General features: G+C 32.8%; 1 protein-coding gene across 1 annotated transcript; it reads right to left on the reverse strand.

Moving 5' to 3' along the window:
* Positions 1-49,375: 49,375 nt before the first annotated feature.
* Positions 49,376-118,745, reverse strand: LOC145309228 (uncharacterized). Its single transcript, XM_080150326.1, has 21 exons — positions 118,569-118,745; positions 113,074-113,150; positions 110,537-110,590; positions 109,323-109,436; positions 106,829-106,886; positions 103,115-103,163; positions 99,773-99,918; positions 98,649-98,692; positions 95,824-95,947; positions 93,072-93,139; positions 91,207-91,299; positions 90,081-90,262; positions 80,049-80,138; positions 77,812-77,855; positions 62,064-62,182; positions 60,716-60,890; positions 60,104-60,404; positions 59,609-59,726; positions 59,091-59,179; positions 58,512-58,633; positions 49,376-52,432 (listed from the first exon to the last, which is right to left on the reverse strand). The coding sequence occupies exons 1-21, from the start codon at positions 118,702-118,704 to the stop codon at positions 52,218-52,220; spliced, it is 2,418 nt and encodes an 805-aa protein (XP_080006452.1). The 5' UTR covers positions 118,705-118,745; the 3' UTR covers positions 49,376-52,217.
* Between the last annotated feature and the right edge of the window lie 10,598 nt (positions 118,746-129,343).

Raw genomic sequence — 129,343 nt, forward strand, 5'->3', positions numbered from 1 at the left:
ATTTCGCCTCAATTTTTTATCACCTCTTGGGGCAAAGCCCCTAGAGGCTAGGGGCGAAGCCGCTAGTAATATTACAAAGCAACATTTATACTATTTTTTATTGCATATCCTTTTTATTTTGCGAGTAGCTGCGCCCCTAGAGGCTCCGTATTTTAAAATAGCCTAAAACCATTCCCAGATTTGAATCTTATAAAATAGCTTACAACCGCCGCAAGACTTAAATGAATCATCCTTTAAGTTGTTAAAGTAAATTGCATACTAGATGCGCATAACAATGGAAAAAAATATTTTGATACTGTCATTGCAAAAAATTTGAAAATCGAACCAAAATACAAAAGTTATGGAGAGATATAAAAGATATATAAAAATGGCCAAAAATCTGCTAAAAGGCAGTCTGACTGCCACTGATTCTTTTCTTAAAGCGCCAGGAAATTTAATTTTAATATCTGTAACTGCAAAAATTTGAAAATCAGACCATAAAAACCAAAGATATGGGAGATACTGTGAAAAGTATAAAAAAAAGCAAAAAACCTACAAAAAGGCAGTCTAACTGTCATTGCTGTTTTCTTCAAACAACTGGAAATTTAATTTTGATATATTTTACTGAAAAAATTTGAAAATCAGACCATAAAAACCAAAGACATGGGAGAAACTGTGAAAAAATATAAAAATAGCCAAAAACCTGCAAAAAGGCAGTCTGACTATCATTGCTGTTTTCTTCAAACGACTGGAAATTTAATTTGATATCTTTAACTGAAAAAATTTTGAAAATCGGACCATAATCACTAAAGTTATAGGGAAAATGTGTAAAATAAAAAAATAACCAAAACCTGCTAAAAAGCGGTCCGACCGTCTTGATTGTTTTATAATTAATACTGCTCCTTAATGATGGGAATGTTGTCAAAAAAATTTCAGCTTTCTATCTTTTATAGGCGCTGAAAATCCCATTTCCCTCATAGCGTTACGGACTGACGGACATATAAAGTTAATTATAGAGTAGCTTCGCTACAAAAAAAAACTTTTTAGTTTCAGTAGATCTTAAGCTACAGACAAAAAATACCACAGTATGATATACGATTTTAAATAGTCAGTTACCATGTTTTTTAAATATATATTTTAGTACGTTTAAGCTTAGAGTTAATGATTTTTTAGCGTTTAAATAGTCGTCATTCTTTATTTACAGAAAGTGTGTCTAAATTTTGCATGTATGTAGCAAAGAATCTCGCAAACTGCTAACCCGATATGGTTCTCCTTTTAAGTAAAGATTTTATAGGTCCGGTAAATTTTGTAATTGTGATGAGTTTAAATTTGTAACTTTTTAAAATCATTTTTAAATTTATCAAAGTAAAAGATACAAAATTATTTTCTTTATTTTATTCTTTCATCATTTACAAAAATATTTGAGTCTCCAAGTAGTATACATAAGTCTTTAATGTGAAATAAATCTCTTTTCTTTCTTGTGATAGTAAAGAACAAAGTTATTAACCCGCAATTTGCAAATAATAAAGAGAATAAAATGGTCTGGAGAAAAGATATTCTAGATTAGATGGCAATATCATTACATGTTTTGGACCCCAGACAAAATATGGTTGATTTATGCAAAAAAATGTCCCATGCAAAATATTTTTTCTGTAAATCAAAAATTGCGACCACACAAGGACTGCAAAGTTTTTAAAATCTGCAAAAAGACCTATTTTTAAATCTTTTGTGTGATCTCAATTTCAAAGATTTTAAAAAAATTTCAATTCTAGTGTGTCGATATAAACCTGAAATTTACCAAAAAAAATGGAGGCCGTCTCAATTATAACATACGAAGGTGTAGCAAGTAATCTTCCAAAGTCAAAATTGTCAAAATTGCATACATTTATAAAGTGGTTGGGCCGAATACTTTTTTGTACTGATTTATAAACCGGACATCTGGGATAGCCGGCCGAATAACCGGATATTTGCCGTATCTCCGACCGGATACCGTGTATCTGGCATTATAAATCAGCCAGATATCTGGTATCCGACCAAAAAAGTATCCGGCACAAAAAAAAAATTTGTTGGGGGGGGGGCTTCTAGGGGTGATGTCTCTTGGGAATAGTTATAAACTTTCCAGACACCTAGAAGAAGCTACCCTGTTAAGGAGAACACGATCGGTTCAGCGGTTAGCGAGATCCTTCGGTACAGACAAACATACAATTAAACACACATCCTTTTACTTTGTTATAAGGATTACTTAGGTTCATGAAAAAAATTCGTCTCCTAAAAAATAATTCTTCATGAACCAATTCATTTAGTGTACAACACACAAGTTGCAAACGGGGAAAATAACAAACTTGAATTTGAATTACCCCAAGGGTGTAAATTGTGACAATCTAAGTTAACTTTCTTGTTTGTGAGAGAATGAGAAACAATGGGAATGACGTATTCACATGAAATATTACTAAAACTTTTTCAATGAAAACATGTCACAAAACTTAATACAAAGTTTTCAGGCACGAGAAGACAAGAAATATCAAAGTTCATTCAGCAAGTTTTTGGTATTCGCAGAATCATTTAGGCTTTTCTGTCCTCTGGCGAGAATTCTTGGACAAATTTTTATCTTCCAGACTTACTCAAAACAAGTTAGTTAAATAAAAATATTTTAGACCAAAGGCGTGTTAGGAAATAATATTCCAGTTTGGCTTCGAAATCGATTGATATCCGTTTGATTAGAACCGGTTCTTAGCTATACTGAAAATTTATGTTTAGCATCGTATTAGAGATTATTGAAAGCATATTCGGCCCTCGGGGTCAACAAAACTGGTTTATATCTTATAATGTTTCATGTTACTATCCGCGGAAAGCTGTCTATAGTACTGAGCGATAAATTAATATCTATATGGTAAAGGCTCTTGTAAATTACACTGACGTCAGGTCCAACAACAAAGAATAAACAATGTCTCTTTTTCTGTCCAAACACCCTTGTTAGACATTGTGTTTAGTAATCAGCTGCACCTGTTAATGAGCCAACACATTCTTAGACTTTTACTACTTATGTCAGTCGTCTTACATAGTAGCAGAAGGTGCTATTTTTAACGATTGCGACACGTTTCCATTTACGCAAATTCCATGGGTTTATAATTTGGCTGGTAACTAACAGTAACTGGTAACTGTGATTTAAAATGTTACTTATAACATTATGAAGTTTTGTTTTGTTTTTGGGTTTATGAAATTATTATGAACTCTAAATTTGAGTAAGACTATATTCTCTCTCTCTCTCTCTCTCTCTCTCTCTCTCTCTCTCTCTCTCTCTCTCTCTCTCTCTCTCTCTCTCTCTCTCTCTCTCTCTCTCTCTCTCTCTCTCTCTCTCTCTCTCTCTCTCTCTCTCTCTCTCTCTCTCTCTCTCTCTCTCTCTCTCTCTCTCTCTCTCTCTCTCTCTCTCTCTCTCTCTCTCTCTCTCTCTCTCTCTCTCTCTCTCTCTCTCTCTCTCTCTATCTCTCTCTCTCTCACTCACTCTCTCTCACTCTCCCTTTCTCTCTTTTCTTTCTCTATCTCTCTCTTACATCATTAAAATTATTGTAAAACTAAAAACACTTTAAAGTAAGTAGAGTATGAAGGTAAAACCCTAGAAAAAGATGTCTGGCTATTTATTGTCTTTGTATAATGTAAAGTTTCTTATCATCAAAATATTTCTCAATTCCATCTTAATATTATAAAGATACAAACACATATAGTCAACAGTTATTTTAGATCTAGGTAGCCACAGTACCTCTAAGTCTCTCGGCTTATAGAAGCATAACAAATCCGCTGCTCGGCTTTTAAATCCACCTATTAAGCCACAACTATCGAATTGTAAATTCAGCCACCCGTCAGTTGCGTCGCTTACTAAACCACCGAATGAGCTTATGAGGCTTATTAATCCACCCAACCGCAATCACCCTAATTTAGAAGCTTGGGCCGCAACCACACTCAAATATATAGCTTAGACAATGCTGCAGTCAAAGCCTCAACATAACCTGCCGATTCCAGAAAGCCAGGCGGTGTGGAGGAATAATGAGCCACGGTAAACCGCAACCACCCTCAACCAAAGCTACTCTTTTCAACTCTTAGGCGTGGCCGCCATCCTCTCCTGTTACATCCCCTCACTTGTTTCTATCTGTAAGCTATTGTTCTATTAAAATTACCATTATTTTCTTTTTAATTTTTTTATCGTTAGAATTAATGCAAAACAACACAAAACAGTTTTGAAGTAACTAGAGTATAAAGCTAAAGTTAAACAAAAAGACGACTGGCTATTGTCTTTATATAATGTAAAGTTTCTTATAATCAAAATATTACAGCATTTCTTTTTTCTACCTCTTACAAGATATATTACATGACTTTTTAGTAATTTTTCCCCATATAATTTTAAAACCAAATTCTAAAACTTTTAGTATGTCCTTAAACAATATCCTGTATTTAAGCAATTTTGCAACAAATTCGCATACAATTTCATCGAGACTCAAAAATTTGTATTCTGCTTATTGAATACTGACACCCTACAAGTATTAATGTTCGTTTATTTTACTTACATATTTAAGAGCTTCGTTTTTATGGATGTTGGCATCCTTGTTTAAAATACTCTTTAGCAGTTCGAAAATTAAATTTTTTGGTAATTTAATGCAAAATTAAATATATTTAATAATTTTGATGCCAAAAGCTGAAAATCAGCATGTTTATAAAAAAGATTTTTTAGTATTAACTAGGACTAAGGACTTCTTAGAATCATTTATTGAGTTGTAACGCTGTTACGATTAAAATTCACTTGATATATTTGAAATCGTTAGGATAAATCTAACAACTAATATACACAAATTAACAAATAGAGCTATCCGTTACAGAAATACGGACCTAACTAAATGCAGAAAAGCTTCGTTTCAAAAATAGAGGTTAAGTAGAAGAGCTTACTTGGGTTGATTGATTGATCATCTTCTGTACATATTCTATCAATTACAAATATGTACATCTCACTCTATAGGTTAAGAGATATACTCATAATATAATTATTATTGGGTTAAATACCAATGACAACAACAACACTATTTCCATAAGTAGCGAATCATACATTTTTTGTAAAGTTATAATAATGACGTAAGTACGCTTTCTATTGACTAGAAAGACATTTATATCAGCATAAAAAAAATATAAATAGAATTACTATTTCTGTACCTAAAATCTAAAGGTAAAAAAGCTTGAAAACTGTTGATTTATAAAATTCCAATTAGAATTTAATAAAAGGCCTCAAAGTTAATATCCACTAAATGACCAATTTTATTAGATAAATAGAATTGGGGACAACACAAGACCATGTACTAAAAAAATTATACAAAAGAATCTAATAGAGTTATATTTCTTAAAATAGAAGATATCACTCCTAAGTACTCTTTTCGCCAGTTCCGTCACGAATCTTTATTTACATTATCCTACATCAGTATCATTATTCTTATGTATTACGTACTTTGTTTTTTATTTCCTCTTTATAAATCTATAGACCAAGAAAAATCATATCCATAGTTAGCATAGCAAACATATGGGGGCACTGTAGCTAAGTGGTAACGCACTGGGACCCATCACAACATTTATGCAACCTTCCCCTAATTGCGGTAGAAGGGAGATTGTTAAGTAGATGTCACTGCTTTTTGCCTACCTATTCTATGAATAGGGAGGCTAAAAGCGGCGACATCTATGCACATTTTCCTAGGGCACTAAACACAGCCACAGTTGAAAGTTTAAAACACTGAAATATCAGTAAACTGAAATATTGATGCATAATAGTCATATAATAGCTACCCAAATGAAAACTGTTTCTTGCAGAATATATATTTGATTCTGCTACTGAAACGCAAACATTTCCTCACAAACCAATAAATATTTTCAACTTTGCCAGGGATCAGAGACTCTGGAATTTTATAATGCAGATTTGAAAAGATAAACTTAAATCATTCATAGAACACAAAAGTTCTATTTCTAAAGGTAGCTGGTCTCGTATATTTAACAAAATTAGATCTTAAAAAATGGCCTAAAACCTAAAGTTTCTAGGATTCCATCATCCATTAAAGCGAAGATCTAAAATCAGATTGGAGGACATACCAACATTAAAACTTAAAACTTTATAAGCAGAATATTAATTTAAAAATTAAATAAAATGCAAAAGTGCGTACGTACAGGATACGGACAGACTTACATTTTAGAACCTGATTATACATATTCTACACTTATAACATTGTACATTGTTGTCATAGAAATCGTTTAAAAAATGAATACGAAAATTATAGCAAGAACATTTTTTTGTTAAAAAAGTTTTATAGTTGAACATGCCCTGCGAACTTTCTTGAAATGATTATATAGTTGCTATGCTGCTTTATTGAAAGCACCTAACTGTTACAGGAATCATCTTTGGCTCTAGAGTGTTTATAAGAGTCCCCCTATTCCTGACAATGCACACAGATATTTAAATGAGTGTTTACCTAGATGACAGAACGTGTATAACATTTGAGTCCCAGTAATATCCCCATAATAGCTTAGTGGACCATACACTAACACCCACCACATTGTTTAAAAATTATTATTGTCCCTATCAGGATTTATAACTTCTTGTTAGGATATCACTTAAACATATTACTTAACCTAAAATAATAATAAGCATAACTTTTTTCTACAAAAATCAAAAGAATAGATATATTACCTAGATACATACTCTCTATATCAGCCAAAAGGAAAATAGTGGAGGAACAATGGGGCCATATTATTGGTTAAACAGTTTACAGATTATACGAAAGGCAGTTATTTTTCTTATTTTTTTTCGCTAATGAGTCAGCTATAAGCAGTAGCATTGCATTTCTTAATACAATGCTTTTCTTGCGTTAATTATATTGTGTAAAAATATTTTCCCTTGTATAATGTTAGACATACAACAAAACATATAAAATAAGTCAGCTACGAATAGTTGAATTTATGATAAAGTTAGCTTTCATGAAATCATTTTCTCGAAAAATATCGTCGCTTGTTATTAGTATGAATCGTTTATAACCTAAAGTAAAGAAAGTTGTTTGTCTGATAGAATTTGCTTTTTAAGTTTGACGGGTTATGGGGCCAGTTTGACTATCTAGATCTGCTCTATCTATTATCAAAAGTCAGGAAAGTATGGTTGTTATAGATGCTCCAGATTTTCCAATTGTGTGGGTTTGTGCAGGGAGAGAGGGAACATTTGGCTGTTTATTATTCTAGTCCCTTAAGTTTTATAATAACGTTTTCTTATTCATTTGCTTAACAACCTCGGGGACTTTTATTGAATTTTTAGAAATTTTTTTTCATTTACCTGAGTGTTCAAGCGTTTTAACCACCAATTGAAATCTGCAGAAGGGGTAATTTTGATTGTCATCATTGGTGATATACATAAATTTACAGCCATTGTCTAATCCCTTTAGATTCCTGGGATTTGTAAGTTTGAATGTAAGTGTTATAGTATTTGCTACTGTACTGCAAAATATCATTAGAAATAAAATCAGAAACCATGAACTAGAGAATTGCACAATATTAAAGCGTTGGAATCAAACTAATCAATCATTCCACAATTCAAATATAATCGCTAAATATTTACTTGATTAGCTAAATTTATTTAATCATATAAAATGTGTTCCTAAATAAGTTGAGCTGCGCCTCTATTGATTTTCATATCCTTAAATTTAAAACAAAATTTGAGCTTAATAAAATATTGATATTATCGCAAACTTTTTGTTTAGTTTAATCGATATATTATTACTTGGATGTTCTACCAGGTTTCATGTAGAACCCGGTATTAGTGTCGGACTGATTATGACGTAACAAAAAAAATTAGCCAATGAGAGGACATTATTGACCAATGGTAAAATTCATAGTGGCCTCTTATTGGCTAATTTTTTTTGTTACGTCATAATCAGTCTGACACTAATACCGGGTTCTTCATGTACTCTAATAAAGAGATGCTTGTAGCTGGCTAAAATATCAATACCTCCTTTACCCCATACACTCCCTCCTACTGGATGAGCAAACTGACCAATAAATGAGTTCCCCTGTCAATATATCCAGGTATATCCAATATCCATTTTAGTTCCATAAAATCTTCTTTATCTAAGATATTGATAAAATTCTGTAAAATCAGTGCATTATCTGAAGAATTGATTAAAAATATTTTGATCCTGCTAATTAAATTTATTAAAAGAAGTTCTCAGATTTTCAAATAAATAGATACAAGATCAATAAATAGCGAAGGACAGACACACATAAATATGATGTCACCTATAGGGACCTACAGACAGACAGACATAATGACTTTTAAAACTATCTTACAGAACAATGAATGTACATGTATAAGTATAATCCTAATATATAAAGTAATAAGCTTTTTTGTCTGTACCGAAGGATCTTGCTAACCGCTAAACTGATCGGGTTCTCCTTAACAGGGTAGCTTCTCATGGGTCCCGGGAAGGTTTATAACTATTTTGGGGGAGGCTACAACCACCCTCCCAAGAATAATTGCTCTAGAAAAAATCAACCCCCCCCTCCAAAAAAAAATTAAATAAAATTTTTGTAAAATTTTTTTTTGTAAACTACTTTTATAAAAATAGGTTTTGGGATTCAACTCAACCCCCCTTAAGTGCCCCTAGAGGCCTCTAGGGGCGTAGCCGCTAGTAATGTATAATCCGACAACTACCTGCCCCAAGTGCCAAATACCCTTTTTGTCTGCTGTGTTTATTATTTCAAACAATTATTAGCTGATTTAAAAGTCCTATACAAAATGGGGACAGGGTCCCTATATACCAATTGGAGGGAGTTACATGTAGCACATGCCCCCTCTATTCTTCCACTTTAATGAAAGAACTACATTCATTTCGTACGGACAGATAAACTGGGTTAAGGAGTAGCTTCGTTACTAATTAAGAATTACTTGTCTCTAAACAAAAGCTAATTTTCATAAGCAAAATACCTCACAAAGTATAATTATCTTTTTTCTTTCAGTCCTCGTGAATTTAAAAATGATGCTTGTAAAATTTCTGTTACATGTTTCTATTTAATAATCAATGTGAAGTTTAAGTAGTAATAGTCATTTAAAAAGTTTTTTGACTACAAAAGTAAAAAAAAGCCAGCGAGGCGTTGGGCTAATAAATAGTCGAACAATTTGATATATTTATCACTTTGTTTTAAAATTTTAAATAAATCTTTGCTTAAAATGTACAACAACTTGTTTGTTTGTATTTTGCAATTTTTATATTACCAAAATTCTAATTAAATATCTTGAGACTGTATATTTTGTACTTATATAATAGTATATTTTTAAACGAAGCTTTTCTATAATTAGGGTCGGTCCGTCCGTCCGTCCGTACGTCCGTCACAGAGAGTTAGCTTTTTTCGTTAATTTAAACAGGTTAGAATTGTCCTATCGATTCCAAACTTTGCATGATGATTCCTGTAGTAGTTAGGTACAATTTAGAAAGCGTAGCAACTCTATAATCAATACCAGATGTCCGTACGTCCATTTGAAACATGTCGATTTTTAACTTTTTTGACAATAAATTTTTGTATGTTAAAATTATCCGATTCTTCTGATTTTTTGAAAACTGATTCCTATTACAACAAGGTACAATGTTATAAGCAAAGTATCTCTATAAACAAGTCCCAAAAATGCAAGTAAGTCCTTAAACAGTATCATCTATTTATGCAGTTTTGCAACAAATTTACTTACAATATTGTTTGTACTGATGCATTAATATTCTGCTAATTTAGTTCTGACAATCTATAAGTGTTAATGTTCGTTTGTTCTTCCATTTCAGAGCTTCGCTTTTATGGATGTTGTCATCCTTGTTATTAGAAAAAATACGGAAAAAAATTCTCTCCAATAGCCATAAAAAAGTTTAAGGCATGTTACATGATGAGCCATAAAACATTCCATTTTATTGGCGTATGCGAGGGGTTGTCAAAGGGAAAATATCTAGAATAGTCAAAATAGTTTTTCTTCATTTAGTTTATATTCTATCCATTACAGTAATCGATATTTTATTACTTGGATATTGCACCAGATTTTTAAGTACTCGCAGCTGGCTAGAATAAAGATGATCCTCCATTCACCATCTTTACCCCATCCCCTCTCCTACTACTGGATGAACGAACTGACCAATAAACGAGGGTCATATTAGCAACCTAAATTGACGACAAGGTTTCCACTGTCAATATATCCACGTATTCTATATTTATTTTTACAGTATTGTTTTAACCGCATTTTTTGGCATGAAGGAATCACAATGAAAATTTTAGACCATAGAAGCAAATTCTTATACTAAAAATGGCCATTTTTTTCTTGTATAAATATGCTTTTCTGCGACGTGCTGAGCTTTACTTTTATAGTTATTTTCATTCTTGTTGTTGTAATGTTACACCCTTGTTAATTAACCCCCCCCCCCCCCAACCCATATCCATATCTTAACCTTGTAGTAATGTTGTGTATTACCACAGGGTTCTAACTGGATAAGACAATGGCCGATAAGTTGAAGGTTATTCCCAATGATGATACACACAACTACCCTATTGTAAATTTAATTAGTGGCTGAAACATGTGGATACTTAACTAAATGAATTAACAAATTAACCTTTATTTAAATAAAGCTTTGTGGACTAGTGTAAAAAAAAAGCCAAATGTCCCCTTCCTCCCTAGTATTATCCACTAAAATAAACCCAGAAAAGTAGTTATGAAGGATTTATGGTTAACTGTAAAACTATAAACCATACTTGTAGGAATATGGTTGTCTCATGGTAACATGTAATAATATTTTAGAGCTAGGCAGTCGGCAAAGAAACCCTGAAAAATTGAGGGAGGGGGGAGGGACAATAGTTGAGCAATAGATTAAATGCTTATTGGTCGGTCATTCGAAAATATCCCTAAAAAATTTCTGAAGAATATTTTTAGTTTGATTTCTATTACTTAGAAAGGTTCTCATCTATACTAAAAATCATGTTTAACATCGTATTACAGACAATTTTCCACGAATATCATAATAAAAACAAATATTTAATTTAAAATTTAATTTAATATCCGCAGATAGCTGTCTATAATACTATATGAAAACAAATGTATCTCGTCTTTGATATAAAATACAAATAAATAAATAAGGAAATTCAAATCAGATTTTAAAAATTTTGGTATCTCATAAAATGCTTTTTTGAATTATTATAGTTACTCATTAAATGAAACTTATATTTGAATAATATTAGATTTGATTTGGTTAATTTTGAGTTTTGATGATTTTTTAGAAAAATCTTTTGTATCAAAATCTTTTCAAATATTGACGAAAATTTAATTTTCTCTAGTTATATAAAAAATATGAATAAATCTTTCAAAATTTAATATATTATTATTTATAACTTTTAAAGATTTTTAGAAAAAAAACAGTTAACATAAACAGCACTTTGACATCAGCAAAGTATTTAACTTATACATTTATGTTTTGCTTATTGAGTTCTGACACTCTTCAAGTGTTAATGACTGTTTAAGAGTTTTTAAATTCTTATTCGTAATACTACAATGATAAACCTAACTTTAAAATTATATTTTCTAGGCCGTGTGTTTGTTTAACTTTGACACAAAGTAGCAAGGACTACAGGGATTTAACGGTGAAATATAGGGCCTATAAGTTGATATACAATTATGATACACAAAACTATCCCTTCTGTAGATTATAATTAGTGGATGAAATGTTTGGACACTGAACTTAATGAACCAACTAATCAAACTAAAATATAAGTCCGCGAAGTTGTTGAGCCAACTAATAAAAAAACGTTGTTACAAAACTTTGGGGACAAGGGTAATAAACAGCCAAACGTGTCCGTCCTCCCTGCCAGTACTAGGACAGTTACATTATAGAAGCATCTATTTCCTAAGCTATTTCCTAACAATTCTGTCTTTTAAACAGAAGTCAATTCAGCTAAACAGTCTAAGAAAAATAGCAAATCAGATTTGAGTGCTTGAATTACTAATTAAAAACAGCTGACAATTTGCTGCAGTTTTCTTCTAGAAATTTCTTTCTATATAGGGATAATAATGCTATAAATTGCAACTAAACAAATTCTAAGTTTAAAAAGAATAAATTTCCGAAGCCGATTAATATCCGCTGGATAAGAACCGGTTTTTAACGATACTGGAAAATCATCTATTGCATGGTATTACACACAATTTTCCACAAAAATTAATATAAAAATCATAAAAAGCCCGGGGCTAACAATCTTGTTTTAATGTTATAATTTTTCATTTTAAGATCCGTAGAAAGCCGTCTATAATACAATGCGATAATTGACAATTACTTAGTAAATTGATATTCATTTCTCATAATTTATTAACAAATAAAAACTTAACGTCGATTTACAGAACTGGCTTGAAAAATGACAAAAATAATTATATATTAATGTGCTAATAATGTTACTTAAGTTGGTAAAATTTTACTAGTTTGTATGAATCCTCCTTCTTTCAATTTCTTAACCTTCCTCGGGGATGTAGGGATAAGAAAATATTTGTTTCAAATATTGCTGCTTTCCCTCAAAATGTCTATCGACCACTAAAACCTCTCTTCTTTATTTTTAAAATAAATTGAAAATAATGGAACGTGATTTAACCTATACCTAAAAAACTAACCCCCTCTCCTTATTTTCTAACTATTTCAAAATAAGGGTGTGGGTGTTGTTCTGTTGTTTTAAGAAAAACTGCCTAAATATTGCTTTAATAGCTTGTAAATAGTATGAAAAAGAAGTACATGAATGTACAAAAATTTCTCAGCTACTGTTCCCTACCTTCCTGGTTTTCCCACTCTTTCCAATTTTCTTGCCTACACTCCCCAAATTCAAACCTCTGGATGCAACCTTTCTTAAACAAACAATTTTATACTTTTCCTTAACTTTGAAAATTGGATAAAAAAGTTAGGCAATTCAAGCCTACTTCATTTTGTAACAGTGAATTTTGGAGTTTAAATTAGATTTATATAAAATTGTACAAAATTTAATTTAATTTGATCTTCTAATGCAAAAATTACGTTAAATAAATTTTAAATTCATAAGATATATTTTTGAAGTAACTTATTTTTATTCATTTTTGTTTTTGAGAATCGTAATTTAAAAAAAAATGAATATTTACATTCACATAATTTGTTCACAATTAAAAATAACTTCAGTTGTTTTCCAGATATCATAATAGTTATTTATCGCATTGATATCCGCTGGATTAGAACTGAAAAATCATGTATAGCATCGTATTACAGACAATTTTCTGAGAATATCAAAATAAAAAATTACAAAACTGGTATTGATTCTATGACGTCCAAAGGGGGGGTAATGGGGCGATTACCCCCCCCCCCCCCAAACGAATTTGTGGGTGCCGTAGGCACCCCCAAAATTTTTTTCATTTTACCCCCTCCCATTTAGAATTTACCCCTACCCTGGGGGTGCCGTAGGCACCCCCAACCATTTAGGAGGGGGTATTTACCCCCCCCAAACAATTTTGGGGGGGTAAATACCCCCCCCCAAAATAGAAAATCTCTAACAAAAAAAAATTTTATTACCCCCCCCTTAAAAAAATTTTAAAATAAAAAGCTTGGACGCCACTGATTTTTATTTTAGCATTCGTGGAAAATTGTCTGTAATACGATGTTATACATGATTGTTCTGTTCTAATCAATCGGTTTCGAAGCCAGACTGGAAAAGAAATTATATGGTAAAAAATGCATCAACCAATTAGTTTTAGTTGTCGCAATCGCACTTGAAAAATTTACAATTTAAACAAAATCTGCAGCCGCAATATTGCCGTCCTGAAAATGAATGTTTCACAAGTCTCATCTTTGTTGTTGTCTTAGAGTTTACCGAATCAACATATTAACGACTAGCTAAAATAGCAACAGAAAAGTTCGATGTAATATGGCTGATTTTATTATTTATAGCAAAGTATTGAACAATAAATCTCTCTGCCATGTTTTTATGCTTGAAAACATAACATATACAATATACATACCTGCATAATCATATGTATGTATATTTACCAACGGGATGATTAAAGAATAAAGTTTAGCTCGTAATATACTCATTTCATTAATTAAACATAAAAATACATAAAATATATAATAATATAGTTATAATACATCATTAAAAGTAAAAAAATAAAGAGGGGGGGGGGTTCTAGGGGCGGTTCCTTCCCCAACATAGTTATTAATCTTTCTAGGACATATGAGAAGCTACACTGTAAAGGATAACCCTATCGGTTCAGCGGTTAAAGAGATCCTTTGGTTCAGTGAGACAAACACAGATCCTGTTACTTTTAAATAAGAATTAGACAAGTAAGAGGAATGATCGCTTTCACTTAAACCAGCTATTTATTAACAACCTAGCCCCTTTATTTAAAAATAACCAAACCAAATTTGAAATAAGTACATTAAAAAACGATTTCCATTAAAAATTTGTTTGTGGTCCATTAATTTCCCCCAGGGGCAACTTTGAGTCATTCTTGATCCTTATATTAATTAGTCATAATTGTATTTTTAGCCATCACCCCTATGATTTACAACTTTGTCAGCAAGGCTTAACTTTGCTTAACAATAAGAAGGTAGATTTAGGAGATCTATTCACACATTTTTGGGACACTCTTTATGCCATGCTGCAAAGACGAGAAAGAAATCTCCTTGGATTTAGTTTGAAATATTGTTTTTATAGCGAGTTTACTCTTCAACTTAATTTACTAAATTTAGGGTGAATTTTATTTTTAAGTAGTTATTTTAAAATCTCTTCCTATTTGTAAATGAATTAAAAAGTAAAGTTTCAATTCAAAACTACTTTATTTTAGACATAACCTCTAACAAAGTTTAAAATATTATGCAAAGTGTTATTTTATTTGTTTACTATAAGATTACTAAACTGAATGAGTTTAGGGAAGCTTCTCATATGGCCATAGATGGTTTTGTTTAGTAACAATGATTACAACTTCCATAAAAACAAAGCTCTTAAACGGTAGGCTAAACGAACAATAACATTTATAGAGTATCAGAAAATAAATTTGTAAGTCTAAACAAAGTTGTTCATATAAGTGTTGAAAAATTAAATTCATGTTACCTTAGAAGTACATACATACTTTTATTTTAAGGATTGATAAAAAGAATTGAATAATTATATCACATGAAAAACTATGGTTAAAAAAGTTTACAAAACAACATGTTTTAAATGAACGTGCGGACATTCTGTTACCGATTATAAAGTTGCTACGCTTTCTAAATCGTACCTATCTACTACAGGAATCACCATGCAAAGTTAGTAATTGATAGGAGAATTTTAACATTCCTAAATCATTGATAAGAGCTATCAGTTTTGGACTGACGTACAAACTGGCGTTAATTAAAGAAAAGCTTTGCTTTTAAACATAAAATCTATTTTGATAATTGGTGACAACCTACCATTAGGGTTTTGGATGATATCCAAAAGGTAAAAGAAAAGAGGGATTAAGAAATCTTAGAATATCACTTAGTAATGGATTTTTAATGATTCTTTTTTACATATATTTTTTTTATCAAATGCATTTATACCGTTTGCCCTCAATCTTTTTATTTTTGGTGTTAATGGATCTTACATAAAGATTAAAAATAATTTTAAATATTAAAATATTTTGGAGGAGTTTTAATAACAACTTTCAGCATGATGTCATCTTCATCTTTGAATAGTTATGCCTTTGACAATAAAGTGGAATGTTATAATCAAGCTAACAAAATTGATTTCATCTTTTAATTTTTCATTTTAATATCCGCGGAAAGCTGTCTATAATACGGTTCCATCGGGATTCCTCCCACACGGGATTCCTCCCACTGAATTCCTCCCACGGGATTCCTCCCAAACGGGATACCTCCCACACGGGATTCCTCCCACAAGGGATTCCTCCCACACGGGATCCCTCCCACGGGATTCCTCCCAAACGGGATACCTCCCACGGTATTCCTCCCACACAGGATCCCTCCCACGGGATTCCTCCCAAACGGGATACCTCCCACGGTATTCCTCCCACACGGAATCCCTCCCACGGGATTCCTCCCAAACGGGATACCTCCCACGGTATTCCTCCCACACGGGATCCCTCCCACGGGATTCCTCCCAAACGGGATACCTTCCATGGTATTCTCCCACATGGGATCCCTCCCACGGGATTCCTCCCAAACGGGATACCTCCCACGGTATTCCTCCCAAACGGGATACCTCCCACGGTATTCCTCCCACACGGGATCCCTCCCACGGGATTCCTCCCAAACGGGATACCTCCCACGGTATTCCTCCCACACGGGATCCCTCCCACAGTATTCCTCCCACACGGGATCTCTCCCACGGTATTCCTCCCACATTGGATCCCTCCCACGGAATTCCTCCCACACGGGATACCTCCCACGGTATTCCTCCCACACAGGATACCTCCCATTGTATTCCTCCCACATGGGATCCCTCCCACGGTATTCCTCCCACATGGGATCCCTCCCACGGTATTCCTCCCACACGGGACTCCTCCTAAAAATGTTTCAATTTTTTCCCATTTTCAATTTTTCAGGGTGGGGTGACCTTCCACACCCCTGTAAAAAAAATTTTAAAAAAAAAATTTTTTTTTTCATTTTAAAATTTTCGAGAGGGGGGTCACCTTCCACACCCCCCTAAAAAAATTTTTTTTTAATTTTTTTTTTCTTTTCATTTTCAATTTTGTTGAGAGTGTGGTGACTTCCCACACCCCAAAAAAAATTTTTATTCAAATTTTTTTTTTGTCATTTAAAAATTTTTTTTTTCTTTCATTTTCAAATTTTTGGGGTTGGGGTGACCTCCCACACTTCCATAACAATTTTTTTCAAATTTTTTTTATTTTATTTTCGGGGGTGGGATGACCTTCCACACCCCCCTAAAAAAATTTTTTTTTCAAAATTTTGTTTTCCTTCATTTTCAAATTTTAAACTTTTAGGAGGATGGGGTAATCTCCCACATTCCCCTAAAAAATTTTTCAAATTTATATTTTTTGCCATTTAAAATTTTTTTATTATTTGAAAAAAAAAATTTTATGGGGGTGTTGGAGGTCACCCCAACCCAAAAAATTTTAAATCCAGAAAAGAAAAAAAATTTGAAAAAAATATTTTAGGGAGGTGTGGAAGGTTACCTTACCACCGAAAAATTGAAAATGGAAAAAGAATAAAATTTGAAGAAAAAAAATTTTTAGGGGGGTGTGGAAGGTCATCCCACCCCCGAAAATGAAAAAAAAATTTTTATGGAAGTGTTGGAGGTCACCCAAACCCCAAAAATTTGAAAATGAAAGAAAAAAAATTTTTAGGGGTTTGTGGAAAAAAATTTGAATAAAATTTTTTTTGGGGGTGTGGGAGGTCACCCCACCCTCAACAAATTTGAATATGGAAAAAAAAAAATTTGAACAAAAAATTTTTTTAGGGGGGTGTGAGAGGTCATCCCACCCCCGAAAATCTTAAAATGAAAAAATAAAAAATTTGAAAAAAAAATTTTATGGAGGTGTGGGAGGTTACCCCACCCCAAAAAATTTAAAATGAAATTACGGGGATGTGGAAGGTCACCCCACCCTGAAAAATTGTAAAAATTTGAAAATTAAAGAAAAAATTTGAAAAATTTTTTTTTACGGGGGTGTGGAAGGTCACCCCACCCTGAAAAATTGTAAATGGGAAAAAATTGAAACATTTTTAGGAGGAGTCCCATGTGGGAGGAATACCGTGGGAGGGATCCCGTGTGGGAGGAATACCGTGGGAGGTATCCTGTTTGGGAGGAATACCGTGGGAGGTATCCTGTTTGGGAGGAATCCCGTGGGAGGAATACCGTGGGAGGTATCCCGTTTGGGAGGAATCCTGTGGGAGGGATCCCGTGTGGGAGGAATACCGTGGGAGGTAACCTGTGTGGGAGGAATTCCGTGGGAGGGATCCCGTGTGGGAGGAATACCATGGGAGGTATCCCGTTTGGGAGGAATCCCGTGGGAGGGATCCCGTGTGGGAGGAATACCGTGGGAGGTATCCCGTGTGGGAGGAATTCCGTGGGAGGGATCCCGTGTGGGAGGAATACCGTGGGAGGTATCCCGTTTGGGAGGAATCCCGTGGGAGGGATCCCGTGTGGGAGGAATACCGTGGGAGGTATCCCGTTTGGGAGGAATCCCGTGGGAGGGATCCCGGTTGGGAGGAATCCCGTGTGGGAGGAGTCCCGTGTGGGAGGAATACCGTGGGAGGGATCCCGTTGGGAGGAATCCAGTGGGAGGAATTCCGTGGGGAGGAATCCCGTGACTACCCTATAATACTAATAACTATTATTGTTTTATTGCTGAAAAAAATTGACTAACCTTTGTTTACAAGATACTGTATACATGTTTTATATAATTATACATAAATAAAGAGCATTTACTTTGTATATTTTACATATTATGTTATGTCTATAAATAAACATTTTTGGGTGATCCATAAAAAGTTTTATGTGTAAGTCTAAAAAGATGCTTGATATGAAATGAATATTTATAAATTACTTTGTCTGTTCGTCCGTTCGTCAATTAATCCTTAGAGCTATGAGAGAAGTGCAATTAATTTGGCTGTTCATTATTTGTGTCAATATTATTCTTACCAAATTTTTTGTGAAGATTCACAAACCATAATTATTAAGCATATACTCTAAATTTACTTGTTCCGTTGGTCAGGTTATGCTCTGGGGGACAGAAGATTTTTTTGAGGGAAATGTATGTGTATGCCTAATGTTGTTTAAAATAGATTATCAAAACTTTCAATGAGTTATTTAAGCAAACAAAATTTAGCATAAATGGATATTTAAATCCCAAGGTATTAAATGATCGAGCGTTAGCTCATCATTTAATACCGAGGGATTTAAATATCCATTTATGCTAAATTTTGTTTGCTTAAATAACATTCTATTGCAACAAAAAGGTGATGTTAGCAAATAATTTCTTGAATAAAATCATAAAACGTTTTTTCATTTAATTTTCATTTTTTTCACTGTTGTGTTTTTATTTGACATTAAAAATAAAAATCATAAAAAATCTTCCAAATCAAAGAGAAAAAATCTTTGAATTATTGGTCAATTTAAGTTCAAAGATTTTTTTATTGTAAAAAGTTAATTTTTTAAAAATATTTTAGAAAAAAAATCTTCTAACAAAAAAAAATTATCATAATCCAAGATGGCGTCAATACATGTAAAATAATATTTTCAAAACAAAAAATTTAAACTTGAATATCTTTTTTCACAGATTGAATTTCAAAAATCGGTCTGACAGTTTTTCCAAAGTCAGTATGATCTATAGAATGAAAAAGGTTTGAAACTGATAGAACATTTCTTTATACTAAAACATATTTTTTCTCCCATTTTTTGCCACACTTCCAAAAAATGAAATTCAATGAAAATTAAATGGTTCTCACGTTAAAAAAATTTTCTCACGGTCCCAAAAAATGAATTTAAATGAAAATCATATGTACCATTTAAATCAAATTAAATGGTTCCCACACTCAAAAAATTTTCCCACGCTTGACATTCTTGAAAAATGCCAAATAAATGGATATTTAAACAAACCCAATATCGCGTTTTTTGCAATGGAATGAAGATTGTGCTTTGCTTCTATGTATGTTTTCATCCTTAACACTTAATGCCTATTATCATAAAACGAAAAAAAATGATGTTAAAGATATGCATATTAAAAAAAGTTTTTTTTTTCTTAGGCTATTATTGTCTTTTATTTGCGCTGAAAATTAATTTGAGAATGTTTATTAAAGAATAATGTAGTTATTTATTTTTAAATCTTGGATTTTAATTATTCTAATATAAAAGTAACAGGATCTGTAAGTCTACCCGTTTGTCTGTCTGTATCAGGGGATCTCGCTAACCGCTGAACCGATACGGGTTTTCTTTACAATGTATAGCTTCCCACAGGTCCTTGGAAACTCTATAACTATTTTTGGGGAATGTACAACCACCCTCCTCAGAGAAATATCCCCTGGAATATAAATATTTAAAAAGTGGTACTATGCGGTGCCACTGTATGACTTCCTGTACTTGATCCCTTCATACAAGGTACCAGAAACTTTTTCTTGTGAAAACTACAATTGAAAGTGATGGGTTGACTCCCCCCCCCCCCCCTCTCCAAATCAATTGTCACTAGTACATAAATATTTTTATAATGTTTCATACAAATCAGAATTAGGCAATATTGAAATATATCCTCCATAAATATGCATTATTTTTTTTGTGTATTACACTGTATACAGTACAAGTTTGAGAATGTGTAAAGAAGAGTTCATTTATTTGTGTACACATTTGTCTATGCAATGGATATACAATATACTTGGATATTATCACAGGGTAAAAGTTGTAGTTAAGTTAGGTTGTTAACATGGACATTATTTATTGGTAAGCTCGTTCATACAGTAGGAGTGTATAGGGGGTGGATGGGAGTGATCATTATTTTAGCCAGATTTAGGTTTCACTTGATTAGAGTACATGATGTGCTAATATAGGATCCAGTTAATAGTAAATCCATTTTGCATGCAGTCTGAGGTTTACACCAGGGATGTAAACATAGTTTTTCTATATTAACTGCAATTTTTAAAAGTAAAGCTTTTCACATTTTGGGTCGGTCCGTTTGTATGTAAGTAAATTTAACAGATAGCTCTCTAATGGTTCTTTAAATATATAAGCTCGAAATAAAAAGAATAGTTTGCAGGTATGATACTATAGATACTTATCTTTCAGTTATCCAGGAAACATTGGCAGCTTTTAAGACCGTATTTTTTTTTACTTAAGGCTGAAACTTATTTTAGTAAATTTTGTGGAAATAACCTGACTGAAAAATTACCCGAGACTTCTATAAATGTATTAGCTATGAAGCTATATAACTTACTTTATCTGTCGTTCGTTCGTCTGCTTGCAGTATATAACTCACACAGCTTGTCTGCTTGCAGTATATAACTCACACAGCTTGTCTGCTTGCAGTATATAACTCACACAGCTTGTCTGCTTGCAGTATACAACTCACACAGCTTGTCTGCTTGCAGTATATAACTCACACAGCTTGTCTGCTTGCAGTATATAACTCACACAGCTTGTCTGCTTGCAGTATATAACTCACACAGCTTGTCTGCTTGCAGTATATAACTCACACAGCTTGTCTGCTTGCAGTATACAACTCACACAGCTTGTCTGCTTGCAGTATATAACTCACACAGCTTGTCTGCTTGCAGTATATAACTCACACAGCTTGTCTGCTTGCAGTATATAACTCACACAGCTTGTCGGTCTTACGATCATGCTCTATTTATTATTGAGACATAAATCTGGCAACCATTAATGTTTCTAGTGAATGTTCATTGATTACATGTACAGGCTATTACCTTGTATAAAGAAACCACTAAATGTGCACCACTTACAAAGGGAACCACAGATATTACCATTTAGGAGTTCAGAAACCATAAAATGTTGAGCATCGTACTACAGACAATTTTCCATGAATTTTAACATAAAAATTGTAATTTTACAAAGTGTCTCAAAATCAGCCATGTGACGTCATTAAGAATGAAGGAGATGAGAGGAGAAGAGGGGAAAAAACGTAAAAAAGAGATACATAATTCCTCATTTTTATGACGTCATACTGGAAATGACTTAAATAATCCTGCTACAATTTTTTGTCTGACTGTTATTATTTCAAAATACTGCCAATCTCAAAACACCAAGAAAGACAACTCGGCTGAAATAAATACATCATATTGACATTGACTTATATACTGATTATTCTTTTCTATTAATACATTTAGTGGCTATTCAAAAAAAAGAAACAGACAAAACATAATACTGGTTGATGTATTCGAACATACCAAGTTCTGAGGAATTGCTAGCATAATGGCAACACACATTAAACAGATTCAACAAATAAATTACCTGGTTACTTACTTAATTATTATTACTACTATTTCTTTTTAAAGTATCATTAAGATTTTTGTGCATTTTTCCTTATGGTTACATAATTTACTTGAATGATAATATCTTTAGAACAGATTTTTAAAATAAAATATAATCTACTTTTATAAACCGATAAAAAGTAAAAAAAAGACGAAGTAAATATGAAACAATAGATAAAACGCAAATTATCACTTGTGTTAAAACTTGATAAATTCATTTACAAATGTTAACAAAATTGTATTAAAGTTTGTTGCTTAAGAAACAAGTACTGTTTAAGGAACATTTACTTTTTTAGGACATGTTAATATAAATGGCTTCGCTTATAAAAGTGTACTTTGTTATCTTAAGAATCATTAATACAAAAATTATAAGTATAGGACAACCATACAATAATTGTTCTCAAACAGTTCGGAAGTACGGACTTTATGGTAACGATTGCAAAAATGCTACGATTTCTAACCCGTACCTGCTACAGCAATCATCATAGAAAGTTTGTGATCAATAGGACATTTCTATGATAATTTTAGAAAAGCTCCGCTTTAAAGAAAAGGATAGAAGACCATAAAAAGTACGAAATCAAATAAAATATTTGAAAAATCTTTGCTTTCAAAAGACAAAGTTTTATTTTGAAAGAATAATGTATCAAATGTAATGGTTGGAGCCAACAGATTTTATATTTTCTCCATGAAATATTTCAATATTTTTGATTTAAATGTTTGTATAAATCTCCACTGGTTGGTTCCAGGGATATACAGGTAGAATAAAATGGCCGATAAAATAATGTACATTCACAATGATGATACACAAAATACACCTTTTGTATATTACAATTTGTGGTTGAACCGCTTGGACATCTAACTTAATGAACCAACCAATCAAAATTCAATAAAAGTCCCCAAAGTTGTAAAGCCAACGAATAAACGTTATTATAAATCTTTGGGGACTGATGTAATAAACATTGTGCATGCCCCCATCCCTCCCTGGGTTGGTTCAATGCAAACATTTATGTTGGGAAAGCAACAAAACGCCTAAAAAAATCTGCCAAGCAATAATATTACGCCTTTTTAAAAACATTAATGTGAAAATTTGTTTTACTGACAAACATTATACAGTTGAAAATAATTGTAAGAAAAAACATGCTGAAATGGGCAGGCGACTTCTGTTGCTAAAGTAACGTTTTCAGGCGCTGCGCCTACATAAAGCTTCATATTTGGGTTAACATTTAGGTTACGAAATTATGGATATGGATTATTCTAACTTTCATAGAATAGCTATTTTTGTCGTAACCTAAGGAAAAATTGCTTATTTCCACATTATTCTGATTACACTATTAGTATATTGGTTCCGTACAAACAAAAAAATTTCTAGCTTTGTAACTATAAAATAACTTTGTGTTACACTGTATAAACATTAATTTAATCACATAGAACATTTTTATTTGCCTAGTAAAGTCTTTATCCTGTTCCCAGTTTTACTCTTTTACTACCTTATTTCCAACATTTCTACCCATAGTTTCATACCACACCACATCCAACATGCATGCAAGATATTTTGACAAGACGTTGAAAATGGTTTCTACTGCTTCTATGTGAGATGTAGGCTATTAATATGCAGAGTAGGTGGGATACCTTAGTCCAAAACAGGCGCAACTCATTACCATACACAGTAAGGGCTTCCGGAAAAAGTTCGTGCAATCAAAAACTTTGTTGTCTGTTGGATGTAACCTTTGGCGGTTAAGCGCGTTACACTGCATTTCATACGCAGAGTATGTGAAATTAGCGTGGAGAGGACTTGTACCGGAAGCTTCACCTTTTATGAATCTTGAAAAATTTAATTAAATATTAGTAAATTTTATTGTTGGTTAAGAGATATTGACTTATGAATCAGAAACCCACAAGCAAAGTCATATAAGCATATATTTCCAGATATAAAATATATATATTTGTTGCTTTCCCTGAAAAAATATAGCGAGCATTGAAACCCCTTCTTCTTATTTTTGAAACGTATAAGTGGTCCCTTTCAAATTAGGGTACACTTTCAAAATTTTAACAAATAAATACATATCTCAAAATGCAATAAACATTAAAAGTTTAGAATATTTAGAATTGTATTAAGAGATGGCGCAAGGAAGCTTCCATGCATAATGCTGTGACACTACATGCAGGGATATTAAGGGATAAGAATGGATATAAATCTCCAAAGGATAAACAAGAACATCATATCTGAAGATTAAAACTATTGGTTAAAACTTTGGGGACTACTAGTTTTGAACTAACAAATTAAAATTTAGTAATAGTATCCAAAGTTTTAATTTTACGAAAATGATAACATGGTTCTGAACTTTTGGTACAGGTGTAATGAACAGTCCCTTTCCCTCCCTGCGTTAAACATGCAAATTTATTCGCTGCACTAAAATATTATTTAAATTATTTAAATATATTTTTTTAATTGTATACATTTCTGTTAATTCTTATTTGTTCAATGCTTTATTTTTAATGAATTAAATGACCTTATAGGAAATACATATCAATATACTTCTTCTACTTTTTTATAAGTTATACAATAAATTTTATCAAAATAATAAGGAAATTTCTCAGTTTAAAGAGTTTACAGAAATGTTGAATGTTTGTTAGCAAACAAAACAAAATATATCCTTCTAAAAAGGGCTGGGCAGTCGCAGTTTTAAACAGGTTGCAACTGCCAGCCAAATTGTGGACATTGAACCATCTGCAGTCGCAACTAAGCTGCACTATATTTAGGCTTGTCGCGGATGATAATCACTCCTAACAATTCAATGTTCCGCAGTCACGGCAAAACAACATTTCACATATGTCCCATCTGCACTTTTTAAAAATTTCCGCCTTACAACTAGGCAGCCACGAAGCTGTTTCTGACAATCAATAACATGCTCTCTCTCTCTCTCTCTCTCTCTCTCTCTCTCTCTCTCTCTCTCTCTCTCTCTCTCTCTCTCATTCTCCTATCCCTTTTCTCTCTCTTTATTTACATAAGACGACGAAAATTGTTGAAAATAAAATTTGAAATAAATACTTGAGAGATTATTTCATTGTTGTGTAATACCTAGTTTATGGATTTAATTTTCCTGGAATGGAGATTACGTAAATCAAATGTTTTTTTTCATAGCAATCATGGAAATAGAATATGTGGATATATTTACAGGTAAAAATTTGTCGTCAATTTATATGGAACTCAATTATTGTTCAGTTCATTCATCAAGTAGGTGGGGTAAGGAGTGGATGATAGGTATCGTTATTTTAGCCAGCTTTGAGCATCACTCTAGTGTGTATTTGAAAATTTGGTGCATGTCCAAGTAATGATATATCGATTACAGCAAAATATTCAGATAAATACCAGTCTTTTTGTGTGTCCTTTTGTTATTATCAATGAAACAGAAAAAAGAAAGAGAGATTTAAAAACAAAAACGAAAACGTTCATAGATTTAAAAAAGTTTTAGATCTAATTATCATTTGTTTGAATGGCGTTTTAAACATAAACAAGAACGTTTATTTTAAAGTTGTGACAAATTAATAATTATTGTAGATTTGTAGCTTTTGTAATTGAGTATAATCCTTATACTAAAGTAACAGGATGTCTGTGTGTCTGTGTGTCTGTCTGTGTGTACCGAAGGATCTCGCTAACCGCTGAACCGATCGGGTTCTCCTTAACAGGGTAGATTCTCATATGTCCCAGGAAGGTTTATAACTATTTTGGGGGAGGGTACCACCACCCTCCATAGAGAAAATAAATTTTTTAAAAAATTCCCAATTTTAAAAAGAGAGTTCAACGAAAAACAAACATCAAACGTAAAATATTTTTTAACTTATTCTTTTAAATTCGACTCTCTTCCCCTCAAGTGCCCCTAGAGGCCTCTAGGGGCGTAGCCGCTAGTACATATATATAATATCTATATAAAGTTATATACTTAAGCCTTATTATCCCTTCTTTATCAGGATATTGCAGTTATATGTACTTACAATTGAATTATTGCAGAATATCAACACTTTTCTTATTTTTGTACTATACTGAATTGCTTTTTCATAACATTGTAAATCCGTACGTTCGCCTGAGTGCACGTTATAGAATGTTGATAATGTTTTTTTTTTCATGTAAATTTAGATACTAAGCATTTAATGCGAAAATGGTTAGCTAGAATTTAAATTATTTATAAAAAAAAATAATGTTAATAATGTTCTTTATTTTTAGTCGATGATTTTTTTTATTTGTCTTTTTACAATTCAGCAGATTAAATAATCACAACAGACCAAGGGCGTAATGGAGTTTAGGCTCAAATATCATAAGTCACCATGCTATGATGATCTATGTATGTGTGATTACTCTAGGTTATCCCAATTACAATTTACCATGCTATGATGAACTTTGTATTTATGTATGTTTACTCTTGTCTATCTCAATTATAACTTACCCTGCAGTGATGGCCTATGTATGTGTGATTACTCTAGGTTATCCCAATTACAATTTACCATGCTATGATGAACTTTGTATATATGTTTACTCTAGGCTATCTCAATTATAACTTACCCTGCAGTGATGAACTATGTATGTATGATTACTCTAGGTTATCCCAATTACAATTTACCATGCTATGATGAACTTTGTATATGTGTTTACTCTAGGCTATCTCAATTATAACTTACCCTGCAGTGATGAACTATGTATGTATGATTACTCTAGGTTATCCCAATTATAATTTACCAAGCTATGATTACTAATATAGGTATGATGACTCTAGGTTATCTCAATTATAATTTACCAAGCTATGATATACTATGTATGTATGATGACTCTAGGTTATCTCAATTATAATTTACCAAGCTATGATGAACTATGTATGTATGATTACTCTAGGTTATCTCAATTATGATTTACCAAGCTATGATGAACTATGTATGTATGATTACTCTAGGTTATCTCAATTATAATTTACCATGCTATGATGAACTATGTATGTATGATTACTCTAGACTACCTCAATTATAATTTACCATAGCCAGATAAGCTCTGCGTCAATTAAAATTTACCAAGCTATGATTACTAATATAGGTATGATGACTCTAGGTTATCTCAATTATAATTTACCAAGCTATGATTACTAATATAGGTATGATGACTCTAGGTTATCTCAATTATAATTTATCATGCTATGATGAACTATGTATGTATGATTATTCTAAACTACCTCAATTATAATTTACCATAGCCGGATAAGCTCTGCGTCAAAATTAAAAGTCAACAAATCCTTCTTAAGAAGAAATATTGGGAATGGTTCTACTAAAGATTGCTTAATATATATTCGTTTAGATTTTAAGAAAGACATTTCTAAAATATTTTTTTTATCGCAACGTATTATAGACAGCTTTCCGCGGATATTAAATTAAAAAGCCTAATATTATCCCAGGACCTATGTGTAGATTCACTTAGATAGAGAGCTTAATCGGTTCAGTAGTTAAAAATATTTAGGCTTTAGCTATAGACAAAGAACCTTACTACTTTGTATAATGGGATAATTGTATTCAAGTAAATTAGAATTTAAATCAATCCTAAAAAAATCATTGGTATTTATGTAGTTGCCCCTAGAAGAATTTGCCAATAGGTAGAGAGATAGCATTTTATTGGAACATACTAAATCCTTACATACAAAATTCTTTACATTATTATCAATTCAAATAAAGTGTTTAAATAAAAAATAAATAACTTGCTATGAAAAAATAACATTATTATATGAGAGAAGGTTTTTAAAAAAAGACTAATACAATTATATAAAGTAGTACGTTTTTTTTGTCAGTAGCAAAGGACATTGCTAACCGCTGAACCGATATGGTTCTCCCTTACATCCTAGGAAGGTTTTTAACTATTTAGAGGGAGTGCACAACCACCCCCAAAAGATAAATCTCCCCAGAAAACATTATTCCCCCCCAAAAAAGAAAATGTTCCTTAAAAAACTAAAATTCAAGCACATATTAAAATCAATGAAAAATAATATGTCTTTATAGTTTCTTTTATATAAGTTTCAGATGCAAGCTGTTCAATGAAATACATTCTCATATAATAATCACATAGAAATGGCGGCACCGGTTATTTTAGCCCGTTGCAAGTTTAACTTTAATAGAAAACTTGAAAATCTGGTATAAGAGCCAAGTAATAATAAATCCATTTTCATAATCATATAGACGACACTCATTAAATTTGTAATAAATAAATCTACTTTTCATTGTAAATTTAATGTTGCCATTCTTTAGAGATTACAAATTGTCGTTATAGGAATCTGCATTTCAGTTATAAATGTATTTTAACTGATTGAAATAAGAGAAAGGAATAATAAATAAATAAATATTCATCTTCTTAGTTTTCACAATGCAATTGTGAATTTCCCATGCAACAGAGAGGAAAATTATTGAATGAATATATTCTAGAAATATTTTACACAAAATTGCATCTGAAACGGACACCAATGTCAAATTTTATTGGATTTTCTAAGGGATAGCTGTTTCAAAGTTTGAGGGGTGGGGTCAATGGCGGATTATTTTTGGAGATTTGTCTAGCATTAATTTAGTTGCTGCTTTCCTGGCTTGGAAAAACTTTTTTGAAGCAGCTTATAGTGTCTCCAAAGAAAAGAGGACAAATGTTAGAGTAAAACACTAGAGGGAGAAAGGGTTAAATAACTGTATCTCCCCATCGCAGTGTCTGACTCTCGATTGGGTGATTGAAAATCAACCAATGGTGTCGTTTATATTAACACACCTAAGTAGCAGAAGACAATTTGATAGCAGACGAAAAAGGTCATTGAAAAAGAGAGGGAGGTAGATATCTGTGTATACATCTGAACTATAGATGTGTTGCCCGAACTATCAATGAATCATAGTTCTGCCAAAAGTAGGAACATTCGTCTACATTATTTGGAGACATTATATGCTGCTTCAACCTTTTCATAATTAATGTTAAATTACGAGACAAACTGGCAGTGATTCATACAAATTTATACAAATTTAGAAATATATCTAAATATGCTTAGGCAAAATAAAACCCCCTATTAGTTGTAATGCCTGTATTATATCAACAAATATCATCAGAAATATGTCATTATTTAAAATTATGATAATAATAAATCTCCAGAATTAAGAGCAGACGTCTGTTTAGCAGCAGAGAAACAATGAAATAATGCCGCAGAAATTAGAAGCTTGCGTCTGATGAACCCTACACTGATATTGAGCTGTGAGACAAAGTTGTATAAATGTTAAAATTTGCCCAATATTCCACAATACCAAAATTGTCAACTTGAAGTAATATTTTAACATGATTTGAGAAACCATAGCTTTACTGAGTTAGGATTATTTATATCAAGCAACTGAAATCATGCTGCCTCTCGTCCATGCTCCTCATTCATATGAGAGGGCTCCTTCCAAAACTATAGGCCAAGGTGATCGAGTAACTTTAACGATAATTGCAGGTCACCTATTAATGTTACATTGAATACACTAAGCTGTGCGCGAAGCTTACCAATCTCCGATTGACCATAGGAATCTCACTTCCAGTCTCCATGTGCATCTGACTCCTATCTTTAGATAATATGGTCTACAGACAACAACAACATAGCTTTACTGAAGGAAAAACTGTTGTTTTTAAATTGACACATACCTTGGCAATATGAGTTGATTAATTTAGTTAATGGCCCCCCCCCCCCAGGTTGCTTCCCTATGTCACTAATCAAATATAAATATCTTTAAAATTTTCTAAAACATGTTGTCAAAATCTTTAATCTTTACTTGCTGGCGTAAATTTTCTATAATTTATTGTAGTTCTCTGATATTTTATCCTGTATGCAGTGTACAATATTAAAAATAGTAGAAATACATTATACATACAATTTACAGTTGGGTTGATGGTACCATATTCCCTGCATTTAAAAAATACCCAAAAATATTTAAAAGTTGCCGCTAGTCATTGCCAGTGCCGTAGAAACATAAATAAGAAACAGATGATTTTAACATGGACAAATTATTTATTAACTTAGATATTTTAGAAAATACATTTAGATTGCCAATAGTCTATAGGGACGTAACTGCAAGTCTTTGATAAAGAAGAAGAAATAAAATGGTAATTTTTAAATAACTTAATTAATGGGGGAAAATATTTCTAATTTCCCAACTTAAATACATAACATCAATTATGTTAAATTAGCCTAAAATACATTCTTTTTCCTCCATACTGAACTAATACCTAAATATAGCTACAGAGAATTACATCAATTAAGCGAGGCAACATTATATTTAAATCTTTTTCGACGATAGTCTTATTTACATCTGTTCAAACGTGTACAATTAAAAGAAAATTATGTAAAAAATTGTTGTAAAAAAAGTTATAAAGAAGCATATTTTCAACGTACGGACTTTCTGGTAACGATTATAGAGTTGTTCCAAATCGAACCTTAGTGTTACAGGAATTATCATGCAAAGTTTGAAATCGATGGAACAATTCTAAATTTTATAAATGTCTAAGTTATTTGTAATAGTTATCCGTTAGGACTGGACGTAAGAACCCTAAATATAGAAAAGCTTCGCTTAAAAAAAAAGAATTTTCTTGAAGATAGAGATGTACATGTTTAAAGCTTTTATCTTGTGATTGATATCCAACCTTTAATTGTATTCTACCCAATAATATTGATATTATATTGACAGAGGTCTCACTTACATTATAACAAGAAATCTGCAACGATAAAGATTTTGCAGTATGGCTTTGTAACTGATTTATATCTGCTTGATAAGAACCGGTTCTTAGCAATACTGAAAAAACATGTGTAGTATCTTTTTAAAAACACTTATGATAATGAAAATAATAAAATAAATACCAGTTTTTGTTAGCCTGTGCCATCGGCCCCTTAGTATAAACAAAACTGGTTAAAATCTTATTTTTTTATTTTAATATCCGCAGAAAGCAATCTATAATACTTATTATATATTCTTATCTTATTTTAATCTAAAAATATTTGTAAGGAAAAGTGAAGCTTTATTTCTTTGGGCTTTGATATGTTTTGTCCCATAAACAAGAATAAAGATACTTATTCTGATTGAGATTAAGACACGAACAATAGGATAAGGAAAGTAAATAAATGATTTTAGTTTGAATCTCACCAAATTCTAATGTTTTCTCAAGATAACTAGCGGCTGCACTCTTAGCATCTAGGAGCTCTGTATTCAAAGGAGTAAGACAAGTAGAAAATAGCCTAAAACCAAATTTAGATATAAAAATTAAATAGTCTAAACCTTCCAGTGAACTATAAGAAGCTTCCGAAAAAAGGATAACTCAATTGGTTCAGTAGTTATTGAAATCTTAAGCTACAGACAAAAAAAATCTACAGCTGTGAAAGCCTTATACAATTCTTATAAACTATCCAACCTTTCTAAATAGTTTTGAATTTGATTATGAATTTGTAAACCTTATGTTGTAAAATTATTATTTTTCCCCTTTTTTGTTAGATTAAGGGTTTCTTTTATAAGCTCTTAACCGACTAAACGATACAAAATTTTCTTTTAGTTTTGCCCTAAAAATCAATTTCCTTTTCCCTTTTCTCTGTATGTCTTATTTTTTGTCTGATTGGTTTTATTTCCTTACATATTTACCACAATACAGTATTCACAACTTTTCTGTCTTTTGTATTTTTTTCATATATGCTAATATTGGATTAAAATAAAAGATATATGAAACAGAACCCAACATAAACAAGTATGATTATATTTAATAGTAAAGAAACTCTAACAGTATTGGGCAAAAAAGGATAAGATATACAGTAAAGTAAATCTAATCAATTGATATTAATTAACAATAAATTCTAAGCCATATATGCTTTTAAAATTTAATGTTCAAGAGCCGTCAATATTCAGGTTTTCAAATTAACGCGGTATACGTACGTTTGTAACTTATTTAAAAAATAACTAGATCATTTAGAATTAATTGAAATGTTTACCATTAAAATAATAAATTATTTTTTAAGTAATAATGTATAATTAACGTATGCTTGACTTAAAAACCGCCTTTGATGGTTAGAATACTACAAAATGGATAATGATCAATGAAATGATCTAGATACTTGTATTGATGCAGTGTTTATTATACCTTTTAAAAATCTTTTTATGTAAAGTAGTTAGGTTTTTTGTTGTTGGCTATGTTTCTTTACAATACCCATACCTTTGATTTCAGATACCAGTGACTGCTAGTACGTCATAAAGGGGAAGGATCGATGAATAATCTAGGTAAAGGTATGGATGCAGTAAATCTTATGATCTGTTTTGGTTTTGGGTTGGACGCTTATTGACATGGCAAAGGTGACATTTAAGTCAACTTTTAAAGGATATTATTAGATAAGAACTAAAATAAATATACTTTAGCAAAAAAATTCCAATAGCAACAACAAAAATAGGATTTGAATTCACTTTAAAACATTACCAATTAAATCGTAAAAAGTCTACTTTTCAAAACAAAATGATTTATGTTGTCACGTTTTTCCTCCACGCTAATTGCTTGGAAGCAGAGAAACTAAAAATATTTCTTACTTTTATTCTTTACCATTTCTCTTAAGCATTTATCAGAGATACAGGGATAATGAATCAGAAAAAAAATAAAAAGCAGTTTTGATAGTTCCGATTGGCCGAAAAAATAGGTGTTAATTTTTAGGACTTTTATTCTAATGTTCGTGGAAAATTCTCTGATAGCATAGCGATTCTATACATTTTTGTCCGTCCGAATGAAGTTTAAGATCTCGCCCCCGAAAAAATGTTCCCCTCCAAAAAAAAACGAAATTTTACTTGTCTAAAATGATAATACTTGTTTGCATATTATTAATTCTTCACTTATAATTGTCATTGTTATTATGTTATTATTAAGCACTATGATATAAATATTTCAAATATGGCTTCGAAACCGCTGGATAAGATCATTTTCTTCGCCCTACTGAAAAATCACGTATAGCATCGTATAACAGACAATCTCCACGAATAACAAAATAAAAATCATAAAATTAATTCCAGTTTTTTAAAGCATGGACCTTCGGCTCCTCAGGGTTTTTATCTTATTTTTTTTTTCTTTCTAATATCCGCGTTAATCTGTCTATAATACGATACGATAAACTATTAACACAGTGTAATAATATATACTCTATTATTATTAAATGTTAATACCTCATATCTTTATTCCCCACCCCCCCTCACTCATAGACGATACAAAATAATAGTTTACTTACAAAACAACAAATCAAATTTGATTAGAAAAAAAGATTTGTTTAATATAATATTGTTATAATATTTTTAATAAATCCTAAAAATACATCATACTGCCGTCACAAGATAGTTTATTTGATTATGTTTTTTTGTAATTTCAATATTTTAAAAATCCTCAAAATTTTATTGAAAAAATCTATGTATGCTAATATTCATTTTATTCATTCTATGTGGACTGTATAATATTTTTACTATTCACTATTTAATTATTTTAACTTTTTTATGTAAACATTAGTATACGAGAGGAACCCAATTAGGTTTTACTGGATTACTCTTATAAGAGGATAAAGTGATCGGTATTAGCATTATCATCTGAGGACCTGCTATATATTATATACATGTACATATATACATTTCACACACAGTTATATTTAGTAGGAAGTTATGACTATAAAATTGATTGTTAATCTAAAAACCATTTGTAATATATGTTAATAAATAAAAAAGCTAATTGTTAAGAAAAAAATAAGAATGCCTACGGCTCTGACATTCAAGTATAACACCAAATACATTTAGACATAAATTTCTTTAAATCAAAGAAATTCATGAGAATTGAATATGGTACCAAAAATCTTTCAAAAAAATTATTTCATCTTTCAATAAGTAGAAATTTATTAAAACTGAACAAATGAATACAAATTATGTTATTTCTACTTATAATTTAATTCAACTGTGAATATACGCATTATATATAAGCTCATATAGATCAATTACAATATATTTTATTTTAGTTTACAATAACCTTATTTCTAAAAATATTTCCTTCGGCTTCTCGGGGCTAACACAACTGGTTTTAATCTTATAATTTTTCATTTTAATATCAGCGGAAAGCTGTCTATAATCATTTATCGCATAATAACTATTCTTGTATTTTTAAACAGAACTGTGACTAAAATTGAAAGCTAATTTGATTAGCTAGTAAAAAAATATTTTAGAACATTTTTCTTTGTTTATATTCTTCTTAGAACCAAAGACGTCCAGAGTTATGAATATATTAAAAGTACAACCAATGCAATGTTTTTTAGGGATATTCCCCCCCCCCCCTTTCCTAAAACTTTTAAAATATATACCAGATTATATGAATTTATTTTTACCAGCGGATGTACTGCTTTTTAATAGCGAAGCTACTCTATAATTCACAATGTCTGTTCGTCTGTCCGTCCGTCTGTCCGTAATTAATGAATTAGGGGAAACGTGATTTTCTCGGCTCCTATTCAAGATAGACAGCTGAAATTTTTAGTGAAGATTCCCACTATATATGCCCATCTATATATACATTGTTTTGTCCGTCTGTTTGTTATTTAGGGTGCTAGATCGATTCCTAGATTTTTACGTTTTCGTGATTTTCTTAACCCCTTTTCAAGATAAAGGGGTGAAATTTACAGGGATTAATTAATTTCATACTCTACATATTGTCACCAAGTTTTATTAATATTTTTTTATTAATTGGGGTACTAGATCGATTCCTAGATTTTTTAGGTTTTCATGGTTTTCTCAATTTCTATTCAGGATTGACAGTTGAAATTATCAGGGATTGAGATTGCTCATGTTCTACATATTTCCATCAAGTTTCATTAAGATTAGTCTATTAATTGCGGTGCTAGATCGATTCCTAGATTTTTAGGTTTTCGTGATTATAAGGTTGCGTGATTTTATAGGTGTGATGATTTCACTATTTTACCAATATTAATATTCATTATATGACACTGCGTTATAGTATTTTTTTCCTGATATACAATCATAATTTTTGAGCTTTGCTACTTATGGATGTTGTCATCCTTGTTATTCTTACAATTTATATCTGGGATATTTACTATAGTCGCGCATAATTGTAATCGGTAAAGGAAATCAAATGAAAATGATAGGATAAGAAGTCTTGGTCTAATAAAGGGATTAATTTCTGATTTTAGCTTATTCTCCTTGTAGAATTGTCTGTAAAACGGAACGATACATGTTTCCTTATGGCTTAGAACCGGTTTAAATCCAGGGGAAATTAATCTTATTTAAAACCTGACTGGAAAACGATTTATGTTCAAAATCTAAACTTATTTAATACACTTACGAAATGTCAAATGTTTATGACATAACTTTTAAGCATATATAAATAATAATTTGTAAAGTAAAGTTTGAAGTCTTAACCCTATTTACATTAATTATTTTATTTAAACATAACTTAACGTAAGGCTTTTCCTTTTAGGACATTATAAAATCAGGTAAAATAATTTAATGATGTGTTTTAGGAAGGTATATATATGTGCCCAATTATGTTTGTTTTTCTTAGTAGCGAAGCTACTGTAAAATTAACTTTATCTTTCTTTCAGTCAGTCTGTCAGTCCGTAATATTTTCTCGGTGAAGCAAAATAAAACATGAATTGGACAAACAGACAAAGTGAGTTATGGAGTTAAAATAACAAAGAAGAAAAAGAGATGGAATAAGCTAAACTTCTCAGAAAATCAGTAAATCTTAAAAATAACGTTAACATCTTTGTAAGCCTTTCCGACAGACAGACGGACAAAGCAATGTATAGGTTAGAGTTGAATATGTCTTCAATAAAAAATTTAGCTGTCTATCTTAAAGAGCAGCCGAACATCACATTTTCCTCATGGTGTTACAGACTGACAAACGGTCAGGCGTACGGACAAACGAACAGAATGACATAGTGAATTATAGATTAGATACGTTACTAAAACAATGTTAATGTAATCCCAGTTTCCCAGCTTATGCTTGTTTATATGCAAGGTTTTGTTTAAAAGTGTGTGGGTGTGTGGGGTGTGTTGGTGTGTGTGTGTTGGGTGTGTTGGTGGGTGTGTGTGAGTGTTAATTTCGAGTCTAACAACAATGAAATCTAAACAAATTAGCAAGTAATTCAAATATTGTGTCATAAACTTTGCAAACTTAAAAGAAAAAGTTTTCAGAAAAAGTTGGGGCGACATTTTCTGGGGATTTGAAGTTTGTGTTTGATTTTCATATGCGCTGACATAGGGTAACCTGTCAGGGATCTATAGTGATAAGACAATGACCGATAAATTGATGTACATCCCTAATGATGACAAACAAAATTACCCCTGCATTACTATTAGCGGTTGAAACGTTTGGAAACTTAATCTAATGAACCTAAAGACGTTAAGCCCACAAATAAGCAAACGTTATTATAATACTTTTTTTACTAGTTTGATAAACAACCGAATGCTCCTCCCTTCCTGTCAACCTGCTCATAATTGACAGTGGAGTAAACAAGCAATGTTAAATCTAATCAATGTTTTAATTTTAGTTCTATATTATTTGGATAGTTTAACTCTTTATTCCGTCTTTAAAAGCTTTCAGTACATACTCTATTTTAAACTCGTTGTTTCGCTTCTAGCCTACAGAGGAGGGTAAGGGAGGTGAGAAAAAGGCTTCCACCACTCCCTCCACTAAGATTTTTTAAAAAGTTTCCCTTAACCAATTGGGACGGGTAAACCTTACTACTTTATAGCCTAGGACTTTTGGCTGGGTCCCTAGAATCTAGGGCACTTGATTCAAATGTTATTGGGGATAAATACCCCCTCCAAAATGGTTGAGGGTGCCAACGTCACCCTTAATGTAGGGGTAAATGACAATTACGATACTATTTGAAATCAATTAAATGATTTTGACATGCTTAAATTATCTTTGAAAAAAATATATGCAGTAAAAAATCAAAGGTTGAAACCTTTTTTGTCCGTAGTTTATGGCATATTGACGGAGGGAATTAATGTAATAGGAAGTATCTTAAAATATGGGAGAGGAAAATTCTTTGAAGAAATAATTTTCTTTTGAATTATGATCCCCCCTAAAATAAGTTTAAGTAACTTTTAATCCAATTATGTTTTAGAGTGAAGATCACAAAATTTGAATAAAACTAGACCTATTAACATTTGAATATTGATTGAATATTAAACTAAATTGACGGCAAATTTCCCCCTGTCAATATATCCACGTATATCCTTTATATAATAGGACTAGTTGTTGCGCCCTAGCATCTAGAGGCTCCGTATTTAAAGAGATAAAGGTATGAACAGAAAAATAGCATAAAACCATTTAAAGACTAAAATTGAAAAAAGTAGCTGCTACAACTATCCCGGGACACGAGGCTTCCCGTAAAAGAAAAACTCAATTAGTTTGGTAAATATTGAAATCTTAAGCTTCAGACAAAAAACCTTACTACTTTATATTATAGGATAAACATTAATATTTTGCTTATTCAGTTCTGACACTCTACAGTTTCTTTCTACTGTTTCGGAGCTTCGCCTTTGTGGATGTTGTCATCGTTGTTTTTTTTCAATTTTTTTGCTATTACATATTAACAACATCACAATTCATATTATTATACTTTGATGCATATTAAACTTTTTAAAAGATTTTTTCCATGAATTCATAATTAAAAAGTTTTTATTCATGAATTTCTTTTAAAAACTTTTATTACCTAATTTATAAATTTTCTGCTTTTTGTTCAAACATTAATAATATTGGAAAGTTTTTATATATTATCAAGGATTGTTTTTGATCAAACGGATGACAACATTATTCCAGAACCATTTATTAACCAATATTTTGACTACGCTAATACTAAAAAGGCATCCAAACCAAAATACGATTTACAGACAAAAAAATGTTTTCTATAGCTGTTTACACTTTCTATACTCTAAATGAAGCCTGCAGTAAATACACCGTTCTAACTGCTGAAAGGCTGCCAAAAGTGGAATACCACTGAAGCTTCCAGCTTTAATAAAGGCATCTTATAATGAAATTGTAGGTAATTTGAAATTTTTCCAGCCTTCAGAAATTTAAATCTGAAATTACACCAGCTAGAAGCAAAATCAAATCATATTTTGTTCAAAATATTTGAATCATCATTGCCTTTTGGTTCTCGTCAGAACGTCAGACTTGATTGGTTAAATCATCATGCCCTTTCCTTAGAGTGTGCCCAAATCATCTCCATTTTCTCTGTTTTATTGTCAGTTTGATGTCTGAAATATCACTGCGCTCTAAAAGCTCAGCATTAAAATTAGAATGCTAGTAACTAATTACATTTTTTAAATAGAAGCACCCCTTTTACATAGTAAAAATTTCTGAAAATATTTTGGCTTATCTTCTGTCACTTATAGTAAAATCCTGGCGGAAAAATTAGGAAACTAATCGTTTACCGGTAAAAATTAGATTCCTTATTTTCTGGGTCTAAATTTGGGGTATTGGTTCTACTTGTGACAGTCCTTCAGCAGTTAGATCAGTGTATTTTTGTGCAGGCTTCCTTTAAATTGTATTATTAGTACTTTCAACTAAATTAATAATATATGACACATCTGCTGATATTGACTAAATTTGAAGAATCCATCTTTAAATTGGTCTGGATATGTACCTCATGGAGGTAGAGGACAATGGTTCTTATAGTTGTTTATCGCATCGTATTATAGTCAGCTTTCCGGCGAATATTAAAAAGATAAATTGTAGGAATTAAACCAGTTTTTTGTTTGACCCAAGTGGCCGAAAGTACAGGCTAACAAAACTGGTATCAATTAAAAAAAATATATTTTAATATTCATGATCAATTGTCTATAATACGATGTTATACATGATTATTTAGTACGTGTAAAAAGCCGGTTTTAATCCAGAACAACAGAATAACAACTAACAATTTATTATAGAAAAAATTATTGGGGATGGGGGAATAATAATATAACAGTCATTTTCCTATTACTACATCCCTGAATTTAACCCAAGGTTTTATTGAATCATCACTTTAACTTGTCTTCCCTTCATACAGGAGTGGGATAATCGTTATATTATTACTTTGGATGTTGCATCAGATTTTCATGCACTCTGATAAAGTGATGCTCGCAGCTGGCTAAAAGAACGAAACCCAAAATCGTTTTCGCTCCTACCGGATAAACGAACCGACCAATAAATTATGTCCATATAAGCAAGCTAACTCGACGATAAATTTTCCCCTGTCAATAAATCCAAATATATCCTGTATCCATTTTTATCTGCAAATTATCTATCATTGATATACATATTAGCAAGCTATATTGACAACAATTTTCCTTTGTCAATATCTCCACGTATATCCTATATTCATTTTATCTGTTATCGGCTACTGCTGTATTTCTTAGCTCCTTTTGAATTAAAAAGATGCCATCAATTAATGTATCAAACAGCCGAAAAGCCATATGATATAAATTTATATAATAACTATATAATTTGTCATTTTAATATTTGCAGAAAGGTGTCTATTATACAATGCAATAAATAACTAATTAGACGTTTTCATAGCAGCCCCTAGTCAGAAGCAATAATAAAAAAAACAGTTGGGATAGAACATTTTGCACTCTTCTAATACTTTCTCAAAGATTTTATATATGAAAATATAAAAGTTGTAGAGTAAAAATGGAAATAGAATATATGTACGTGGATATATTGACAGGGGAAAATTTGTCGTCAATTTATTGGTTAGTTCGTTCTTTAAGTAGGAGGGGAGGGGATGGGGGTAAAGTTGGTGGAAAGGGGTATAGTTATTTTAGCCTGCTGCGTGTTTCATTTTTTTTAGAGAATCTGAAAATTGGTGATATATCCATGTAACCATATATCCATTATAAAATTATGAAAGTTGTAGGGTAAAGTGGCTAGAGCACATTTCATTAATTATTTACACAAATAATAAATTTCTTACTAAAAAAATTTAAACTTCACTTTCTTCATCTAACTTTATATAAAAGAATTATGATGTCTGTCTTTCTATGTGTGTGTACCGAAGGATCTTGCTAACCACTGATATAGTTCTACTTCACAGTGTAGCTGGGATGGTCATATCTATTTTAGGAGGGTACCACCAGTCTCCTAAAAGACATCATACCTAGAAAAAATGTACACTCCTGTACACATCTGCTGGTGAGTGTACATTTCTGGTGTACAACTTTGCTGTGAGTGTATAATTCTGATATCCACCTCTACTGGCGAGTGAACATATCTGATGTACACCTCTGCTGTAATCGTACAATTCTGGTATACACATCTGCTGTAAGCGTACAATTCTGGTGTACACTACTGCTGTGAGTGTACACTTCTGGTGTACACCTCTGGGGGTGAGTGTACATTTCTAATATCTAACTCTGCTCCCGAGTGTAAATTTCTGGTGTACACCCCTGCTGGTGAGTGTACACTTCTGGTATACACAACACATCTGCTAGTGAGTGTACACTTTTGGTATACACAACACATCTGCTTGTGAGTGTACACTTATGGTGTACACAACACATCTGTTTGTGAGTGTATACTTATGGTGTACAGTGTATACCTATACAGGTGAGTGTACACTTCAGTTGTGTTACTATGTTCATGTGCAGAAAAGTTGGTACTTGCGCAAATCTTGACAAATTTAGATTGGAAACTTAGACTTGCAACACATCAAAACTTTTAAATGGAGAATTTACATTAACTGTCAAAATAGTAAAGAGTAAGTTTTCATTTTGTGGGTTAGTGCAACACAATTTTACCTTTTCACTTTTTATTTTTCATATATAGGTAATAAATGTTTCATGTTATTTTTACAAATAAAAGTATTTTGTTTGATGGGAGCAATGTTAATACTTATATTAACAGTTCTTCAGAAATAATTAAATATCATATTTCATTTTTATTAATGGAAAATATAAAAATTTCCATTTTCTATTATACAACTGTTTATATAAATTTTTTTAAATATAACAGTTAGGCGGCGGAAACCATTTTTAAAAAAGCAAAAAAATGATTTATTTATCTAAAAAAATGTAATGTATGATTCCATTTCGCATTATCTTTAAAACAAATTAATATCGGTTTTCAGCCATATTGAAAAATTATGTTTATCAAAGAATTTTCCACGAAATCTAAAAAAAATCATAAAATTAATACTAGTTTTACTAGCCCTGGACTTCAGTCTCTCAGGGCTAACAAAACTGGTGTAATTCTTATATTTTTATTTAAAATCCGCGGAAAGTTGTCTAAAATACGAAGCGATAAATAGCTATTACGACGGCTTGTATTGTGTGTACTTTCATCATTCTTGTCGATAAATACAATTTATAATCAATTTATGGAGATGGTACATTTATGCTCTTAGCAATAGACTTAAAATTATAGACTAAACAATTTACATAATGTTACCTATTAGAGTCAGATTTGGTTAAAATATTAATTTCTTTTTATTCCCTCGTGGCAGAAAATTGTTAGTTTAAAAAATCTATTTAGACATGTTGGATCACTCTATATCAACTCAAAAAGTTATCACTTGGTTATCAACATACTTCCTTCTTAGAAAGGTAAATGAATAGATGACCGTGCTTTAGTAAAGCATCAGTAATGTTATCTAGATGCCTCTTATGGCACTTGAGGGAGGAAGTAAGCCGACCAACCACATTCAAATTTAGTTTTGTTTTTGAAAAAGGAAAAAATACTTCAGATACCCTCCCACAAAATAGTTATAAGAATTTCCTTGACCTATTAGAAGCTTCACTGTAAAGAAATCCACATAGGTCTAGCAGTTAGCTAGATCTTATGGTACAGACAAAAGGGATACTATGACTTTTATACATACATACCTTACTTACCACGTAAGGGCGGGATTCTCTATCGATTTTTAAGTGATCATCTAGAGAATCCATAGCATCCACCGCTTGTAGTTGGATAAGATTCTCCCATTAGGATATTAGGCTAAGAAACATATACCAGGAAACCAACCTTGATTGCACGACCTAAAATGTCCTAACTGTGTATCGTATTAAGTTGAGTCTGTTTATGGGCCAATGCATTCCCCCTACTCTAACTATTTATGTCGTGCACCTGACCTAGCAGTAGGAATTATTTCAACGTCTTTAGTTATGAAGCAATGTCAGGCTGAGATTCGAACCTATCACTAAGAGCGGATGCGGTACGTGATATACATACCTTAGGTACAAAAATTTTTATAAAATGCCACATAACCCATTAGTGACGAACCGGGTATTAAAACCCGGTTCCGAAAAATGAAAAAAAAAACGGTTTCCGGCTTCATAATTGCATCATTCTCAGTATGAATCCCCCCTCTACTACCCTGGCTTTCATTTCCCCCTGAAGCAGGCAGTTTAGCTTACTTCCGTTTGCCGGTATAGCTCAACAAAATTTGAAAATCATGAAAATTCAAAATACCCTTCTAACTTTTTTGTTTTTATAGTAAAGTCGCTGATTTTTTTCGTGAAATCTAATGTTTATTGACAAGTACATCTATTTGTTAATTCGTTTTATTCAAATTATTATTTTTTATATGATTTTTTTATCGTTTTTTTACACCCTTTTTTTGTGTATGTCGGGTTTTAAAACTTCGACAAACGGGCTTTTTTACCCGAAACGGCCGAAATAACCGGGTTTTTACTACAAAACCGGGTTTTAATGCCGGCGGAAACCGCCCAAATAATGCCTGGTTGGTATTTATGGCCAGGCCGAACCGGGTTTTTTTGCAACTTTCCTGTGCATGCCACTAGAGCAAAACAAAAAAATTGGAATTCCATTTTTACCATAATAAGGCTTCCCTGAGATTTTCAGCTCGATTGGCCCATAAAAGTGGCGCTCGGCACTAATGGGTTAATTAAAGATACAGGTTAAAACTAGGTACATAATCATTCTCAGTAGTATTAGCTCGTGTTCATTCATGTACCTAACTCTAGTAAAATGGGCCCCCAGTAGTGTGCACTGTGTATGTATCTGTTTGTAACAAATTCCAGCCTAAATTCATTGCATCTTTGTATATAATGTGTAATCCTTGAACAGGCTGAATTCCTTTAATCCCCTGGTAGAAGATTAGCACAGCAGTAGTGGGTGCAAATTAGAAAGGATAATTGTGTACAAACGAAGCGCAGCAAAAAAATAAAGGATTAACGTAGGGTTGTGCCGGATATCTGGCCAGATACCGGAAATTTAAACTATCCGGCCGGGTATCCGGCAATATAATCTTTTATATTATACTACAACTTTTCAAAAATCCCTACTTTTTTAATTTTAAATGGCTGTAATCTTCTTATTTTTGAAGGTAGAAGAAATTTTTTTTTCAGAAAGTGTTTATTTTTTTGAAAATTTTATATGAGAAATCTCAAAACATGATTTTAACAGCCGATTTTTATAAACATTTTTATGCTCCTTCAATATCCGGTTATCCGGCATTAAAAATTAGCCGGATATCCGGAATCCGGCCAAAAAAGTATCTAGCCCAAAAAAAATCAATGTCGTTGTAAAAAATATATTTTTCTGCTAAAAATATACACCAAATTAAAATCTTTGTCCAGCCGACAACTGAGAATTTTTAGATTTAAGATTGGTAGATCAAAGAGAATTTAAATAGATGGATTATTCCTGTCTCCTCTATATTAATGAATATATAATTAACGTGGATATTATGTCAGGGGAAAGTTTGTCAATTTAGCTTGCTTACATGGGCCTCATTTATTGGTCAGTTCGTTCATCCAGTAGCAGGAGAGTGGATGGGGTAAAGGGTGTGATTCGGAAGCATCGGTATTTAGCCAGGTTCGAGCATCTCTTTATCAGAGTACATGAAAATCTGGTGCAACATCCAAATAATATTTAATCCATTCCTCTCTACGTTTAAACATTCTTCTGCAAAATTTAAGTAAAGGAATAACAAAGAATAGATTAATCTCAGGTTACATTTGGTAGCATAAAGTTAGTGGGGTAAAGGAAAGTAATTTAATTAAAGCTTTACTTGTTACTTTAAATTTATAAGTTCATAACACTTTTTACCCCCTTCTACATTTTTAGCTTTCTGACAATATATCAATTTCAAGTCAATGTGCCCTTTCAACAATTTAAGCCAGTGCTCGGCAGCCACTCGTCAGCTGCCTGTAAGCCTCCTTAAAGAAAGACATCCAAAAGAAAAGAATAGAATTTATTTACGTGTGATTTGCACCCCCCTGGAATTTGGTCTAAGGGTATTTAAAAAATCGAATGTCAAAATTTTTGTCAAAAACCCTATGCCCTTTATGGTTTATAACTATAGTATATACTTTACCATTGGTCTACACGTTTTAATAGTTATTTATCGCATCGTATTGTAAACAGCTTTCCGCAGATTTTAAAATTTAGAATTATTAAAACAAGTTTATTAGCCCCAAGGGATTGAACGCCCGGGCTGATAAAACTGCGATAAAACTACGATGCTATACATGATTTTTAAAAATGGCTGAGAACCAGTTCTTTATCTAGCGGTTATTAGTCGGTTTTTTATCCACATTATAAAGAATCTTATAAATGTTTTTATTTTTGAAATTTAATGTATTTTCAAGACATTTATGATTAAACAAAATGAGCTTCTTAACACCAAGTATAAACACATTATACAAACAAGATGAATTTCAAATTATTAAAAGGAAATGAGTTATTTTATCTAAAATTATTTTTGGTCTAACATCAACAATCTCAGACAACCATATTTTTTTAGTTGCGTAGAATCTCTACATCTTTCCACCCAGGGATCTAAAGGGATAAGACAACGGCCGATAAATTGATATACATCCCCAATGACTATACATAAAATTAACCCTTCTTTAGATTGGTATTTGTGAAATCAAAGTAAATACTCTTTTAGTATGGCTTCGAAACCGTTCTCAGACATACTGAAAAATCATGTATACAGTATAGCCTTGTATTACAGATATTTTTCCACAAATATTAAAATAAAAAATCATAAAACTTATATCAATTATATGTATAAGCCCGAGACTTCAGCCTCTCGGAGCTAAAAAACTGGACTTAATCTTATAGATTTTAATATCTGCTAAAAGCTGTTTAAATCACTATCAAAAGCCAAGTTTTCTGTATCTTGGTTATATCCGCCCGTCTGTCCATTAACTTTAATGCTTTAATCGTAAACATTCTTTTCATTTCAAACTTTGTAATGCGGTTTCTGTAATGATAAGAAATTAGCCTATCATTTGGTTCTGTGGATATCAATTTGATTGATATACAGTTCAATGAAGTAATAAAAATATGTGGTTTATTAATTGATTGTGGCATGAAATATCAAAGCAAAACAAGGATAACAATATCACCAAAACAAAGGTGGAATTTATTTTTTTGCAATATTATTCTAACTCTTGCTTAATTTGTTCATTGAATATAGCACAATTATAAAATCTTGTCAACAATTTTTATCAATATATTGTCGATCTAGATACAGTGTGCAACATCTAATGTAGGAAAACATTACATATTTTGTACATAAAATTTACACAAGGTTTGTTAGCTCGGCCATTCTGCTATAATTATTTCCTTGTTTCTAAAGTCTCGTGTATATATAGGCTCAAACTTTAAATTTGATAAATATATTATCTAAAAACAATAAAAATGAAAAAATAAAATTCTTTAATCTTGATAAATGTGCAATTTTGAAATTTGTTCATCGGCTTCGCATTTATTCTTTCCTTATCAAATACTCACACAAAACAACATACAAAAATTAAAAACACACAAAATTCTATCAATAAAACTGGATTTAAAATTTAAGTGGACCTTATTACAGGGGAAGATTTTCGTCCATTTAGATTGATACCATTGACATCATATATTAGTAATTTTTTATCCAGTAGGAGGGAAGGGGAAATGGGGGAATCTTTGTTTTAGCCACCTACAAGTTTCACTTTATTAAAGTACATGATAATCTGTTGTAATAATAAATCCATATTGGTGGGAGATAAAGCCTACATATGTAGCTACAATTAAACCCTTTTTGTTCCGTAGGCTTTTGTTCAATTACAAGATTGCTGAACAATGAGTTTGAAAATATATTTTATTTTTAAAGGTTTTCAATTGTATTATGTTATTTTGTTGAAATGCATGATAAACCTATAAAGGTGCAATAAATATAAAATTTATACTCTGCTGATCCAACCTTCTGACACGGTGTTTATTTCATACAACAAGGAAAATAAAGAAAAAATTCCCTTAAAGAACATATTAGAGATGAAACATAAAGCTCATATCCTTATACTAAAGTAACAGGATGTCTGTTTGTCTGTCTGTGTGTAAGTAAGGATCTCGCTAACCGCTGAACCGATCGGGATCCCCTTAACAGGGTAGATTTTCATAGGTCCCGGGAAGGTTTATAACTATTTCTGGGGAGGGTACCACCACCCTCCCAAGAAAAATCACAATAAATCGATTTTTTTCCCTCGAATAGAGACTCCTTCATAACATTGCAAAGTATCGTAGAAATTTGATAGAGACTCCTTCGCAACATTGCAAGGTTTCGTATTATTATTTTTAAAACACCAAATATTTAAAGTTCCACTAGAAGCCTCTAGGGGCGTAGCCGCTAGTCCTTATACTAAAGTAAAATAATCTTTGTCTGTTTGTGTGTACCGAAGGATCTTACTAACCACTGAACCTATTTGGTTCTCCTTTACAAGGTAGCTTCTCATTGGTCCTGGGAATGTTTAAAACTATTTCAGGGGAGGTTACCACCTACCTCCCAAGAGAAAAAGCTTTGGAATAAATGCTTTTAACTTTTTCTTCTCAAAACTACAATTGCAATTGGGGAGATCGACTTCCCCCCCCCCCCTCTTTCGGGTCCCCCTATATGCCCCTAGGGGCCGAGCCGCTAGTTACTTTATAAAGCAACCCGTTTTGTACATGATTAAAATTAGAAGTTTGTGTGTAATAAAAGTTGACGCAAGTTTAGATATTGAATGATAATAACGGGGGTGTCCCGTACTAGTTTTCTAAATTGGTCCAGTGGCTATCGATATCTTAATCTTTAGACTGTATAAGAGACTTCTTTTGTTTTAATTAAAAGTGAATGACGCTTTGACTACTTCTTGAACTAGTTCTTATAATCATGCTGTTTTGTATTCCATCTAAATTCACACGCCCAACTTTTTGCTTGACCCCTTTTTATTGTCCTTTTTAATAGCCCCTACCTTTTTCAGACACTGTTTTTTATTGGCAAAGCTTCTTTTAATAAATAATATATATACCTATGCATTAGAAATTTATATTTGTTGTATTTATTTTTTAATTTAAAAAAAATACTTCTTTTAACTATTCTAGAAAAGAAATAGGAAGCATGTCTGTCTGTATGTGTGGATCATAAGATCACTCAAAACGCTAGGGTGCAGCCACTAGTGGTGGTAAAAAAGTATTCTAATTTGTTTATAAGAGTCTTCAATCTTACAAGCAAATCATAGATTTTAATGAGCAAAAGTAAGGGATAGACGTCATTGCTTTTGGCCTACTCTTATTGATGTCTTTAATCTTACAAGCAAATCATAGATTTTAATGAATCAAAATTAGGGATAGACGTCATTGCTTTTGGCCTACCTATTCTATTGATGTAAAAAATACCCTATACCCCATTTCTTTTCTAGGGGTTTTCCATCCCTCTTCTTTCTCTTTCTCTTCTCCTAACCCATGACGTCAATAGAAAAGGTAGGTCAAAAGCTGTGACATCTATCCCCATTTTCCTAGGGTACTATACACAGCTAAATAATTAAGATAATGACATTAAAAATTTACATAAATTTAAATTCAGAAAGGGCTAATATTTTCAACAGGTTTTGAATTCTTTCTTCATTAAATTCAGCGACCTAGAGAATAAAATAACGGTTAAATGAATAGCTACTACAGGCAGAGTTTCACATAAATTATTTTTTTATAGCGATAGTTGTTTATTTGTCAACTAATGTTCTATCATTGTATCCCTAGCTTAAAATTGAATTTATATTGAATGAATAGTCATTATAGGGCTGAATGCTTTATATATACTCAATAATAAACAGATAGATATAGACTGTTCAATCTTCGCAATCCGTATAAAAAAGTCGATTTAATTACAAATATTTTACAAACAATATATTTTAATTTCATGCGGTTTTTGCTTGCTGTTTAAAAGGTGTCGGCCTCGAGTCTGGACCACATCGAGCCATACTTGAGACATTAAAAAAGGTGTCTAGCGCGTGACATCAATAGTAAGAGTAGGGGGGGATAGCCTAGCACAGTTTAGACTTTCATACAAAGTTCGATCAATCAAAGGGTTTTTATATGAACCGTTTATTAAAAGAATGTTGCGAGAATATTCTAAATTAACTCTACTAAATGATAGACAGTCTGACCATGCCTGTGTGTTAATAATGGATATAGAATATAAGTGGATATCATGACAGGGGAAAAATTGTCTTCAATTTAGGTGGACATCAATTATTGGTCAGTTCGTTCATCCAGTAGGAGGGGAAGAGATAGTGTAAAGGGGGATGGATGGGAGAATCGTTATTTTACCCAGCTACAAGTTTCAATTTACAAGAGAAAATCCAAGAGTAACATCCAATTGATAATAAATCCATTGTGTTAATAAACATTTCACTAGCTTTCCAATAATTGTTTTGTCCAACTATTTAATCAATTTAGAACGTTTACTATATTTAATGTGGTTTCATTGCTAATTTTTTTATTATTTTTGTAATCGTTTTTATTGTTTTAAGCTTTTCCTTGTTTTAAAAAGATTATTTCCTAAAGGATTTTAAAAATGTCAAACTTATAACCAGAGGCATTGAGAAGGGGGTTATCCAACCCCCTGGCATAATACATCCTTCTACTTAAAATTTGGCATCTTTTAAACGAATATTGAGGCATGTCTTAATTAGGCAGCCGCCCATCAGCCGACTGTAAGCATCAGAGAAATTAACTTATTCCAAAGAGAGGGGTAGGTTTCTGGTAGAATCCGTAAAGGTGTGTGTTTTAAGACTTAAAAATAGTAGTAGAACGATAATATTCTCTAAATATGTGTATTTCTTATTGAAAAGAACTATAGACAAAAAAAATTAAAAAGTTAACATAAATTTTTATCGTTCTACTACTGTTTTTAACATATATCACATAACCTTTACGGATTCTACCAGAAACCTACCCCTCTCTTTATAAATCAGCTGAAAGTCTAAACCTTTCCAAAAAAAAAATCCAAAGCACCAAAACAACAAGGACGTACACAGATAGTGACGGACATTCCTTAATGCAAAAAGATTCGTCTTTCAACTTTTTCAAAACATTGTTTTATACTCATAAAATTTTATTTGAATATTTAATCACAATTTTGAAAAGAGCACAATTCTAAAAACAAAGGTTTATATCATATATATCAATATTATATACATATACTCTAAGATAATACATAATATATAATTTCAAATTTCATATATTTTCTTTATAAAAAAAAAACATATTTAAATCCATTAATTATTAATTTGATACAGTAACTAAACTCACATTAATATTTTTTTTGTATCTTGACAAAAATTTAATATTTGATGGAATTAAGAGAATACTATTTTAAGTTTTAAATTTGAAAATGATAGCCCCGTCCGAATTTGGGTTTACGAATTAATTATATTTAATATTTTTTTAAAACGAAGCTTTTTTATAATTAGGGTCGGTCTTCCCGTCAAAATTAACGAATCTATAAAATAACAGATAGACGGATCTTTCGTTTTCGTTTTTTTTAAAGTCTATAGTTACGTTGTCTTAGCCATCCTTTTATGTTGAATTAATCAATATACATATATTAATACATGGATGTTGTACCATATTTTTATGTACTCTGATAAAGTAATACTCTTAGCTGACTAAAATAACAATAACCCCCATCCAACCCCTCTACCCTATCCCTCCTGCTGGATGGACGAACCAACCAAAAAATGAGGTCCATATTAGCAAGCTCAATTGACGACAAATTTCCTCTGTAAATATATCCTATATCTGTTGATAAAATATATTGTAAGCTTATCTATTGTGACACTTTTTGAATGAATCTTGTCGACAAAGAAAAAGTTGGGCAAAAATGACGTAAATGTTTTACCCTTGAAAAGAATTATGATAATAAATCCAATTATATGCATTATCTTATTATCTTTATTATTTATTATATTTTCATAGCTACTCGATGACTAGGGAATTAGATTATATCTTCCTTTTTTATTGACGGATCTCAAAAGTGAAGAAATAGGTTTTTTACCACCATTGGTAATGCACATCAATTTACTGGAGGGGTGTTAATGTGTTAAACCATGGTGAGTGAAAAAAGGTAAAATCAGTTCTTAAGAATTAACTTTTAGGTGGGTGTTCTCACCCCCTTACGCACGCCACTGATTACCATAATGTCATATTCATTGATTGATTTACATATCAAAGTTAATGCTAACAATTAGTCATAATTCCTATCAATAATGAAAGTGTCCATTGCTTAACCTAACGTGACTACTGGTGCTCTACTTATGGACATAAGTATCCTTGTTATTATTATTATTATTATGTTCATAAATATATAATTAATCTGTGGTTCAGACCTAGACAAAAGTGTTCAAAACTTTACCCAAACATTGGTTAATCCTATCCAAGAGATACCCCTATATTATAAAGTATTTGGAGGTCTGTCTTTGTGAATGCTACTTAAGATCTTTTAACCTGCGATCGTGGCTCAACACGTAGCGCATCCGCTCGTCGCCGGGGAGGTAATAGGTTCGAATCTCGGGCCTACACCGCGTCATGACTGAAGACGTTAAAAATGGTTCCTACTGCTGCTAAGTCAGGTGCGCGACATAAATAGTAAGAGTAGGTGGAATGCCTTGGCCCATAAACAGGCGCATCTCACTACCATACACAGTTAGGACTTCTCAAACAAAGGTCGTGAAATCAAGGGGTTGGTTGTCTTATGTATGTTACTTAACTTAATATCCTAGAAGTATCGAATCCAATTACACGCGGATAATGTTATGGATTCTCTAGATGATCAGTTAAATCGAAGGAGAATTCCACCCTTACGAGGTAATGGTAATGGTAAGATCTTTTAAGGGCTGGCGATGTCAAAATGTAACCTGCTTGTTTTAAGCTATATTCCTTATGATTGATATTTTTAAAAGTAAAGCTTTTCTACAAATTAGGGTCGGTCCGTCCGTAAGTCCGTCCGAGACAGATAGCTTTTTTTGTTATTGAAGGCATGTTATAATTGTCCTATCTATTTCAAACTTTGCATGGTGATTCCTGTAGTAGTTAGGTACGATTTAGAAAGCGTAGCAACTCTATTACTATTACCAGAATGTCCGTACTTCCATATTAAACATGTTGATTTTTTACTTTTTTAACAACAAATTATCATGTAATTATTATACTGATTCCTGGAACAACAAAGTACAATATTCTAAGCAAAGCAACTCTATTTTCAAGTCCTAAAATGTAAGTATGTCCATAAACATTATTCTGTATCAAGAAGTTTTTCAACAAATTTACTCAATTTTGCTTTGTCTCTATTCATTTAATTCTGATTATTCAGTTCTGACACTATACAACTGTTAATATCCGTTTGTCCAACCATTCAGAGCTTCGCTTTTATGGATGTTGTCATCCTTGCTAACTTATGATTGGGGCTACCCTATCCCTGCTAATCTTCTAACAGCCTCTATAGGTTAAGGGATTTTTATTCATTCAGTAGCACCATATAAAACTTTTTAGCCAATTACAACTGAAACTTTTTTTCTCTCTTTTGGGCATTTGATTTTGACTGATTTTTCCATATTTTCCTTTTATATTCTGAATATTGTGAATGAGAAAATCTAACAAAATATTATGTTTTTTATATAGAGTTAATTATATAAATTAATAATTATGAATAGAATAAAATAAAGTAAAATTAACATTAACCAAGTAGATTCCAATATTGTTATTCAAAGATAACTAACCAAATTATTGCATTTAGAGCTGAAATACATATTTTGGCATAAAATTTTTTACTTATCAAAATAAATTTTTTTCTTCTTCAAAATTTATATTTTTTAGATCAAACACTTTTTGGAATAAAATATGTTGACCAAATATAAATATTATATGGGTTCACTTTTGAGTAAGATCTAAAGTACAAATAATTTATCACTTGACGAAGAGTCCGAGTGTGGCAGGTTGCTAATTTCAGCTGTCTCGCCGCTGGCTGCCGTGTCACTAAAGTGTCTGGCGGCTGGAGTTAGCCCAGTTTTGTTGCCGAGTACTATGGCCGTACTGTCGGCGGCGGACCCCGGACTGCCTAACAGAAGGGCGGCGGCTGGGTCACACTTTTCTTGGGAGGTACCTGAAACAAAAATTTACTTTAAAATGTAATGGAAAATGAAAAATAATCGATATATTATTACTTCTTGAGAATTCATTAGATTTTATGTAATCTAATAAATAAATGCTGTCAGCTGGTAAAAATCAGGAATAAGGTATAACCAACAAGCAAAATAAATCTAAAATAATATTTGGGGGGCAAATGGAGAGGTCGTCAATTTTACGATGTGTTGCCCCCCAACGACAGCTGAAAAACACGTATAGGTTTCGTGATTTTCTTCCGAATTAATTTCGTTATTGGTATGAGCTGGGTAAAAATAACGATACCACCCATCTATATATGGATGAACGAACTGACCAATAAGGGATGTCCATGTTTACCCTGCCATGATATCCACGAACCACGTATATTCTATATGCATTAAGATAATTTACTTTACGTTGTAAAATCTACAAAAAATTCACTATGAGTGAAACATTTTAATGACATACAATTTCAAGAGTTCAGGTAGACACAATTTACATTCAAGAAATTTAGACATTTGGTTTGTCTCGTGCGCCAAGCATCCAACCTCTAAAAAATAAATTGGAGATGTTTTTACTGCGGGGTTGGAGGGGGCGGGGGTGGATGGGAAAACCCATTCGGTGGTTGGTTGCTTTTACCCCTTCCATCCCCCCCCCAAAAAAAAAAATTATGTTAGAAATAGGTTAAGAATAATTTTGGAGATAAAAAAATCTGTGGTTAGCAAAAATAATTGAATTAAGAACAAAAATATTTTTTTCTTCAAATTTACAAAATAATTCATTCAACTTGACATAAGATAAATAATTCAAACTAAAATTTAATTCAAAATTTTTTCTGCGAATAATCTAACCATTTATTTTCAGTGAAAATAAATAATTCATATTTATTCAATACTGCATTAGAATTAAATGAAATAAATCATTTCAACATTCAATTTTTTTCCCGGTTTACTGGCGCAGCTACTATGTACACTGTACAGTGTCCTAAATCAGTTCATCCATACAATTTTAAGGGTTTATGTCGAACATATAGCCTTATCGACAGTCTAATGGCATTATAACGATGTATTTTGTTGATATATAAATGTCACAATATATTAACAGTGCAACTTTCTCTTAATAGAACTTTGTTGTTTTCTTCATAGAAAATGTTGTTGTTGCTCTACTACGTTTGGATATAATTGTCCTAGTTTTTCTCACCAACTCTCCTCTAGTTCTGACGTAGCATTGGCGGAACAGTGTAAAAGTTTATTTTAAGTTTGGATTAACTTTTTACTAGGAACTAAATGAAATTATTGTATTATCCTGATAAGGTTTCAATTTTAGAGTTAACTCAAAAGTTTGCACTATTTTTGGATGTAAATAAATTAATTTTCGTATGTTCTCTTAAATTTTGAAATTGCTTGAACGAGTGTAGAATTTACACCTTTATTGTGGTTCTGGGCAGGTTTCATGCTATTAACGAGGGATTCTCTAATTATAACTGATATTTTTTTATTCAAGAGTTTTTACTTGACTTATTTGCTACTATTAGGTTTATTAAGCTTTACAAAGTGGCTAAAAAAATCAGCCATATGACGTCATAAAAATGAGGGATTATCCATATCTTTTTTAAAGGTTTTCTTTTCCAATTCTCCTCTCATTCCTCATTTTTTATGACGTCACATGGCTGATTTTTTAGACACCTTGTAAATCTTTAAACTTATCCTAAATTATGGAACCATAGCTTATAATTTTCAAAATACAAATCGTGAATGAAAACATAGGAAACTTTTATTGAATTAAACGTACACATATTTCAGAATATTTTTTTTATTGGTCTTGGCAGTTTTCTCTGACATTAGAAAGAAATGATAAATAGATCAGTTAAAAGTTTTAGAAAACACGCTGTAAACTATTTACTCAGAAATAAAAACTTACCAAAAATAAGATATTTTTTATAGAAGGAATCAAAAAAGTTTCAGATATTTTGATAATTTGGTTTGGTTTCTTTATGAGAATTATATTTCTCAATTTTCGCAATATAATTCACATTTACACGTCTATTTCTTTTTGTATAGTAAAACAACGTTTTTTGAATTAAATTTTATTTATCCTTAACTTAAAGTTTCATGCTATTGCAATCTTCAAAGTGATATCTCTTATATTTCTTTTAATATATTAATTTGAAAGAAAATTGTTGACATAGATTGACATAAATAAGAATAAAAAGGATGACAACATCCATAAAAGCGGAGCTATTAAGACAAACGAATATTACTCTTAACACTTGTAGAGGTTAGAACTGAAAAAGCAAAATTTAAATTCATAAGTCTGAATGAAATTTTAAGTAAATTTGTAACAAAAATTACATTTTTAAGGACTTGATTATAGAGATGCTTCGTTTTAAACACTGTACCTTGTTGTAAAAGGAATCATTATTCAGTTAAATAGGATAATTAAACTACATAAAAATTGATGTCAAGGTTAAAAATAATCATGTAATGATTACAGAGTACCTAACTATCACCAGAAATCACCAATCACCATGCCAAGCTTAAATCAAAGGAAAATTATAACAAGCCTAAATGAACAATAAGAGATGACCGACCCTAACTTTAAAAAAACTTTGCTCTTAAATAATTAAATAGAATAGAATTAAATAAGAAAACAGTAAAAGTGTCTGACTATGACGTCAGAAAAAATTTACAATTAACCAATGAGAAGCCAGTATTCACAATGGTAAAATATATAGCGGCCTCTCATTGGTTAATTGTTAATTTTGTCTGACGTCATAGTCAGACACTTTTACTGTTTTCGTTTAATAATGTTAATAAAGTAATGTTTACTATAGCAGCACATACTACTACTTATGGACATAATTGTCCTCGGTATATGCATATTTCTTAGAATAATGGATGTTAGATATATTGACAGGGCAAAATTTGTCGCCAATTTAGCTTGCTAATATGAATCTCATTTATTGGTCAGTTCGTTCATCTGGGGATGGAGTAAGAGGAGTGGATGGGGTTTTGTTAATTTAGCCACCTGCGAGTATTACATTATTAGAGAGTACATGGAAATCTGGTGCAACAGCCATGTAATAATTTGTTAATTTTTAGAATATGTAATCAATTATGAGCTGACAATACACTTTTATGCTTGTTTACTCACAAATATTAACCCCATACATGAACACGAACACACACACACACACACACACACACACACACACACATACATACAAACAAACAAAAAAACGGAAAAAAGAAGAGGTTTTTTCATTCGTGTACGCATTTTGTCTGTGATATAAGTAGCTGTCTTTTTCTACATCTGATTGGATTGATTTAAGAATTAAACCTTCTGGTCATACTAATAATAAAATTAAATGTAGGGTAGTACAGGTCTATAAACACCCTAACGGTAAAGAATTAACCATGGAAACAATTATACAGACATCTCAGCAGTTATCATAACTCAACTGGGTCAAAGTCTGATAAAGGAGTTTTAATTGGAAACAGCAAAATAAATATTGTAAAACAGCAAAATGTATTTGTAGAAAACTTTTCTATTTTACAAAAAAAATCTAAATTATCTCCAACAGCTTTGCAATTACAGTATTAGTTTGTATTGCAAATGAACTTTAGGACACAATGGTTTATATATTTTTGCTAAGCTGTGGGAACACTAGTTTAAAGATCTCAGAATTCTCTTGAAATGTTTGGGGGGCCAACTATTCAATATTTGATGCTGAATTATTAAATCCAACCAAAGTGGGTAAACTTGAGATGACAGCATCCACAAATAGAACAACAACTTTCCATTTATATATTGTAGCGAAGCTACTTTATAACCACGGTATGCCCTTAAGTTGCAAACAACTTATCCTGTGGAGCTTGTTATCAATAAGAGGGCTAATATGTTCATTTTTTAAGCTATTCTAGAAGTCAGCTGTTCATATTGCTTGCATATTTCTTTTATCTTTCATGTATACAAACCCTAGCCCCAAGTCTCGCCTTGGTTTCGACCTAGTGATGATTTGGTTGTAATTCCTTTAACGATAAGGTATATCTTGTAAAATTTAGTTTAGCTTCACTTTATGTAAGTTTTTATCCTTGTTATTATTATTGATTTCAAGGCTGCAACAAGGAAAAACGCAGCATTTATTCATTACAAACTTATTCAGTATAAATTTGTTATAAAGGTAAAAAATTAAGCATTTTAATATTTTTATTTATAGACAAATAGGTCTTGTTCTTGGGTTTTGGTCTTTTTTTTGACAGACAATAGTCTAAACCCTGCAAATAAGAATAGTATTATTGTAAAGATAAGCTATTTAGTACTTTCAATTTGAATTTTGAATAATTTTTTTTTCCAAGTTTAAGATCTTGATCTTATTACTAAGTTTTTAATAAAATTTATATTTTTGTTTATTTCAAAGTTATGATGAGATAAAAGAAATAGCTAAATATATGCTTCTTACTTTTAGGACGCCCAAACTTTTTTTTGTGCTGTTGGGGGCGAGGTAAAAATCTTGAGGGAGGGATAATTCTAGTTTTGGGTGGGAAGAACACCCATTTACACCTCCCTCACCCCTTTTACGTCCGGTTCTTCCTTACTTTTTGTAAAGAAGGTAAAACTTTTAACGATTAAGATTTGTGTTGAATTAAGTGCAGTTAGACTTTAAAATAACGTTTGACAATTTTCTATATGATCCCTTTAACAAATTAACAGGATGTTCGTCTGTCTGTCTGTACCGAAGAATATTGCTTACCGCTGAACTGATATGGTTCTCCTTTTGCAGTGTAGCTCTCATATGTCCTGGTAAGGTTGGTAATTATTTTTGGGGAGGGTGCAATCTCCCTCCCAAGAAACAAAATTATCCACTTTCCCCCCAAAAAATACTTGATTTTTAAAACTAATCTTTTTTTTTCTTTTTAAATTTAAATCTAAAATAAAAAATAGGTTATCGAATTCAACTCTCTCTTCATCAAGTACTCCTAGAGGCCCCTAGCCCCCAACTTTTTCATGCTTCGCAAACACACACACACAATTCAATACTTCCTATTAAAAAATTGAATTTGCATGTATTGACAATATTACATTAACTAATGTATGTTAATGCTGTGATTTCCAGCTGGTAAATGCAAACAACAACTACAACAACTAGAAACACATTCTTGTTCACATCACCGCATTGTTAAAGGCAAAGCTATTCTAAAATGTTGTCCCTCGGTTGCAGACGGTTTGCTAGGATTCAAACAAATATTGACATATTGTATTGCCTATAAATGTATAAGAGTATATGTATAATCCAGACAACTACCTGACCCAAGTGTTGGAGACCATTTCCGTCTGCTGGCAAATAGCTTTATTTCTTTTGTGGGGACATTTTGAGTTTTTATTTCCGAAGCTATTAGCTGATTTTAAAGACCAGTACAAAATCAAGACAGGGTTGCATATAGATCATGCCCTCTCTAGTTATTTTAATATATTACCTATAAGCAAATAGTATAAATCTTTTAATCAAGGAACTATTTTATTTGATGTTTAATGCTTGTTTATTTTATGGATGTTAACATTCTTGTTTAATTGTACCACAATATTGCCTATATTAGCTAGAGCATGGCTGCTAATTTCTCTGTTAATGTTTGGGAATGCATGTATATATGTATTATATATATATATATAGTATTGTATAGATATGCAAAGTGCAATTTCTCCAACAATGATAATTGCAATATCAAATCCTTATGGCCATAGGGGAGAATAACTATTAGATTATGGCAATAGGTATACGTACTTTCAATGTAAAAAGGAGCACTTTCGTCCTGCAGTGCAGATCTTATACAATTATAATTATATTTTCATTTGATTGTTTTTCTAATTATCCATGATACAAAGTAGAAAGGTATCAATCTGTCTTAGGCTTATGATCTCGGTGAACGCCGAATTAATTAATCCTAATGTAAAATATTTCAACTTAGATTTAAAATAAAAGTTCTTGGCAGAATGTTTGCAGGTTTAATTGGTTAGTTATATAATACAAAGTAGTAGATATATAAAGAAATATTGTTATACTGACTATTTGAATTTACCTGAAAGATTAAAAGATCTGAAAATACTGTCAGAATCTGTGTGGTGATCAATAATGATCCTTGGCTGTACTACAGAGCTGCCACAGTCAAATCTTCTATCATAACCGTCCACACTACTGTGTCTAAAATTAGGGTTTTTTAAAAGCGATGCTTTTCTATAATTAGAGTCGGCACGTCCGTGACAGCTAGCTTTTTATTCAGGCATGTTAGTATTATGCTGTCAATTCCAAAATTTCCGTATTGATTTCTGTAACAGTTAGTTAAGAAATCGTGGCAACTATATAATCGTTACCAGAAAGTCCTTACGTCTATTTAAAATATGTAGATTTTTTACTTTTTTAACAAAATTTATATGATATGATTATTCTATTCATAAGGGATGTTCAAGTTCATGGGGGGGTAAAGGGGCAATTACCCCCCCCCCCCCCCCAAATGAAATTGATTCATTTTTTATTATTCCCCTTCCCCTAAAAAAGCTTGGACGTCCTTGCTATTCATCTCATTTGTATAATAATGCATTTTATTACGTACAATGTTATTGTACGTGTATTTTAAAAGGATCCAAGAGATGCTGCTTACCTAATGTGTCCATCTGAATTTCTATGTCTGGAAGTGGTACTGGTACCTCCAGTTACTGTGAATGTACTCAGTTGTGGAGAGGTCACTTTCTAAAAAAAAAAACTTTCTATCGATTGATTTTGCGAGAAGATTCCCACTACCATTATTACACGGTTGCCGTCTGTACCAGGGATCTAAAGTATTAAGACAATGGACGATATATTACAATTATTGGTTAAAACGTTTGGACACTCAAATTAATGAATCAACCAATCAAAATTAATTAGATTTGAGTCACGAATAAGAAAACGTTATTAAAAAACTTTGGGGAGTAGTGTAGTAAACAGCTGTCCCCTTCCTTCCTTCGTCTGTAATGCTAAAGAGAATAGTGTGGCACCTTTATTTTCTTAGTTGATATATGAAATTTACATTGTAAATGTTTTAGATGATTCCTCTAATGAGTAAATATAATAGTGATAATTTTCGTCTGTAAGGCTGTATTGTTTTTGTGTTTGAAAATAAAAAAATGTTAATCTAACCTCATATGGTTTGCTAGATAGCATTTTACTTCTGCCCAAGGTCTGCGTGGCTAAAGCCGCAGCCGTGCCAACAGCAGCTCCGGGGGACACGAGGACGGAGCCCGGCTTTGCCATATGCCTGACACATTGACCGTTTATTTACAGATTTTATATTTTTTGGTAAATTTGAGAAGTTTGAATTTTGTTGGCATTTCACGTGATTTAAGGTTGATTTAAATTAGAAATGTGAGTGGGTTGAGACATCTCCTTTTTTTACAAACATTTTAGACGCTCCTTAGCCTGTGACTCCTAACCACAAATAGATTTATAAATGGTAAAAAATAGCGTACGACCATTAAATTATGCCTATCCCCTTCTTATTATGATATTATGCCTTATGTAAATTATCCTTTTGACTCAATTTAAAGATCATTAATTCTTATGAAGTATGAGGAATGAAAGTATTTAAAAATTTTCCAAAATTATCTAAATATTGTAAATAAAGGTTTATTTTGCCTGCTGGTACTCAAGGTTTCTATATTTTCTTTATGGCTGTAGGTTACTACAATATCACTCATGGGGGACAGAGGTGTCTTGCTGTTGCCACCACCAGCTGTTGATGTTGTAAAACTGCTACAACTACCAATACTACCATCCGCCGTTTGTTTGGAGTTCTTAAGAATTCCCTTGGGTTTCCTGCTGTTTGTAGCAGTATTGCTGTTGTCTTGCTGTATGTCTAGTTGGTCAGGGATAGGTTTCATCACACTGCCGTACACTGGGGTTTGACTTTTTCTCACCAACGTCCCGTACAAATGCTCTGAAACAATTACTTTATATAAAAGACTAGAGGCTTCGGCCATAGAGGCCATTAGCGGCACTAAAGAATTTGTCAATATTAAGATAAGCTGTTGTTATTCTACAAAACAGGAGCCGCCTAGCAGCCCTTTAAAATATATTTTGGTGTTTTTGGCGATTTATATTAGTAGAGTGGTGGAACCCTCCTCAACTATAGTTGTAAATTTTCCCAGGACCAATGAGAAGCTACACTGTAAAGGAGAACCATATCAGTTCAGCGGTTAGCCATCTCCTTCGGTACAGACATCTGCTAAGATAAATTTGCATACTAACCTAGAGGATTTGACGGTTGCACCTCCACAACATAATGTTCTTGCTGTTGCTGCTGTTGTTGAATATCATGTTGTTGTTGTTGTCTTGATGTGGCTGGTTGCTGTTGCTGTCCTCCTTGGCTGTTGTCGTGTTGATGTAAGTCATGCTGCAGGTGGTAACTAGATTGTTGGAGATCCTGACAAAAAAAAAGTTAATTCTATTATTGCCAGTAAAACAAGGATGACAACATCCAAAAGTATCGAACACAAAAAAAATCATGGAATTGACGAGGAGACAAAGTGAGTTATAGAGCAGATGCTCAGTTCTCATAACATTGAAAAAAGTAAAAACTTAAAGAAAATCTCGAAACCGTAAAAAATAACATTAACATTTTTTAAGCATGACCGACAGACATACGTACGAAACAATGCATGTATACAATGCATCTAGTCCAAAAGGATCTAAACTAAAATTTGCAACTGCCTATTTTTAAAAGCAGCCAAGAAAATCACATTTCCCCTATAGCATTACGGACTGACGAACGGACAGACAAAGTAATTATAGAGTAACTTCGCTAGTAAAACAGCTATAAAAAAGCAAAGCTTTGCATATCAGATAAAAGGTCAATAAGAATGATCAAATTGCAAAGAACAAAAAAATTTCTTTACAAGTTAGTTTGTAAACCCGCTGTTTATTTGTAGTAAGATCTAAATTAAAGATTCTGGTTTAAACGTACCTACCCATGAGTTGTTTTAGAGAAGCTACAATTTATCGTCATAAACAATTACATTTCAAATATCAAATAAAAAGAAAAATATTTTTATAGCTATTCATCGCATCTCATTATAGACAGCTCTCCATGTTTTGTTAGACCCGAGGGCCGAGGCTCGGGCTAACTGAACTTGTTTTAATTTTCTTTTAATATTAATGTAAAACTGTCTGTAATACAATGCTATGAGATTTGGTTCTAATCCAGCGGATATCAATTAGTTGCGAAGCTATCTATAATACAAAGTAGAACGATGTCTGTCCGTCTGTCTGTCCGTCTGTCCGTCTGTCCGTCTGAAGCTTAAGATCTCGGTAACCGCTGAACCGAATGGGCTCTACTCTTCAGGGAATATACCTACTGGTCCTGTGGTGGTTTTAAGCTATTTTCTTGGGGGGTGGGACACCCCCAACCCCCCCAAAAATGAAAATTTACCCCCCCCCAAAAAATACTCCTGGTGCTGCTGGTGCAGCTGCTGGTGCAGGTGCAGGTGGTGCAGCTGGTGCTGCTGGTGCTGGTGCAGAAAATTATTTTTTTTCTAGGGGCAAAGCCCCTAGAGGCTAGGGGCGAAGCCGCTAGTACTGAAAAAAGTATTAGTTGTACCTTATGACAGTGGTGATGTGGAGTTTGATGACCAGGATGAGGAGAGTGACCAGAGTGTCCAGAATGACCAGGGGCATGCTCCAAATATTGAGCCATGTCGTACTCCAAACTATCCAGATCTGAAAAAATTTATATTCTACAGCAATGCCTTAAAATGCATGGCTCTTCAGCTGCCTGCAAGCCTCAGAGAAATAATACTGTCAACGCGTAGCGCATTCACGAATGTTGAGGACAATAGGTTTGAATCTCCTAGCTGAAAGGTTCCTACTGCCACTATGTCAGTTGCTCGATATAACCAGTTTTAGTGGAGGAAATGCCTTAGCCCAGAACAGCTGCAACTCAATACCATGCAGCTAAGGGTTGGTTGTCCGAAGGGCGTTATCCAAATCATGAAAATCATTAAGCAAATGTTAATAGACACACCCAATAAGATCTCATTCTACTGCAATTTCATAGATTATACAATTTCAAAAAGGTTTTTAATCCTTAGGAAGATTCTAAAGCGTTTTAATAAACACACTCATTCGAGATAACCTTTGTTATGTAAAAGATGTGCAGATTATGATTTCCTTGTAAATCATCTGCTTAAAAAAAATATTTACTTTTTATAATGTCAAAAACATTAATAAATTTCTAAATTTGATATTTTAAAGACCAAACAACAACAATGATAAATTTCCAATACAGGAAGTTTTATATATCACAAACTTTCATCAGGAGGGGAGGCCATTCAACTCTCAACATTCCAACATTTATTTGTCTTTCATTCTAGGTTTGTATGTGTTTGTAAGTGTGCGTGTGTGTGTGTGTGTATTTGTATAGGTGTGTTTGTTTGGAAATTGTCAGAGTTATTGAATTTAAGTGTTTGTGTGTGAATTAATATGTGTGTGTGTGTGTGTGTGTGTGTTTGTTTGTTAGTGAATGGATAAGTGTGTGTGTGTGTGTGTGTCCGTGTGCTTGTGTGTCTGTGCCCGTGTGTGTAGTGTGAAACGTGTGCGTTTCTAAGTACTATAGAACACGTTTCCTACCTTAAACTAATCCTTACATAAAAATAAAGGATGTCTATCTTTGTATATCTTTTTAGCGAAGGACTCAACCGAAATAATTCTTCTTTACATTGAAGCTTCACATAGGTCGATGGAAGGTTTTAAAAAATTTTTGTTGAGGGTACCGACATTTTCCCAAGAGAGAACGCAGCAAGAAATATATTTTCCCACATTTTTAACCCGGTCTTCTTGAAAGTGAAATTGAAAATGGGGAATGGGGGGTCGACTTCTAACCTCCTCCACCCCCTCACCTAATTAAAAACTGTTTACTGTTAATCACAACATGTTGAAATTATGTCAGCCACGACCACTTTTATTTAGGCTTATATATTGACAAATATATGTTATGGTATGCTCCTCTAATTAGCTACCTGCCACGTTTATGTTAGATTAATCTATGCTGTGAGTATGTGTATAGGTTTATGCTAGAAGTTTAACACCACATTGAAATAAGTTTTGCACAACCTTAATTAATCCTGCATGTGCTGTGCTGTGCTCCATGGGTGCAAGGGTACCAGATACAACAGATGGGTAAAACACCAAGTTTTTCAAAGGAAGGGAACATACTACTACTTGATTCAAATCAGAATTTAGAAATAAAAATTGTAAAAAAAATTAATTCAATTGTATGGGCAAACAGAAATTTACAGTATTTTCTATATGTTAGGTCTTTGCTATGAAAATATGATAACGTACTAAACTAACTTTACTTATTTGCTATGCTTGAGCAATTGAAAAAATTGCCCTGCAACTTTTTTTCTAAATAGGTAGAATATGGATTTTTATAAATTTAAAGCTTCATGGAAATATTTTTTTCTTTCTTCCAGATCAATTCAACTGTGTGAAAGATGAAAGGTTAAATATGCTTCTGGAATTGAGTTTAAATGAATCAAGGTTAAAATATATTAATTTATCTCATAGCTGAATCTAATATTGCATTGATAGAGGTTTAGAGAACAAGGATAAACAAAATTAACATTTTTAGATAATTTTGAGCTGAATTTTACATCTTACAGGTTAGCACCTACTTATAATGCAAATAAAGGCGGCAAACAATAAAGATTAAATCAAATTATACACTATTTTTCTATGATTTACTATATAATACAAATTAATTAATGTAATATTTTTTTTTAGAATTCAAAATAGGCTGGAATAATTTTATCATGACTTTGAGCTACAAAAAAAAAACTTTGCATGGCGACTGTCAACCCACAAATTACACCATTTCCACCTTTTTCTGAAATTCTATTATCCTGGTGTTTCAATTTGTTTTAATCTTACAATTTAAATATCTTAAGTTTTTTCTATCATTTTCCCCTGCGCGAAGTAAAATATTGTTTATGTATGTATAAGTGGGCAAATTGAATGAAAAAGAGTTTCCATCAAATCCAGACTCGACACAAAGTCAAGTGGCAGAGTTTTCTCGGAAAATAAGTGCATTTTATAACCTCTTACAAGGGTGTTAAGGGAGGCAAAAGGCGCAGCAATATGAGGGTCGGTAATTAAATGGGGAGATAAAAAGAAAAAAGTTTATATCAAAGAGCTAATATTGTTATATATCGATCATTAACTAAAATTAATTCTATATCAAACGTTACTTTTTAGTCAAGCTGCCTTTAATTAGTCAATTAATAGGCCTGTAATTATGTACACTTTAATGCGAAGGAAATTAATAAAACAAAATACTATTAATTATGTATTTACAGAAATAAATGACCCTGCTTTTTTATATGTTACATATTGCTTTTGACAACTTTCAAAGTAATAATTAAACAGAAATTATAATTAGGTGATAACAAATTCATTTTTGGTTCAAAAAGATTTCCATTCGATAAATCAAACTAATAATTGGCTGCTTTCTGAATGTATATATTTCCCATTAAAACAAAATCATCATATTATTTGTAGAAGGGGGGGGGGGTGGTGAAGACACCCAACCATGGATATTAGGTCCTGTAAAAAATATATTACCTCAAAAATTATTTCTAATTGCAAAAAAAGAATCTGTTTGGGATAAAAGATAGAAAATGCATAGAGAATAAATAATTAGAATACTAAATCATCAAGGTTGCTAAATTAATGTTTAGTCTAGACTATGGACTTCCTAACCATTTGTTATTGGACATACGTTCTAACATAACTTGATTATTGAGATGTTACGCAATAAATAAGGAAATGTGCAGCTATTCTAATATATGAGGAAGTAACGTTATTTTGTCTGAAGCATAAAGTTCTTCCTTTTTGGGCAGCTTCACAAAGGTCCCTAGATGGTTATAGGCATTTTTTTTCTTTAAGCCCTGGGATTTTTTCAGGGTATTTTTCTGTTTTCTTCTTCGAATACAGAGCCGCTAGTAGATAATAAAACAAGTAAATACTTACAGTACAGATTTTCTGTAACATGAAAACTACATCAAATACTTTTTTTATTCATTGTACACATATCAAGAATCCTTCTTCTTATACAAATACAACACAGTTGACTTGACAATTGAGTTCAAGTAAAGTAATAAGCATCGGAACAAAACAAAATTTGACAAGTCCAATGACCATTTTATTAAAACCATTAAGACGATATTGAAATTGGATATCAAAATAGTTATTTTTCCATCGTATTATAGACAGACTTCCACGAATATAAAATGAAAGATTGACTGAGATTTAAACCAGTTTTGTAGGCCTGAGAGGTCGAAGTCCCGATTTTGATTTTACTATTCGTGGAAAACTGTCTGTGATAAGATGCTAAAATTTATTTTCCAGTATGGATGAGAATCGGTTCTAATCCATCGAATATTCATCGGATTCCAAGCCATACTGGAAAAATTGTGCCAGTTTCAACACAGTAAAAAATAAATGGTTGTGATTAATCTAACATTTTAATCCCTTTTTTCTGTCGACTTGACGTCTAGAAAATACAAAACACATTCCTAACTTAAAGTTGAGTCAGCATCTTAAACAAGAAAAAACGGATAAGTAAATCAGCAGTATTTAAATTAGAATAAAAGAATAATATCAGACAAACATTTCTACACAAGCTGTCTAATAGGAAATATATAATGACTATAGTAAACTTGCTAAACTTTAAATGTATGCCTCTTAATAAAGTGATTCGTGTTATAAGGTTTGTAGGAATAATTTACGATTGTTAAGGCTGAGATGTTAAGATGAGAAGTGGAAGGATGGGCAGAAAAATTGCTTAAAACCATCTCAAGGATTAAATCTAAAATTTAAAAAGCCTAAAACAATTCCAAAACGTAGAGTTAACTTCACTAAAATTAAGAATAAGGAAATAATGAATCTTAACAAGCAAAGGATTCTGCTTCTTTTTTTCAAAAAAGAATTTATAACACTTTATTTTTATTTTTGATCAAAATTGACTACATCACATACTTTTTTTTATCAATGAAGCTTTTTCTGTGCATCACTGGATCTTGGCTATTCCAGATTATTTGTAGGCCTTCTTATGTCGCTTAAAAAGATGTGTGGGCATGATATGTACGTTCAGCCATTTGGCAGCTGGCCGCCTTTAAAATTCAAAGATTTTAAAGTTATTCGTTACCAGGAACATTTTACCGTGAATATAAACTTTATATCTTAACTCTAAATTCTTTATTTGAGAGAAAAATAGTAAAATATAATATAAATAAATATAATATCTCCCCTGTTGCCTGACTTGTAAAGATGGCAAGTGAATACTAAACTCTTCTAAACTATGGGATACAGAGATAGCACAATAGACAGTATATCTTATTGTCTTATCCCTTCTCACTAAGCTATTCCTTTTCTTTACAAATGTAAACATTTTTTTATTTTAGCTAACAAGAGGCTTATGCTAGTGTGGTATGCGGCAGCTCTGGACCATGCAGAAACCAAGACATTATAGTGATGCTACGCACCTAGCTAAATCCTGTTATTCTACAATTATGAAGCCACCTGAAAAGATGTCAGATAACGGTACTGATTTTATCTCTCAGTTGTCCTGCAAATGGAGGGAGGGGTGTTACCCCTCCCTCTCCCATCTTAAGCACCGGAACCTTCCCCTTCAACCACCAAGTTATCAGCACCACCTCAACCCTGAGGATAAAGGATCTAAACCTGCCCCCACACAGACTGTTGTTGTCACAAGTAATCATCAAACCTTCCCTCTTTAGTACCCAGACCTACCACTCAACCCCTCTATGCTTATCTACCTATTGTGCTGCTCCATGGGCTATCCTGCCTGCCCCAGACAGGGATAGCCATCTACCTAACCATTGCAATTATCTATGTTTTACTGTATGATTTATCTTTAACCATCTTTATTCCTAATCCATATGTATTTATATTATGGTTAACTGTATTCTTAATCCCCCCCACCCTTTCCAGGGATGGGGAATCATGATTGCCCAAACTGACTATTGTATATGTATTATAATGCTTTTATGTTATGATCATTTATTCCTATCCATGTAGTTATTGTTTGTTGTATATAGCTTCAGTATCCTTTACACCTTCAATAAAGTGACAACTGAAATAGATGTTGATTCTTGTCTAGTGAATGCTAGAGAAGCGTAGCTTCTCTATAGTAAGGTGTCCACGTCTGTTCACACTGCCGTAGTCTTTATTCGAACTCTGGTGTCTGCCACTTACCCTAGGCAGATACCACAACTTTGGTGACAGCTGTGTGAGATTACGGCGAACCACAAGTGTAGAGCAGACGCGCATCTGAGGCTAAGGTACTCCCAGCAGTGAATCTGGCAAAACTGACGCAAGCAACCTGAATTACCCACCCTGGACAGCAAAGTTTAACTCTGCATCCGGCAGTTGTGGAAGCGAGACAGCGAAATTTGATGAATAACCGCGAGCAGCGCTGATATCTAACGGAGAATTGAGCGCCAAAAGGGCTGAAACAGGCCTGCGGACCGGCTGAAACAAGCCAAATAAGTGTAAACGGCTGAAAATAGGCCAATTTTACTGCAAGAGATAGCAGGATCCGAACCAGTGGCGCTAGCAGGACGGGACATTCCCTGCCGCCATCAGCTGGATTTGGATAAGCGGCGCTAGCAGGACGGGACATTCCCTGCCGCCGATAGGCTGAAACACGCCACATAGCTGCAAGCGGCGCTAGCAGGACGGGACATTCCCTGCCGCCGATAGGCTGAAACATGCCACATAGCTGCAAGCTGCGAGCTAACATACGAGTGTAGTGCACCAGAACAGAGAAAAACTACGTCAACCCCGAGTATCCTGAGAGGCTACAACGCAGCCACCCATCTAGAAAACAGATATTATATCACATTTTCAGGGATTACCACCCTAGTGTGATGGCCAAACAATAGATTTATGAGCAAAGCTTGGCAAACAAATTGTTGTGTTGTGATAAATCTAAGAATAGAACAGGCTTGGATTATTGTGTATTGTGATAACAGCTAAAAATAGAACAGAGTTGGTAAACAAATCTGTTATGCAATTGTGATAAGGACAGAAATAGAAGCTAGATGTAACATAATAAAGACCCTGATATACAATCAAAACAATCTCAAGCCCACAGCACAACAACAACAATACACCCCTTATTCCAAGGGAAGGGGAGGGGCCCCTCTCCATTGAAGGCAAATACAATCAGGGTGATATAATAGATAAACCTAGGATTAAGAAGAAAAGGCCCTATTACACCAGCACACAGTTACCCCCCTCCCTCACAGGGGGAACGGACGGAGTTACCCCCGTCCCCTCACGCGCTTCCCCCTTCCTACCCACACTAGACTAAGTCCGTCTGTAGTGTGGGGCTAGCGATCGGACACACAGAGCGCCATTCACGGATAGCGCAACAGAGTGCGGAAAATATCATAAATCCAACGGACGAAGCGGACCAATGAGAGAGCGAGTTGAGGGGTGAGAGCGCGTTTTCCCCGTGTGCGCGGATTTGACGGCGCGGACGCGCGTTACAAGGACAGGAGATTCCACGCACACACACACACACACACACACCCACACAGGAGAGGGGCCATTCTATAGCATACATCAGAGATATTTTTTTAGGAGAAAAACTTGCAAGCTCCTCCCTCCCTGTCTACAGTGTGATAAGGAAAACTAAACCAGTTCCTTAAACCCGCTCAGACCCTCAACATCTTCCTAGCCTGCCAACCCTACTTCAAAGCTGAATGGTTAGTGAAACAAATATATGTATATATAAATACCCAAGTGATAAATAAGGTTGTTTTTTTGTATCATGGGTACAAGTAAGTGAATACTAACCTCACCAAACAACACTGGAAACTGATATGATAACTGAACGAAAGTACGCCCACCCTGTGGACAGAGCCTGACTTGCTGCCCCACACTGGGCAGTGGTGGTGTGTACCTGGACCATCGACCTTCATAGTTGTGAACTATATACAGAGGAAGCGTGATTTTTTTGAAGCAAGGAGGAAAAGCTATCTAGCTCTGGGGATATTCCTATACACGTATATATATATATATGGGCGTGTAGCCATGTATATATATAGATAACCTACCTATCCATATATCCACTAGCGGATACGCTCCTAGAGACATCTGTGATACCTAACATATTCCCTGTTACCTTTAAGCTAAGATCCGCTGGTTGCCACAGAAATCAAGAGCTATACTGGAAAGGAGAACAACTCAGGCTCAACAGTTAAACAAGACGCTGGCACCAACAGACCAACCCCCTACTACTTATCATGGGGGCGCGCCAGCCACAGAAACTCTTGAGCCAGGAGGACCGAGCCTACGGCTACGTGGACTACCACCCTAATTACACAGCTATAGTATTTATACTAGGGGTGAGCCGGCTCGAACCTCCTTGCGGTGCGGCTACTCTACTCTGCTCCTATATCTACAAGATACTGCTTCTGTTATTACTTTGGCCTACTGTGTCGAGTACAGTGAACATCAAACACATGCCAGGTCACAGACCCCTGGTCCCTGAGATGCCCTTGTCTGGAAGGGTGACTGAATGTCCGCTGCACAGCTCCTGTTCAGTTGGTGCTCAACGTACGAGAAATAGCAATACTGGACTGGGGGTTGCTGAACCTGTAGGTGTCCTCCTGGGGGTGTTGAACGATGCAACTGAGCCTAATGAGAAGGTGACAAGCTTCAGAGACTTAGTGGCCAGCCCCAAGATGGACACTACTACCAGAACTGAGATTTCAAAGGGGCCCAGCCCTAGGGCCAGTACCACCTGTTTCTGGGGTGGAAAGGTCCTCCCTGGCACTGGCCTCACCAATCTGGAGGATGGGGAGCTGTCCCAGGGGAATAGGCTCTTCACCCAGATGCCCGACGCGTACCTGGGGGTGGGGGAGCCGCCACCCAAGCCTCCCTGGGAGCCCCCAGGCATGGAACGACTGGGGACCGGCCTAAGGATGGGGACTGGTGACCTGCTGCAGTGGAAGACTTTACCCAGCACGGAGAGAGCAGGGTTGACCAGCAGCAGTGAGGCTGTTCCCCCACATTCCAAGACCAGATGCCGCTACTCTGTTGAACCACTGCACATGTCCCAGCCAAGTTCCCCCATGCTGCTGAAGATGGAGGCCCACCAGGATGCAGAGCTCCAACTAGGAAAGTCAATAAGAAGGCCACCCCTTGCCAAAACCAGAACCACCGCAGGGGCTCCCCACCAGCCGCTGACGGAGCCTGGCAGGGACGCAATACTAGCTGGCAACTCTGGCCCAACTCAGGTGGCTACCAACAGTCTGCTGACAGTCCGGAATACAGTTCAGGCTACCATCAGTATGGCATCTTCTGGGCCTTGCTGGTCCACCTGTGGGTACCTGTCCACACACTGGCCACAGGTACCCCCCAGAGATCATAGCCCCCTTTCCGACTGGCACCATCAACAGCCTTTGCTACCAACCACCTGGCATACCCAGAGGCAGGATCCCTCATGTGGAGAAGCACCTGCAGAAGCTAAGGCCGAGGCTGGCCTCGCCACCCAGGGGAGGAGAGCCGCTGTTGGATGGAAGGAACCTGTGTGTATGGGGAGGAGGCTGAATGTAACCAAGGAGCCACCACAAGCAGCCCAGCACCGCCTGACCCCTAGTAGGGGAGACCCTGTTTGTCAGCTGGTGCCCCAACTGGAGGAGGAGAGACCTGGCAGGTTGATACACCCTGGGGAAGCCGGCCTGATGGGACCCAGCTGGACGAAGGGGCGCTGCCGCTTCAACGGCCACACAGCCGCCAAGTGTAGAACCGGTTGGGACCGGGCAACGAAGAAACACCAGGCCGCCCAACAACCTGCATGCAACCAGTCTGCCACCCAGGTCCACCTGGAGGGAGATGCCCAGCCGTCACCCCAACTAGCTGCCGCCGCTGGGGCCGCGGCTACCCAGGAGTCTGTGTCTCAGATTGGGACCATGGTGGCCAGGATCAACGTGCTGGGAGGAGCGGCTGAACCCAACCGGGTTGGCCTGGACCTCAGCCGCAACCACAGGGGACCGGTGTCCGTAACCCCTGTCACCCCCAGCAAGAGCCGAGGGGCGCTACCCAGCGCCACCGGGACGGTGTACGGGGAGGCCCTGGCGGCCGCCGAGTGGGAGAGGCAAGAGGCGCTAGCCAGCGAGTCTGAGTCGATGTATGGGACGCCAACCGGCATCGCCACCTGGAAGGAACGAGAGGTGCTTCCCTGCACCACCAAGCTGATGTCTGGGGCGACAACCGTCGCCGCCAACTGTGAAGACTGGGGGGTGCTATCCAGCGCCCCACGCTGGTGCCTGGGGCGACAACCGTCGCCGCCACCGAGAGACCTGGACCCCTGTGAAGACTGGGGGGTGCTATCCAGCGCCCCCACACTGGTGCCTGGGGCGACAACCGTCGCCGCCACCGAGATACCTGGACCCCGGAATGAGCCCGCAGCCCCAGAGGAAGGGGTGACACCCGTCACCCCCAGCCAGCCAGAGCCCCCAGCCAGCAGGGAGAGTCCAGCTGTCCCTCACCTTCAACTGCATCCAGCTGTCTACCTCCCTCAACCAAGCCAGGGTAATTGTATTGCACTGGTGTACCAGGAAGTTTGGGCTGGGCCAAACTTGCCTGCGCCCCCTGCATCTGCCCCAGGAGCCAGGGTATCAGCCATTACCAGCCAAACTGAAGAAGCTTTGACCGCTGCCTGGGGAGTAACACAACTAGATGCGCCAAGTGCCGAGCCTAACCATAGAAGTAGAGGATCCCCAACAATTATGTCTACCCAAGATGGAGACAATGTGCCTGGACCCCTTCAGGCTAGGGGAGGAAATCCGGAGCCTTGTGCCTCCAGTCCACTAGCAGCAGTGTCCGTGGATGGGCCTGTCTCCCAGCCAACTAGAGCGGAGCCACCCTTGCAGATCCAAGACAGCCTCCGGCATAAAGGGTGGACTGTTACCTTTCCCTACCCCGCAGGTCGGATTGCCATGCACCACCCTGCCAATGTCCAGAATGAGCCTGAAGGAGGCAACGCTCCTACAGTATGCCAACCACCACCTGCCCGCGTTGACAGAGACCCTGGAAGCCGAATGAACCTGACCAGCCCCGAGGGCGAAGAAACTGCGCCTGCATCCAGTAGCCAGCCTGCCAGCAGCAAGGTGACCAACACGATGGAGACCACCAGCCCAGTGGAGAAACCTGCAGAGGTGTACACCAGGCGGCTGTTGGTCCAAGCCCCCTCATGTGCTGTGCCACCCCTGGAGGTTGCCAGGGTGGCCTCAGAGGTACACATCCAACGGCCAGAAGATCCAACAGGACCAGCTACTCCAGCAGATATAGCCGATTCCGTTAGACCTGGGGAGGGCTGGAGTCCACCACCGTCCAGCAACTGGTATCCTGGCGGACCCATTCCACAAGGACAACAAACTGAAGGCCGCAACCACTGTCGGAAGTCTGGCGGTGCAGACAACCCCTCCAGCCTTCCGAGGGGAGAGTTGTGGTATGCGGCAGCTCTGGACCATGCAGAAACCAAGACATTATAGTGATGCTACGCACCTAGCTAAATCCTGTTATTCTACAATTATGAAGCCACCTGAAAAGATGTCAGATAACGGTACTGATTTTATCTCTCAGTTGTCCTGCAAATGGAGGGAGGGGTGTTACCCCTCCCTCTCCCATCTTAAGCACCGGAACCTTCCCCTTCAACCACCAAGTTATCAGCACCACCTCAACCCTGAGGATAAAGGATCTAAACCTGCCCCCACACAGACTGTTGTTGTCACAAGTAATCATCAAACCTTCCCTCTTTAGTACCCAGACCTACCACTCAACCCCTCTATGCTTATCTACCTATTGTGCTGCTCCATGGGCTATCCTGCCTGCCCCAGACAGGGATAGCCATCTACCTAACCATTGCAATTATCTATGTTTTACTGTATGATTTATCTTTAACCATCTTTATTCCTAATCCATATGTATTTATATTATGGTTAACTGTATTCTTAATCCCCCCACCCTTTCCAGGGATGGGGAATCATGATTGCCCAAACTGACTATTGTATATGTATTATAATGCTTTTATGTTATGATCATTTATTCCTATCCATGTAGTTATTGTTTGTTGTATATAGCTTCAGTATCCTTTACACCTTCAATAAAGTGACAACTGAAATAGATGTTGATTCTTGTCTAGTGAATGCTAGAGAAGCGTAGCTTCTCTATAGTAAGGTGTCCACGTCTGTTCACACTGCCGTAGTCTTTATTCGAACTCTGGTGTCTGCCACTTACCCTAGGCAGATACCACACTAGAATCAAGCCCTTTTTTCTCAAAATTATCCTTAAATATTTTTTTTAGCTTCTTTTTCTAACTTATTGATATTTTTTAAATGTAATCTTTACTTAATAAAAATCTTGATTAAAGGTTTAGACAATGGAAAATAAATTGATATACATTTTCATTAATAACAAACCAGATTATTTCTGTAGATTAAAACAATTGGATCCAAATTAAGTAAATTTACCCAAAGTTTCTGAGCCAAAGAATAAGATAAAGTGTTTATAAAACGTTGGGTACTAGTGTAATTAACAGCCCAATGACTCCTCCTTCCCTGATCTTTTCAATAAAATCCAGACCATAAACTAAATTATGAAATTATATTTTTTTCCTTCGAAAAAAAATGAAGTAGGCTGATCCGCTGATGCATTAGTGGACTAAATCCTTTTTCCGGATCAAGTCGGTTACACGATGGATTAGGATAAAAAATAATCCTTTTAATAATCTTTACGGCAACCAACCACCTAATGACTGGCCACTTTGTCTAATTGTGTTTAATTTAATGCACATGATATATGCACAAAAATAAGCTGGAATAATGAAGATGCAAAAAATAGTAATAAAAATCACATGGATAAAAACAACGCATAAAAAATGTCCAACTTTTTATTCCCGTCTTAATCCACTTTTTTCCTACCTACCCTAAATTTTACATCATTCATCAATGGCAATGGAAATAGGATATACGTGGATATATTGACAATTTGACAGGGTAAAATTTGTCATAAACTTAGCTTCCTTATATGGACCTCATTTATTAGGATTATAGGAGATGGGGTAAAGGAGTTGGATAGTGGTTATTGTTATTTTTTTAGCCAGCTGCGTGTATCAATTTACCAGAGCACATAAAAAATTTGATGCAGCATCCTAGTAATAATAAATCGATTTCAGTGGCACAGTTCTTGATAAGATAGTCGCAAGGGGAAGCATTGATAATGTATATAAAATTATGCAGTTAAAAAGTGCAAAATCCAATTTTAAAGCTTTTAAGCTGCTACTAATACTTTAATATTGCAACACAGCTGGGGTAAATTGATATTAAATACTCCACAACACCCTTTCTCCCCTTTAAGACTTTAACACCTTACCCAAAATTTTAAACAGGACAAGGAGAACAATATCTAAAAATTCGAAGCTATATACTAAACATGAAATTAAGCACAAGTCTTCAAATTAGATTAAATAGATATATGGGCTTATAACCTTTTTGGGTTAAAAGGAAATTTTGTTACAATTATGTCAGTTTCCATAACGATTAAAACTTGAAATTTTGAAAAGCTACGCTTTCAAAAAGAATTAAAGGAAACAACTCTAATATAGACGTTATAAATGTGTCTGTAATATTCTAAATATGTTTTCTTTTATATTTACATTTAAAAACCTTTTTCTCAAAATTAAAATGTAAAATCTAAAAAAAAAAATTTCTTTTTGTTGTTTATTGAATTTATATAAAATTGTGTAATATTATTGTTTTGTTAATCTAGGTTATCATATTTTCTGTTCAGTTTACTGGAAGCAACAAAAAAGGGTTTTCAGTTGGAGATCTAAAGCCAATTTGAAACAAGTTTTAAAAAAACTAATAAGTCATCTATATATGTAAGTAAAACTTCATATAATTTTGCTTCTAGCTGGTGTAATTTAATATTGAAACTTCTGGTACGAGGGCTGGAAAAGTTTTTAACTCCCTAAAATACCAATAACTTTTATGTTATTGAATCTAGAGGCTTCAAATTTGTTGTATTGGATCTACTTATGGCAGTTAGAGCGGTGTATTTCCTGCGTGCTTTTTTTAAGCCCTAAAAAGTCATCTATATATGTATTTTTTTATAGACAGTTCTCTGTGGATAGTTTGTATTAAAATTAAAAGTAAATGCGCTAAATCCTATAAAATTTCTTATGCTAGCCAAGGAGTTTCCTCAACCATACATTTTTGTTCGGCTAGCTTAATAAATTGTATAGGATTTGGCCTAATGTTTAAAATTTATATAAATGTTATAAAAAAATGCTCTCGTATTCATTCGAATCCGGTGGATAGGAACCGGTACTCATTCATACGAAAAAACTATGTCTAGCATCGTATTATATCCAGCTTTCTACGGATATAAAAATGAACAATCAAAAGATTAAAACCAGTTTTTTTAGCCGGTGCCTTCGGCACCTCGGTCCTAAAAAACTAGTTTTAATCTTTTAATTGTACACTCTATATCCGCGGAAAGCCGTTTATAATACGATGCGAGAAATTTAACAATTTCAGAAGGAATTAAGGAAAGACTTTGTAAAATGTTGTAAGATCTGCAACTGTTTATTGTCCGGAAGAAAAACGAAGAAGGTAGGGGAAGTGATCAAAAAAGCACAGTGGATAATACAAGCAATTTCTGCGGAGAAAGGAATGTAGTATAACTTCAAAACATAGGAATGTAGCTTTTTATTATCTGTATAATTTTAAACAAGTTTTTGAATTCATTTGCTTTAAAGAAAAATTAGTACTGAATTTTAATTTGTGTTAAGATTTTGTTTTTAGTTGGTTTGTATGTTAATTGACATACATACGTAAAAATTAAGTTACTGATAATAAAACTATGAGGTAAGAATTTTAAGACAACACAATTTACTTGTATTAAAAACTCTACCAAAGTTCCATGGTGTAATGGTTGATGAAAGAAATATAAGAAGTGGAGAGAATTTAGTTTTGTTTTGACTTGGAGTATTGGATTTTTGTTTAATATTATTGTGCTTCGCTGCCTGCAGACACACAAAACACGCCACAATCAGATATTCAATCCACTCAGGAATATTTTCTCGATATTTCCTCAGAATTTGACATGACAAATTCATAATCTAACCCGTTACCAGCAATAAAAATCAATGCATAAAATAGATTCTTTACTTTCATTGCTTTTTTGAGAAAAAAAAAATAATCTTTTATAGAGGTGAAATGGGAAAAATCTTATTTGAAAAATGAGGAATAAATTAATACTCAGCTAATTTCTTCAATTGTTCAAATTTTATACTTAATTAAATTCTGACTCTGCAGCCACAGTAGTATTTAGCTACCCTATATTTTACAAGCCGTTTCCGCTTTGAAATCATCTGCAACAAAACAGCTGAACCACAATGAATAATCTTCAGCAAAAACATATAATTGCTGCAGCTGGCTGCAGAAAGGCGACAATAGTTTACAATGGAAGAACATATTGACCAATAGCTGAGGACTATATGAGCAACCTTTAATTGACTACAAAAAATCTCCTGTCACATTTTCCATGTATTCTATATCCATTATTCTAAATATGGCTACTACCAAGATCTGATTTAATTAATTAGATTAAAATATCTTAATTTATGATAAATTTGTAGCTCAATTACAATTATTTAAACCTCTTGTATGTTTTTTTAATATTTTGAAAAGGAGCTACATAAAGGTATTTTATTAGAAAAGCAAATTTTATGTTTTGTTATATAATTATCATTCTTATGATAAGATAATTAGATTTTTGCAAAATTAACCAAATAAGTACAAATGAGGATTATGTAAAGGAATTTTAAAGATACAAAATTCCGAAAACTATGAAAGTTTTTTTGTGTGTGTCGTCAGATCTCCAACATAGGGCTTTGTTCATGGCTCCTGGGATGTTTTAGGCTATTTTATCTTCCCACTCAATTACTAATTAGTTTATAGTTTCTCAAAAAAGTTAACAAATGTTCCAACGTTTTGCCAAACTATGCCGAATTACGTCATATTCCCTCCTAATATGACGTCAATCGCGAAAGTTTGGCCAAGAGTTGTAAATTTGTCCACTTTTTTGGAGACACTATAAGCTGCTTCCTCTAATAGTGAGATACTAGGGTAGCAACTACTAGTAACCCTATAACCGTATGCTATGCATTTGTATGTGCTATTTAAAACCTAATTTTCCCTTTAGTACATTTCTTGATGTGTATGCCTATCTATCTACTTTGTAAATTGTACCTGTATGAGGTGTAGATACAATACTCGTTATCTCATGGTTCGTCCTGAACAGTAAAATTATTACTTGCCAATATTTTTAATAAACCTTTGAGTTATAGTTATATATTAAATCATATTATAGACAGCTTTCCACTGATATCAAAATAAAAAATGATTTGAAACTAGTTTTGTTATTTGCGAGGGACAAAATGTCCGGGCTAACAAAACTGGTATCAATTCAATAATTCAAAAATGTTTTATCTATATTCATATAAGAGCTATCCGGTTTGGACAGACGAACCGACCAATAGAAAATCCTCGCTTTTCAAAATAAGATAAAAGTTGATAAAGCATAAAGTTAAAAACTTGAAACAGAATAGGAAAGAATAATCTTTAATTTCTTAATTGAAATATTTTATTAAATTGAAGACAGTTCAAATATAGAGAAGGTTACATAATATTTTTTCCATAAAACTTTTACAGACAAGATTATGTCGGGGAGAGGGAGGAATATATTAAAGATAAAAATGAAACAATTCCTAGCTGAACAATTCCTAGCTGAACATCTCTAGCTTTTAAAACGTTCGTACAAAGGTCAAATTTTTAAGATGATAATAATTAAAAAGGTTTTTAAGCGACAATAAATTAATGTACCCCCCCCCCCCCCCCCCATTCAATTAACATAAAAAATGGCCCCTTTTAATTTTGACATTATTGGACACCCAATTGTAATACCCTATCATGAATCATTGTAATACCCTATCATCAATCAATCAAAAAAAATAAATCACAAAAGACTAGTCAACAAATAAGTGTTAATTTAATTTACAGTCCAATTTCCCTTCCTTAACTGATAATATAGTCTTTTAGAAGATTCTAAAAGCATATTATCTATTGGGTAACTTGGTTGAATGGGGGGGGGGGGAAGAGGGGGGAGATTGGAATCGGCTCTCCACTCCTAATTTTATTTTTCAAACGAAAAACAAAAAAAATATGGGTTTTTTCTAGGGGCGCTTTCTCTTGGGAGGATAATAGTACTCTCCTCAATGATAGTTATAAACCTTTTCGGGACCTATGAGAAGCTTTATTGTAAAGGAAAATTATATTCGATTATTGGTACGAAAGATCCCTCGCGATGCTGTGAGTATTGGTGCAAAAAATGGGGACATGATTCCAGTGACGTCATATTTTTCTTTCCCGAAAAAGGGAAGGGGGGAAGAAAAAATGATATGGAAGAAAAGGGGGTTTTCCCCATCTCTTTTGAAGAGATTTTCTTCCCCCCTTCCCTTTTTCGGGAAAGAAAAATATGACGTCACTGGAATCATGTCCCCATTTTTTGCACCAATACTCACAGCATCATCCCTCGCTACACACCCACATACATATATATTAAGCTATAAAAATTGGAAAGAATTTTAATGAATATAATAGATTTGAAATCTCATAAAATTTTAAGGATTTTTTATATAATTCATTATTTAAAAGCGCAAATCCAATTTAAGTTAATAAATTTTGACCAATAGGATAGGTGGATTGGAAACTACCTGCGCTCTAATTGGTTGAATGATGTACGTAACTTAAGCTTCTCCAATCAGGGCGCAGATAGTTTTCAATCCACCAATCCCAGATGTCAAAATTATTTAACTTAATTTGTATTTGCGCTTATAGATAAAGAATTATACAAAAAACGAATTTTATAAAAATTCCTTAAAATTTTATGCAGATTTCAAATCTATTATATTCATTAAAATTCTTTCCAATTTTTATAGCTTAATATATATCCTGTTACTTTAATAAGGATAATTGTAATTGGCTTGTCGTTACTGTGCTATGTAAGTTGTTTATCAGATTAATTTTCTATCTCTTGAAAGTACGATTTCTATATATTTTTCTATAAAAGATCGCTTTCAGATATCAGAGCTGCATTTTTTATTGACGAAATCTCAAAACTTTGATAGTGTCTGAAGCCAAAAAAAATGATATTTTTACTGGTTTATCCTGTTTTTTCTCTGTTGAAATTCAGAGATAGGTCAATGATTAAAATGGATATTGACATCATTTATTGGTCAGTTCTTTCATCCAGTAAAAAAAGAGGGGATGGGGGATTCACTTTATTAGAGTACAAGATAACCTGGTGTAACATCAAAGTATTAATAAATATATTATAATGTGTAAGCAACAATAAAACCAACAGTGACAATAATCAAAAATAAAATTCTAGGAAATTGGTAAAGAAAATGTAGTTTGTATAACAATACCTGTAATTTCTGTAGAGTCTGATGAAGATGGTGAATATAACTCCAACAAGAACAATACTGATGCCAACAATCAGAGCTATTACAATCTTCTCCTGGTAGTTTAAGATGCTTTCAATAAATATGCAGTATTTTAGAACCTAGTAAAAGTGTCTGACTCAGATTATGACGTCAAAAAAATTAACCAATGAGAGGCCAGTATACACTGGAATTGAACAATGGTAAAATTTATAGTTGCCTCTCATTGGTTAATTTTATTTGACGTCATAATCTGAGTCAGACACTTTACCTAGGTTCAGTATTTTAATTTGCTTGGATATATTGTATTACTTGAAGATGGAGATAGAATATACGTGAATATTTTGACAGTGGAAAATTTGACGTCATTTAGGTTGCAAACATGGATGTCATTTATTGTTCAGGTTGTTCAGTTTGTTATCTAGTAGGAGGGAAGTGGATATGGTAAGTGGATAAATTGGTGGTATCTTACTTTTAGCCAGCTGCAAAATCACTTTAATAGCGTACATGATAATCTGACGTAAGATCCAATAATAAATCCATTTTACTTGTAAAAATATGGTCTTACGTCAACCCTATTGAATTAAACAAAAGTGTAAATGGATGACCTATCATTGATAATCAAGATTTATATTTAGTAAATATTATTTACATCAACATTTGGCGATGGATATATGATATTCGTGGATATATTGACAGGGTAAAATTTGTCGTCAGTTTTGCTTACTAATGGTACCTCCTTTATTGGTCAGTTGGTCATTGAAGGGTGTGGATGGGGTGTTTTGCTGCGATCATCACTTCAACATGAAAATCATGTGCAACATCCAATTGATAATATATCGATTACTATGACCAACACATTCTTTTTGCTAGAATACTAGAATATCAGCGATTCCATAATAATAATATTTTGTATTTTTAATAAAAAAATTAATGGAGGGTTAGTTGAAAAGGTGCAAAATTAATTCAGAAAAAATTTTTCAATTAAAATTTGACCTCAATATTTTCAAGAGCTATTAAAATAAAACGTGATCCTATTTCTATTAGCGTTGCTTATCTATAAACTGTGTATATTAGAATGATAGTACGTTAAAGTGAGTTACACCGCCTTTAATATAGACATCAAGATTTTCCAAATCAAATTGTGAGTGTGTGTCTGTGTCTGTGTCGAATGATGTCGCTAACCACTGAACCGTTTTTGTTCTGCTTTATAGTATACCTTCTCATGTGTCCTGGTAAGTTTTATAACTATTTTGGGGGGGTTGGGTACCACGACCCCAAAGAGAAATCGCCATTCAAAAAATTACCACCTTCCAAAAAAACTTCTTTTTAAAACTACAATTGAAAATAGGGAGTGTTATGATGACGCTGATTTCAGTCCCAATATTTCTATTTTCAAATATGAAAATATTCTGAAACGGGGACTTATTTCTATATTTCTTGATGGTTGATTCATTTTTAGTAAAACTTGAAACTTACATTTACTAATTAAGTTTTTAACTAATTCTTAAAAATATGATTTTTTTATTCTCTCCTGCTAGGTTCTGAGAAGCTACACTGTAGAGGAGAACCGAAACGGTTCAGTAGTTAGCGAGATCCTTCGGTACAGACAAACAGACAGACAGAGATCCTGTTATTTTTATCTAAGGATAAGGTCTTATTGTTTAAAGTTTAAGATAACTACTGAACCGATTGGGTTCTCTATTTTAGGTTAGCTTCACATAGTTCCTTTGATGGTTTTCACCTATTTTGTTTTTAGTTAAAAGCTTTGAAATGGTTTTAGGCTAATTTTCTAGCCTCTCTATTTTCTTAGAATAAATGCTAGGGGCGCAACCACTAGTATTATATACAGTAGAAATTAAAATCAATCTCTACTGTTAACTTTGGCTGAAGGTTAAATAAAGAGCGCTTATTTAAACAGAAAGCGGTGCAAAACCCAAGAAACTAAAAAAAAAGTTTTACCCCCTTCATCAAATTGGCCTTGTCCTTGGAAAAGTATATATATATATGTGGGTGTGTGCGTGTGTGTGTGTGTGTGTGTGGGTGTGTGTATTTGTGGGTTTGTTAACTATGTAGGATTAGAGTGTAAATATCTGATCTAGAATTCATTTGATGCTAATACTTTTAATGCATTCAGGAAGGAGCAAGAACACATGGACACAAATAAATTAATCTTCTGTTGAGTACAATTCCATAAAAGAAAGGGATGTAGATTCTTTTAACAATTATTTTCCTTTCTCCCTGATGTTAAATAGTGACAAAGTAATTAAATCAAAGTATAATAATAGAAAGCAAGCAGATATTCGTCTTGAGTGGGGTGACCATAGGAAAAATTATCAAATAGGGAGGCAGATACCCCTCTTGGTCTTAAAACATATTAGACATTTAAAAAAGAAATACAATTACTATTGTTATTCCTTTTGATAAATTTCATATTTATTGAATAAATTAAAAGTAAGGGATTTATATTATAACAAGAGGAAGGTTTCAGTGATTGAAAAGAGAAACCGCTAGTAAGATTATTTATAGATTTAGTAAGTAAGTAATATTATTTAAAGGTTGATAATTCATAAACTTTTATTTCATTCTTTGGTGTGTATAAGAAGAAGGAATCCTAACTGAGGTTAGCAAATGATGGGACTATATACATAGGGGTTTATCTTAGTAATGGTGTCCCTACATGTCTACAAATATTTCCTGAATATTGTTAGCGAATGATGGGACTATATACATAGGGGTTTATCTTAGTAATGGTGTCCCTACATGTATACAAATATTTTCTGAATATGGTTAGCAATTGATGGGACTATATACATAGGGGTTTATCTTAGTAATGGTGTCCCTACATGTCTACAAATATTTCCTGAATATTGTTAGCGAATGATGGGACTATATACATAGGGGTTTATCTTAGTAATGGTGTCCCTACATGTATACAAATATTTTCTGAATATGGTTAGCAAATGTTGGGACTATATACATACATAGGGGTTTATCTTAGTAATGGTGTCCCTACATGTATACAAATATTTTCTGAATATGGTTAGCAATTGATGGGACTATATACATAGGGGTTTATCTTAGTTATTGTTTTCCTACATGTATACAAATATTTTCTGAATATGATTATCAATGATGGGACTAAATATATATTTCATTATTTTTTTGACAATAACAAAGCTTTTGATTCATAAAGAAATCTGTTTTAATAATTCACTATATAATTTATTAATTTTCTAATATTTTTAAGAAAAGTTATATCTTTACAAGACTAAAGAGCTTTACAGTCAAAACAGGTAGTTTAATATTTTATATTTTCTGTATTGATGGCAATTACAGGAAACTAAATTAAATAATATGTAGGGAAAAATCGGTTAAAAATAAGATAGCTTTTTAAAGGGGCCTAAACATTGGTGAAACTGAAGGGATCTCACAATAATCAGATGATAAATTAAAGTAAAAAATACAACCCAAACACATAAAATAAAGTTACCTCTTCAGAAGATTACAATTATTGGTGGAAAAGTGTGAACACTGCTAGTTTGTACAAACCAATCAAAATTTTATAACTTATGCAAAGTTTTTTAAGACAATGAATAAGGGAAACTGTTTTAAAATATTTGGAGACCAGAATAATTTACAGTCCAATGCAGGGTTGGCAAAAATCTGGCTTTTTCTAATAAAAGTCCGCGGACTTTTAAAAGCCCAGTTTTAACTGGTTGATTATTGGGGAAAAACAGTATATAAACATTAGTATTTACAACAAAAAAAAGACTTATTACAGATGTGTAGATATTTAGGCCTTTTTGGAGGCAAAAATAGCATTTTTTTTAAGGTGGACTTTTGCTATATATTTTTGTTGGTGGTTAAAACCAGAAAAAATCCATGTGGTTTAATCTGCCCTGGACTTTCCATGCCAACCCTGGTCTAATGTCCCCTTCCTTCCTTAAATATAGCTTTTCAGCATTTTTGTACGGACGTACAAGAATTATGTTGTTTGGGAAATGCACTTTGGTTGTATGCTCCACTCATTTTCTTTCACCCAAACTCTCCCACAGCAGGCCTGGGCCTGGAAATACATGATTGCAACCAATTTTTCATGTCTACCCCTAGGTTACAAGCTTATAACATACGACAATGTGGGTGTGTTAGTTTGTGAGTGAGCTTGTGTCTTCCAAGCCAACAAATCTGTTCAGTGTTCTGATGTGTGCGGAATTTGGAATCACATGCATTTGGAAAGAAGAAAAATTAAGGAAGAGGGTTTTCCAGGATAGGGACGTCCAAGTTTTTTTTTATTTTGAGGGGGGTAAAATGGGGGTTTTTACAGATTTGAGTGGGGTAATCTAATGTAATATTTAAAATTTTGAGAGGGGTAGGGAATGTGGGGTATCAAAACTCGAGAGGGGTAAAGGAGTGATTACACCTTGCCCCCCATTACCTTGGACGTCTATGTTTCATGATATTTATGATGAACCTAAGTTTATTAATGACTATAACTATACGTTTCATCATATATTTTGTGTATTTATCTGAATATATTTTTGCATTATTAGAAATGTGTCTTGTTCAACTCTTCCAATGACTTTCTCTTACATAAGTGCGTTTTTTATTGGCAAAGCTTCTCTATAGCTCACTTTGTCCATAAACACACCCTTCTGTACAGTTGGTACAGTTGAGAGTAAAGGTGAAGATTACCCTGACATGTGATCAACCATTCAATACATTGTCTGTTCAATGCTATTAGGAACATTTTATTTTTTTCAGGGGAATTGTGATTTAAAGGTTATGGCGGATCTTTTTATATGATTTAGACTAGTTTAAATCTAATTGATTATTTATCAAATTGTCTGTTAAAAAATTTACATGTGATATGTTAAATTGCAATATCTTCTAACCTAATTTTTGGAAAAAGATTTGGTGATAAAAAAATAATCTGGCAAATTAAGACCTTCTCTTAATAACTCTGGAATGCACATTATATGAAAATAAATGAAATAAAGAACTGTGAAATCATATAGATGCATTTAAATCACAAAATTGTATGAGATGGCCGGTGGGAAAATTTTCATCATTTTTTTGTAATTAATCAGCTCGTACTTTTTTTGTAAGATAAGTGATTTTTTTTCTTTTTTGAGTTTTCTAACCTAATTTGTAATTGTAAAGTTGAATAATTTTGTTTGTGTGATTTTCGCGATCTCTATTCAAGATGGACAGCTGAATTTTTAGTGAAGATTCCGCAGACATCTGAGCAATTCTATAGTTTTTTGTCCCGTTGGCCTTTCTTTTTCAGTCTTAGTTCAAATAAAGCTAACTAGGGAGAAGATTTTATTCTTTGATATCTGATGGTAAAATGTTCACGACATGTAAAGAAAATTAGCTATGGAGAAAATCTATTTTATTAGTTAACTAAGGGCGATTTCTCTTGAGAGGGTGGTGGTAACCTCACCCAAAACAGTTAAAACCTTCCCAGGACCTATGAAGAGCCACATTATAAAGAAGAACCATATTGTTACAATTGTTTGTGAGAGGCACAGACATACACACATACACACAGATCCTCCTTCTTTATTATAAGGATTTATCCGTTCATTATTTTTTCTTGATGTTTTACTAAATAATTCTATGTTTATGTTACTCTCCAGTTATGGATGTTGTCATTCTTTTTTGGATATTTATTTTTCAAATATCTGAGTTAAGCAAAATAAATTATAGGCTAGAAGGAAAGACAAGTTATAATCCAAAAACAAAATTAGAATATTTTATGATCAAAAGAAAACTGTTATTATTGTTTATGTTTGAAGATAATTATGAACAAGTTAATCACTTAATACCCTCTCAGATAAAAGGATAAATCCTATCCCCCGACGACTAAAGGATATTCTTTATTAAAAAAACAAGAGTGATATTATTCACACGTTGCAAAGCTTTCAAGAAAACAAAAGTCTTCAGGGTCGAATTAAAGACGAAATTAATTGACTTTACTATCAAGTAACTAAGTTGATAAATCATATTTCTATCATAGCATTATGGAGTGACTTACAGTTACAATAAACATGCTTCAATTTTAGAGGAATTTCTAAAGATGACAACTGGTGAAAATTCAATATTGTAAGGAAGCTGTGCTCCTAAAAAGTGTTTATTTTTTAATTTATTTTGTTCATTCATGGTGAAAATAAGGTGGTGGAGTACACACACTGAAAATGTCTCGTCTACGTGTATATTTTTAAAAGCAATTCTTTTCTATTATTAGGTTCCGTCCATCAGAAGCTCTTTTCGTTAATTTAGACATGTTAAAGTTGTCCGATCGATCTCAAACTTTGCATGGAGATTCCTATAATGATTAGGTACGATTTGGAAAACGTAGCAAATCTATAATCGTTACCAAAAAGTCTTTACGTAAATTTAAAACATACTGATTTTTACAACAATTTGTATGATATTATTATCGAATTCATTTGATTTTTAGCATTAAGATTCCTAGGACATCAAGGTACAATGTTATAAGCGAAACATCTCTAAAATTATATCTAAAGTTGTTACCTTTCTGGGAAGTTAAATATTTGATTTATTTTAGTGCTTCTCTACTTACACATGTTGTCATCTTTGTTAAATTATACATAAAAGAAAATATATTTTATAAAAGAAATGTTTGACAAGCATTTCTTTACTTTTTAAAAAGCGAAGCTTTTCTATAATTATGGTAGGTCCGTCCGTGATAGATAGCTTTTTTTCGTTAATTTAGGCATGTTAGAATTGGGATCTACTGCAGTTCACAGTAAAATATTGCTGGTAAGCAATATTTCAAAAAATCTATGAATTTTAAAGGCTGCTAGCTGCAAAACGGCTGAACGTACAGATCATATCCGCACACCATTTTAAGTGGCATTAAGAAGGCCTACAAATAATCTGGAATAGCCAAGATCCAATTATGCACAGGGAAAGCTTCACTGAAGAAAAAACGCGTAAAATATGTCTTTTTCTCGCATTTCTCTGCACTGCGAGATAATTATGCATTATTGATTTATGGCTATTCCAAATTATTTGTAGGCCTTCTTATGCTGCTTAAAACAGTTTGCGGGCATGATCTGTTCGTTCAGCCGTTTGGCAGCTAGAAGCCTTTAAAAGTCATAGATTTTTGGAAATATTGCTTACCAGCAATATTTTACCGTGAACTGCAGTAGATCCTAGAATTGTTCTATCGACTTCAAACTTTGCATGGTGATTCCTGTAGTAGTTAAATACGATTTAGAAAGCGTAGCAACTTTATAATCATTATCAGAATGTCCGTACGTCCATTTTAAACATGTTGATTTTCTACTTTTTTAACAACAAATTTTTATGTGATCTAATCATTTGTTTGATCTGATTTTTGGTAAATTGATTCCTGGGACAACAAAGTACAATATTATAAGCGAAGCAACTATATTATCAAGTTCTAAAAATGTAAATATGTCTATAAACATTATCCTGTATCAAGCAGTTTTTCAACAAATTTTACTTACAATTTTGCTTCGACTCTTATACTTTTATATTCTGATTATTCAGTTCTGAAACTATACAAGTGTTAATGTCTGTTTGTCCTACCGTTTCAGTGCTTCGCTTTTATGGATGTTGTCATCCTTGTTTATTAAGGCGGGTTGATTTCACCCTTTTTTTTGATTTTCACATTTTTTCAAGTTGGCCAAGCTGTAAATGTGTATTTCAAAGGCCCTGAAACTTAAAAAATCATTTTAAATCAAATAACAATTTTCGCGCAGCTAATCCAAAATTCGCTGTTTTGATGTAGAAGCTCAAAATCCTAACTTTCTTATTTTTTAAGCCACAATAATGGTAAACCTATCAAAATGCACGTAAATTTAACCACAAAAACGATAACCTGAAAATAAATTAGCTGGAAAGGATATCTAAAAAGATACAACACATTTTTTTTTATCAAATATCATAATATTTTCATTTTTTAAAAGATGGCTGTATTTTATTTAATTATAATAATAAAGTCATGATTTTTCCTTTTATTTTTGTCTTGCATCAAGTTTTAACACCCCTCCATCCCCCCTTACTATGATTTTTAGGGAAGTGGGAACTGATAAATATTCTATTCCACTTATTTTCATGGATGCAATTGTGTATCATGATAGATTCAGCTTAAGAATTATTTTGAGTATTTTTATTAAATTTTGATTCATTGTTTCCAAAATAGTAGTGTTCAAACTTTTTAGCCAATAATTTCGTTTATCATCATTGGGAATGTATAATGTATATCAATTTATCATCCATAGTCTTAATCTCCTTTTATCCCTGAGAGACATAGGTTATTAAAATAATTAGTTTACCAAGAGTTTAACATAAGGGATGTTAAGGGATAAGACAATGGATGATTAATAAATTTAAATTGCCCAATGTAAGTTAAAATCATTGATGGAAAAGTTAAACATTGTAAATTTGTAAAGCCAACAAATGATATTATTTTATGAAATATTGGGGACCAGTATAAATAATATTCCAATGTCCCCTCCATCCCTGTTATTAAAGAGAAAATATATTTAAAGCTACAATTAAAGGGATCTTAAGGGATATGACAATGGACAATAAAAAGTTATACATTCCAATGATTATAAACAAACTAATCAAAGTTTAATAAATTACGAGTTACCCATAGTTTCAGAACCAACAAGGTTATAAAACTTTCGGTACCTGTAATAAATTAATAATCATAAAAACCATTAAAAAAATCATAACAACCATTAAAATAAGGAACAAGTTCCATTATACCAGCTATCTTCTTAAGGGATTTGACAATGAACAATAATTTGAAAAACAAAATTACCTTTCTGTGGATAAATATTATTTGGTAAACTCTGCATTAAAATACGATAATAGCACTTGAAGTTTTTGGCAGACTGACTGACAGACATACAAAGTAAATTATAGAGTAGCTTCGCTGAAAACAATTAATGGATATAGAATATGTGGATTTTATCAGAAGGGAAAGTTTTTTGTCAATTAAGGTTGCTAATATTTATATAATTTATTGGTCAGGTCATTCCTACATTAGGAGGGGAGGGAAAGAGGGGGTGGTTGGGGGTTCATTGTTATATTAACCAGCTTAAAGAAACATTTTATTAGTGCTGAATCCCTTACGTATTATATACTAATTGTCGTATCTTAACCTACCTTATTCTTAATAGTCAGTTTATAGGGCAATTTCTAATATTTCTGTAAATCTATGTGTGAAGTAATAATTATTATATATCGAAATGGGGGTTTTTAGGGTTGACTAATTCAAAAATGGGTTAATTTTTTATGTAGATTTAACCGTTTAGTAGCTAAACAGAAAAAAATACATATATTTAATATTTTTTTGAAAAATCACGAAACCTTACATGACGTCACTATCTTCAAAAATAATGATTTTTGTTTTTATATCTGCGAAGCTTATTAAAACATATTTTAAATTTAAAATACAATTTTCTCTGATATAAAGAGCTATATTATATTGGCCAATTTTATAAATTCACTGATTCCAATATCAACCCACCTTATTGTTTATATTAATATATTTTACATAAATGTGCAACAAACTAGACTGTGTTAGAATGTTGAGATTTTACTTTCATTAAAATGAAAATCAAAAATGACATATTTATTATGATTCGACTATTATTCTTAACTTTTATGATGTATCTAAATAAAGTGTTATCGTTCAAACCCGCATTCGCTCGTTCTCAGGAAGGTGATATGTTTTAATGTCGACCCAACACCGCGTCACGAAGACTTAAAAATGGATACTACTTCTGTTATGTCAAGTGTACGACATAAATAGTTGAGTAGGGGGAATGCCTTTACTTATTATTACAATATACAGTTAAGATTTCCAGACAAAGTTCGTGCAAATAAATGGTTGGTTCACTGTTCAGCGGATGAGCCGAATCTAGTACAAGCCAAAATAAATAAGTCCAAATAGGAAGTAATAAAACAAAAGTTAGATAGGAATTATGTATCCTAAGCATCTTAAGTTCCTGATCATAATTGACAAAAGTTTCCTCCTCCAGGGGGTGGGGTATTATATCAGGATTCTTGGCGTGCTCTGCGGCCCCGGGGAGACCGAGCCCGCCACCCTCAATATACTCCCGCTGTTTGATCTCCTCCGGAAGGTATTTACCGCTGTCCGCCGCGCCATTAGTATTCGCGCCAAGGTTCTAAAAATGTGTTTTGTTTAATTCAATATTTATTTATCGCATGGTATTATAGACAGCTTTCCACGGATATTAAAATGAAAAATCTAAGATTTAAACTAGTTTTATGAGCCAGATATTTACTTTAATATTCGTGGAAAATTGTCTGTTATACGATGCTATATATTATTTTTTAGTATGGCTGAGATCTGGTTCTAATTCAGCGGTTATTAATCGGTTTTGATGGCATAATGGAAAAGTTTTTTTTGCATCCAACGTTTTTTGCAATAATGAACATGTAAAGTATTTGCTGGTTTTAGAGGGGTAAAAAGTTAAAGTTAAAGTATGTTTGAAAATAAAGTAATTACTTCCCTGAGAAATATTCCAGATGTTTTGACAGGGCTCAGCAGCCGCGTGTCAGCTGCGACTAAGCCTCAAGTTTAAACCTGTTTTGATGCTTTAAAAATAATTTGAAAATATTTGGATCAAGATGAGACTTCCAGCTGATTTTTGTATAATGTAAATGGTTGATTTCCCTGACTCTTGCATACCGACGGCTGACGCGCGGATGCCGAACTCTGTGTTTTTAAGCACACGAAGAAAAGGTTTGTTAAAAAAGAAAGAAATTGTTTTTTATGTAAAATCTCAGAAATCTAAAGGGATAAAGACAAAAGGCCGATAAATTTATGTACATCCCCAAAAATAATACAAAAAAAAATTAGTGGTTGAAACGTTTGGAAAATCAACTTAATAAACTAACCATTCAAAATTCAATAAAAGTCCTCAAAGTTGTTAAGCAAACGAATAAGAAGATTTTGGGGACTAGTGAAATAAAAGGCCCATTGTCTCTCTCTCCCTCTCTCTTTGGTAAAATCTTTTATAGTCTCTATTTCATTTTTCCCTGTATTTTTGGATCACAAGCGAAGTCCATATGTTCGACCGTCTGCCTATTCGTGCACAATTTTTACCTTGTTGTCCAGAACAGCGGTTGATGTTATAACTTCTGTGGTTGATGTTAATACTGTTGTTCTTGATTCAAGAAACTGTGGCTTGAACACAGCCTAAAAAAACATAATAGTTATTTATCGCATCGTATTATAGACAGCTTTCCCGCGGATATTAAAACCAGTTATGTTAGCCCTAAGGAGCCGGAGGTTAATTCTCACCAATCTGGTATTAGTTTTTAATTTTTGATTTTAAAATTCGTGGAAAATGGTCTGTAATACGATGATATACATAATTTTTCAGTATAGATGAGAACCGGCCCTAATCCAGCGGATAGTATTTGGTTTAGAAGCCAAGCTGGAAAAACTTTTAACAACATTTCAAAAGATCAAACCTATTTTACAACTAAAAAGTGTGGGTCTTTGATTGGCTATGATTTCTAGTTTTGCCATTATTAGGCTTCCTAAAGAAAAAACTGTCCTTGTTATAAATTAACCTATGAATAAGAATACCAATTTTGATTTTCAATTCTTGTAAATGAAAAAGGCTATCAGTTTCTAATTAAATGTTAAATATCATATTTCAACTGAAGCACCTAATGAATATATCTCAATGATGTGCTATCCCTTCCACATAGTGTTTTATCCGCAAATAAATAATTGGCGAAAATCAATTATGAAAATAAACCAATATTTTCTGTTGAAAATTGTGTCGCTTCGGGTTCTAGACCTCTCCACGCACCTTGAAACATACTCTGCTTATGATTGCGGTGTAAAGCCTCATTCGCCCGTCAGACAACCAACTCTTTGATTGCACGACCTTTGTGTGAGAAGTTCAAACTGTGCATGGTAATGAGTTGCGCCTGTTTTGGGCCAAGGCATTCTCCCTATTCTTACTACTAATGTCTCGCACCTGTTATAGTAGCAGTAGGAACCATTTTTAATGTCTTTTAGTTATGACGCGGTGTTCAGCAAGATTCGAACCTATCACCTTCCCGACGACGAGCGAGTGCGCTACGTGTTGAGCCACGGACGCGGATTTGGTTTGATAATACATTATCTAGAAGTGTGGGCAACTTTATACTTAAAACGATGGGTTTTCAAATGAAGAAAATGATAATAGTTATTTCTCGTATCGTATTATAAACGGCTTTCCGCGGATATAGAATGTACAATTATAAGATTAAAACTAGGTTTTTTAGCCCCGAAGTGCCGGAGGCACCGGCTAAAAAACTAGTTTTAATCTTATGATTGTACATTTCTATATTCGTAGAAAACTGGATATAATACGATGCTAGACATAATTTTTTCGTATGGATGAGAACCGGTTCCTATCCACCGGATTCGAATGAATACGAGAATAGTTATTTCTCGCATCGTATTATAAACGGCTTTCCGCGGATATAGAAAGTACAATTATGAGATTAAAACTAGTTTTTTTAGCCCCGAGGTGCCGGAGGCACCGGCTAAAAAAACTGGTTTTAATCTTATGATTGTACATTTCTATATTCGTAGAAAGCTGGATATAAAACGATGCTAGACATAGTTTTTTCGTATGGATGAGAACCGGTTCCTATCCACCGGATTCGAATGAATACGAGAAAGCCCTTTACGCCACTGTTCATTAGTTACTAGTATAGTCGATAATAACAGATATACAAAATGACATGCGGACGAAAACATGAATGAAGACAAAATGAAAGAAAAACGACGGACAGACAGATGAACATCTTTATATCCTGCCTTAAATTTAATACACAGACATAAACATATTATCAAGTAAATGTATTTATCTAAGACATAATTATGTGGATACAGAGAAGAAGGAAACGACAGACACACGAATGGACAGACGACAAGACATCCTATTACTTAGTATTATGGTTTACCTTATCAACGCAGGCATAAGTTGTCTTTAAATAAACATGAAGATCTTTACATTCCAGGATACCAAGCTCTGAAAATGAAACACTTATTAAATAAATTATAAAATTTCAAATAGTTTATCTTAATATTTTAATCTCACCACACGTTGTGATTAGATTTAATTGGTCAAATTAACCATTTCTTTTTCCTAAAAATACTTTCTCAAAAAAATTATTTCTTGGCCTCACCCGTGGGCCGTCCCCCCTTCCCCCTTTTTTTCTAGCGGGGTGATTTTACCCATAGGAGCACCTTTAACATTGATTTAACATAACATAACCTAACATAAGCATGATTCAGATGCAATATGAAGGAATAATTAAAATGCTGATCTTATCATAGTAATTCAAAGAGTAGGTTTGCTTCTAGGATTCTAACTAGGATTTATTATTACTTGGATATTGCACCAGATTATCATGTAATCTAATAAAGTGAAACTTGTAGCTGGCTAAAAAAAACTATCCCCACATGCACCCCTTTACTCCATCCCCTCCCTTCCTACTGGATGAACGAACTAAAGAATAAAAGTTCATGGTAACAACCTAAATTGACGACAATTTTTCTTATTTTTCTACATCCATTGTAAGTTTACAAAAAAATCTTAAAAATACATTTTGTAGTTTATCTTATGTTTTTGCAAAAGTTTAAGTACTTTTTTATTACATCTTATAGTTCATATCTCTCAATACCTAAAAAAAGGGTAGTGGCAACCGCAACTGCACGCTTAATATTTGAATTATCCGCAGTCGAAGATGCAAGTCAACAATCCAAAGCCGCGGCAGATAACCAATTCTGTTAACGTTAATTGCGCAAATTTTAAACAATCTCCAGCTAAGCATAAGGTAAATTAAAAATCCGCAGCCAATTTTTTAACATTTCACAGTCGCTTTTAAGCCATACATTGCTTTGCAGCTGGACTGCCAATGAAATGTGCGGCTGCAAAATCCTTCTTGTAAAAGTTTATCCTTTTTACTCACCTAATATGCTGTAAAAGATACTTTTAACGTTTGTAAATCTTTTTTTCTTTTCTTTATGCTTTAATATTAAGCTTTTTTTAATTCAAATACCCAAACTGTGAAAAATACCCCAATGAATCTGCATCTTATTTTTGTGGTTCAATGTTTAGTTATGTCAACTAAGTAGGTCTATCCGTTGGGAGGGGGAGTAAGGAGTTTTACCCAACCCTCCAATGAATTTGGGACAAGTAATACAAATTTTACCTCCAACTAAAATAAGAGAGAGGAGCCGCCCCCCCCGCCCCCCCCCCCCGCCCCCCCCCCCCCCCTCAAAAAATCCTCTGAAATCCTGACTAAAATTATTTTTTGAAAATTATGTTATGTAGTAAGTGAGATTAAACTATAGCTAAAACATCTATGATTAAATGATCCTCTGTTTGAATATGAGATTCTGTCAAAATTTGACCCATTTTCTTTTATAATTATTTATGTTTCTATTAAACATAAAATGCATAAAAGCAAAAACCAAAACTAAATATATTCATGTAATTCAATTTAAATTTGGAAGCTGACAAGTATAATTTGTTCTGTCCAACAACTTCTGAAAAATATCATTTATAAACTTTAAAAATGGATATAGAATATACGTGGATATTTGGACAGGGAATTTTTTGACAATTTAGGTTGTTATAATCGACATCATTTATTGATCAGTTCGTTCATCCTATAAAAGGAAAGGGTAAGGGGTAAAGGGGATGGATGGGTGGGTGATCGTTATCAGTCAGCTACAAGTACATGATTATCTGAAGTAAAATCCAAATAATTATAAATTCATTATTTCTAATAAATTTAGGCTAGGAATTGCAATAGGTCCATATTAATCAAGATGATCTTTTTGAGTAAGATCGCCAAATATATGAAAGTATCAAATAGACATATTTTCAATGTCACATAATTAGATTATTGCTTTGTAATCAGTGGCGTGCGCGGTAGGGGCTGTCAACCCCTCATTAGAATCAAAATTGAGAAGACCTCCCTACCAATTTTTCGTCCCGTAATGCTTTCTCGCCCCCGGGTGAATCACTGTACACACCACTGATATCATTAAACATAAAGGCTCATATGTGAAAGTGATAATGCACCAAAATTTGTATAATTTTAAAGGATATAAATCTTACAAATTGGATTATAAGTCTAAAGAAATAAAATGTTGAATATTTAAATAATTTCATATTTTAGATAAAAATGTATTAAATATTTAGGGCTCTTTCAAATGACTATTTTTTTTCATTTAAAATAAATGTAATAATTTTAGTGATTTAATTTTTTTAGTAGCAAAGCTAATCTACAATTATGTCTGTCCGTTTGTCCGTCAGTCAGTCCGTATGCTATGGGGGAATGCAATTTTCTCAGCTGCTATTTAAGATAGACTGCTGATTTTTTATGAAGATTTCCCATTTCAATGAGCATCCAGTATGTAATATACATTGTCCGTCGATCTGTCAGTCATGCTTTATTCTTGACTTTAATAAATCATCAAATGCTCTTTAAATCTTCTTGTTTGTACTTCAATGATTTTTTTACGTCGCTACTTTTGGATTTTTTCGTCCTTGTAAAGATGTTATTTATGTCTATTTAAAATACATAATTTCATAATTAGGATAAATTTTATTGTAGCTACGTTTCTTTCCTATAGTATTGAGAGTCAGGGAGAAAACGCTGTTTAATGGCGTACTTTTTTTAGTTTAGCTTCGCTACTTACCTATAGGATTTGCAGACAGGGAGCATTCCGACTGTCCGTGGCAATGGTGAAGAACTGCAGGACTTGCAGACGCGTCTTCACATGTATCCATCACTTCACTGCTGTAGAACGTAGACAGAGAATCCTGAAAACAATATCAAATTTTGTTTTATATCTACCAGTGGATTTGCTTTAAATTATCTTTGTCAACAATAGTTTAAAACGCCCCAGTAATTATAATATAGGCAGAGGGTGGCTTATGTTGATTAAGGTTGAGGGTGGCTTAGGTTGATTGAGGCTGAGGGTGGCTTAGATTGATTGAGGCTGAGGGTGGCTTAGATTGATTGAGGCTGAGGGTGACTTAGATTGATTGAGGCTGAGTGTGGCTTAGGTTGATTGAGGCAGAGGATAGCTTATGTTGATTGAGTTAAGTGTGGCTTAGAATGATTGATTGAGGCTGAGGGTGGCTGAATCGAAATTTAATGGCTGTGAAGAGGGTTACAGCGGCTTATCGTGGTTGATTCTTCCTCCAAGCCGCACAGCTTTCACGAATCAACACAGACAGATAGACATCCTGTTACTAGGAAAATAATTTCCTTCAAAATAAAAGAATCAATCCACATTTGTATATTTTTTCATAAATTATTTCATAAATAATCTTGCATGATATTGCAAAATATTGAAAAGTGAAAAATATAGAAAACTAGAGTTGGCTCGATATAATTATCTCCCTATTGGCTAGTTTTCTATATGCATATCTATTTCTCAAAAAATCTATTTTCCTCACCCGGCATTACTATCTAAAAGAAAGTAAATATTCAATAATTTAAATGATTTTAAAAAGATTTTTAAAATTATATTTTTTCTTTACATTACCATCACCAAAGGGTTAATGATGATGATTACAATTTTAGTTTAATATTTGAACACACAAAGTGTCGCCACAATCGAATTCTTTTAAAACAGAGTTTTCTTAAATTTATTATATTATAAATTTAAATTTTCTTTTTTATGATTAGAAATTATATACATCAATATAAGGTAAATAGCAACATGAAATGAAAATAATGAATTTATTTTTAATAAAGTAAAATAATGGGTCTTATCGTTCTAGCCAATGAGAGTTTATTATGGATTATTGGAGCACTATGAGTTATATACATATATTCCTTGGAAAACTTGAGCTCGTTTATAGACATTTATTTCCTATATAGATCTGACATGGATCTTGAAGCAATTAAGCAGGCCGTTTTGTACATGTTAAAAATTGGAAGATTTCATTAAATAAAAGTTATTGCAAATATACTTAGTAAATAACAATAAATATGTTATTATGTCCCAAGATTGAGAAATGACAAGTTTTTATCAAAATACAATATAAAGCTTAAACTCTAATACACAAAAACATAAACACACACACATACACACTCAAGCAAAAACACATAAACACATCTTTTGTTTTGGTAAAACCATTATTTTCACTCCCAGCCTGTTTTTTCCGCAATTCTATATCCAAGACAAATAAATATTAGGAGTACAGCTACTATACAGCTGATTCACTTTTCATTTCGGTCAGTGCACAAGCATAAACACCTATAAAGACTGATACACATATTCATTTGCATTATGTGTTCTTCCTCTGTCCAAAAATATTAAATACTGTTAATAAATTGTACTTTTAAGGATAGGCAGCGGCGCGGATCAGGATTTTAGTGGCTGCATTTGAGAGTAGCTTGAGGTGCTATGGCTGAGGATGACTAATGCTGAATGGCGTTAAGGGTGGCCGAGTCAAAAATTTAGTGGCTGCGACCGTAGTTGCTGTACTTTTTATTTTTTTCGGAATTTGAACTTTCTTATTGCTTTTAGTTAATCGGTGACAAATATATCAAATGATGTATTGTTTGCAGTACTCGTCAGTCGCCCTTCAGACGCGTAAAATTTCAGTAAACTTTTGAAAATCAGCTAGAACTCCAAACCTGACCAAAATATATGAGAATCCCTCTTTTCAAAATAAATTCAAACCAACCAAAGATTAATTTGTCGCGGCTGTCTATCCCTAATTGTTTGGCTTTTATTTTTTTATTTTTGCAGTTTGTTTAAATAACTTATTCCTTTTGAAATATTAGGATCTAATTAAAAAATCTCAATATTTATATTTGTATATCTCGATGAAGAAAATACGTCAATTAGAATAATGAGTATTATAATATGTATTCATTTTTAACTTTATGAAAATTAATTAAGATTTCATAGAAAATAATGTAGAATCTAAAATCTTTAATTTTATTGAATGAATTGAATATTTTACTTTAAATCAAATACATCATTTTTCTATAAAGCATTTAAAATGTTTTAATGGCAGTTTAAATAAAAGTCTCTTCCAAGTTAATTAAAATAACTAATTTCTAGCAGTACTTATCAACTAATTAAAATCATTGATATAAAATAGAAAATATTAGCGAAATACAGTTGATACCTGTCATGTTTCATGACCTAAGCATAAAGTTTCATGGTTTTTTCTGCAGCTGACTATGAAGTTAAATTGCTTGTAAGATATCCTAACATTGAAAGAGGTGTTTCATACATACAAAGTAAGAGGAAGATAAGTTTCAAAGAACACGAGTTCCGTGATTAAAAGAATAGTTATTTATCGTATTATAAACAGCTTTCCGCGGATATAAAATGTATAATTATAAGATTAAAACCAGTTTTTTAGCCCAGAAATGCCGAAGTAGAAAACTGGTTATAATACGATGCTAGACATAATTTTTTCGTATGGATGAGAACCGGTTCTAATCCACCGGATATTAATCGGTTTCGAATGAATACGAGAAAAGTACATTTACCTGTTGGAAGCCGCCAAACTTCACCAGAGGACAGTAAATGTGACCTGAAATATTTATGATAAACAGGGAGGGACATAACAATGGTAGGAAAACCAATTACAACCATACATACTCTAGAATACTTGAAACAGATTATCACACATTATGATTAGGAGAAAATGTAATCTATTGTCCTATCCGATCCCTCTACCCTCTAATATTTCAAAGCAAATAAACAATGATTCTTCCTTTGATTAATTGATTAGATAGAATCAAAATAGTTTTTGAAATTATAGATCTAAAAGTTTTTAAATGAGTAAAAAAAATTGAAAAATTGTACGTAAAATTTTAACAAGCCATGACTTTTTGTTTTATTTTTATATTAGTGTTTTAATTATTTATTTTTTTGTTTTGTAAACTTAAATTAAATTATGAAAATGGATATAGGATAAAGATGGATACATTGACAAGGGAAAATTTGTCGTCAATTTATTGGACCTCATTATTGGTCAGTTCATCCAGTAGAATAGGAGTTCGATGGGGTAAAGGGGGTGGAATGGAGGATCGTTATTTTAGCCAGATGTGAGAAACACTATATCAGAGTACATCTAAATATTGTGCAATATTCAAGTAATAATATATCAATTATTACAATATGTAAAGTGTCGTATTGCTTTTATAAAAAAGGGTTGAATATTAAAGTTGTATATACATGAAAGTAAAACGATTGTTGCAATAAAAAGTACACCAAATTGTTTTTAACACTATCTTTCCATCTTTTTATTAAACAGCTTTGTTTATCGATTTTGAAACTTCATTCTTTAAAAACTTTATTTAATTGCTTCGAAGCTAATGCTAAGATCCAATTCATATCGAAACCGATTAATATCCACTGGATGAGAACCTGTTATCAGTCATACTGAAAAATCATATATAGCATCATATTACAGACAATTTTCAACGGATATTAAAATAAAAACTATAAGTTTAGTTTTATTAGCCCGGTGCTCGACCCCTAGGGGCTGCCGAAAATGGCTTTAATCTTACAAAATATTTCATTTTAATATCGTCGTTAAGCTGTCTATAATAAGATGCGAAAATAAACTTTTCTTTCTCTTTCTGAGTAGACAAAGATTTCAACTAACCTGATGAAATTGAAAGAAATGAAGAAGACAGGACCGCAATCCTGTCATCTGGTTTTATACATGACAAGGTCAGGTCATCCTGACCGCAAACACTGCGTGACCGGAAGGAGGCGGGCTTGCACGTGTAGGACACTTTCGCGTGCTTCCTAAAATCAATTAATTTGAGTTATATCTAAATTATTAACTACATTTTTAAAATGTAAACAAGGAAAAAAGGACACAAGCAAGGATATAAAGGGTTAAGACAATAACTATAAATTGATGTATATCCCTAAAGATTACAACTAGTGGTTGAAACTTTTGGACACTCAACTCAATAAACTAACGAATATTTAGAATGTTTTTTCTATAAACCAAACCCTTGCAAAAACGAAACTTGCCTTGTAAACAGATATGATTTTAAGAAAAACTTTTTGATTAAATTCTTATAATAAAATGAGCATTTAGATTACAGATATAGACTTGCGTTTTTTTTCGCTACATAAAGTGCAAAGATAAAAGTTGAAAGTATGTCTTTATTGTTCTTCTAACCAATTGGCTTCAAAACTATTATGATAAAAAGGATGCTCTTCAAAAACAACCTAAAAAGTAAAAGTAAATATTTAAAGATTATTTTGTATAAGCAACAAGATTTAGATATTGAAAACTTTTTATATGAATGTACTAAGGTTTAAGAGTTGGCCTTTAGTTAACTCTTATTTCAAATAATTCAAGGCCTCTAGGGGCACTTTAGGGAGGGGGAAGGTATACATTAACCATAAACTTTCAATATTAGTCTTAAAAAGAAAAAGCAATACCTAATAAATGTTGTTATTTTTTTTTTGAGGGGGGGAGGGTTGTTTTTTCAGTGTCAATTTCTTTCGAGAAGGAAGAGGTATCCTCCCTTAGAATCATGGTAGGGTGCATAACAGTCAGTTTTTCTGGATTGCTGGACAGGGACCTGGACACTGGACAGTACATCCTCCCTCAGAACAGATATACCCTTTCCCGTGGCTTGAAGAAGCTTCACTATAAAGGATAACCACATCGGCCCAGCGGTTAGACAAACAGACATACTTATACTTTAAAAAATTTATAATAACTTTCAAAAATTTGAGAAATGTAAGAACAACCAAAGAAGAAAAGAAGAAACATATTTGTGCCTTGTCAGCGTATTAACATTACCTTTTATGGTACAATCTTTTAAATTTAAAATTTGTTCCACAACTCACCCCTCACCCCCCAAAAAAAACGGCTATCGGCCCTTACATAAGAAATCCCATAGACAACGATTCGTTTCAATAATAGATGTAGAATATACTTGGATATTATGACAGGGGAAAATTATCGTCAATCTATCTTGATAACATAGAACTCGTTTATTGGTCAGTTAGTTCATCCAATGGGAGAGGAGGGAATGAATTAAAGGGGGTGGAAGGGGTTGAATAATTATTTTTGCCCGTTGCAAGTTTATTTTATAAGAGAACATGAAAATCTGGTGAAAGTTCTAAATTATTATATATCAATTTAAGGGGGCACTTACCGATCAGAGTGGTTTTACAGTATTTTTTACAACATGAAAGCTTTTAGACACAAAAATAAAACAATAAATGAAAGTGCTCAAATATTCATAAAATTTATTTTTATTGAACTCGTTTTCAAAACTTTCATTTTACATTTTCATTTATTTGTATATATTTCATACAGTTTGACTTTATAATAGTATTTGATTAAACATTATAATAAACTTATTACACATTGTAGACAAAATTTGATATCTTTCAGTCTCAGTAACCTTTCAGTAGCGTAGATATCTAACTCAAAAGCACGGCTCAACAATAATTTCCCTGTCCTACTCAAAAAGTGATTACAAGTATTTAGAAAAGGTTACTCAATTTTATTTACTCTATGAGTCTATATGTTCCTAAGCAAAGATATTACTAAGCTCATCTCAATAATAAGTTACCAATCCTACTCTAATCTGTGTCTAATAAGTATTTAGAAAAGGTTGCTTAATTCTAATCACTCTTTTTATATGTTTCCAAACAAAGATATTACTAAAGCACACCTAAACAATAAGTTCCCTATCCTATCCTACCAACATGGAATATTTGTGACGGACAGTATCGACTATCTCTTTTATCTCAAGTGTCTTCTCATGCAAAGGATATAGGATATATGTGGATATATTGATTGGGAAAAATGTCGTCAATATAGCTTGCTAATATGAACCTTATTTCTTGGCAATTTTGTTCATTACGTATAAGGAAAGGGGATGTGGTAATGGATGTGGATGGGGGTATTGTTATTTTAGCCAGCTACGATTATTTCTTTATCAGAGTACATGTAAATCTTGTGCAATATCCATGTAACAATATATCAATTTCTTATACACTTTAGTTATATACCTCAAATTTATGCGCAAGACTTTTCACAATAAGGTTAATATAAGAGTTTCATCCAATTATTTTTATAGATATATTATAAAGAGTAATTGTACGAAATTTGAAAAAGTGCTATTTTTATTTTAGGTATAGTGCAGCTCCTAATGTAAAAATATTGATTTCTTAAAATAATTTGAATGTATGAAATTTTACTCTAATATTCTTTTTAATATTTCTTTTTTCTAACTTATTCTAGCTTTTTAAATTAAAACCTTTAAAGGCCTTTATTTTGGTAACTGTATAGATATGAAGTATTCTCACCACTAAATACTGTATTTCCGATGCGGACATTAACATATTCTCATAGATACTAAACTTTCATATTCATAGTGATGTGAAGGATATTCATATAAACATATTATCATAGATACTAAACTTTCATATTCATAGTGATGTGAAGGATATTCATATTAACATATTCTCATAGATACTAAACTTTCATATTCATAGTGATGTAAATAATATTCATAATAACATTTTCTCATAGATACTAAACTTTCATTCATAGTTGTGTGAAGGATATTCATATTAACATATTCTCATAGATACTAAACTTTCATATTCATAGTGATGTAAAGAATATTCATAATAACATTTTCTCATAGATACTGAATTTTCATATTCATAGTTATGTGAATGATATTCATATTAACATTTTTATTTTAGAGTAGAGGGAATGCCTTGGTCCAAATCAGGCACAATTCATTACCAGTCCTCTAGACAAAAGTCGTGCAATCAAAGATTTTTGTCAGAAAGATGTTTGACATAACCTATTAACCATGCATATATGCACGGTTGTTTCAGAGATACACAATAAATAAGATCTCATGGTTTATCCCATACTCAAAGGCTATTCAAATCAAATCTCTAACACACGGTCACCTGGTGAACACATTGAACTATCTACTTGAATATTTACCTGAGTCCTGGACAAGGATCCACAGAACCTGGCGACAGGATGTTGAAACCTGAAATCATAATAAAAAAATTACACTTTTAAATTACTGAGTTCCAAATGAATACAATTAACAAAAATTTTATATACATTATGATAAACAAAATTAACCCTTTTATGGATTAAATTTAAAACATACTAAGCATAGCATCTCTATTATTTCAAACGAAATGTCTAATAAACAACCCTTGTTTTTACAACATATTAACAGTAAATCTTGTTTCCTACTTGTGTCTTATACATCAAAATTTATGCTTTTCAAAATGTACTTTAGCCCTTTTCATTGTTATTTTAATTGGTGAACTGAAGAACAGAAACTTATTGTATAAAATCTACTCTTTTATCAGTATAGTATTCATTATATACAAACTATTGTAGAAAAAAATGTTTATAAAACCACACACACACACACACACACACACATAAAACACCCACAAACACACAAACAAATATATACATAGTAGTTTTTGTGGGAAAAGTAAGTGTGTGCATTTTTAGATTCACTAGATTGCACCAACTTTTATCATGTTTTATGTATATTTACTGTACATAAGCAAATATGTTATATAAAATTCAGAAGGCGTTCAAATTAAAAAAAAGCTATGCAGGCAAACATCCTGCTTGTAGTAGATTCGGCGTTTCACCTCAAAGTGCCTTGTTGAGTACAGAACACTCCCCCCCCCCCCCTCCACTTATTTTTAAATAAATTGGATATAAGTGGATAGGGTAATTTTGTGTTTGTTTGTTTGTTACTTAAGATCAGGTTAGGTTATATCATATGGTTATAGGATTAGGCATCGCACGTATACGCCCAGCAGAGGTTATTCATAAGAAAAAAAGCTACCTCCCCACCTTAGCTGTCCCATTCTCTAAATAATTTATAATAGTATTTTGTACGGATTTGTAGAGTATTCGGGTAAAGGGGGTGGATCGTTATTTTAGCCCGCTGCGAGTATTACTTTATCAGAGTACAAGAAAATCTGGTGCAACATCCAAGTAATAATATATCGATTGTATTAGATAATGATTGGGATAGTTCCTGTAATGATAAGAATATTTAGCGTCTAAGAATTGTTTATCATTGTCATATATAGAGGCATAGACAAGATAAGAGTACACTTGTCAGTTACTCACAAGGTTTGCTTCCACCTCTCTTCTAGTAAAAGAATAGAGGGGGCAGAGGTTGAATAACTGTTTGTTCACGGTGTGGGGACCCTGTGCCGATCCGACTTACAATTGAGCTTTTGAATATCAGCCAATAGAGTCAGAAATATTAACACAGCCAAGTCGCTACAAAAGAGCAGAAAACAATTTCCTAACTGACGATAAAGGTAGTTGTCTGGGTTATACATATTCATTGGACAAAGGCCCTATATGCTGAGAGAGCATAGCTAATAGAATTAGATGGTACTGCTATTAGCTTTCAGTTTACTACATCACTTACTAAATCATTATCTTCCTAGTTTCTTATCTCTGGATAGGGATGGAGAGGTCATTGACGATTAAACAAATTTTTAAGCCTTTCCTTCTTCCTTAAATAACAAAACATAAATTCATACAAATATCGGTGCTTTCCCTCAAGTGCCAAGCAAGCACACCACCCAATATTCCATTTTTTAATTAATTGAAGAACTGAGTCGTTTGTTTTTTTCTTCTTTATACCTAACCTATTAAGGCTGTCCTAGCCTTGCAGGCTCTATACCTGCCAGGCCTACACCTTCGGTGAATTCACCCAACCTGTCTTTTCTATACCCAATATAAACTAACCTACCTTAGGTAAAACAAGGACATGGAATAAAACCTAACCGCTTATTTTCAATTCATATGAACATATGGGGAAAGGGTTCTGAGCTTTAAGGGAAATATAACACAACTATTATTTTCTATACACAAATATAGAAATACTTTATTACCTAAAGTGGACTACCTATTACATGTTTCTTGTTTTATAATAAAATAAATGTAGTTTTTATGATAGAATTATAAGAAAGAATAAGATTAATTATCATATTAATACACACGAAACAATATACAGATAAAGAATAGATACAGACTAAATAAAGGGTAAAATGATATTAGTTATTTATAGCATTATTATAGTATTAAAGACAGATTTCCGCGGGGATCAAAAAGAAAATCAAAAGATTAAAACCAGATTTTGTTAATACTTAATTTTCTTTTTTAAATGGCAAATATTTCTTCTATATTAGTTCTTAGAGGGCTTACAAACAGACTGAAATTCAAGCTTTAATATAAGGATTTTGGAAATTTTTATCTCATTGTTAAAAACAAAGCTTTTCTATAATTAGGGTATGTACGTCTGTCCATTCGTCATGGTTAGCTTTTTTTCGTTAATTTAGACATATTAGAATTGTCCTATCGATTTCAAACTATGATGATAAAAGTTACAATTTAGAAAGAGTAGCAACTCAATAATCGTTACCAGCAGCTCTCTATAATCAAGTCCTAAAATTAAGGCGTATGTCCTTAAACAGAATCATGTATAAATACGTAATTTTGTCACAAGTTTGTTGTATACAATTTTGTTTGTACTTTTAAATTAATAATCTGCTGAATAATTTTTGACATTGTTCATGTTCGTTTTTATCTTGTTTGATTTCAGAGCTTAGCTTTCTCAGAACTACTAAACATAACCGTCATAATATTCAATGCCAAAGGGACATTTAACAATAGAAGTAAAGTTTAGTCATCTATTCTTATAAGTCTATTTTCAACCAAAAAAAATAGATAAAACATATACTTGAAACAATGTTTTATATTTACCCTGTATCAATTATTTATCATTATTAGAAACCCAACATCATTTATTATAAAAAGATTAAGTTACTTTAACATTAAGGATAATTTATAGCTAAATTTGAAGTTTATATGCCAAGTACTTTTGGATGAAAAATAATATTAAAATAAGGCAGACTAAACTTCAAGAACTTAAAGGTATTTCAAGTATGGCTTCGAAACCGATTGATATCCGCTGAATTAGAACCGTCTCAGTTATACTGAAAAATGATTCATTACAGAAAAATTTTCACGAATATTAAAATAAAAATCCTAAAATTGATACTAGTAACTGGACCTATAAGAAGCTTCACTGTAAAGGAGACCCAATTGATTCAGCGGTTAGTGAGATCCTTTTCTACGGACAAAAAAGCTTACTATCCTATTATATAAAGTAGTAAGCTATTTTTGTCTGTAGCGAAGGATCTCGCTAACCGCAGAACAGATAGGGTTTCATTTACAGTGAAGGTTTCTATAGGTCCTGAGATGGTTTTGGCTTTTATTTTTATAAATAAGCATGGGTATGGTTTTAGGCTATATTTCTACCCTTCCATATCCCATCGAGGCTTCGATAGAGCCTCTATATGCTAGGTGCACAACCACTAGTCCTATTATATAAAGTAGTAAATGGGTTTCCTATGTAGTGTAGCTTCTTAGGTCCAAGGAAGGTTTTTAACTATTTTGGGGACGGGTTTGTTCACTATCACAAGAGAAATTACCCCCTCTAAAAAAAAATTTCCTTTCTCTTTATAAAAAAAAAATTTAAAAAGTTTCCTCCATTCTCTTAAGTGTCCCTAGAGGCCCTATAGGTTTTATATAATATGATAATAAAGATGCTGGGAGTGGAGCCGCTAGTAGTGAACTAGTGTATTGTGATTGTACCTGTTTCAATACTGCATGATTGCTTTCCTTGACACATTTCTTCTCCCATCACAATAGCCTGAAAATAACATAACATAAAATTTAGGATATTTTAAATAACTAATTTCTATGAGAATTAATTATCGAATAAGTATTAACCTTTTGATTAAAATTTGTAAAATTTACCAGGGCTCAGCAGCCGCGCATCATCCTCCTGTATAAGCTACAAAAAATCAAACCTTATATAATTATGAAAATTAGCTGGAAGTCTAAACCTGACCCTAATATAGCAATTTCTCCCTACAAAAGATTTTTTATAGCATCCAAACGGGTTAAAATTTTAGGTAATCGATGATTATTCCTGTAATAACGAGGTATGACTTAGAAAGCGCCGCAACTCTAAAGGTATTATCAAGAAGTCTGTAAGTCCATTAAAAACATGCTGATTTTCAACCTTTGGAAAATAATTTCTTGTATGATTGAATTATCCCATTCATGTTATTTTTGGAATAATGATTTTATAGTAAATTTAAATATAAAGTGTAATGTGATGTAATTTCAAAAAAGGCATAAAACACTATTTAACTCTTTTCAGTTTAAAAAAAAAATCCTTTTACTAATTATATAATTTCGGATTGAGTGAGACAAATCATTAAAAAACACGAACTGGGTATGAAAAATTGTCGTCAATTTTGGTTGCTAACATGGAAATCAATTATTGATCAAATCGTACATCCAGTAGGAGGGGAGAGAGGGGTACATGGGGTGGATGAGAGGAGATATTCAGCTACAAGTTTCGCTTTTTAGAGTACAATACAATCTGGTGTAAGATCCAAGTAATATTAAATCTATTGACCACGCTCAGTGTGTTGAAAATCCTACTTACACAAAGATTTTCTTAATTAAGAATCTCTTAAATGCATTAATGTAGGTTTCATTAATTTGATTAATGAATTTCTTTACAATGAACCAACTCCATCCATAATTCATCAGAAGCAAAGTTACTCTATATTTCTAATTTATGGTCTGTCTGTTGTTAAGATTAAAAATCTTGATAATTCCTTTACACAATCTTTTACTAATAATCGCTCCTCATGAATGTTGTTATCCTTGTCTTTATAAAAGTAAGAGAATCTCTATGTGCCTGTCTTTACCTAAGGATCTCGCTAACCACTGAACCTTTACGGTTATCTGGAAGGTTTATAATTATTTTGGGGGAGAGTAAACTAAAATATATTAAAAAAATGGATGGATCGGATTCGACCCACCAGTACGACGAAGCCCAATCTGTACCACTTTTGCACCACTTATGATTCCTGTGACGTTATAAAAATGAGGGATTCTCCATCTCTTATTTAGAGGTTTTCTTTCCCACTTCTCCTCTCATCTTACTCATTTATATGACGTCACAGGAATCAAAAGTGGTGTAAAGGTGGTACAGATTGGGCTTCGTCCCCAATACCTCAAGTGCACCTAGAGACATCTAGAGGCGAAGCCGCTATTTGTAGATAAAGTAAGTATAATAAGGTGTAGTAAATGAAGTCATTACGCTATTGTTAATGAAAATTACTGTTTCTCAAATGTTGAGAAAAAGTGAGGGGAAAAGGCGGCTCTTTTTGTCTCTACCATGTGAAAATTAATGAGCTTTCAGTAGTAAATAGAAGAATGGTGGTTTCCTTTAAAGTGCCTAGTCAAGCACAGATACCCACCACCCTTTGTTTTTAAATAGATTTTTTAAATGAGAGTGTGCTTAGTAGTTTATGCTTTACAGATTAGGTTAGGTAACTCCGCAGGGTTAGGTCATCGTAGTAATATACTTCCAATGGAACTCCCTTTAGAATTTAGGCATAAAGGAAAAAATATTTTCTCTTAAATATAAGAGGAGAGGTTCTTATGAGCTCGCAAGGTACTTTACGGGAAATTACCAGAAGACCTCGTAGTGAAACAAAGTCACAAAATGAGAAGTAAGTAAGATTACTATATATAAGACTTAGTTCTGTGCAAAAAGTTTCTGTAAAATATAAACCTATTTGATATTAACGTCAGTTTACTACCTCTTAACACAAGTTTGGAAATAAGAGTTCTTTGAAAAAAATTAAATCACGCATTAAGAGAAAAATATCTATTTAGATTAAAAATCAATTTACCCCATAAATATCTAGAAAATCTTATCCATAACCTTTTATTTCTATTTTTTTTCTGGGTTATGGAACATGCCAGATCATCTGAGTACTGGACAGGTAGCTGGATAGTAGCTGGACATACATAGGAATCATACCTGGATTATGGAACATGCCAGATCATCAGAGTACTAGACAGGTAGCTGTGGAGTTGCTGGTCATACAAAGAAATCATACCTGGGTTATGGAACATGTCAGATCATCTGAGTACTGGACAGGTAGCTGTGGAGTAGCTGGACATACATAGAAATCATACCTGGGTTATGGAACATGCCAGATCATCTGAGTACTGGACAGGTAGCTGTGGAGTTGCTTGACATACATAGAAATCATACCTGGGTTATGGAGCATGCCAGATCATCTGAGTACTGGACAGGTAGCTGTGGAGTAGCTGGACAAAGCAAACTTGTAGCTGCTGATCTACCATACTCAAATAATTGGATACCAATCTAAAATTAAGGAATAATACATTATAAATAAACACTTTAGTAGAATCTTCGGCCTCTCGGGGCTAACGAAACTGGTTTTAATCTTTAAATATCTACATAAAGCTGTCTAAAATAAGATGTTATAAATAAATAGTCTAATCTTTTAAACGTTATAATTCACTGTTGTTATTAGTTAGAATTAAAATTAATTAATAGAATGTACAGGATGTGTAATTGAAATATTAAAAAGTATAGGTGCATATTTTACAAGGATATAAAATTAATGGATCTACAAATGCCAGTTGCTCTAAGTATGACTATATTTTTAGCGAATGTTTAAAGATTTTGTCCAAAAAAAACATCCAACTATATATATTTCTGTCGGTTGTAAAAGTGGCGTAAGTAAAGTACTAAATAAAAATGGAGGGAGGAGGGGGGGGAGAGGGGTACCCAAAGTAGAGTACTAACCCTGCCGAAGTCTAGACCTGTTAGACTAATATATACATTACATAACCTAACCTAAAATGCATTAAGTTGGGGAAGTTGTTTTTTAAATAGTGTAAGACAAATATTTAAAGTGGAAATTTTTATTTAATAGCAAATTTCACGAACTAAAATATAACAAATTTGATGTCATTATTATTAAATTTTGAATAGAGTTTGTTAAATATATAATCCTATTCAAAATTTTGATAAAAGCAAAGTGTTATGTTATATCTTTTGACGTAATTTGTTATCCGCAATATATTTGTTAATTAACTTCTACTTAAAATATCATTTCCAATTAGATCATTTCTATTTCTAATATAATTATTTTAAGATTAAAACAAATTTGGATTAGATTCAGAAATCAAAACACTTCAGATGTAAAAAAGTATGGCATCGAAACCGATTGATGTCCGCTGTATTAGAACCGGTTCTCAGCCATACTGAAACAGCGTTTATCGTTTCGTATTGTAGACTTCTTATGACTTATAGATCATAGATTTATAAGTTTAATGTCCGTTTTGTTAGCCCCGACTAACGGCTCTTAGTTTCTAACACTCTTTAAAATCTTATCATTTTTTATTTTAATATCCGCGGAAAGCTGTCTATAATACGATGCGATAGATAACTATTACCTTTGTTCCTTTAGGACAATCCAAATTAAGAACTTGACCATCACAAGCTGCAGCCTAAAATATAAGTGCAGATCAATTATTTTGTTCTCTAGGGGCATTTTTTGATGCATTTTTTTCTAGGAGCGATTTATCTAGATATGATGGAGGTCCCCTTCCCCTATGAAAGTCAAAACCTTCTCTGGACTTATGCTTCACTGTAAAAGAAAACCCAATCGGTTTAGTGGTTAGCGAGATTCTTCGCTACACACACATATACACACAGAGTCAGACATCCTGTTACTTGTGGTTACGCTTGTGGTTGTAAACATTTAATAATATAAAATTCTAGGTAAGCTTGAAATAGTTATTTTAATATTTGGATTAAGTATGGAATGCAAAGGTTTGTCAGGCGGTTTCTCTCAGTTTGCCTAGTCGAGCTCTAAAACTCCCACTCCTTATTTTGAAAAAAATTGAAAATATGTTAGTGGAGGAGTCTTTTGTTTGTTTTTTTTACCTCAGGACAAGTTAGGTTAGGTTATATTGGGTAGCACAACAGGGTTAGGGCATCCCCCCTAAGCATATGGAAGAAACTACCCCCTCAATATAATTTTCAATTTATTTTTAAACTAAGGGGTGTAATGGGGGGGGGGTTAAGTGCTTTATAGGCACTTTAAGGGAAAGAACCGTCATTGCATTTACTGAAAAAAAGAATATTCGGGTATAGTCCCTTTCATAACATCGCACCTTATGGGGCGATTCTTAGTATTTTTTACAGTAGCTTTTCTCCTATTTCTAGCACCTGCGGGGGGCTAAAACCCTGCAGAGCCAATTACCTAACCCTATGGGGCAATCACCTAACCCAAAATAACATAACCTAAACTAAAATAACCTATAAAAAGCCATTTTAAAAATACGACGAATCGCCCCTTATGGGGCGATGTTACGAAAGGGACTATTCCCGAATATTCTTTATGTTTCTTACTTGATCCTAAAATTTCTTATTTGGAAATGCATATTTCTCTGGAATTAGAACACTAATACCTATTTAATATTTGGGAATTGTAAAAATAAAAAGTATTTACACAAACTTTTGCATTTTTTTATTCAATTTTATATAACATCATATTAGTGACTATTTAGTTATAAAAAGGTAGAAATAAACAAAATTGAATTAAAAAATTTTGATTTTATAAAAACATGAACGAGATTGGAATAAAAATCAATAGGTTCAGTAGTTAGCGAGATCTTAAAGGGCACCTAGACAAAAAAAACCTACTACTTTATTATATAGATTTAAAGCTTCATATATGTTATACTATGCTATTTTTATTTTAACATTTGTGGAAAATTGTCTGTAATACGATGGTATACTTGATCAGTATGACAGAGAACCGGTTCTAATCCAACGGATGTTAATCGGTTTCGAAGTCTTATTGGAAATTCTAATGAAATCTTTTTTTTTATAATAAAGAGCCGCTAGATATTAGAATAACATTCGATATTTTTTTTTTAGGAGCTACGCTAACATTTGACTTCGGCATTATGTTTTAAATTTATTTAAAATACCAGATTTCTTACTAAGACCAACTTATAAACACTATCGCAGTTAAGATACTCTATAAATTGAACAGATCAACAAATTTTTATTAAATTTTCTATTACTGTATCAAAGTTTACTGCTTATTTTAAATCTAAACCATTGTTATTGTTAGTTTTCAGCGATATGGAGCCGCCCTTTTTTGTATGGCTCAACACTGGTACCATAAAGTTTTGTATGGCTCAACACTGGAACCATAAAGTTTTGTATGGCTCAACACTGGTACCATAAAGTTTTGTATGGCTCAACACTGGTACCATAAAGTTGAAGTTTTGCATGGCTCAACACTGGTACCATAAAGTATTTGTATGGCTCAACACTGGTACAATAAAGTATTTGTATGGCTCAACACTGGTACCATAAAGATAATTTTTGTATGGCTCAACACTGGTACCATAACGTTTTGTATTGCTCAACACTGGTACCATAAAGTTTTGTATGGCTCAACACTGGTACCATAAAGTAGAAGTTTTGTATGGCTCAACACTGGTACCATAAAGTTTTGTATGGCTCAACACTGGTACCATAAAGTTTTGTATGGCTCAACACTGGTACCATAAAGTTTTGTATGGCTCAACACTGATACCATAATTTATTTGTATGGCTCAACACTGGTACCATAAAGTAGAATGTCCGGGTATACATTAAGGAATGAAAAGTGGAGCTGAAATCTTAAATGCGCGGCTCAATCTACAGAGAAAAATTTATATTCCAGAATGGCTTCAAAACCGATTGATATCCGCTGGATTAGAACCGATTCTCAGCCATACTGAAAATGCATATATAGTATCGTATTACAGAAAATTTTGCATGAATATTAAAATCATAAAAATAAAGCAATTTGTAAGACCGGAACTTAGGCCTCTCGGAGAAAACAAAACTGGTTTAAATTTTATAATCTTTTATTTTCATATCCGCTGAAATCTGTCTATAATACGATGCGATAGTGACTTTTTTATACCTGTTTATTTTGTAATGTGGAAGATAGCTGAGCAAAAGGATCTTTTCTGACAAGTTGGTATTGGCTATCACCAGGACCTAAAAATTTTGATAAAGAGCGTAATTTTTTCGCATTATTCCGTTAAGTTGTGTGCAAGACTCCAGTCAAATGCGCTTATAAGGTGAAACTATCCGTTTAATCATATTATGCGTTTAGTAAAAATTAAGTACAGTTTGACCTAATAAGCGCATTTGACTGGAAGCTTGCACCAAATTTTATATTTAGTCTATAAAAAGTTGAACGCTAAATGACCGCAAAAATTGAGTCTGGCTGACAATTCTTGTGACTTTAAACTAATATAAACAAATATGAGTCATCTTTCCTATAAAGCAACTTAGTTATTATTCTTAACAACAAATTTCCATATGAAATAATCATCCGAATTATCTGATTTTTGGAATACTGATTTCAATTACAGCAAAGTACAGTGTTATAAGCCAAGCAACTCTATTCACATTTATTTATTTTAAATCTTAAAGTACCATATTCTTTTTTAGTTTTAGTTTATAATGTTAGATTGAATAAGTTTAAAAATACAATTAACTGAAATTTTTCAAATTGAAAAAATTTTACAGATATTTTACTGGTTTAAATTTAGTATGTGTGTGTGTGTGTGGTTGTGTGACTATGAGTGTGTCTGACATGAGTGTGTGGTGTATAAAGGAAAGGGTGTGATTATATGTGTGTGTGTGTGTGTGTGAATGAGAGAGGTTAGGTTAGGGCTGATATTTTATAATCAACTATTCAAATAATTGTTCAAGTTTGAGTTTTTAAATTATTTGTTTTTTAAACAAAGTATTTCTAATAAAACTTTAAATATTGTGAAGTTTACTTAATTAGTAGAAGGTATTGTTAATAAATACTATCCTTAATTTTTATCCCCGTTGATATAAACTGTCTGTGCTACTAATAAAAAAAAACATGTCCTTTTACTCATGGATTTAAAGTGATAAGACAATAGCCGAAAAATTAATGTACATCCCCAATGATGATAAAGAAAATTAACCCTTCTCTAGATTGAAATTATTGTTTGAAAAGTTTGGAACCAACCAATCAAAATTCAATAAAGTGGTTAATCTATAGATTTTAATTAGTGGTTGAAAAATTTGGCCAAAGAATAAAAAAACTTTATGACTGGTGTAATAACCAGTCTAATGCACCCTCCCTCCATGTATTTTTCTGCATGAAAAAAAGAAAAAGCTATTAAAACTTTTTTATATAAAAACTGAGCTGCAAAGGGCCAATTTAGAATTATTTGATATTAGTTTGATTTGAATGGAAAATGGGAAAATTGGAAATTAATTTGTAAAGCAAAATATTTTATATTTAATTTGTAGCTGGGAGTTCAGTCAGTATTTGACACTTGGTTAGAATTAATTTGGTCAGTCTCTATTTCATGTTTTTGTTTTATACTGGCAGTACGAAAAGTACTTTGAAATTTGAACCTTTTCATATATGTATATTAGTAGCGGGTACACCCCTAGAGGCCTCAAAAAACACTCGAGGTATTGGGAGGGGGAGGGGGGAGGTGGGAAGACGATCCCTCATTAATTGAGGAGTTTGTAATTTTTGAGGGGGCGATATTTCTTAATAGTTGTGCCCTCCTTAAAAATAGTTAAAAACCTTATCAGGACGTGTAAGAAGCTACATTGTAAAGGAGAGCCATATCGGTTCATTGGTTTGCGAGATCCCTTGGTACACAGACATACGGGCCCTTTAGAGAAAATTATATAAGAGAGGTGCAGGATGTTTATCTCTGAAATTAAATTTTAGTATTGGGGGGGGGGGCGGTGTAGGGATTCTTCGGCAATATATATTTTTTAACGTTTCCAATCATCTCGAAAAAGCATTGAATGTTTACGGCATTTAAAGCTCTGTCGAAAAAAAATTCAGCCATTGCCGAGATTTTACACAACACAAATTCACTTAGTATAATGAAAAAAAAACAGATAGATAATGATTCCATATTATACTGTAAAATTGTTATACTTTCACCAACTTGAAAATGGAAATTGAAATTTTGTGTGCACGGACCTAAAGCAAAGGAATTGTGGTGGTTGAGTGCCTGCGGCTGAGTGCCCTTCAAATCAGGGAGGGAGGGAACATAAGGCTGTTTATTACAGTAATCTACAAAGTTTTCTTATTCGTTAGCTTTACAAAATTGGGGCCTTGATTGAATTTTGATTGGTTGGTTCAAGTTGATTGTCCAATTCTAATTACAATTTTCAAAATGGTTGATTTTGTGTATCATCATAGGAGATGAACATCAACTTATCGGCCATTGTCTTATCCCTTTAGATCCCTGCCTTCAAATACAAGGTTTCAATACTTACACACAGTTATGTGTACAAAATATATTTTTTCAGACAACCCCTTATGGAGAAAATAGCATAATAATAAGATATAATTTAATTAATGCTATAAGTGGTAATTGGATTTTTTCTCATTTTTCCTAAAAAATAGTTAAAAAGTACAAGATGTATATTTGTTAAAATAGGAATTTTCCTTCTAAAGTCTAAAGTTCGACAAGAATGAAAAAAATGCACAACTTGAAAATTCATTCTGAACACAGACGAAATATTATTAAACATAAACGTCTAAGGGTGGGTGTAAATAGGTATTTAACCCCATCAAACTTTAAATCCCCTCATTTTACCCCCCTTAAAATTTTTAAGATACAGTAAATCCCCCCTCAATTCTTTGTAACCCCTTAATATAACCACCTCAAAATAAAAGCTTGGACGCACAGAAACTAATGGTATACATATTCACGCATTAAATATGTTAGTGTAGCATTACAAACAGACAGACAAACAGACAGACCAAACTAATAATGTTTACATCACAAGTGAGTGTTGAAATCGACAGGAAAATCTGCAAATCCAAATTTTTTTGTCTGCGAATTTAAGATTAAAGTTTCGAATCTAAAGGAATACTTTTAGAATAGTTGGTGGAAAAAAAGAGGAAGAAATCAAATTTTAAGTTGGGTTTAAAAGAAAAGTTTAAAATATTGAATTTGATCATTATTCCCTGGATAGATGACAGCAAAATTAGATCACAAACTTTTTAGTAATGGATATAGAATATACGTGGATATATTGACAGGGGAAAACTTTGTCGTAAATTTAGCTTGCTAATATGGATCTCATTTATTGCACTGTTCGTTTATCCAGTTAAAAGGAGAGGGGATGAGGTAAAGGGGGTGGATGGGGTGGATGGGGATAACTGGTGTGAGCATCATTTTATCAGGGTAAATGAAAATCTGGTGCATCCTCCAAGTAATAATTTATTTATTATTTTAGCAGTAGTGATACTTCTTTATAATCATAAAAATCTATCAACTTCTAAATATTTCAGCAAATTTAATTATTAACTGACCTGCGATGATATTAACGTTAGATTTTTATATTTAGGCATATTTTGAAAATGCTTTCCCTACTTTTGTCAACAATATAAAAAAGATTAATAGTTATTTCTTTCATCGTATTATAAACCGCTTTTCGCGGATATAGAATGTACAAATATAAGATTAAAACTAGTTTTTTTAGCCCCGAGGTGCCGAAGGCACGGGCTAAAAAACTGGTTTTAATCTTATGAGTGTACATTTCTATATTTGTAGAAAGCTGGATATAATACGATGCTAGACATAGTTTTTTCGTATGGATGAGAACCGGTTCCTATCCACCGGATTCGAATGAATCAGGAAAATTAATTATCATTTTGAAATTTATTGAAGTTTATCTTTTCCAATATGGCTTCGAAACTGATTTTTATCCTCTGGATTCTCCGGTTCTCAGCCATACTGAAAAATCATGATAAAAATTCTAGCATACTATTTAAAATATCTAATTTTGTAATAACTTTATTTTGGATGAAAGTAAGTCTCGGTATGCTGTTAATATTTGAAGTAACTGGGTGCTCTAGGCTACTCTGGGCTGCCCCAAGGTTATCAGCTAAATAAAGGTATGTCAGCATATCCCCCAGAAATATTTACCAGTGCAAAAAAAGCTTACATTGATATATTATTTTACAACAAACTATTTGTATATTGAATGTATTGAATGCAGATACCTTAAGGGATAAGACAATAGACAATACATATACATATATGCCCAAAGATAATGAATAAAATTTATCCTCCTGTAGATTAAAATTGTTGATTGAAAAGTTTGGAACGAAATAATAATAATTTAATAAAAGTACCCAAAGTTTTTATGCTGTAGAACCAGAAAACGTATTATTAAAATTTTGGGTACCGGTATACTGTTACAGTCCAATGCCCCCCCCCCCCCCTCCCTGAATGATTTTAGTTTTCTGGTGATTTTAATAAAATTGTTATAAAGCGGAAAGGGTAGAACACCCTCAAATAAATATATGTAATTCCTACCCTCCCCCCCCCCCCACCCCCAAATTGATGTTGGAAAGTGCTTGGATACTCTTCAAAGGTCTGGAATATTCAACTTCAACTCATAGATATAGGCATAAAGACATTGCAGGAAAATTAATATCCGCTGGATTACAACCGGTTCTCAGTCATTCAAAAAGTTCATGTATGGCATCGAAATTACAGATAATTTTCCACGATTATAAGATATTATTCCATTATGGCTTCGAAACATATCAAAATCGGCTGGATTAGAACCGGTTCTTAGCCAAACTTTCTAGCCATGGCCTTCATCCCCTTGGGGCTAACAACACTGGATTTAATCTTAAATTTTTTCATTTCAATATTTGCGGAAAGCTGTCTTTTCGTGGAAAATTGTTTTTAATACGATGCTATTCATGATATTTCTTTATCAGTTCTAAACCAGCTGATATAAATCGGTTTCAAAGTCATACTGGAAAACAATTTTCCTCTATGTCCTATATTTTACAGTCCTGTGTAAAAATACTTGATTTGGGTTAATATTTCTTGGCAGGATTTGAAATAAATTGTTGTGTGTCTTTGCTGAGCAAACCATACAACATCCATTTGGCGAGTAGAGATTGCAATTCTACCGCGAGGGCAAATGTATATTGGAAATAGCTCTGAAATTTTACACAATTTGCATTGAAAAGAAGGAAAGTCAAATAAAACTGGCCTTTCATTTTCTTCATTCTCTTGTAAAGATCTTTCAATCTTTCTTATATAGCTCTATCTTGCATTCCTTTTATCTTTTTTTAAAATTAAACCATAAAAACTATAATAGTTATTTATTGCATCGTACTAAAAACAGCTTTACGCGGATATTAAAATTAAAAACTATAAGATTAAACCAGTTTTGTTAGCCCCGAGAAGCCAAAGGTCCGGGCTCACAAAGCTGGTAATAATTTTATGATTTTTTTTTTAACATTCGTGAGAAATGGTCTGTAATACGATGCCATACATGAGTTTTTAGTATGGCTGACAACCATTTCTAATCCAGTGGAGATCAATTGGTTTCGAAGCCATACTGGAAATTTTAACATTGACAAACCTGATAAACTGAATAGTATAAGAATAATGGAGAAGATCCCCTTGACGTCAGGTACAACAAATACAGCAGAACAAATATGGGGCTGAGAAGACCCCTGCGGGGCTCTACCACACACAGTCTCACCCGCAACCCGCATTCTTTATTGCCCAACTCTTGTTTCTCTCTCTTTATTCATTTTTGTCTGAAAAATTTAAGATATTAAAATCTAATTAAAAAAAATAAATGGCTGAATTTCTAGGTAAGTTTTGCATAACTAATTAGTCATATCATTAGAATATAGTTACATCGATAACATGCCAGCCATAATCACTTTTATTTATTGTCAATATTGTGATATCAATAGAATGAAGATATTGGATAACGACAGAATGCCATTAGTTAACAGGTATACCCAAATTTCCGTCATATGCAAAGTCCTTATATGCTAGGTGCAAAGCAGGGTCAATGACATATCAAAATTAATAGTAAATAATGAGTAAAACAATAAAAAAAAATTATGGGATTTTTAGTTTCTATTCTTTTATCTTTATATAATGAGTTATAAAGTTTACATACAAGGCTTAGATTAATTGCATTTGTTTGTTTGGTTCTTTGTTTTTAAACCTAATAAAAATGAATAAAACATTTAAAAACTCACATGAATATTACTTTAAAAAATATGCAAAGGTATTGCCAGAAAAATGGACAAAATTTACTTCATTTTCTTAATGTTTGCTTCGATCAATCAATCAAAGAAAATGTTTTTGGTTGAGGGGGGGGGGGTGACTGATCTTCTAGCTCCATAATGTCTAGCTAATCTAGTAATATTTAAATGGACATATTATTACTTGGATCTTACACCAGATTTTAATGTTCTCTAAGAAAGTGAAACTTTCAGTGGGCTAGAATATCGATTCCCCCCTCCCCTCCTACTGGATGTTGTTAATTTAGTTCCACGTTGGTAAGCTAAGTTGACGACAAATTTTCCCTGTCATAATATCCACGTATATTCTACATCCATTAATATTTGTTACATCCATTATATTGTTATATAATAAAATGATGTGATAAATATGAGGAACATGGTGTGATAAAACTTGGACTCCATGTTGCATCAAGAATTATAGGATATATAAAATAAGAACATTTTTACTCAAAATAAAAACCAATTTTAGTCAAAATCCAAATATTGTAAATCTTTGTTGATGAAAAAAATAAAAAAGTGACTTTCTTATGTCTCAAATTAGTATTTATGAATTATTTTCCTTATTTTAAAGCAGCATGACGTCTTTCTTTAAGTTAATATCCTGATCGAATGGTTTTTCTTTCCAGAGAAGCTTTGATCCAGGGAAAACTTCCATCTATATTGGGGAAGGCTACCTCCATACTCCAAAAAGAAATATCCCCTGCAAATAAATCACAACTAATATTTTATATCTAAAATGAAAAAGGAAGGGTAGAAGTGCCCAATATTTTAAAATAACGTATTTTTAATCGTTCGCTTAAAAACATTGAGGATTTTTTAAAATTTGATTTTTTGGTTTATTAAGTTGAGTGACCAAACGTTCCAACCACTAATTACAATCTACAGAAGTGATAATTTTGTATATCATTATTGGCCATTGGCTTTTTCCTTTAGATCCCTAGTAAAAACTAATATTTTGAAGATATTTACCTAACTTTTACCCCTAATGTTCTTAACAATTTTTGCATCTCTCCCAACTTCAACATTTATGTAATTCTTGCACTTTTAATATACATCAAAATATTACTCACTTCCTTTTACATATTTTTACTAAAATCTTAACAACTTTTATCTACAATCTTTATTTTGCGATTTAAATTGTTGTGGCTCTTCTTGTAAAGCAATATGTGTCTAATTCTACTTCAGGTTTCGCCAAAATAAAGACGCTAAAAATTATTATTAGAGACTTTTGACATTTAAACTATCTTGAACAACCCATGAGACTTTAGTGGAAATGATTGCGTACCGGTTTGAGGTTAGGTAAGTGTCAGATTCGTGTCTAAAGACGTCGAAACGGTGCCTCCAGCTGCAATGTCCAGCACGTGACAAGTGCATTCCAGCCGTAGATCAAAGTGTTTGTTGTTTGTTGGGTTTTTGTTGAGCAAAACGTTCAATTCAAATAATGTATTAAAAAATACTAAAACATTAGCAAGTAGAATTTAAAAAATCAGAAGATAACATAAAAAGCTGATTCTTAATTTATCTTATGAAATTTTATAGGAAATGTGGGGTACCATTTATGCAACATAAAGTAAGAAAAGTAATAATCTTCATCTTTGCATGAAACACATACCTAAGTATAGTATAGTGCATGGAAAATGATGTTTTATTTTTGGAAAGCATCTCTGTAAGTAACTGTTTCCCTGATTCATAATTCTTATATTTGAGTTTGAAATTTTTATACAAACCAACAGATCTATAGTAAAGATGTATTTTAAGATAACTAGCTTCTCTCCTTTTTCAATAACCTTTTTTCGACTGCTAGCAAATTGTTTTCTACTACTTGCTACAGTTAATATTCCCGTTACCATTAGTTGATTTTCTAAGACCCAATTGCGAGTCGGCACATTACGATAGGGAAAAACCCTTTCTCCCTCTAGTGTTTTACTCTAATAAGAAACCAACAAAGATGACCTCTTTATCCATCATGCCCCTGGCAACATTATAAAGGAGCAGCACTATCTAGCGCATGGTTTAGACGTTCCTTCTCATCTTATGCTAGGAAACAGCGTATAGTTAACAATAATAAATGACATCATACAATACAAATAACCTATAATGGAGTTATTTTTTATTGGACACTATACGCTGTTTCTTATGCTAGCCGCAACTCATTGACTGCACATTTAAGACTTCCAAACAAAGTTCGTATTATAGCAAGTTAGGTTGTTTTTTTTGAAAGTTAGGTCGTACCTCATTAGCAAGGTTTTGTTCAGAGATATACTAAAATAATGCCTAATGGTGTACTTGTCCTCTGAGGTTACCAAGAATGTCTACTAAATTGTAAACCTTTCTTATAAGATAACTGTACCTAACTTTTATATAAATCATACTAATATACAAAAAAAAAATTTGGTATAGTTCCTTTCGTGGCAACGCCTCTTAAGGGCGTTTCGTCGTATTTTCACAGTAGCTTTTCATAGGTTATTTTAGATTAGCTTAGGTTTTCCCCGAAGTGTAGGGCTAGGAAATTGGCCCCGCAGGATTAGAGCTCCCCGAAGGGGCTATGAATAGGAGAAAAGCTACTGTGAAAATACGACAAAATGCCCCTTAAGAAGCGTTGCCACGAAAGGGACTATACCCAAATATTTATTAGAGGAAAAGTAAAATTATGGTAAGTTTTACTAAAGAATTTTTGGGTCTTGCATAAGGTTTAAAATATTCTGCATAGAAAATGTACTTGAGTCTCAAACTAAAAGGAAAATAGTTTGTTACAATTTGCAGTGTAAACAACTTTAAATAATAATAAGGACGACAACATCTATAAAAACAAAGCTCTGAAAGCAAACAGTATTACAAACGAACATGAACACATGAAGAGTGTAAAAACTTTGTAAGCAGAATATTTTTTAAGAATACAAGAATTTATTATATTTTATGATGTTTATCTTTCCATCGTTCCCCCTCCGAATTAAAAAAAAGCCCCTTGATGTTAGGGGCGCAGCAGCCAGTAATGTAAAATGGTAATTTAACATTTATTTGATAAAAAAAGACATGATTACAACATGGTTTTTTTTATGAAAATCAGTAAAATTCAAATAAATGTATTTAAAATTAGACAACTTTTTCGTGCGTATGAAAATGTCAAGGCTTTTTTATACAGAAAAAAACACTGGCATGTCTTATGGTTTAAATATGTCTGAGGTGGTAAAGAGAGACTAATATTCTTGATATATAAAGCAAAGCTTTTCTATAGATAGGGTTTGTCCATCTGATCATAACAGATAGTTCTTACCGTTAAAAAGGCATGTTAGGATTCTTTTATTGATTTCAAACTTTGCCTGATGATTCCTATAGCAGTTATACCAGTTTGGTACTATTTATACAGCGTAGTCTAAAAAAGTTACCAGAAAGTCTGTATGTATATTTTTGATTTCTAATTTCCTTGAAAATAATTTCTGCATATTTTTTATTCTGTTCCTTGATTTCTGGAATAATGATTCCTAGGACAACTAAACTAATATACAAATTAATTAATCGTATTTAATTTGGTCTCTGATTAAAATTTTTGGAAAAAATGTCCGTGACTTATTTTTGTGTGAAGAAATTTAGAGTGAAAAGTTTTGAGGTTTGAATAATCTTTCTCGTCCCCAGATAATGACGAACATTTATAAAGATATTTGTTCAAAATATCACATCCTCTTTTTTTCAAGTGGAATAACCCTTCATCGCACACCCCCCTTTTTTCTTTTCTTAAAAATAACCGTTTTAGTTATGCTCATAGATATAGGGAAGATTGTCGTCAAATTAGGTTGCTAACATGAACATCATTTATTGGTCAGTTCGTTGATCCAGTTACGAGTTTGACTTTATTAAGAACATAAAATCTGGTATAAAATCAATGTAATAATAAATCAATTGTTATGCTTCTATGGTCCTTACAAAATATTCATATCGACTGAATCACATACATATATTATTGACTATGAAATTACGTTGAACTTATTGCGACAGGATAGCCTGAAGGGTAAAACATCCCCGAAAGAGCTAGAAATCAGCTTTAGAAAAATAAACCAGAAAAAGGGGGTTGGGCAATGTGGTTCAATAATGAAATTAGGGATTAAAGGAAATAAAAATTTGTTCCTATATGCCAACCTTTTACCAACAATAATCCTGAACTTTTTAAATTTTAGGTTTGTTCATGGATGCTTAAAAGATTTTTTTAAAGCAAAGTACTTTATCGTATTATAGACATTTTTATACGAATATTAAAATAAAATTACCAGTTTTGTTAGCCGAGCCTTTATTCTCTCGGGGTAACAAATCTGGCTTTAATCTTTTAAAAATTTTTCATTATAATATCCGCGGAAAACTGTCTATATTTATCTGACGACATGCAAGAGAATTATGTCTATCTATAATTGTGTAAGAAGTTAGTGGCCTAGCATTTTTCTCCTTGTAAATTTGAAAAATTTAAGTGGAGCGGATATCAAACATTATAACACCCGCCTCAAACTAAAATCGAGGGTAGTGTAAGCTTTAAGGAGGTGTTATCCAGACAGCTAGGGTGGTTTATATAACCCAGTGGAGCCCATCTCCTATATATTTAACATAATTAAAAGACCTTTGATTGGTAAATTTTTGGTGAACACTTATTGGTGTATTCACATCCTATAATATTATCAAGGGGATGGTGGATACACCCCCCTTCTGCAGGCCCCGTTTTGAATTGAAATTTAGAAAGTTAAAAATTAAAAACTTTGGAAAGAAGGAAAGTTGAATGCTTTTTGTCTCTGAATTGGGACACATTTTTCATATATGAGAAAATAAAAAAAATATCAGGTTTCCACCATTTAGATGTGTAGATAAAAGGTATAATTTTTCCATGCATTCTTCTGGGAAGTTAATATTTTATACAATTAGTTTGTACGTTACTCGGCATTGGAATACAATTCTTCGGGTGTCTTATAGTTCATTCTAATACTATAATTTTTAAATTATATAATGTTTGTCCGCCCGTCAGTCAGTCCGTAACGTTAATGAGGATTCCTATGACACATGCACATCTAAACTATACATTGTTTTGTCCGTCTTTTCCATCCGGCATGCCTAAAAATGTTATTTTTTAAGGTTTCGAGATTTTTTTTAGATTATTTGCATGTTCTCCCTCTAATTTTCTTTGTTATAAGAACTGAACGAACATCTGATCTATATAACTCACTTTGTCTCTTTATCCAGATTTGTTGTGTGCTTCACTGCTTATGGATGTTGTCATCCTTGTTATCGCATCCCTGTTCTAACAAAATAAAACAAGGATGACAACATCCATAAAAGCGAAGCACTGAAACGGTAGGACAAACGGACATTAACACTTGTATAGTCCGGACATTACTTGTATAGTGTCAGAACTAAATAATCAGAATATAAATGTATAAGAATCGGAGCAAAATTGTAAGTAAATTTGATGAAAAACTGCTAGATACAGGATAATGTTTATGGACATACTTACATTTTTAGGACTTGATTATAGAGTTGCTTTGCTTATAACATTATACTTTGTTCAACATACCAAAAATCAGATCAATCGGATGATTAGATTACATAAAAATTTGTTGTTAAAAAAGTTAAAAAATCAACATATTTAAAATGGACGTACTGACATTTTTGTTATGATTATAGAGTTGCTACGCTTTCTAAATCGTACCTAACTACTAAAGGAATCACCATACAAAGTTTGAAATCGATAGGACAATTCTAACATGCCTAAATTAAAGAAAAAAGCTATCCGTTTGTGACGGACGTACGGACGGACCGACCCTAATTATAGAAAAGCTTCGCTTTTAAAAATAAAAAAACATTGTACTTCAGTATCGCCCAGAGGATTTAGAATTAACTAATTCTCCTTATAAAAATTTCAACCCCACTCTCAAACTTTCAAAGTATTCCAAAAGTTTCGAGATAATTTTTTCCGTGGATAGTTTTGTGATGCTATATTTATGGAAACTCGCGATATAATCAACACAAATAAGTGTTTAATATTTTCATTTTTAAACGCAAAAAATAGGGACTAGAAAAACCATCCCAAAACTTAAATCTAAAAAATTAAATAGCCTAAAACTATCACTGATACTCATGTAGATTACCTAAAATAGAGAACCCAATTAGTTATTAAGATCTTAAGCTTCAGACAAAAATCTTTATTACTTTACATTTTAAAATCATCCCAAGACTTAAATCTAAAAATCAAATAGCCTAAAACCATTACTTATCTAAAATAGAGAACCCAATAGATAAGTAGTTATTGAGATCTTAAGCTTCTGACAAAAAAACCTACTTTATATTATAGGGGATTATATTTAGTTTTAAGAAAGGCTGTTTTCAATAATATTCAGGGATCTAAAGGGATAAGACATTTGCCTAAAAATTGATGTACAAAATTACTTCTCCTGAAGATTACAGTTAGTGGTTGAAACGTTTGGACACTCAACTTGATGAACCAACAAATCAAAATTCAATAAAATACCTAAAGTTGTTAAGCCACGAATTAAGAAAACATAATAAGACTTTGGGGAGTCGGACTAGTGTAATAAACTGCACTATGTCCCCTTCCTCAATGCCAATATTCTATTTATATAATTTTAGAGATCTACTGCGGTTCACTGTAAAATATTGCTGGTAATGATCATTGCCAAAAATCGATGAATTTTAAAGCCTGCTAGCTGCCAAACGGCTAAACGTACAGATCATACCCGCACACCATTCTAAGTGGTATAAGAAGGCCTACAAATAATCTGGAATAGCCAAGATCCAATGATGCACAGGGAAAGCTTCACTGAAGAAAAAAAACGCGTAAAATAGGCCTTTTTCGCGCATTTCTCTGCACTGCGAGAAAATTATGCATTATTGATTTATGGCTATTCCAGATTATTTGTAGGCCTTCTTATGCTGCTGACACAGTGTGCGGGCATGATCTGTACGTTCAGCCGTTTGGCAGCTAGCAGCCTTTAAAATTCATAGATTTTCGGAAATATTTTACCGTGAACTGCAGTAGATGCAATTTTAGTTATATATTGTTGTCAAACGTTTTGTTGAAGTCCAAAAATCCAAATTAAATCATTGCAATGTCAAATATCTAAATTTTATTTTCCTTATTATAAAACAGATCCTAATTATTTGGTAAATAAGTATCTTTTCAGTTAAGTAAGCCTTAATAATACTTGACTTTTACTCTTACGTAAATCTTTTTTTTCGAAGCTTTTCTATAATTAGAGTCCGTCCGTCCGAAACTTATAGCTCTTTTCGTTAATCAATTTTATATGATGTAATAATTCTATTGTTTTGCAACGAATGTACAATTTCGTTAAGACTTACAAATTATTGTTCTTCTTTTTAAGTTTTGACACTCTACCAGTGTTATTGTTCGTTTGACCTACCGTTTGAGTTTAGAGCTTCCCTTAAAGGATACTGTGGTCCTTGTTTTTTTTGTTGTAGTATTTGATATTAATTGATATTTTACTTCAAAACTTATAAAACATTATCAAATGCTTAAAAATTGTAATATACGGGTTCTATTTAAAAACAAGGATAATTTTGTACATAAGTTGTTACAGCCTAACAATTTACAAAATCCTTATTTTTAAATGAAATGATGAAATATAAAATATTTGTAACCAACTTTTATTTAGCTATGTTAGATAGATGTACAATTGTTCATTCGTGAGTCCGCGAAGCGACTTTTTTAGCAACAATTGATGAATTTCGAAAAGATAGATTTATGGATCTACAGAAAATATTAATTATACAATTATAAGATCCAATTATATAAACCTAATAATTTTCTACAGCTCACATAGAATTATAATTTATGGAAAACGAAGTAGCGGGTTTCGTTGTATTTTCACAGTAGATTTTCTCCTATTTCTAGCCCTGTCTGGGGATCTAACAATGCGAGGCCAATTTCCTAACCCTGCGGGGCAATCATAAACATTTACCTAACCTAACGTAAAAAAACGATCAAAAGCTACTGTGAAAATACGACGAAACCCGCTTCTTCGTTTTCTTTCCATGATCTAATTTCTAAATCGGAAGAATGAGGGGGTGATAAAAATGCAAGGGGAAGAAGGATTGTAGATTAAATGCATCAAAGCTTCTTAATCTTATAGGTTATTGTCTGAAGTGTATTTTATTCCCAGGTTTTCAGCTTGTAGTAATATAATTAGCAACACTACAGTATAAATTAATTAGAAATAGATATTTAAATATTCAAAATTGTAAAAATCTAGAATTCATTATCAAATTTTCAAAAGAATTTCTATAGTTAAGATCTATAAGTCCATCTGTACGCCACGATTAGCTCTTTTCGTTAATTTATACATGTTAGAATTGTTAGGTTAGCTCTGATTTGTAAATTTTTAGATTGTTATGTAGACTAGAAAACTTTCTTGATATTTTCAAAATGTTTTAGGAATCTATAATTCAAAGTAAAACGATGTCTGTCTGTTCGTATGAAGCTTAAGTTCTCGGTAACTGCGAACCGATTGGGCTCAATCCTCTAGAGAAATATAGCTACTGGTCCTGCTGTGGTTTTAAGCTTTCTTCTTGGGGGATCTGACAACCCCCCCCCCCCCTTAAAAAGCTGTTAGTCATTGTTTGAACTATTGTTGGTAGGTCGATACGGTACAATCTTTCAAACGCTGCATCTTTATTCTTAACAGATATTAAATTCAATTTTAAGTATCATGCTTTTTAAGCAATTTTACAAAAGACTGTTTTTGAAACATCTTTATGTTTATCAATTAAATACCTACTAGATTTATGAAATTTTAATTCAGAGGGATATAATTAAAAAGTACAAAAACATTTTTGAAGTTAGATGAGACAAAACCAATTTCGACCAATAAATAAAATATTCCAATCGAAATTTTTTTTTATCTTGATTAAATATGACTTTAAAAGTTTTCGAATACATGTAGATGTTTACTTTTTATCTTAATAATAATATTACTTTATTTTAAAAACTTTAAAATTGAAAATCCATATTCAAAATATATCTTATAGATGTTTACAGAATAAAATGTTAAGGATTTTTCTATAAAAATGTTATGCATACTTATAAACATGATATGAATATTTACTTCTAACATGTAAGAATGTAAATTTTATGTAAATAAAACAATACTTTGTATAATACACTCTGTGATCCTCGACAAATACAGTTGTTTACCTTTAAGTGCCTAGTCAAGCACAAACTACCCCCCCCCCCCCATCGACTTATTTTGAAATAAATTAAAAAGAAGGAAGGATAGTTTGATTGATTATTACTTTAGGTCAGGTAGGGTTAGGTAATGTTGGGTACTGGTTAGCCCCGCAGTTTTAGGGTCCCCGCAGGGGTACCTGGAAAAAAAAATACACTTACTTCTTATATTAACAGTCCTATTAGGTAGAATATATATATATCTGTTAAAACTAAAATGATATTTTCTCCTTTTTTTCAAAATATTTGAATTCATATTTATGTTAGTTCACCGGTTATTTTTAGTTTTCAATTTTTTTAAACAAAAACCTGGATTTCAATTTTTCAAGACAAAAACCTTTAACTTTATTTGTCTAATAGCACATAGTGTATAAGTAAATAAATCATAAACAAGTGCAAGAATAATAACAATGTACCTTTAGAAATGCCTGGTTATGTAAATGGATTACAGCACAAAAAAATGAAAGGATTAATTACCAAGTTATTGTGTGCTTTTAATAATAGAATATGCTAGGCACTTATTTCAATAAAGTAATACCATAAACAGTTGAAGAAATGAAAATTTATTTCAAGTATGGCTTTGGAACTGATTAATATCAGCTGGATTAGAACCGGATTATGCCATACTGAAAAATTATGTATGACATTGTATTATTACAGACAATTTTTCACTAATATTAAAATAAAAATTATAAAATTAAAACCAGTCGGCCAACGTAACTGGTTTTAATCTTATAATATTTCATTTTGATATCCGCAGAAAGCTGTCTATAATACGATGCGATAAATAACTATTATCATTTGGAAATAAATTTAACAAAAAAATGTGCATTGCTGAAAATCATGTTAGAGCATTTT

Source organism: Acartia tonsa, chromosome 2 (genome assembly GCF_053477335.1).
Source record: "Acartia tonsa isolate MP-2025a chromosome 2, ASM5347733v1, whole genome shotgun sequence".
NCBI lineage: Eukaryota > Metazoa > Arthropoda > Copepoda > Calanoida > Acartiidae > Acartia > Acartia tonsa.

What these genes read in the sequence shown, in the direction of transcription:
- LOC145309228 (XM_080150326.1), bottom strand. Translation starts at nt 118,704, where the DNA reads ATGCGGGTTGCGGGTGAGACTGTGTGTGGTAGAGCCCCGCAGGGGTCT. An exon ending in ATTGTCCTAAAGGAACAAAG is followed by an intron (nt 109,437 to 110,536) that starts GTAATAGTTATC and finishes CCTTAATTTTAG; the next exon opens with ATTGGTATCCAATTATTTGA. An exon ending in GCAACCGTCAAATCCTCTAG is followed by an intron (nt 60,405 to 60,715) that starts GTTAGTATGCAA and finishes TAATTGTTTCAG; the next exon opens with AGCATTTGTACGGGACGTTG.